The sequence below is a fragment of the Platichthys flesus genome, chromosome 8 (genome assembly GCF_949316205.1).
Source record: "Platichthys flesus chromosome 8, fPlaFle2.1, whole genome shotgun sequence".
Taxonomy (NCBI): domain Eukaryota; kingdom Metazoa; phylum Chordata; class Actinopteri; order Pleuronectiformes; family Pleuronectidae; genus Platichthys; species Platichthys flesus.
This window is the reverse complement of record NC_084952.1, coordinates 20926101-21070279: the sequence shown is the minus strand read 5'-3', so window position 1 is coordinate 21070279 and position 144179 is coordinate 20926101. Positions and strand designations below refer to the sequence as shown.

The following is a 144179-nucleotide window of genomic DNA, read 5'->3' as shown; positions in this document are numbered from 1 at the left end:
CAGGTCCGTGGATTTTACACCATTGCTCTCCTGTGGCGGCTTTGTGTAAGTGCGGCTGGTGAGGCGACAGGTATTTGGTGCGAGGAGAGAGCTGCATGCATCCCTCTCAGCTTGTAAACTGCTGCGTAGAACAAAGCCTGCGGATCAACCCCATGTCATTGGGCTGAGGCGAGCGAGCTGAAGCGATGAGGCCTCTCCCGCTCTGTTTTCTCTGTTAATTCAAATAGAGGATTTTAAACTTTTTCCTTTCCGAATTCTTTCCTTTCACCCCCCCCATACACACACACAGACACCATTTGGAGGGCAGTCCTTCTATATGATCATAAGAGCATATTTTTCTAAGATGGAGGAGGGAAGAGAGGGATGGAGAGCTGGAAGGGGAGAATAATGTTGGGGAAAGCAAAAAGAAAAATAGACGAAGGTGACCAGAAGTGGACGAATTTAGGGAGAGAATAGGCATTTCAATGAGAGTCTAGGTGGAGGATGAGTGGAGAGACAGAGGGAAAGAGATATACAACAAGAGAAAGGACGTAAAGTATAAAAGGCGCAAAATACGATTTTGGGAAAATGTGGCAGTATAAAATGCAATGAAATTAATATACAGTGAAGATGAGATAGGAGTAGTACTGATTATATATCTGTGAATCAAACAATGAGCAAATGTAATTTCAAAAAAAATTTGTAATTCACCCAAATATTTATCACTGAGGATGTATCACCTCATGATCAGGTCAAATATGGACTATGCAGGGCTGTAAAATGAGACTTAACTCATGAGGCAAGAGTATAACGTCAAAGTCAGATTTTAGTTTGATGTCCTCACACAGGACATTGAATCTAAAATTTATCACAATGTGTAGACCATGGTGGAATATAGGCCACTATATCAACCATATCATTAGAAATACTCAATATAGGGTTTCAGGCACACTGGGAGATATTTTTGGACCCATGTTAGAACATTTTCTTATTTCTGACCTAAACTTCTCCATCTCACCATCACAAATTTATGAGGTTTTACAGTAAAGCTATGATAACTACCTGAGCTCTGTTGTTGAGGAGACAGATGTATACAATTAATCAATTGTAACTCTTAGACTGGCAAAATATATAGTCATGTGCAGGGGGCTAAAGATTAAAGTAAACATTACATTTTTTTTGCAAATGCATGCCCCTGAGTAACAGTCTTATAAGGAGTACAACAAAAAAGCAAAGCAACTAAATTGGAAGTTTGGAGTTGCAGAGATGTTACTCAACCCAGGTCTGGACAGAAATTGTGCCATTGATTTTTCTCCTAAGTCAGTGGTATGGGACTCTTAACAAATGAGTTTCACTTGTGAACCTGAATACAGATTTAGGGATTAATTTGTATTATTTAACATATATGAGTTTGTACAGAGTGATAGTGACTCGGCTCTTACATTTGGAAATAGTTGTGCTTAAACAATGGCCTCATAGGCTACACTGTAGCAGAGCTATATACACAGCTACTATAACAGCAGTGAGGAAAAATAGAGCAGTTTCTTGAATTGCTAGGTGGGATTGTGTTGTTGCCTGATGTTGTCTCTAGAGTATTGTTTTATGTCATCATATGCACAGTTAATTTTTAAAAGAAAAAAGATAAATGATATGATAGGTTAAGCATCATATTAAATATGTGTGTGTGTGTGTGTGTGTGTGTTTGTGTGTGTTAGTATATGTGTGTAAGTAAGTGTTTTTATGTGTTTTCTGCTTCTCTCTGAGTCATTAAATTATTTTATGTTTTTCTGTCTCCTGCAGCCAAAGCTCTGAACAGTGGGGAATATGTGACTCAGCCACAGAGAACACATGTATTTATCTGTATAATTACCGCTGTCTCTTCTTCTCTGTCTGTCTCTCTGGGTGTTTCCTTTCATCACCATCCATCGTGCAGCCCTCCTCCCTCTCTCCTCTCATCCTGTCTGCAATCTGAAATTCTTTCTTTGTCCCTTCTTTCTCTTATTTCCCTCACTTTTCCCTCTTACTTCACTCTTTCATTCTCATAACTCTAATTGACTATTTGCAAGTTGCATTCAGACGACAGCAGGATCTGCCCCTTTTGAGTCTGATTGGCGGATTGGTTAACAGTCCGACCTTCTCTCCACCAATCAATGTTTGTCCGTCCGCATGTGTGCCTTTAAAAAGCCCATCCTCCACAGTTCATAATCTTTCTTCCTCTGTCTCACTTTCTTCTTCTCTGTTATCTCTCACTCTCTCTGCCAGCTAACCATCTGTACAATGAGATAGATATAAAATCTAATTCACCCTGGTGAAACGATCATTAACTAGTTCCCAGTAGAAGGGCTTGACTCTAATCCAAAGGCTGATAGGATGCCGATGGGTTTGTTCAGTGCTGCAGGCAACAAAGAGAAACACTTTCATTGTTCACCTCATATCGTACCAAAACCAAAAAGTTTTTCTTTTGTTCTATCCTATCTCATGAGGAAATACTGCTCTGGCATCATTCCATTGGAATATCAAATGATCATCTGATATTTTAGGTCTTTTATCAAGCAAGAACACCAACCATTCGTTGGTTTGTAGATGTTGAGGTCTGTTGTTTCTCTTATTGATAGCATTGCTAAGCCTAGTTTAAACTCAGAACATCCTTTTCATACTCTGTGTGGCATCATTTCTGCTGGTAGCACATCCCCTGACTTTTTTAGGCACACAGCGCATCTTGCACAATATGGATATAGCTCCAGGAGGAACCAAGCTGGTGCAAAATCGATGGTCTTTGTTTCTTCTCCTTCTTTGCCTTTTTCCAGTGATGTTGTTTCTATTTGTCTGAGCAGCGACACCCAAAGAAGACTGTGACGAGTAGAAAGGGCATGTCGATGTCACAGTTGGGGCATGCAACGACCAATCCGTCAAGCAGGCCTGTGGATAGGCGTCAATATCTTTGGGTTTTGCACAGATGCAACTGACAAAACAATTTTAAAATCTCACCTCAAATTGTAGGAATTACGTTTTTTGAAAAATCCAGTGATCAATTTATTTAATGCCTCTTACTCACTTACATTTCTTGCAGTGACACAAGTGTCTATTATTGTGCAAATTTCACCTTTACATGAACTGAAACAATAGCTGTACTTTTGCTTTGGCTAACTCAGTGCGATTTTATACAGTTTATATACAGTAACTTTAGAAGCAGGATAATTTTTATCTAAACCAAAAATGAAACTCAATCCATAACTATATGATTTATACATTCAGTTGCTACTCAGTTTAGAGGTTTACAGTTTACACTTTAGATTATTTGGCTTACCATCACTGATGTCTTCAAATCAACAGCACCAACATCACCATAAAGTTGATTCAATGCCTCTATAAAACTGAAACTATTAAACAACATAACCCTCACGAAATGAGGATTCTGAGACACTCCCCTTCCATCTTCGCCAGGCTAATGCAACACAAAGTCCTTGATCGGTTTCACCTCATACGTCTTATTGGGCATTGAGCATCTACTTGTAACACATGAGAGGCAGAGAGAATTTTCTAATAAAGTTAGACTTGTAAAATCCAACTAAGCTGAAAGCTTTATTGAAAATAAACTGCCAAAACCAGGACAAATTCACAACGCTTTGTTGGAACTTGTCAGCTTTGGGTCATGTGAGAGGCAGTGGACTAGTGGCAGAAACTTGGACTATGGGCAGAAAAGTCAAACCTGGATTGATCTGTCCAAAAATCCAAGAGGATTCTCCCTACCCTGTCTAGTGCCCCTGAGCAAGGCACCTTACTCCCCCAACATCTGCTCCCTGGGTGCCGTACATGGTCGCTCACTACTCTGTGTGTCCTGCACCAGATTGGTCAAAAGCAGAGGTTAAATTTCCCTACCTGCATGAGTGTGCCTGTTCATGTCTGTGCATGTGTTTAATGTCAAGAATAAAATATGTGGTTTTACTGGATGGCAACAAATGCATAACAGGTGACTTTAACCTTTGCACCACACATCTTCATCAGTCAACTTGCTGCACAAATGTCAGTGAAATTATGTTAAAAAACATCAAATGCAACGAGTAATGGATACAATAGGATCATAGAATTAGAACTTAGCAAAAGAGATATTTTCACAGTAGCCATCACACTTGTGTACTCTTGTTCAGAGAGGATAACTTCATATATAATGAGCCTCGACTCTGGGAATTACATCCCTTCCCTCTTTTGTCAGGCATCCTCAGTTTCAGAAACATTTTGACAGGATTATTTTCCATGCAAAGGCTTTGTACACTGACCCATAACGCACTTGCAGGATTCAGGCTGAAGCCTCAGCAGTGGAGGAACATGTTTGATGCCACTGTCAAGTTTATTCTCAATATACTGCAGTGGTGTGGCATGAGCTTTTACACATACAGGCGAGCAGAGCTGCAGAACACTCCCTTTCCCCTGACACATTCCAGTGACTGCGCAGGATCCTGCTTTTTCCTACTCTGTCTCAAACTCACACTTACTGCAGATTGTGAACAGTGTAAACCTTCATTAAAAGAGCTGAAAACTCAAACAAACCAGGACAGAATTGAAAGGCGAGGGCTAAATTCAATAAATATGATCACATCACCAAGGCAATGTAATTATGTGTAGATACGCAAGGTTATCTTATAATTGTGAGCTGGACCATTGCATCAAAGAGCAGTGATACTGACAGAGGATATTCCACAGAAGTGAGGCAGAGCAGCGTGTGACTTTTGGGTAAAATGAGAACAGACTGGATGAGTAAAATGACACTAAAGCCTATATTTTACAGCAAATGTTGATGGTTGACCAGGATTTGTGTAAGCATTTCTGCTGACCATGGGCTTTTGAGAGAAATGTTGCAGAGCATCTTGCAGAAGTTAGAGTACGGGATGTTGTCTTGGGTCTTGAGGAGTTGTAGCATTTATTTACTGACAAACAGTCTGAACTGCACATACATTGCACTGCTAACCTCTAACTCTCCACTTCTGTCGCCATCACACACTCACTCTTTCTCTCTCTCTCTCTCGCCCCCTCGCCACGCACTGAACCCTTCCTTATTAAAGCAGCTGCACTTCTTGTGTAATAATATTCGGTTTCAAATCTCTAACATGTACTGAAGATCTTCCACACATCATAAATCACAATGTTCTGTGCTACGGCTGTCTTTTAATAGATGGGAAGAAAACACTGCTGAAGAAATGTTCTGATGAGCAAGTACAGTTTCCAAAATGTGCATGGGTATATAATGTTTGATACCTGATCTCAGATCGATAAGAATCCCACCAGCAAAATCAACGAGAAGCATCGGCTGGCGGCTGTTTATAAAGATGGATGACATAATAACAGCGGCAGTATAGGTCATAAATATTTCCCCCTCCATGTTAGCAGATAGGACATGGACAAAACTAAATAGTCAAGCATGTGTATCGATGGGACCTCGCTTCTGTGGCTCCACACCAAATCTCTGGCTCCAAATACCCAGGATGGCAGGGTTCATAGCCGGGATAATGTTCTTTCTGGATAGTGGGAGGAAGTGGAGACGTGTTGTCCCACTTTATATACAGTCCATGATTGGTAGACTAAGCTTCCAGAGGCAAAGGCCTGCTACCACCACAAGTGGGTACTAAATTGCAAGATGATTTCAAACAGGCAACATCAGATCCATCATAGCCTGGTCAGACATACCTGAATGTAGCAGTGGCTAACCTTTGCCCTTTGTGGCTAACCTGGGCAAATAACGCATTTGCTTCGGCAAGGCAAATCAGAGCAACTTCGTTGAACTTTGACCCTCTTGTGTACATTATTTGTGTTTAGCTAATAATGACGCTGTGAAGACGCCAGAGAGCTTAACAACAATCCTGTTTTTCTTCCATAGCTAGGGCAAATAGATAGGGCAGCTAATAGTTTGTCCCCAATATGACATGTTGGATAAAAAAAAAAAAAGTCCCACTTAATATTTTTGGTCATTATCGAAGAGGAAGACATTCAACCTGTGTCTCCAAATCTTTGTCCAATCTAGAGACTGAATGTGCAAGGGGCACCGTTTTACTTAAGTGTGATTGATAGTGGTGCTTATTGTGATCAGATCATTTAACTGTAATTATCCTCATGGGCAAATTTAGTTACAGCAGCAGATGGAAAAAATGTCAGTATACAATAAATGAGTAAAGCTATTTGAGGGTAAATAGCAGATTCAATGTGCAAAGTCAAATATAGAGCAGGAAACTTGTCTCTTTGCGGAAAAATTATTCGGTTGGATATCACAAAGACATATGTGCCCTTAGTAAGATGTCCCCCAGATTACTTCCAGCCAGCCAGACGATTTACCCAATGAAATTCCCTCACACTCCCTCCATTTCAGGTCTCACCTTCGATTAATATATCAAAAGAAAAGCCTAAAAAAAGTTTGTGTTGACAAATCATGCCTTTTTGAAGTGAAGAATAACACATGTCTGATTGCAGGTGTTGGGGAATAGTACCAGTTGAATGTCGTCAGATAATTTGCCTTTGAGGTGCTATGTGTGGGTTCTGGTGGTGGGGCTACTCAATTGCCAAGATCTACAACCACCTTTGTGTTTACATTAGAAGAGGTTATAATGTGACTTCTGAGCTGAGCTACTTTGACAGAAAGGATGCTTCAGTCAACATTAGAGATTAAATGGGTTGGCAAACTGGTAAGCATGTTGACTTCAGTAGAAGCAAAGGGTGATACAAATTGAAACAAGAGTCTGGCTTAGTCCAAGGACATGCAGATTGGGTTAGGGCTAATCGAAGACTCTAAATTCTCCCTAGGCCTAAATGTGAGTACACTGGCGTTGTACCCCACTTCACGCTCAATTTCATTGAGTATCTGCTCCAGCTCTCCCATTGACCCACTAAAGATAAAAAAAAGCAAAGACACTTGAGGGCTAACCTCCTCAAAGGACCAAAAGGTACCTTATGAAACCATATTTAAATGTAAAAAATATGGATTTCCATTTGGATCTTCGCCAAATATGTAGGTAATGGGTTCTTTCCTGACCCATACCACATCTTTCCACAAAGGCTCATGGCTCATTATCCATCAAGCCCATATTAAAACATAACCCAAGCATTTTCAATGAAAATAGAATTCTAGCATAACATATATCAAAAGAAAATATAGGAATATGACACATTTCTCTTTATTTACACAAGACATGGCCATGCTGCCGCATTTGATTTCATGGTAATTGTGATGTTGATAATGATCCAGGTCCAGTCGTGGATCAGGAAATTCCCGACTGATCACACTCCTAGACTGATCTTATGGTAATTTTTTTCTAGGAATATTAGTTATTATAAGTGTCTGTCAGGTTGGAGTGAAAATCTGAATTATTGAGCCAGTCTGGTTCGATATCTTTACTGAAGAAACAAGCATATACAATCAAAACGGTGAATATATGGAGGACATGAGCCTTGAGGGCAAGATGTGACAGGAAAGGGAAAGCAAAGATACCCACAGCAGCACTGGTTACTTAGCTCCACAGATGTAAGTCCTTTGCTGTATACAAACATTGCAGAACATGTTCTACACATTAACAAAGAAATAACTAAATGTTTCCAATTTAGGAAACAATTTTCTTTCCAGTCTTGATAATATCTGGCAAATAAAGCAGGCACTGTGCACTCTGTACTCAGGTTTCAGTTTTCTCATTCTCTAGTCTGTTTTAAAATTGCGGGTAAAGCTGGCAGGTTTCTTTCATCTCAGGCTGTTAGCGCCATTATCTCCTGTTGTTCAAACTAATTTGTATTAAAGATATATCTCCTATAAACCGCTCCTCACTCAGGTGTGCAGCACCTCTCAAGCCAATGTGATTAAATAACTTATATATTACCGGGAAATACATGACAGTGGCCTTCACTGAAACTAGATCACATCAGAATTAATGGCCAGCCAATTTTACATTTAATACATCAAACATGTTAAGTGAAACACAATGGTTCACAGAGAGAAAGACTCACAGGTCTAATTCAATAATCAAACCATTGATTAGAGCTGAGGATGACAAGCACTGAATGAAGGACTGGTATAAGCTACTCAACCTCAAAATTGTGAGATTCACATATTTTCAGTAAGACATACACAAGTTGTGTAGTTGAAGCAGCACATTAGCAGCAGCCTCAGTGCTCTGTCTCCGTCACAGGATGCGTTCAGGAAGCGTGAAACTATGGAGCAGTTCCTGAACCACACTGTGATACAGGTAGTTAGGATGCTCTCACTGGTGCAGGTTGACAAGGATCCTCAGAGACAGGTTGACCTTTTCTTAGACTCTGCAGGATGTAGAAGTGCTGATGTACTGTCTTGACAAGGATGGAGAGGTTGGGCGGCAAGAGGTGGAATTTTAAGAATGCTGAGCAGACCAACCAATTGCTGGACAGCTGATTTCTGACATGTTTCCAGTGACCTTGCATTGCTATCACAAATCGTAGATGACCTTGAGGTTTGATAAGTTTTGCTTATGTAATCGGTATGAGTGGCATCATTCCTGGACTAACATCAGCAGAGAATAACTCCCTTATCTCCTGGTCTTTGTATGATATCGTGTTGTTTTGAAGATAAACAGAAATGAGAATGAAGCCTCTTCTTATCAGCAGACTGTGGGGTATTTATGGTAATCCAATCAGATTTTGCCATGATTGTAATCGACAATTATGTGATGGCTGCCAAAATTGGATTCTGTTCTTCTCTCACATTGTCAGTTGTCATCAATGTGATTCGCTGGAACCTTCTTCCGCCCCAGTCACCTCCAGTCCACATATCCAGTGTCTCATTCAGATCCTCAACATTCTCTAGATCCCATCAACTAGTATCCAGTCCCCGGGGTGGATGCGTTCCTTCTATCCATCCCTATTCATGCGCCCTTATTTATCCGACTCATGAAAGGAGGCGGGCCCAAAATGAAAAAGACTACAGGTAAATGTGCAGTCAGATTCAAATATTTACTCATGTTAAGCCTAGAGAGGTGTATGAGTTTTTTTTGGCCTTTTGGACACAATGGTGTTTATGTTAACATCATATAAGTTTGTGTGCTTTATTTGGATGGTTAGGGTTAGGTTTGAATAGATTAGGTTTAAATTCAAGCTTAATAGTTTACACATTGGAGCAGCTACATTACTCTTTTCCACTTAATCCCCTCACATATAAATGTAGCTGTCGTGAGTATTGAAAAGTATTTATGAAAACATTAAGGCTTTTTCTTTTTTCCTAATGTTATAGTTATGTCTGTGTCATGTGGCACAATATGTAAATGTCCTCTGTACTTATCAAAGATATATAGTTAAGTCCAACTTTCAAATAGCAATGTAATAATAATAGTCCCTGTATGTTATAACATGAAACAGAATTACAAAACATTACATTTAAATTGATATTTGTTATTGCTGTTATCAGAGGAGGCCAACATAGTTTTATTTGCATTATGAAGGAGGTGAGGGTTTTCCTAGAGGTGCACAAGGTTATAAATGTATAAATCCAGGATCTGTATTAAGGCTCCAGAGTGTGCAAATGTTGTGGTTTTGAAAGGTTTTGAGGATTACAAGCCTGTATCACATAAATAACTTAAACCTTCCCATCACAAATCATATCTTTTAATGGCTCGGTAACTGCTGATCAACAGACTAGGCCATAGATTTCACTTACTGATATGCTCGATATTAAAAATCTCAAAATATTATTTTACTATACTGTTTCAAGATATACATTTTGCATGACGTATCTCTAGTATCCCACTTCCCAGAAAAAAGCAGGCAGAGAATCTGTCCTCCTCGCTCCCTTGTTTTCACCCCTTTGTTTCCCTTCCTCTTGTTCTTCGTGGTCAAACCACAGGAGACAAGCTAAGGTTGAGAAAATTCTGGTTAAGGGTCTCTGTCTGCAGTTTCTCCCTCCCTCCATGCATCCTTCTCAGCAGTCCTGCAGAGTATTGAGTCAGCTCTGACTAATTGGATTTGGGGAGAAAGCAGCGAGAGGCTCAGAGAGGTGTGAAGGAGAGGGAGATGGACGTAGAGACAAGGAGACAGGCGGAGGGGGTGCATGCATGGATGGATAAATATTAAAAGGATGACTCATGAGACCTTGTTTTTCTTGTTCAAGCTAGAATGAGCAGATGAGTGAAAGGCATCAATAGTTAAGGATGTAACCCAGTGTAAAACACACAAATCATTTTCACATAATAGTTTTTGAATAGAGTTAACAACCGAAACACAGAATATCATTTACCCCGCAACTTTAGAGGTGGTGGTAGGTGTGTTTTTAACTTTGGTCAGAGCTCAGCTGTTACACTTATGCTGAGCTAGGCTAACCACCTTTCTGCTATACCTCTATATATATAAAGCCCACACAGGAGAATGGTACCTAGCTTTTCATCCAATCACCTGTCACGACTCAAGACAGTGGCACACTAACATTCACCCTATCTTCTCAAAATAGGCAGTGCTAGAGGTTTTGTAACTAGCATCCTTCCCACGGTTGCTGAACTGCGTCTGGAGAGCTGGTAAAACCATAAACTGTACATGGGAAGCACTTCCTCCCTCTATCCGGAAATCAGGCCAATATATTTGGAGCCAAAGTCTGTGCATTTGCAATTGGGGAATGAAATAACATTTTTATAACATCCGATAACTAGTTATTACCAAACTTACTGGTGTGATGAATTTTAATGTGCTATATAATTATATTAGAGCTGTGTGAAACATCATGATTGACAGCTGAGACAGACTTAAGTTTTGTTGAGCCTGTGAATTGACGTGATCTTTAAACCACGACGGCACTCCACGATCACTGCTGTGCAAACTCTTGTATCAAAAGTGCAAGATAGCTGTACACATATCCAGGATAGTTAAATTTTTGGGGAGGTGCAGGTCCCTCCACACTGATTCACAGTCACAAATACACACACACAAATAAGTTATTGGAGTTCCACATCATGCAAGTTTTAATGTGGTCCCAGGGAGCAGACTGAATTGGCTCAGTTTGCTCATTCATTTTTATATCAATATTCACTCCTGCCTCGGTGGGCTCAAATTAAAGTACACTCCCTTTGGTACTCCTATTTCACCTGACCTAAACTTTAATAAACCATTGTTTGATGCTTTCCACATGAATAGCTGTTCAATAATAATCAATGGTGTCCACATTCCTCAGGGGCTGATATTCTTTAAATGAGTTGGAAATTAAACTCATTCTTGATTTGCTTTGTTTTATACGCCATTCATTTTTGAAACACATCTTCAATCAAGCAGTTGCATACACTATCTCCACTCTAAACAAAATGATAGATACAACTTTTATTAATAAAGTAATAACTGATTGAGCCTGATTATTTGTAAAAGGGGCTAGTGAGGATTTACATTTATTTATAATAATTAATACATGTTCAACTGGGAAACCATCCAGATGTGTAACATGAAATCAGTTTACATTTTTGACCGACTACCTAATTTAAAATATAATTTTGTTTGGTTGCCTGTAAACACATGAAACAGCAACTCATCCACTGCTGATGCAGCTTTTAAAAAAATTCCTGCGGAAGTAAAAAACAGGAATTTACAGAGATATGCGATAGTGTTGTATGATTCCTATCATGGTCTGCGTTTTATTTTAACTAACACAGTTTGTAAATGTCGCCACAAAATCTGAAGAGTGTACCATCATTCTCTCTGTACATGTTGCAGTGGACTCTATGTTGGCTCATAAAACTTGCTTCGCTCGTGAAGATCCAGGTCTTGGTCGTGCAGCAAATATAAACAATGCAAGAGAAACTGGGCATCATTTGGTCATTGTGTTCTTTGAAAGTGGACAGATGCCAGGTTTTTGACAAACAATTGAATGGAGATATGTTTTGATTTGTTTTGTTTTTTCCGTGAAATGTCTTAGCTAACGTCACAGATGTGTTTAGCTACTGATTTGATCCAGGAAATGGATGACAAGGGCAGTGGCCAAATTCACAACTTCTTCCATAGTTGCCGTCTTATAGCTTTAATTGGAGCGGCAACGCGTTCTGTTGTGTGTGGGTGTGTGTGTGCGTGTCTACAGAGATTATTATAATTGGACTTTAAGTAAGAAAATAAAAAATAGAAGAGAAGCAGCGCAGATGTTTCCCACAGCTTAATGACACCCCTGCTACCCATTTATAACAATAACAGGAGAACTCATGCAAACAAACCAACACACTCACGTTAACATCATTTTGTAAATTAAAAGTCACATTATTTGTCTCCCTTTAGTTTCTGTATGACTGCAGCCCGTCATATGAGCAAACGTCTGCGTACACACTCACAGCCGTTACGCCCACGCATTAGTCTCTCCACTCTCTGTTTTACGTGATTCACACAACTTCGACAGTGTTTGCTTGAGTGCACAGCGTAATGAACTCATTGCATTAAGTGCTTGATGATGTTAAAGAAATCAGCTGAGACCGTCCCTGTTGTGCAACTACACATAACGAAAAATATGATTGGTCATACGCAGCTGTTCTAATGTGCATCTGTTATTTGTGTGTATGTATGTGTGTGTGTGTGTCAGAATTTAAGCACAGTTATAAGACAGATGCAGCACGTTTTTCAGAAGTTCTTTGAGTTCACCCATCGTTCCTAACTGCAATTATTTCCTTACGTTAGAGCCCCGGGGCTAAAATGGATTGTAAGCAAAGCAGAAGACTCCAATTATTTCTATACGGTATCTTTGCATAACTATTTAGCTTTAGAAAAACTGCTCAAGAAGTTGTTTTAGATGTTAATGCTGCTATCAGGTAGAAATTGCAAAGTTTTAGTGGATATAAACACAAAGAGCGTGCTTAGTCCTGAAATATATTCAATTTGTTTATTTTTGTATGTATGTGTTTTGGCTTTCATTTACTGACACTGTATCACACTGCTTACTTAACAAGGAAGCTCAGAATTCTTTACTCTGCATCAGATATGAACCCGGATCAGTGCTTTCTGCGCCTTGCGTTTGCACTCTAAAGAAATCCCTAAATGATTTCAGCATTTCTCGCCTCAGTGATTACAGGGTAACTCTGGTGGAAAGGCGTGGGAGTCTTTTTGTATGAGTGCCTTTTGCACCTGCAATCATTTGGCTGGAATAAATCTGCTTCTGCTCTGGCTCAGTGCTTACTTCTACTTCAGATGGAAAAAGTCAGGATAGATGCAGCTTCATGTCAGTGTGAAGGTGCAGAAGGTCAGCTCCGGTCGCCCACCTGTGTAGGAGATGAGAGGATTTGTTGCTCACAGTTTGAACACACTTTTATGGGAAAGAATCGGTGTAGTTGATGAAGAAGAAAAATACTCAACGAAGATAAATTCAGATGAGAACAATAATGGCCTTTTACACGAGCTATAATTTCAAATAATATTCAAGCACATGCACAACAGAGCAGCATTACACAATAATTAACTATAAAGTAAATATGTACTTTAGTAATTTGTCTGGATCAGGAAAAACACTGTCATGGTCTTGTTTATTTAGCAGGTACATGCAATTTTATTTCAGTTTGTTATTTTGTAAACATTTACATAAACATTTTAAGTAGTTATCATCCTCTGGGGGGCGCAAACGTCTGTATCAAACTTCATGACAATCCATTTACTCATTGTTGAGATATCTGTGACAGGACTGGTCCAGAGTGATGGATGAACTGACCGACTGAGAGTGTGTCCGTCCCTCAGGCCATCACCATCCCTCGTGCCTTTCCATTAGCATGGCTTAAAACCCTGTGTGGCTCTTGGAGATGGGACTTGCCCTAAACGGGAGGCTAAGCATTTATTAAGTTGGTCTCAGCTGGTTGAACACTTTGGAGGGCAATCCACTTGATGGCTGCAGACGCCGCCTCAGTGACCTTGCTTTATCTACTTGGCATTAGTGGGAACTGAATGGTTTAATGAGCATGAAAACAAAGAGGAGTCATGACCATGTGTGTAGCTAGCTTCCAAAAAATGTTGGGACCCATAGCAGAGTCTGTGGTTGGCTCTAAGCTTGTCACCCTGGAGGAGGTGGTGGAGGACAGGATGCTGGAAAAACTGCTGGCAATCATGGACAATCCGTCTCACCCCCTCCACATAACACTGGACAAGCTAAGGAGCAGCTTCAGCCACAGACTCATTCAACCCCGCTGCTCTAAGGAACGATACAGGAAGTCGTTCCTCCCAACCGCAATAAGACTGTACAACGCATCTACCTCTGTCAGAGCCACCATCACAGAACTGCACTAAATATACCTGTCTCAATTCATCACTTTATACAATAATAATGTCTTTTGCACACTCAGTCTACATATTCTTACACTCTAATAGTATATCATATTATCTATTGTTCCGCCAAATACTTATATTTATACCCGTACTATATATCATATATTATATCATACTCTTTATATATTCTTTGTATAGATAAGTCTATAAACACATATTTATACATGTGTACATGTTGTTGTTATTATTATTATATTTTACTATTATTATTATTATATATACTGTTGCTGCTATTATTACTATATACTGCTATTATTATATTGGTATAATTACTTTCATATATAAATATATATTATATACTATATATAATGTTCTATTTTTGATATACTGTAACAATAACATTACCATCATATCATCAGTACTTACCATCATCTGCCACTGCACCTTATCTACCCATTTATCTTGTGTTTCAGTTTTTATTGTTTCTACCGCAATATTTTATATTTTATAAATATATATTTTATTTTATTTTATTTTATTCTATTGTATTTTATTGTATTCAAATGTACCGGCTGCTATGACTTAATTTCCCTTCGGGGATGAATAAAGTAATCTATCTATCTATCTATCTATCTATCAGAGAACTGCTTTCCCCCATCGTCATCAAAGCTAGTAGGGACATTTTAAAGCTCCAGACATGTTGGATGGAAGTCGTTTTAAAAGTTGTCCTGGTGGGTTTGGGCAGTAAATAACTAATTATAGTCTATGATGTTTGCCTTAGCTAGATATTGTTTGAGAACATCTTATCTCTCAAATACATTTTCCTGTAAGGCTTGCACTATAGTTCTCCATTATGTTTCTGTTCCTCTATCCACCTTTCCTTATACTGTACTTACTCTGTTGTGATATTAGCCAATCCTTTATAATGAGCACAATGTTTCCATGCTGAACACAGGCCCCAGGTCCGATTGATCATCAAGGTTAGGCAGACAGAAGCTCCACTGTGTATTTAAAAAGTCCATCTTTCAAGTCAAGTCTCGGCAAGTCTATTTATAACAGACAGTCTGCTCACCAAGATGCTCACCAGACAACAAAAGGCAAAAAGAAAATCAAAGGTAGGATAATTAAGAAAAAAAATCGAAACAAATACTAAAGGATGTCAGTTCAATACTCTTGTGCTGCTGTGGTGTCCCTGAGAAAACAAACAATCCCTGAATACCTTTACAGAATTGTCTGGCTGAATTCTGACCTCGCAGTGAACTAACATGAAAGTGAAATTAGTGAAGAATTGTTCCTTTTCTTACCCGGTGAGAAAAGAGTAGAGCCATACGGTAGGGAAGAAAGAAAGTCAGAAAGAAACACAAGATGGTGCTTTGTAGTAAGGTCAGGGGTTTTCATGAGAGGGGGAGTTGGATGATGTTGCCTCTACCATGAATGTAAAGTGGGTAAAGGAGGCAAAAAGCATACATATCATTGGCCTCTTGGCAGTGTTGCTATGGGATGGCAATATCTGTCAGTTGACACAACTATTGGATTGATTCAGTGTGTCAAGTTTATTGAAGTGGGTATAAACAGGGGTGTACTGGGAAAGAAAGCTGTGGACTTATAGAGAGTTAATTTCATTTATTGATTACATGTCTACACTACATACAGCACACAGCATGTTCTCGTATCTACCAGGAATTCAAGACATTACATAGGGGTGGTAAAGACGGAGCTTGGGTAAAATAACGTTATAGAATTTTGTTCTAACCCCGGGGCCCAAGACACTGAAACTGTTTAGGGCCGTTTAGCTAAACAATCCATGGCTGCAGCGCGGGAGACGACTTTTCTATGACTTGCTCGCTGGCTTAGTTCTGACTATCATCTCTGCTTCAGTGGTGTATGTCTCTCAGGCTGAAGACTGGTCTCGCAAAGTGAAAGCCTGGGCAGGGTGCACATGGGGAGTTGTGTCGGTGTGTACTGTGATGTAACCAAATTCAAGGCAATAAAGGTTTCCCCATACCCTATGTGTGTGTGTGTCCTGTGGTCCTGAAAAGATCCCTGCAAAGGGCTGCTGCTCATTAGATGATTTCCAACTCTTGACCAATTTTGAAAATGTGGGAGACCATAGCCATAACAGATTCAATCAATATCTTCAGAACAAACACACTGGACGATTTGGCCAGCTTAAGTCACGATAGTCGTCTTCTTCTTCTTCCTCTTCAGCTTTTTATAGTGTTTTTTTGCAAATTTACTTTTAGGTGCACCTCCACCTTCGGGTATGGAGTGTGGAACACTGATCATTTATCATGGCTGAGAAGGCGAATACATTTTGCAGCACAAGCTGGAGGTGACTTGGGAATGTATTGTCAATTTTAGTCTGAGCTGTAAGAGTACGCAGCATCTGGTTGATGAGGCTTCCCACTCTCTCTCTCTGGCTAGTTTCTGTTGGAGCCGATTATCCAAAATATCAAACATGTTGATCTGTCCATCTATGGCTCAGCGGGAGCAGTCTGCTTTAAAAATATATTTATGCTTCCAAGCATGCAGCTCATATAGGGCTGGTTGTTTTTCTACCTACACAATAAGTTTCTCCATGTCTGTTGTGGCATCTACAAACCCATAGAAAAATACATGCTATCAACTGGGAGGGGAAGAATATAGGTACAGTAGCTGGGCTGTGCCAACTCAGGGTACAAGTCTGAATAAAACACTTGTTTCCTGGAGTGTTGACTGCCATCAAAGCTGGAAAATAGGACAGAGGCGCCTCCCTGGCAGTGTGTGGGTTTCCATAGAAAATAATAGGCCTGGTTGTTTTGACGTGCATCAAATAACACATTCTTTGTCAATAAAAAGTGTGTTGTGGTACAGAATGTGATTTGCTGAGCTTTTCCAATGGTATTTTGTAAGTGGGAAACAAGTCTGAAAACAAGAATTTTCCCAGAGACTTGCCAAAGTAAACTCCAGTAGACCTGGCTGCAGACTGAATTTTTATCTCAGAGTATAAATCAATCCTCCCTGGCTGTGTGTTATGGACTTGAAGTTCAGTTACCCACCATCTGTGCTCTAATTATCAAATGGTTTGTTTAAGCATCCATGTGGACTTTTGGTACCCTGAAGTCATTTCTCGCTTTTTGCTATATTAATTGATATGTCAGTTGGTTTGGTTTGGCTCCATCAATGAATTGGCCATCCAGTTTTTTTAAATTTTAGCCAAGTATAAGAGCTTGAATGGAGAAATAATAGCACTTGTTTTTTTGCAAGCTTTGAGTGAGGTTTATAGTGTTTATAGTGTTTAGGGCACAATGACACCTTTGTTTTTATAGTTTAAAACAATATTTTGGGGAGAGGGGGCCTACAGATGCAAGAAAGAATCAATCTAAGCAGGATCCAAGTCACTCACTTGTGGCTGAACTACAGTCGTACAGCCCAATCAGCGTCCTGACAGGGAGGAACTGCTTGTCTTAAGTCAAGTTCACACGATACAACTTTCAAAATTGCCAGATCATGGTGCAGTTCACTCTACAAGACTTGCTGTGTTGTGATCATTGTCATTGCGAGTTCATACTACATCACTGACTGGCGACAGGGGTAAATGGTAAATGGTTTTGTATTTATATAGCGCTTTTCTAGTCTCGATGACCACTCAAAGCGCTTTACAGTACAGTTTTACATTCACCCATTCACACACACATTCATACAGTGCATCTAATCGCAGCACTTTGTTATTCTATGAGGGCCATTCAGGGTTCAGCATCTTGCCCAAGGACACACAGACTGGGAATGGAACCGCCGACCTTCAGGTTGGAGGATGACCACTCTACTCCTCAGTCACACACTTCACTTTCAGTCCCCCCCTCTGTTATGTTGGTTCTTAAAACAATGTTTTGGGCAAGAAAACACAAGCGAGAAGAGACAAGGTGTTCTTGCTCTTGTTTTGATCCTGCTCACAAAATGACATCAAACGAAGGAGGTTACACTTTAATGGACATCCCAGTTTTAGGGAATTGAAGGCTCATGGGAGTTTTTCTCAACTTTCTTAACAATGTAGTAACTTTTTCATAACTTAGGGAAAAAAACAGTTGATAGTTAAACACTTCAACCTAATACAAAATACATTTCTGTTTTACATCTCATAAACGCAATAAGCAATACAGGGGTTACCTGACCTTTACATGTACCTTCACCTGGTCCTGCATGCTGATTGACTATAGTTGTCACAGATTCATCTAGATCAGGAATCATGATCTAGGAATCATATCAGAGGCTGCGATACATCTGTGACCCTTTCAAAGGTTCACATGTATCAATAGGTGACTGCTGATGGGATTACGATTTGGCTGTCAGTGACTACACTGATATGTAAATTGTTCATTTGAGATCTTCTTTTTCAGCCTTTTTTCCAAATAATGAGAATTTATAGGAAATATTTTCTGCAGGGAGAAATACTGAATTGACCATACATCTGTATCCCCCTGGTCCTCCAAGCGCTCTTGAAAGATCTGTGGAGACTCCATTACTCAGATTTCTCAGCTGCTCACAGTCAAGACAGAGATGCTGCTGCTGGCGATGACATCAGAGAAGATTTTGATGGAGCTGTGCACCCATCCACTCCAGCCGGTTGTTGCAGAGTGAGATTTTGGCGCCAAGCTACACGCAGACAATCCAATCATTTACTCCTGTGAACATCAATGCTTCTTTTAGGTCCAAGATGATTCAGCTGGATGCATCCAAATGCTCCAGGCAGTGAGGAGGCATTGGATGGTCAGAGTGTGTGTGTTTGTTGGCATGCTGTGAATGGCAAACAGCACCCGCAGTAGTTTGTTTGACTGCCATGGAGATGAACCCAAATCAAAAACAGGCCCAGTCCATGGTTTTGCGATGGTATTTCACAGGTTTATGTGTCAGCAGGCAGAGACACCTCTGCTAGTCACACAAGGTTACTCTTAGTATCCGCAGCCCTGCTCGTTTTATGAGGAAAGAAAGCTACAAGTGAAACATTATTCCCAGTCATCATTATTTCTGCTTTTACACAAGTAAGACCAATCATGTGTCAGTTATTCATTGAACCTTAAAATATGAAGTCATGTTAGACCTATTCACAGTATGATACTGTTATGCAGCTGTGGCTGATGGGGAAGACAAGTTCTCCTCCAACCAGAAGGTTAGCAGCTCAAATCCCAGCCCATACCAGAGCGTCCTTGGGAAAGATGCTGAACCCCCCCCCCCCCCCCCCACACACTAATTGTCAGTTGCTTTGGATAAAAGCAACTGACAATTAGTGTCAGCTAAATGACATGCAATAATGTAATAATTATATTTGTGCCAAACGTAAAGGAATACAGCAGAAATTCAGCTCTGAAATTGAACAAAGATTTGACAGTTACAAAAAAAGGTCCAGAATTGAAGCAGGAGAACTCGAAACTCCGAAAACACTGGAGCATACATTTCACATGACGCAACTCAATAGCATATTAAGTTAGAGCCTCCATGGCTTTCAAACTTTACACATAGTTTGTTACCCTTTCTGTTATAAATACGGCCAGCTCTCCCCAAAGCTGCTATAGACAATGATCTATTGGCACAGAGTTAATAGTGTGCCTTGCTATAAAGGACTGAGAGGGCCTTATTGGAGACTAAAGAGAATTGACATTGCAAGGACAATGTCATAATATCACAAGACTAAAGTCATATTATTATGTGAATATTAATAATAATAGTGCCGAAGGGTGGTTGGAGTGAACTACGGAACCTCTGCGATGATAATCTTGCAACAAACCACTACCAATCATTTCTCTTTACTGTCTCCAAGAGTCAGTTTTTCGTTATTCAGGATAGACACAGTCTTGCACAATGTGTTCAGTCCTTACTTCTTAACAAATTTATTCTAGTAATACTATATATCATAGCAACTTAATTCTTGTAACTTTACAACTTTATTATTTTTTCCGCTCCATCGAACCGATCAAATATGTACTGGTGTAAATTATGTGAAGCTTCAGTCAAAATGTTTGCAGTGAATGTCAAAAATGGTTGTAATTGAATGTAAATAAGGGGTTTTGTAAGTTCACACATGATCATTGTTCTGTCTGGTGATAGGAAAGTTGATCAGGTCTGTGATGAGACAGCATGCAGGGTTACACAGAACCAGCTGTGGAGACATCAAATTAAAGGCGAAGACCAGCTTGGAGGAGAACAACAATAAACACATCTGAACTTTTGACATGTTATTTCCTTTTCCCCGACAATTTAAAATAGCAGCTCCTACCTCATTTCCGACCTCTGTCTAATTCTAAGGGGCAACAGAGCCCAGTGCTGCTCCACTGGCTGCTGAGAGACAACCTTTGTTACACCACATTACATTAATAAGAAGCCTTTATTACACTCACTGGATTTATCATTTGGCTTAATTGGTAACAAGAGTATTACGCTGTTAGCTTTTTACATTAGCCTTTGTCACATAACTCGGCTCTGTAATTGCTCTTGCTAAAGCTCCAAACATTGCATTTTTTAAAAGAGCAATAAACACAAACACATACACACACTAGTAAGATATGCTGAATAATGTATAGGTTTCAATATTGTCACAGAGGGATACAAAGGATATTTCCTCTGACCTGAGTTTCTACTGTGTCAGCACAAACATTACGATTCAACATTACAATACAACAGTTAAGACCATAAACATTACAATTATACGTCCACAGAATATATGAGTCACCTCTGAAATTTTTTTTAAAGAACTGGTTTGAAATGTATAAACATAGGGTTATTTAATTTAGTTGACATGAGAGATTGACTTCCTGATGCCCTTGAAGCAGAGGGGAATAACTTGCTTAATCTAAAGAGTGAACGATCACTGCTGATTATCAAGAAATAGCCAGTAGCCAGAAAATGGCAATTTATGTATGAATTAAACAAACCAGACCTGACATGTTAGTTGACAAAACATTACTATTAATAAAGTATGTTTCTTTCATACTTTATCCTAAGCTTGACTCCTAGCTCCTTCTTCATTCTTTAATGTACATAAATGAAACTGGTATCAATCTTATAATCTATTTCTCTGCAAAAAAAGGGAACATGCATGATTCCAAAAAAACTTGTTTCCTTAAGAAGAGTGAAAAAAAAGAAGAGAATTTACTGCAGGGATGCAATGCAGAGTAATTGATTTCAAATATATGAAAAGGAGGGACAGCTCAGCATCTATGTTAGCAGCAGTTTCTGAAGCTTACACGCTCAGGGAAATAATCCCTGGCCAGCAGTGGCTGGGACCGGGTATAAATTAAGATTTAGACAGATTTGAAAAATGCCCTGGCTTGATCATCCATCACCATGAGCATCCTTTCGGTTTTATCCTTTTTTCTGCATTCTCATTATCTGACTGTGTAGGAGCTGAGCGCTTCCTATTGCTGTCGCATTATATCACACTCAGCTAAGTGTCGAACACCTGACAGGTATCTCTAAAGCTGATCTATTGTGTAAGTCATGGTACATCATTTCCTCATAAAACTAAAGTATTTATCTACATATACAGTATATTAATCACAGATTAGAGCAAGTACATTATCTGATTTACAGTATAAAAATAAACTTCTTAAAAATGGCACCTCATTGTAGGTTTTTTCTGGGTTTACTGTTGTCGAAGCCAGACGTGAAAGGAAGAACAGAAAATGTCAAGATTTCTACAGAGAGGACCACACAAAGAGGAGAAAGACAGAGAGTTGACAGAAGGAAACTATCAAAAAGTAAGGAACGATCTTTCGAAGTAAACCAAGGAAAAGTACATTTGAACTATGTTCCAGGTTCAGATGGTCTCTCCAAATGTTTGCCCTATGGGTACAAGAGGTTGAGAACCGAATGAGACATTAAAAAGTATGACAGAGACGTTCACATCTCTACTAGTGAGAGCTTAGAGGGACACTTGGGCAGGGGCCAGAAAGACTGAAAAAGAGATGTTGAGAAAGAGGATTGTCAGTTTTCAGAGAACAAAGTAGATTCTTAAAAAGGCAATCACAGTTTCAGCAAGAAATTACGGTACTGCGGCGTTACACCAGGGCAAGCGTTGGTATAGCCATGTCAATAATCTATGCAGTCACAGATAAGCCCCCCGCAGACATTTAATTTTTAGTTTTGAATCTCCTAGTGGCTGCTCTGGATGTTTTTCATTTACATGTACAATATGTTAAAAGCGTGCATACACAGTTGTCATTGTGGTTGTACTTTGAATATTCTTGATTCAATTTATGATTTTGTGAAAGCCTTTTTTCCCATGAAACTATTCCCATATTACAATTACACAGTTGTCTTGTTATGCACATAGTTTTGGCGTAGATGCTGTCCAGTGCTGAAAGATGTTTTTGTAATTTCCTTGTGATCACTACTTTATCTAATGTTGTTTGGCCAGAGTCAATTAAAAAATTATATCTGCATGTTCTCTGTGCGATATGTGCTTTTACAGGGAAAACGAGAACATCCATTTATATTAACTCTGAAAATTTGTATCTCCTTAGCCCATCCACATCTTGGTCCAGCTCCCCTGTAGCACAAGTAGAGAAAACATCCTGCCGCCGACCATTACTACCCCTTTAGAGCTCTGTCCCTCAAGCTTTATGTTCCAGTCTGGCAAATTAAGCAACTCTTTAATCGATGGAATTACTGGTGCTTCTTTAATTTGGTAAACATTTGAAATGAGTGATCCTTGATGTGAGAGGGATGTAGACTGAAGAATCTTCTCATTTCTACTTCAAGTGTTGATGTTGAAAAACACTTTCAGATTTTTGTCGGATGTGACTTATTAGTCAGCTAAATTAACATTAGCTCAGAGAGTTAAAAAATGTGACCCATTTCCATGATTCCAACTGACACAAAAATGTGGTCTTCAATTAACTTGACTGCCACACAATGAGGGCTGAAGCTGCATTGAGGCAAGTCGGAATTCTTAGCATTTGATGTCAAATTAAAGAAACCTACTTGTTAAGGTACTGGCATGAAGAATTTAGTTAATACTACCATAAAAAAAAAACGTAAGATGGGATATAACGTTTAGCTTATTATTATTTATTTACTTATTATTTTAGATTCAAATTCTATAAATGCTCTCAGGGGGAGGGCTGGCCCATGGGCTTCAGAAATGTAATGGGGAGGCACTGAAGCACAGGCACTGAAGCACAGCCCAAAACTGTGTAACACTGCATAACTTTGGGGGATTAAAACCATAGAACAATCAGACATTCATTATCATTGTGGCTCACTACTACAACTTTGGCAGGGCAAAATCACAAAACAATTTATATTCTGGTGTGTTTTTGTGTTAAAACCTGACAGTGAGAATGATGGGCAGTGAAAGTAAAAAACTAGGCTTTCTTTAAATATGTGGAAAAACTCTAGACGGGCTTTCTGTGGCTAATGGTTATGATAAGGTAATATCATAACCACTGTTTGGTTATAATATATTATCCACTGTTTGGGGATGGGAAATATACAGAATATTGAAACATTGAAAAGGTGTTGAAAGCCTAATTGGTACATATCTCACTCTTTTTTTGCAGCATATTGAAGGACATTGCTTTATAACCATAGAATTACAAAATACCTTTTTATCTTGAAAAGAAAAATCAGATAATCAATCTACTTGCTGTTGAAATATCAAATTTTAAGGTGTTTTTGGTTTGTCTCTGATATATTGTTTCTTGCTTTTGCCTTGTACAAGATTAGTAGTGAGCCACAGTAATAATGAATGTCTAATTCTTCTGTGGTTTTAATCCCCATAAGTTATGTAGCGTACCTCAGTTCTGGGCTGTGCTTCAGTGCCTCCCCACACATGGATGAACTGCTGATTGCGCTTCAACTTTCAGATGGATCAAATCTAATCTAATCACTGGCACAATGAAGGGGAAAGAGCAGGGGGAAGTTTTTACAGTGCTCTTGAAAGTTGAGATTCAGCGACAACTTGTCTGATCTCATCACAGAGACTCGGATGAATGATATGGTAATATTACTGCTGTTTGTGTCAGTGCTTTACATGATTACCTTGTAATGTGACGTGATAAATGACAAGTGATCCCTTGATCATATTGTCAGGGTTTGCGAAGAGAGCAGGTGGGCCCAAATAGTAGGAGCGTGGCAGGAGGCAGATCCGATTTACAAAAACTGAATTTACTCCAAATAGCACAAAACAAGGAGCAGGCCCAAGAAGAAACAAAGGCAAAACTAAAACTGTCTAAGAAAAAAAAGCAAGGCAGGAGACACTGGAGACAAAACTGACTAAGACCATGCCAAAACAGCAACTCGACAAAGACAGAACTGAGGACTTGACTTAAATACAAACTGAACTGATGACAAACTAGTGACAGGTGGCATGGGACAAACAAGTGTAACAAATCAAGGCAACAAACTGGAGGGAAACACACAAAGGCATAGACAGATTTACAAAAAATGAAAGAATTTCATTAGGTTGTCATTTAATTGTTTTACCCTCATGATCTAGAAAAAGCACTGCCAGCTGGTTAGCCAAATTTTTTCTTCCACTGTGTGGAATTATTATTATTCATTGCCGTTTGTTGTGTAAAGTGTATACAATTTTCTTACCTCTTGATTTGCGCCTGAGTCACCTTTGGTAGATTTTCATCAATGATTGTGGTGAAGACGTCAATTCTCATGATCCCCTCCTACTTCAAAAACGTCATCAATGTGGGTGTTTTGTTATTGTTTTGATTAAGAGATCCCCTAGTGTCCAAAGTTACATATTGTGTGTTAAAAACACTTCCCCAACCTATCATGTCAGTAATGATAGCTGTGAAGTGGTTGAAGGCTAATGTTAGCTGTGAAGTGGTTGAATGCTAATGTTAGCTGTTAGTGCACAAGATGCACTAATGCATATGTGCACATTCAGATACAGAAACAGGCAAATAGGCACTTTACACTTCTACTTGGTGCTTCATCTGATGAAAGACTGCAGAAGAAAAAACTGTTCAAGGTGTAAATGCTTCCTCCCTATCAAACCTACACACATAATCTTCTCATATCAGTTACCAGACTTAAGAGCCTACACAGCAGTTTTTATGCATCGTACATATGCTCATGAATCGTTTGGATTTAGTTCCATATAAATATTTTGCACACATTCTCAGCCAGTGAAGTTAATACGCTTTTCTTCCTCTGACCATGACTTTGATAACTTGCATCTAAAGTTGCTTTTGTTCAGTTTTTCTTCTTAATGGATTTGTAAGCTATTGTGTGTGTTTATGTTTGAATATGAAAATGGAATTTAACTAAATTCTCACAACAAATACAGAGAATTGAGGCAGCAGAGCTGCCTACAAATCATAGTTTGTCAGTATGTGTTCAGCTTTTGTGTCAGAGTTTGGAGTGAGGACATTTTGGCCGTTGCTCACAGCTTCACAAGACTGATGTTTAAGACTTTAGGGTCACGGTAAGCATTAGGTTCAGGTTATGGAGTGGGGTGAGGCAGTTGTGATGGTTTTGGTTAAGCGTAACAAGCTAAAGACTACAATATGGTAGTGTCTGTACGAGTATGATTGTGTGTGTGTGTGTGTGTAGTTTTTCTGCTCTAAATCTACCATTTAATCTCCCAGAAGAGATTCTCAATGACTCAAAGTCAAAAGTTATCAATTATTAACAGTTTACATCCTCCTCTACACACACATACACACACAAACACTTGTTGGGCACACGCCAACTGCATCTTTGGGACAGAAATCTAAGGAGTCACCATGCTCCCCAACCGGTTGACTCCTAATAGAAAATAGCAATAAGAGCTGAGTGTTCCACATCCATTAAATAATCCAATGTATTACTAATGGAGATATTATTGCCTCCAGCACAAACTGTGTTTACAATTTTACTCTCAGTAAAAACCTTTGCTTCAGCCTCCGGTGTGACCCGCACAAAGTTTTAACATGGGAGTGGATGGGAGCCAGCTGTAATTTAAGGCTTGGCGTCCGGTGTGAACCCGGCGTTAGTAAATAACTCACAATGCGTTGCTTAGCATACGTCACAGACTACGTTGCTCTGATTGGTTGTAGGTCTATCCAATTGAGCGAAGAGGAATTTTATTTCCTGGTCAGTTGAAACACGCCCCATAATCACAGCCCAATGGAGCGGTCTCAGACTCACATTCTGACTAGAATTGTGAGTCTGACAACGTCAGGCTACCTTTAAACCCAAACTGAGTATACAGATGGAAGGCATGTCTCCACTTCCACACAGAAATTAAGCCGGATTAGTACTGGACACGATCGCTGGCATTTTGCACCAATGTTGTCCTTTTGTAGCCAGGTAGCGATCAGAGGTTGCTGCCACATGATAAAGGTCCCATTGACACATGCACTTGACCAAATGCGAGGCAGTCTCAGCTATGAGTCATGACATTTCACCCCATTTCAGAGCATCAAATAAGTAACTATAACCAAACCTAAATGAAAAATAAGAGCTTGGACATACATCCGTGTGTGCGTCCAGTGTGATGGAGACACTTTGGCTTCACTTAAGGAGAGCCGTCATGTTATATAAAGTCTATATAGTCACTGCATAGGGAGAAGAGGTGGCAATGTCCACTACGTTCTTCTGTGATATTACTACAAGGAGTGGTCCAAGTCAGAATCTTACGAATCTTTCCCGGAGAGGCTATAAATATGTTTCGTGCAGGATATTCTCATGCGGGGAAAAGGTAAGTCTTGCATATTTAAGAGAGGGATGCAAAAGGGTCAGTGAAGAATCTGTAAAACTATGGTCCAAGGTACCCACAGAAACACATTTTTTCTCTTTATTGAGTCAAGGCCATCACAAATCAACTGCAGTCAATATCAGCCCGTCTTTTTAACTGGGTTCTCTTGTTCTGTGCAAACTAAATGAGTTGCTCCTGCAGTCTCAAAGCAGGGAGGTATATGCTATTAAAACCATTTTTCCTGTTAAATGTCTCTTTTACCAAACCGCTGAGCAGCTCTGACAGGTTCAGCTATGACTCATTACAATTACCAACCATCAGCCCATAAGAGCTGCAGCAGGCTCTCTCTCACTTGTGAGATAGAGCTGCCTGTGTCGGAGGCTATTTATCATTTTTTACGTTTTCCAAAAGACATATCCCCATCTAGCTAAAGAGAAAGAAGGCGTCACCACACACACAGATGGGCTTTCTCTCTGTGATCCACTGCCTAGTGTCAGATGAGTGATGCTCTCCTCTACTTTCTATGTCTTTGTCAGTATTTGACATGCTTGAAAACCTTGTTCGGCGTTTCAAAAATGTTCTGTCAACATAGAGAAAACAATTAGATGGCTTTCAAGCGTTCAGTCAAAAATATTATCTGGAGCGGATGTGGCTTGTATCACTGAGGGAGCAGCCGGTGGTACAGGAGTGTGCCAAGTGTCTGGCAGCTGGTGTGTGTGGGGTGCGTGTATGTACTCTACAGTAGGACCGTGATCTAAATGACGGTCACATTGGATCTAGGTAAAGAAAAAGGAGCATACACACACATAACAGTCATTATATTACACTCATTTTCCTTTTTTCCCCCCAATACAACATACAATAAGTGTGTTTAACAGTTTATAAACAAGGTTTAGGTCCTGCTGAAATTTGTAATTGTGTGTTGGTGTGTGACAGTGACTAGGAATACATGGGCGCCAATATTCAAACTTTTAAAATATTGAGAATAAACATTATTTCATTTATGGTGTTTAGATACAGTGCTAATAGAATATTGACTGGGTTCATTACATCCACTGTTCCATTAGGGTGCCAGCTTAAAAATCCTAACCTAAAATAGGTCAATATACAATGCTACCTTTTTGTGTGTTGTCTTAGTAATTTTGCAAAAGTCACTCCTGTATGTTGATTTTGTGAGACGCAGTGAAACCTCCAAAACAGACAAAAATGTATACATGTCTACATAATGCGACTAACTCCATGTCTTGATCTATTCCTTTTTATAACAAGTAAGACTTAAATTGGCTTCTGTTACATGGCAGTATCTTGTTCAGATTATTATCTTAATCAGGTTATCAGCTGAATATTGGTGAACCTGATCAGTGTCAAGGTGGATTCTCAAAGAACATGTGTTCAGCCAATGGTGGAAGGTCAAAATGAGTGACTAAAAGGTTCTCAGTGTGACAGTGTGTCAGGCGTCCAGCGGCTGAGGACCACAATGGTTGTACAACTCGGCGATGCTGACAAACAAAGGATTGCTGCACTCCAACTCTTGTCACAATTCCCATTGAAAAATATGACCTCCGTGTGATTTGTGTACCTTGTTCAAAGAGAAAGCAGGTGTTGAATCAGAGGCACAATTATCTTTTTATTGGGGATGAGCTATTCTCTTCAATGTATGAAAACCTCTGCACCAACTATCTCCGCTACTTTGCGTCCTCTATATGTATGTTGTGGCAGCAGATACAGAGGTCATTTGCGCTAAGTAGTGTCTGTTGAATCAACTTGCTTTGATATAATGTTGTTAATCCAAACTTTTGTACAATTTGCCCCTGATTCACACCTTTGGCAACATATGGCTTCTTGTCTGTTGGATGAGAGCAGTCTCGAGGCCTGTGTCTCGCTCAAAGCTGTTGACATAAAAAGTCGGGAATGGAACCAACAACCCTGTGAATAGTGGACAACTCGCCCCCGAAACCAGAGCCAACAAGTTTAATCTTCAAATGACTTGTTTTATCGGTTGAAAACATAAAGATGTTTAATTTACAATGATGTAAAACACAGAAAAGCAGCAAATGGTCTCACTTAAGAGCTGTTTACAGAAAATGTTTAGAAAGCAGATGTATGCAACACCTCTCCTGTATTTAGGCCAGGTGCAAGATACGAGTTGGAATAGTGTCACTAGTCTTTGTTGCAAGCTCATTTCATGGATTTGGTTTGATAGAGGATGACAAAAACTTATCAAATGGATATCTAGTCCATTGAATTTGGCAAGCACTGTAATGTAATGGGCTAAGTTACTGCAGAGTTCCGACTGAGGTCGAATGAGCAGATAACATTTTCTTTAGTGTGCTTATCACCTCAATGAGGTCTTTGAAACAAATCTGCCAGGTACCTTGGCTGAGTGCTGTGTTTCACCATAAAATACGGTGTAATCCATATTAGTGATAAGAGCTTATTAGTTTAGGAGCACACAGGGCAATGCATGCTGGGAGAGTAGAAAGAGTAAGGAGGACAGACGATCATTGAGTAGACAGACTATGTGTGTGTGTGTGTGTGTGTGTGTGTGTGTGTGTGTGTGTGTGTGTGTGTGTGTGTGTGTGTGTGTGTGTGTGTGTGTTCACTTGTACTTACGCCTTATGGGGACCATTTTGAACGTTGACTTTATGGAGTGGAAGGATTTCAGAAGGGTTAAGACTTGCTTTTACAGTCATGGTTAGATTAAGGTTAGACATTTAGTTGTGGTAATAAGTTTGGTAACGAGTTTGTATGGTCAGGTAAAGGTTAAGTTTAGGTTAGGGTTGTAGTATATTTATATAGTAATAGTAAATATGGTTAGAGTAACTAGAGTTAGAGTAAATCAATGTAAGCCAATGGTATGTCCTCTGAAGTCATGGAAACACGAATGTGTGTGTGTGCGTGTATGTGTGTGTGTGCCTGAGTGTGAGAGTTTTTTTTCGTATCCTGTTGCAAGCCTGAGTTTTGATCTAGGAAATTGTGGGGAGCTAAATCTGTTGTAACAGTTACTTTCTTTACAGGCTTATGGGGACCAAAGTCTGGTCCTAATGAGGCTAAAGGTCATTTCTGAGGTCCTGGTTAAGGTTAGAGACACACGTTTGGTTAGGCTGTAAACAATGAATAGAGGTCAATGTAAAGTCCTAGGAATGATGGCGATGTGTGTGTGTGTGAGTGTGTGTGGGTGTGTGTTGTGGTCTGCCCATATTGCCAAGGTGACAACATCAGTGATCACATCCATTACTCAGAGATCGGGGGAGGAACACATCTGCACCCATGACTCACTGAGCTCTTTACCCCACAGTCCAACCTGACACATGGACTCCTAATCAGCCTCTGCTGGGACGTAGGCTTTTGAGCCGTCTTATGAGCTTCCTGTGTGATTTCTTACTGAAACGGTGACTGGAGAATAGACTGAGAGCAAGATCATTAATGAACGAGTGAGGCAATGACTCTCCTGCCAGATGCCATGACTCACGCGCCTCTTGTCTTACATTTCTGTGGGCTCCTGAACCTTGCTGGGTAGATTTCAGTTTCATGAAGGTTTTAAATTTCTATTATTTATTTCCCACACCCAGTCTTACAAAACACAAACAAAGTGTTGTGATCAATAATTAATTATGATGAATAAACATGATTGGTCTTTAAGAAACATGAGGACAGTCAAAACTGTTAGTGCTCAAAGGCAGAGGAGGACTGCTGGAGGTCAAAGGCAGAGAGTATGATTGCTTATGTAGATCATTTTAATGGCTGTGCTGAGGTTCATTTAATGCTGTTTCCATTCACATTTTGTTTTTCATTTGTCTGTTAGAAGCATAAACTGTATATAAAGATTGATGAAACGTCTCAGCTTCCTCCCACTATCCAGAAATGAAGCCAAAATATCTTGGACTCTAACACTGCCATCCTGTGCATTTGGAGTCTGCACAGAACGGATTAGGTGATGGAGCTGCAGTAGTGAGGTTCAACCAGTTATGAGTCAGTCTCAGCTGTCAATCATGACGTTTGACCCTGTTTTGTGGCATCAAATAACAAATTAAAATCAAGTTCTGACACTGGCAGGTTGTGGGAGCAGGGAGCTTCAGATGCTGTTTGAACATCCAACAGGAACTTTATTTGACTCTCACTGAATCCTTTAGCACTGCCAATAATTGATATTGATATACTGAACATTTTTATTAATGATATTCCATGTGCAAGGTTATTAAAGTGCAAGTGTGAACGGACTAAGATTATTCCAGACACATTCGGGGGTGGTCTTGGCCACATGCATCATTTTAGCAGTGTGAAAATGAATGCGTCCTGGGACACATATGAAAGACCTCCTACTCATCTGATGTCCTCTGATCCGCTACAGTTCACTATGAACTGAAGAACTCTTATATGTGGCCATAGGCTGATTTGTTTGTAGCCATCGCTTAAATATCGACTCTGACCACAACAACATGACTGATACTTTTCTTAAATTGGTGAAATATTTCTTCACTGCAGATGCAAGGGATTCATTCAGCTCCTCCTGACGCCTCTCTCTCTCTCTCTCTCTCTCTCTCTCTCTCTCTCTAATGCCGACACACACAAACAAACATTGGGGAAAAGTTATCTTTCTTATTTTAAGTTATATTCTTTACTAAAAGTCACATCTTATTTCAGATTTGGATTCATCTGCTAAAGAGCCAGTTTCTGTTCTAGTCTCTGGTAGTGTTTTAATGATCTGACAACCAGAACAGTTTTTTAACTCTACACTATACTGAACAGAATAAAAAAAAAACAGTGTGGTAAATATTGCTCGCATATGAGCTATTTTTGTGAGAAGGCTTATTTAGAAGAGACTTTAAGTCACAGCTTAAATTTCAAACCAGCATCATTAAACTCCTCACACAGTGTTTCTATTTCATTAGTAAATGTTCTGAACAAGGGAGACATGGTGTCTCTGAAGAAAAGTGTAATGTGCTGAGCAGACACCAGTGGACTGTGTGGGCTGTGGACAAATGAAAATACCTTGCTGGTGTTTTGAAGCTGGTTTATGCTGCAGGACAAGACAATGAAGTGAGATTTTTTTTGATTACAAAAGTATTAACGAATATTTTATGACCCTGCACCAGCCATGATCTGTATGGAAACTCACTCACAGGGCAATCACTGACATAATGAATCCCCTAAACTACCTTTCTTAACCTTAATGCGACCTTTATCTTAGCAGTTACCTAAACCTAATTCTAACCATGACCCTTACAAATATGTATTTAATCCAAAAATGCATCCGTAAAAACATAGCAAGACACAAACACATAAACACAAACACCTAAGTCATTACATCCGGTGCCAATAACTGGTAAGTGAGCTAATTAGGCCACTAGGATTTCTGCCTAAGCATACAGATGTCTGAACACACACTCACACACACACACAGCTGGGTGCGTTATGTGCCAGATGCCATTGGCAGAACACACAGCGGGCTGAACAGGAATGGAACCAACTTTAGCTCAGTGGCATCGCAGTAATTGATGGCACCTGTCTTGTCCAAAACTATATTTGAATACAGGGTTTTCTGATGGCCCAGCACGTCTCAGTACAGCCTCTTGAATATATTCTGCACAGGGAGTCACAAATTAAAACTAAAGAGTGACATGACAGAGAAGCTGTCAAAGAGGAATTTTCCGCTGGTGGCTGAGTGAAAATTGGTGGATTTCTGAGTTGTTTTTTTTTAAACCTTTATTTCCGGATCCTAATGTACAAAGCAGCCTGGTGAAACTTTATCATATCATGATGTATGATAAACCCATCATGTTAGTGTTTAAGCTGTTCAGAATTATTGTTTGTATGAAGAAGAGTGAAGGACTTTATAAGTTAAGCAGCATTCGGACCAAAAGTACCTCAAACTTTTTTCAGGGACCTAAAAGGTTTCTGTCAATAGTTGTCTACCTGTGTTTTCAAAAGGCTCGACAGACCAGGTGAGATGAGCAAATTAGCCAACTGACGTATTATCCACCAACCGATACCCTGAGATGCTCTACTGCAGTGTCATCTGCAAGACTATACAACAGTGATAACACTATTTTAATCGAGCAGCACAACAACGAGCAGGAGATTCAAATCATGGTGCTGTTGATCGTGATTCACTGTTTTTGCAAATGAGATAATTGTGTTAAAGTTAAATAAAGACAAGCGTTAGTAAGAAAACAGAGAGAGACAAATAGAATTGTGGAGGACAAACAAGTATACTTTCCCAACCAATCACCAGTCAGTCTTAGCTGTCAAATCATGATATTTTTCTTTGTTTCTATAGCATCAAATAAACCAAATCCTTTCCTTCTGGAACAATTAACACTTACACTTTCATCAATCTGATAAATACTACCTTAAATGATAGAGACCATCTGTTAGGAAATGCTATTAGATGAGAACTTGCGTTTTTATGACCCTTTTCCAGTCTAGGAGACAACATGCTAACAAGCTAACAGTTGCTGTGTGAGCATTTAAGTACAACTGGGACTGCTCCGCAACTTGGTGATTATCTTTCAGCCATTTGTCTAATACTTTTCAAGACATTTCACAGTTTAATATTAACTGCTGAGAGTAACTGGGCTCTTAATTTGACATTAGTCACACATTTTAATGAGCCATAGCAAAAGCACATTAGAAGTCTATAAACCGATTATTAGCTTTTGAATAAGTCACAAAGTTTAAGAGCCTCTGTAAATATCAGGTTTATTGGTTTGATACACAAGGTAAGTCTGGGAAAAGTAGTTCTTACATTCTAACACTTACACTGATCACTATTAAACCCATGTAAACAAAGCTATTAAAACCTCACTGAATATTGTAATTGAAATATTGCCTCACACTGCTTGCACGCACATAATCATGAGTACTGCCAGCATCACACAATCAGTTTCAGTCAAATTTGGAAAGCGAATATGATGGGCCTTGTCAAAAGAAAGAAAAGAAGCTTGTTGGAGAAACTTTACATTTCCTTATGACATATTATGAAACAACGCATTTCAGCAACTTCTAAGTGTGCTTGCTTTATCCTGCCAGACATTCTCACAGTGAGAGGAGGAAGATGTTTCTCTTTTTTTCAAGTAGCCAGATAAAAGCAAGAGCATCTAAAATGTCAGAGTGAAGTGGAGGAGCAGAGCAATGGGGACAAAATGGAAATTTAAAAAAAGACAAGGCTGAAGAGTTTAAGACAAGTGAGTGGACGGGAAGGGAATAAGGGAAGATGATTCAGGAACTAAAAAATGAGAGAGGTGGAATGTATGAGCAAAAGGAAGGAAAGAAAATGGAAAGAAAGAAATGAAAATGACTGGAGAGTGGAGGAGGATGAGACTGAGCTGAATTATTGTGTAAGAACAGATAAGAGGGGAAAGGGTAAATCAAATGGACGGATTGATAGATAAATGGTAAACAGCAGTCTAGGTCAGCATGACCTCTTCCTTGCCTGAATTATGCTTGAAGACTTTGAAGTGCACTTGACTTAATTTTTCTTTTCATGTTCTCAATGTGCAGGGACCAATGTATAATATAGTACCAACAAGAAGACACATGACAAAACATCAACACAGAACACTGCTTAAAGAAACCTCTTGGAAACAAAGGTAAACTAGCTGTTGAAATAGAAGACTCTATTACTGATTCCCATTAAATAAATGTAGCTCATGGCCAAGACATGAAACTCTTCCAGTGCTTCTTTAGAGGTAGTTTTGTCCTCAGTTTTGTCTGTTATGTTACTAGCAGTAATGACTAAAGATTGACTTTTTCATCATTGCTACCAAATCAACAAATCTAGACATGCATGTTTGACCTTGGCATCAAGCCCAAATGTATGTGTTTGTGGCTTCAACCAAAACAATGCTCATTCACTTAGATTGGGGTTAGGTCATGCATTGCCAAACAGGCCGGCCTGTATTTTGGATAGCATTTTTTCTAGTCTTGCTGACCACTCAGATTTGCTTTACAGTAAAGTTAACTGCCATTCAAACATTCATACAGTGCATTTATGGGCAGCACTTTTTTTATAATGGACAAGTCAGGGTTTGGCATCTTGCCCAAGGACACCAGAGACTGGGATCAAAATGACCGACCACAGCTGCCCTCAACCGGATGGTGATTCCATTGTGATGTGTTGCTTGCGGTAAGACTTAAGGAAGGCTTAACTTTTCATTGGGCAACAGAGGCACCAGCCAATCTAAACTAGAACTTAAGCGGAGGAGCCAGTTAATCAAATAACATTAATGTAAGAGGAGGCAGTGTTACATCCGCTACCTTTCGCTCTGGGTATCCCTAACATGCTGCCACTCCCTGAGTAGTTCACCTCCCATATATGGTGAAAGGACATAGTGTGTGTGTGTGTGTGTGTGTGTGTGTGTGTGTGTGTGTGTGTGTAGGTGTGTAGGTGTGTGTAGGTGTGTGATTAGCAGAACCTCACCAGCTCATCTGTCATCAAACCTCCTCTTATACTCAGGGACCAGGACCACGTTGCCAGATCTTGGACAACCTTTTGGACCTGTCACCTCTACCCCCATCGCTCCTGGCTTAGCCTAACGCCGGGTTCACACCGGACGCGGAAGCGACGCGGAAGCGCAGCACCAAGCCTTAAAAGCCAGCTGGCTCCCACCCCCCCATTGTTAAACCTTTGTGCGGTTCACTACTGACGCTGAGGCACTGCTACGCATAGGCTTGAGTGGAGAATACGTAATCTACCCTAGACAACCGACATTGAACGGAGCAAACAGCGGAGAAGTTCTTGAAGATGGATGACAGAACAGTGACCTGCATGATCCTCGGAACATGTTGTATAAAGACAACACTAAAAAGGACAAATGTTTGGGCGCTGTTGAAATTAATGTTGGAGCAACAAGTAAGTATATGCTTTTATACTACTGGGTCAACGGGTGATACTATTAGCGTGCCGCGGCGCTTCAGCGTTGCTTCCGCGTCCGGTGTGAACCCAGCGTAATGTCCCTGGCTAGGTAGGATAATCCTCCCTACCAGCTCCAGCTCTCCCAAAACTTTAGCTCTTTCTCCCCATGCATGGCAATACATACCTTTCACCTACTCCTGTCCCCATATCTGTGTTTGCACCAGGGTTCACCTGTCCAACAGGCCCACATAACATGCAGTAGGTGAACGAGGTGTGTTTTCATCTGGTGGTAGCTTTTATTTCCTGTGTAGGCTACTGGTCTTTGGCATTGAGTTGACAGCTAGCATGGTGTGTTTGCATGAAAGCCAACTATGATTGTTGTTGTTTACTATTATTTATCCAGACTGTGGCCATATCATAAAATTTGTCCTGCCACAGATTCTTCATAACTTTTTTACACTTCTCATAATAACATAAGATGTATGGTAAATGGTCCTTATTTATATAGTGCTTCTCTATTCTTGATGACAACTAAAAGCACTTAACATTTTTTGCCATTGACCCATTCACATACTATAGGCAGCACTTTTTCTATGAGAATGCAACAGCAGTCAAGCAATCTGGGGTTCGGTAGGGGGATATGGAAGAGTGGGATTGAACCGCAAACCTTCTGGTTGAAGGACACGCCCTACCCCCTGGGATATTTAGCTGGCGCAAAAAAATATTTCCTTTTGAATGTCATTTGAACTTTCACATGCCACAAAGTTCAGCTGACTAATGCATAAGGAACGTGGAAGTTGCTAAAACACAAGTAAAGACAGTCCTGGACCCCTCGGCCACACTGTCTTTACGCACAACTGTCTCACTCTATTGCATGCTTGCGCTACCGCGCTACGTTCCATAATGTCTTTGCAGTCCACGCAGACAGTCAGACCTCTTAGTTTCCACTGCAGTTGTTTCTCTCATGCTTATTTGTCACCAGTCTCACCCGGAATCAGTTGCGCATGAGATTGACCCTCATGCACATATACCCCTGTTAACGCCTTAGATTGAATCTACTCTGTGGAAAACATTGTAACTCTGGACGCCCACCTTCACATGAGCGCAGGTCCTGCATTACTTCAACAAAATAATAACCATTCATCCATTTCTCCTGGAAAGTAAAACATCCTACACTTACAGATGACATACAACAGCTAAATAAGAGTTAATTTAACCCTAATGATGACCTGGCAGGCCTACAACTAGAGGGAACCATTCTGAAGGTCACGTTAATCTACTGTTTTATGTTTTTTTTTACCTCAAACTGCTTCCTGAGATGAGGTGGTTCTTAATCCACCTGAAAATAGGTTGGTATGCATTCACACTTTTGACAAGACAGCTATCCGATGTATCAAGTGAACAAGTATAAATGTGGTCGGACAAAGCACAGTAGCTTCACTGAGGTTCACCTCACTCAACCAGCCAAGTCAAACATCACAAATAAGGGGAAAATGTCCTGAGTCTGTGTGGACTGTGAGCCAGAGAGATGTGATTTCACTGTACCCTGCTCAGTTCAGACAGTGAAGTAAAAAAGACACTGCTGGACATACAGGTTCATGGTAGGCTGATTTCCATGAAGTGCAGAAATGATACAGCAGCTAGAGCTAAGAATCACAGATGGAACAAAAACATAAGACTGACGCTTGATGAGTCAAATAAAACGTGTGTTTCACTTCTTCACATCGTCTAACTTTCCTCTGTCTCGTCCCTTTGCTTTCTTTCTGTTTTATTTCATACGCTGTGGTTGCCAAGGTAACACACATTAATTAATTCGGCCATCGATTCAGTACTCTACTTATTACTGTTTACCTCTGTTTGTGTTACTTACTCTGCATCATGTGTTTGTGTGTGTGTGTTTGCGTGAAATAATGTGTGCTTGCAACCTTCGTCAACCTTTATTGGTGTCCACTTTCTTATTTGTTATCTTCTTTTTAGACTGTGCAAGAATGTTTGTTTGTTGGGGTGTTAGTGTTTGTGGGTGTTTGTGGGTGTGTGTGTGTGTGTGTGTTTCATTGTTTGCAAGAAATGCACATGTACAGTGTATGTAGAGGGATATCCACACACACATACTCTGCTCTCACACACCTGAGTTCATTATCTGTTCTCTGTGTTCGGAAAGTCAGCAGCAGCAGGAACCATGGTAACAAGTCGACTGTTGAGATTCACAGTCACTTCACACCAACGCATCATTAATGTCATTTAACTCGCCCCTCGCTGACACTCTTTATCTCCCCGTCTGTTTTCTTATTTAACCCCCCGCCCCCTCTTCGTCTCTCCCCCTTTTTCCTAACACCTCCACCTCCACCTTCTTTCTACTTTCACCTCCCACCATTCCTCCTCCTCCCGCACTTGGCTTCTCTTTCACCCATCTGTCTCACTCTATCTCTCCCCCTGAGTCAGGTTTCTTACCAGGGTTTTGCTGATGACTCACAATACCTGGTTCCTCCCCGAGTTGACTGTGTGTATGAGAGAGAGAGAGAGAGAGAGAGAGAGAGAGAGAGAGAGAGAGAGAGAGTATCCATCCCTGCATTCCAGGCTACATCTGCCTCCATGCAACACAGCTGCATTGATCATTAGTATTGGAGCCACAATGCAGGTTAATCACTGACATTTATACATTTATTTAACATTGTGCGTCAACTATCGAGTGCAACACTTCCTCTGCAACGCATGAAAAGACTGAGTTTCCATTCAGCACAGTCCGTGGAATCTCTTATTCACATGTTTTATGCATTGGACTGCAAAGCTCCTGCACTCCTCTGACTGAAGATATTCCACCTCTCCAAACATCAACTCTGTGTTACGACAATTCATGAATGGGTGAGACAGGAAACACAGACAGAAACTTGCTGGTGCTCAGAGGAAACATGTGATTCAAGTACTATAAGAGTAGTAATGGTCTGTATATGATATATCAATGAACTCAATTTCCTGAACACATTCTTGGTTGAAAGGCTACACTAAATACGCATTTTAACCCCAGCAAATATCAAATACAAAAAAATAGTGAATGCATTACCATCAGATTTCTTAACATGCTTAAGTTTAAGTCTTTACCGACATAACACATCCTCTACATGCTTCCATAGACGATGACAAAAGTTTATCTGATGAGAGAAAGAGAGATGACAAAAAGGGAGTAAAGGCAGTGGAGGATTGAAAAATGGACCAACACTGCCATCTCCTGCTGGCAAGCTGTACAGCATGTGTCGACCAGTGAGTGTCTCCTGTTTGTGTCCTTTGAGGATTCCCTGATGTTTTTGTCAGAGAGGTGAGCAGCGAGACAAGTGATTCCCTCGTGTACAACGTTGTCTTACAGTTAAGTTAGACAGTAGGTGTAGCTTCATATCCTTTAAGTTAAATAGTTAGAAAGTAAACATCATTTCATTACAAAATAAAGCTGCAAACTTCACATCAGGGGGTGGTGTAGATACTGTGCCGTTACCGTGGAAACACACGATTCACAAAGGAGCAGACTGTGTTGTGTGAATGGATGAAGGTGTTGCACATGGATTTTACTTCTTAAATAGTAATGATTTGTACAAGGAGAATACGATGCTCTGTAATAATTTAACTAGAATGGCAGTTGACAGATGTAAATATTTCAGAAAACAAATGTGGAGCTGACTGATGAGTTGTTTCTACCACATGTGAGCTTGCAACACAAACACCGGACTTAAAGAAACTGCTGTGCACTCACAGTGGTAATATAATAGTTATATGGAATGCAAGGAAATGTAAAATAAATCTTAGGTTATCGTGTCAGCGGGCTAACATTTGCTAATTCCTACTGCTGAGGCTGATGGGAATCTTACACCAGGTTTGTAGAATTTAGTTAAAAATCAAAGTTCTGTACGAACTAAACAATAATGTGAATCGGATGGAGTTTGATGAAAGAATTACTCTGCACCTGAGTGAACATTAATTTTCCAAACCAATGCACCACATGTCACGGCAATCCTGTATTTGTTATGATGTGCACATTATCACAACTTTTGATGAGGAGATAACAGAGGCAAAAGAGTCAGAGAGAGAACTGATATGTGGCTTTGAGGTAAACATCCAGACCCTAACCCTAACCCTAACCAATCATATTCCTCAAAAAGGATTCAAACATTTATCAGAGGTTGAATACAGCTTAGTGACTCATGGGTACAAGAAACATCTCCTACGCCAAACAGCAAGATTACCTATAACAGCTGATACAGAGCAGAACTTTGCTAGTTATTTAGATCGTGTCTTACTAAGTCTTGCCAGTCGTAGTACACTGACCGAAAGCTTATGGACATGCCCCAGACTTCCAAATATAAATACTACCAGTTTACATGTTTCTCTCATTTTAGCAACAATGGGCTGGTATTTGGTCAACTTGTCAAGGAAGGCTATGTCCGTATAGAGGTCATAGACACAGGCTACCTCAAGGACTACTACCTCCCTTTTAACCTTGTCCAAGAAAACAACATCAGGGGTGTTAGGGATGTTACAGAACACATCATCAGAACTGTTAAACCAATCTGGCATTATACGGGAGTGTTTGTACATTGACACATTTGGGGGGAATACTCCCTTAACAGTACTGCAAATGAGGTCGACATGGCGTGCAATATAGAGTCCCACACACACACACACACACACACACACACACACACACACACACACACACACACACACACACAGAGGAACACTGTCCTCTGTTAGAAGGTAGAGGTATATACAAAGCTGTTATGGGAGTCAATCAAGACATTTTGCCTAAATCCATCAAATTTGATCATGTTGTGATAGACCAGATGTGTGAGCAAAGTTATATAAGTCTGTAAGCATATTTAGAGCTTCAAATATTCGTTGAAAGACATAAAGTTCTCAACGTATACATTTAAACAACTTAACTTCCCTCCTGTCTTTGCCACGACGCCACAGTTTGAGACAAATCCAAATATCACAGCATTGAATAATTCAACTGTTCTGCATGCTCACAATCACAATCCACTTTACCTGGTGGTCAAAGCAGGTAACCTGGCATAAACCCAGATATTCCTGTAAGCTCCAGTGTAAATTTGCGCTAAATGGTTTCAGCTTATTTACTTAAAAATTGTTTGTGAAAGTGCACTTTCGTGATCAGGTCTCTGAGCCTGGAAACCAGACCAATCAGTGAGCTGATGTTAATTCACTGTCACAGATGGGTCTGGCCCCCCTCCCATTCAGACTGATTTCCATCTGTTCTCTGAAAGGTTGGGCCAATCACATTTACTGATTCAAATGGGGCCAGTTTAAGATATTTCCATGTGGCTGAAGCTGATGTGGAGAGATCTGTTGAATATGAATATACATTTTATAATTGCAATTAAGTCAAATTATCAAATTACAATCTTTAGCATTAACACAAAAAAACAGCACATAGTCCACAGGGATTGGGACCAAATGATCAAAAGGAGCCCAGCACTGATATTTGTCCAAGTTAATCCATCACCCCTCCATGTGTAAATGGTATCGGAGCGTAACAAGTCTCCAAATGTGTGTTTTGGTTCAGCCCTTGTTTTTTTCAGGCAAAAATGTCCTACTGTATGTTTCAGTCTTTATAATGCAGAATTTCTAGAGATGTCACTGACAAATCCACCTTTTTTCCACATGATTGATTTTCATGAATTAGGTGGAGATGATAAAGTTTCAGGAAAAATATAGAAATAACTGGAAAGTTTTTTCTCCAGGATCCATGAGAGTAGGCAAAAGTTTGAGTTGCAGGAAGGGAAATTGTAGCTGGAGATTAGAGCTGACGACCAGTGGCTGCAGGTCTCATAGAAGAACCCATCAGCAGCAGGAGTTGACTGATCAATATCACAACCGATCAGTCCCTGAAACAGTAGAGCTCAGTGTTTGTCTCAGACGCGACAGCGAGGCGAAGCGCACAGAAATCCATGGCTCGAATTCTTTGGCTGTGGTGCTCATTAGTGATTTCACATACAATATTTCTCTTGGTTAGTGACTGTGGTCAATACATTTAATAGTTCGATAAGCTCTATGACTTTTGTATTCTTAGAATATTCCTTAAAATAAGCAACCTGTATCAATATTTGAACAGAAAAAGTTTCATGATGTTGACAGCCTTTCTGACCTGCGTTAACCAGAGAAATTAAGCTGTAATTCTGCTTGTGAACACTAGATGGTAAAAGTGAGCAATTACTGCAGAAGTTGCAGGAGGATCCAAGTTAATCACACTGTTTGCTGAATAGTTGCCCTCATTGTTACTCGTAAATAATTTAGAAATGAGGAATCGACATGCTTTGTAAACATAGACCCTAAATAAGAAAATAAATGAACCTCTTCTGGGGAAACTGTTGTTCTTTTCGGTGACACCAGATGATTCAATTTAACTGATTTCTGTTTTATTAAGGTGAATTAGCAGCAAGGGAGGATTTATAATTTAATCATAAACAGAATGATTTTTGTTTCTTTTAGTATCTGAAGGACTGTAAGAGAAGCCTGAGTAGAGACTATTTGAGATGACTGTCGTGACTGCTTGTGGTCTTTAAACCAAAACAAGAGAAGTGTAGTGAAGACGTGGATACACTCTGTCCCACACTAGGGACAGAGTGTTTATGATGACAAATGGCATGCGGTTAGCAGTCGTCAAGGCAACCGACCAGCCATCCACTGAGGCCTCTGAGACAGGAAGTAAAGAGAGAACTGAAAACAGCAACTGAAACCGAAACAGCAGTTGGTGCTCTGGTTGAACTGAAAGAGCTGTACGTGTGAGTACGAGTGTGTGCATGTCTGTGTCTGCAACAAGGGAACATCTGCTGCTCTGACAAAAATATCTCACACACGCAGGAGGTATTTTCCACTTAGCACATATACCGCTTGATATTTTTGTGCAGATGTTTCAAGGACTAATTTGAACTATCTCAGGGCAGTGATGTGTTTTTTCCACAACACACAGACAACATGACCTCAACGTGGAGGACTTTGTTTTTACTGGACATTTTTATCTCAACACTAACAGAGAGGCCAGCTCTCCATGTCTCCCACATCCCATAAACCTGGACTCTGAACTTTATGAATGCACAAGATAAACCTCTAGCCACCACCTGCAATCTTTCAACAATGCATAAAACACATCAAACTCCTCTGAATAAATACAAAAAACGTCTTTATTCAGATTTACATCTTGATCCACATGTAGTTTTCATAATGTTTGCAGAATAAACAGTGATGACACATTGTGGGTCCAGTTTCTATTAGCTGGGCAGTTACCTGTGTTGCTTAACCTTGGGAGTTGAATGGCAATATTGTTTTTTATTATACGTTTAAAGTGCCGACAGTGAGACACACCTCAGTTTTAAAAGTAAAAGTAAGCAAGCTCATAAAGTGGAGGCAAGTAAGAAAGATCATACAACCTCATGACAAATAACAGTATCACTACCCACTTTTCCCTGCTTACTTTTGGCTGCAATGACGTCCCTTTAGCATAGATAGAAACAGAAATAGGCTCCAGGTTTAAGTGCACTTCAGTTGTTCCATGACAACTTCTTTCAAAAGTATTCATGGTCAGGCTTGTGACGGTAGAAGGATCTGAACATTCAATAATCAAAAAACGGCAACATTAATTAGAACACATCGATTTCAAGTCAGCTCATGCTTCAATTTTGAAATCACTACAATTTTAATTTAATTCACCACATTTGTGCTGGTGCAAAGGCCAAATATGAACTATACCATTTGCATGCAATGAAACAACAATTTTGGCTGTTTTACCAACTAGGTTTACATGGAGACCAATAAATCGACCTTAATCTGAATAAGATATTTATGATGTTTACACAATTTGCCAATAGATTACCCCATTCAGATTCCTGTGTGATTAACTGTTAATTGTTTATTAATAATATCATTATTATTCAGGTTAAGGTAATCATAGAATTGTCAACTATTGTCCTAATCAGAATATTGGTTTCTAAATAAACATAGTTAAAGAAAAGCATCTGATTTGGTCATAATGACATGGTTGTAAAAATACAGCACTCAAGGAGGCTGTGAGCCGAAGAACACAAATCACTGAAGAAGAGTGAGGAGCATTTCTAAGTACTATGAAGTGTCCATTATCTTTCAATGTGATTCATGTTAAATAAGAAAAAAAAACACACGTTGAAGAAACATTTGGAAAAAGCGACATCTATTCCACATCTGCTGTCAAGTAAACCCATACGCCTTAGATTGAATGAGAAACTTAAATAATTTCACCATGATGATAATGTGCGTCCAGTGTCAAAATCTACAGGGGTTTGGTTCACAAACATGGCAGCATCCTGTGTATCCTCAAGAGCTGGGGCTTGGCTGAACGCAGCCTGGGAATGATGAAATGCGCTTTAGCCTGCTAGCTGCTAACACACCAGTAGCTTTCTGATTCACTCAGTTCAGAACACAGGGAGAGATGACTCTCAGGAGATGGAATATGAACATTTCATAACCTACTTCTTCTTAGTTAGTTATATTTTGCCAAATAATACTGAGAACACCAAGCTTGCATCTTTACAGGTATGCGAGACAATCAAAGGAAAGAAGATCTTCCTTTGATGCTCACGTTTATCATTCTGTGCATACACTTCAATATAATGTCTTTCTTTGTGTTGAGATTTACAGATTGTGAAAATTTGTGCTTAACATGATGCTTGCACTGCGACAACTGAGCATCAGAATCGACTGAGGTTTAGGCTGTTAGCAGACTAAAGCATAGATCATTTGTATCCATCCACACATCTTCAATACCATCTCCCCAACACACACACACACACACGCACACACACCAGTGCTGTCCATAAGGTGCAGAAGCAGTTTGCAGGCATACATACATATGAGCTATGTACATTATTAACACCAGGAGGCAGGAGAGAGCGGAAGAAAGCCATTTTTCACAGTCTTGTTAGTCCGTCTGTCAGCATGTCTGTCGTTTATCTTGTCAGTTCATCTCTCCGTGTAGGCGGGCACGTTTACCTGAGGTTTCCAGACTTACAAGTTCACAGGCGCACCCACACACACACACACACACACACACACACACACACACACACACACACACACACACACACACACACATGCTTGCATGGGGCAATTCGGGGCATATCAATGATTGTCATGATTGTCAACAACATGCCTCTGAGTCTTCTTGTGACTTGCTGCTAGTGGAGCTGGTTTGCCGACAGAGACTTTAACTTCCTCATAACATTTGTTTTTTGGTTCCTCTGTTATCAACAGTTTGCTTCTAGGCTTACGTAATCTTTGTTCCATCCATGTGTCACAGTAAATCATTTTAGACAGTGTTTCCTGCTCAAGGTTCAACTCTTTTGAAATAGTAAGTAAATGGTCCTCTTCCCATTTATGGTGCAATAAAAAATTAAGACATAAAAGAGGACGTTTGTTCACACATAGACATTGAGACTGGGAAACTAAACAGTTTCATCAAAACATTTTGTTTTGTAACGGGTTGTAATACTTAACCGGCAAGTAATTTTAAATTAAATGTGGTACGATTAGGTTTCATATTCAAAATAAGTTTTAAATAAAATAACATCCACCTGTAATGAACCACTAGGGACTATTTGACATAGGAACTGAATGTTTGGATTGACTGGAGGCTCTTAACAGCTTAAAAAAATAAAACTGTTCATTAATATGAAAATCTAGTCACAGCTAGATTATGCATCTACAAAAGATATATTTTACACATAAAATCCATCTTAAGAAATTATGTAAAAGTGCTAAATCAACTCTTCACTAACCATGGTGTCCTAAAGTGTCGACAACAAGCAGCCAGATAAATGACCTTCCTGTGACACATGGATGACCAAGACTAAATATAATCCAGAAATGTGAACACACATCCCACATATACACTCTAGATTCACAATTGCCGGCGTGTACATTCCACGTGTTCATACATTTAACCTGGACATGGTTTGTTCACAAATCCTTGCAGACATGGGAACTTAATGAAATCTACCCAAACTGTCGCAGCCGTACAGATGCAGACAGTTTAAAAGACTTCAGTGTTCCCCAATTAGTGGGCAAGTCAAGCCCCGGAGAATATCATTAAAACTAGTCAGCAATTTTTCCAATCAAAAGGAAAACTCAGGGAACTATTGTCCCACACAGAAGCTACAATCAAAATCACAGATTTGGTAATTTGGCCTTTGAGGCACCACATGGCCCTGATGAAGAAAAACAACATTCTCTGTCATTCCTATGCTCTGACAACAGCTAGGATACCCCCCTTCTGGGGTCAGGAAGAGGTAGCGTCGGAGGTTTTCATTATGACACTTGCGCGCATCTCATGGGTGTGGCTGGTCCCCGGAGACGCAAGAGAGTTTTGACTGTAGGCCGACGTCCAGCCGTCTGTGTGGTAGCTGATGAGTGGGTCTGGGTCCCGCATGCTGGTGACCCTGAAGTTCGGCTTGTTGGCGCTGACAAAAGTGGCCATGCTGGGAAGAGAACAAGTGGGAACTCTGACGACTGATGTGCTGTAGTCCCGCCTCCAGACTGCACTGATACCCTTTTAAAAATAGGAGAGAACATAAAACTCCTTATAATACTCAACACAAAAGCTGGGCCTGAGACACATTGAAATTGTGTGAACTATCATTCAGCAAGCCCTTAAATTTCACCAACACACAGATGATACACAATTATATCTAATTTAAACCACATAATCTACACAATCTAAATACACTTAGGTGTTAATCATCTGTCAAGGACTAAATGGCAGAAAACTTCATTCGATTTAAAAAATGTATATGTGGCCACGAGAATCAAAACATTTGACACCTGTATTTTTGATCAAGATAAGATTAAATTATTATTTAATATTGTGCTGGATTACACTGAAAAATTAAACACCAAAACCTATTACCACTGATAAGTAGCAGTATTGGTTTGTGTGTAGATATGTACAGGCGTGTGTTCACTGTGGGTACAATGTACTACAAAAGATCAACCTTAGATCATTCTGTTAATATTTGACAGTCGCAGTTCCTGACAAGGTCCTGCCTTTTGTCAGCCTCGCAACATTACAGGAAGAAAATGAAAAAAACACTTGCCACACACTTGTCAAACACACACAGACACACACAGACACACACACAAACACACACACAGACACTGACACAGACACACACACAGACACACACACAGACTAACAGACAGACAGACAGACAGCAAGACACATACATCCTGTTTTACATTCAGGTTGAAACAGGTGAAAACCTGTTTCTCTAAAGATCAGATCAGGTAATCATTTTATCATCACTCTCACCTTTGTGTATTTGATTGTGTATGACGGGAGACTCACCTCTTTGGTATCTTCTGTGTCACTGTCTGTGTCACTACCTGCAGAAATGAACACAAATACTGAGTTGTAGTAATAAAACAGTACTCAGGAAATATATCAGAGACAAAGAGGGCAAGAGAAAGAGGAGGAATTCCAGCAATTCTTGACTTAAATTGGGAAACCATATAAACGTGGCTGGTACCTAGCATTGCACTTTTCTACTGTCGAAACAAAAAAGCCTGCACACTACATGTATAATTAATGTTAAAATCAGTTAAATAAACCTGCTTGACAAATAAACAAAAGAGAAGAAGAGAGAAGACAATGACAACAATTAGGTAAGAGATAAAAAAAAAACGATCAATTGTACAGAGAGGAAGGAGGGATGGAAAATATAAAAGAAACCTTAATCTGAACGAGTGGTTAGTGAAAAAGTTGGATACACCGATATTAGAGATAAACTAATGAATAAAAGATAAAAGATGTTTATGGGTCCATTTGAGCGGAAACATTTTATTTTCAAAATGTCAAACAATATAGGATTTTTTTAGTCTCCAGTGTAATTATTCCAAAGATAAATTAGTAAAAGCTTTACTCTTTATTATTTCAATATGGCAGAGTGCATTCTGCTGTCCCAACTTTCAGTTGAAACGCAGCTTCTAAGAGTCTGATTACAACACTCTTATCTGCCACAATAATTGCTGTTAACAGTGGTTACTTTTTTCCACACTCAGTTGGTTTGCCCACAATTTTCTGCGCTCCAGATAAGATCGGGTAACAGTGATTGAGAAGCCAGTTTATTTTAGTTGGATTGTGTAATAACAGGTGATGCAATGACGTCAGACTATCGGGTCACCAGCTGAACCACTTTTTTGCTATTTTTTTTTAAATAAAACCACTTGCCCACATCAAGTGCATTGATCTTGACAGCCAACTGAAGCTTAATGTAGAAAAATTACACTATTAACATAAATATGTGAACTTGATACTGCTGTGGTCAAAACGGTGGTTCAGAAAAAGCACAACAGTGTAACCTATTTATGCAATGCTGTTAATAAAATGTGGTGTGTGTTCGTGAATGTGTGCTTGTGTGTGGTCTCACCGCAGCATGAAGAAACAGGGGAGATTTGGAGTGGGTACGAGTGGGAGGAGCTAACCGTTTGCTCCTCATTCTCAGTGGTTACTTCAATTGTCTGACAGACGAATGGCAGCTGCTCGCTCGTGATCACATGGTCTTCAACTGAGCTGTGAATGGCTAAGAATGGTAACAAAGGTTGTGATATAATAAACTGAACATGCATGCACACTCTGAACCGACGCTGTAAATTATCTACTGATAAAATGACAACAACATAGAGAATCTATCCAATGCTTTAAGACAAAGAGTTGTGATATTTATTTCCACAACATCTATTTTGAGACAAGTTTATTTATTCTAATCTGACTGAGAGCACAACCTGTGCACTACAATCTTGGGGCTCATCAAGGCCTCATGTCAAACAGAGAAAAAAAGAGGTCTCTTCCAGTTTCTATAATTTTTCTAGACAGCTGAACACAGTTCAGACGAATGGTCTGACACAGAATCAAGTAGATACTTCGTGGAAGATTTATTTAACAAACAATATATATATTCAAAACAACCCCAGACATTTCACTTCAATAACCTACATGCCAGTTTTTGGACTTTGTTCATTCACCACTGTAACTACTCTGCTGTGGATATACGGAAAGATCCCTGTGCAATTAATGGCATTTTTTTCTTAATTGATTTTGTGGCAACTTGAAATTGGAATTTTTGTGTGTATTTTTATTTCATTGAATGAAACTTTTTTAATGCAATTCTAATCTAATTAATGCAACTTTGGTTTCTGATGTATTGCACTTTGAAGTGTCCCTGTGTTTGAAAGGAACAATGCAAATTAGAATTTGTTTTGCTTCGTCTTGTCTTTCACCATGACAAACACATCCAGGTAGGGCTACTCGATTATGGAAAAATCACGATTATTTTGGCCAATATCGACATCACGATTATTAATATGAGCCCTTATTCTGAAGTCTATGCTTTATTCTTTAAATGACTGCAACCGGAAGTACCAGTCACTTCCGGTTCCGGTAAATGTCCCCATCTGCCCCCCCCCATTACAAGCACACAGACAAGAGAGAGAAAGAGAGGGGTGGGGGGAGCTATGAGGACTATCACCCTGCCAGCGGCATTGTATGTTTGTATGTATATTTTGGGGCGGTGTGGCCTAGGTGGTAGAGCGGGCGTTCTCCAACACGAAGGTTGCCGGTTCAAACCCTGCTCTTCCCCATCTTCATGCCGAAGTGTCCTTGGCAAGATACTGAACCCCTAAATGGCCCCTCATAAATGCTGAGTGTACTAAAAATGTAAGTCGCTTTGGACAACATGTAATGTAAATGTCCAAGTGAGAGCCTCCGGATCTTCTGTGTACTTTCTCCACCTGGCCCAAAGTATAAAAATTCACTACGAGCAGGTGTGTGTGAGGGGGTTGATGGAGCTTCAATAACATAGCAGATGCAAACTCCAAATAAAAAAATTGAAAACAATCTCTCTGGGTAAAAAGCAGAGACGTACACATAGAAAACCCAGAGGAAGATGTCAAGAGAGTTTATGGTGAAAAGAGCCAACGCATATGTCGATGTGATGTAAACAAAATCATGTGATCTCCACTTCTTGCCACTGGCTGCACCATCGCTCACATGAATCCTGCATATTACATGGTGCTGTTGTTAATGCATCTGAGCAGAGAACCTTCCGCTACATTGTGCAAGTGTGAAAAGAAAACGGACACAATTCCCTGATGAGTCTCTATAGGAACTGGCTATAGTAATCATAGTAAAAAAAAAAAAAAAGACACTGGTGTCGTACCTGAGGCACTGTCCATCACCGTTGACTCTATGGGTTCGTGCTTGACCTCTTCCTGTTTGGAATAGTCGATAGGTCCAGCAAGAGCTTGGAGAGGAGTTCTTACTGGAAACGGAGACGGTACCTGAGGGTGAGAAGAACAAAACTACTGTAAAAGGTTGATTATGGAAGACTGATTTGGTCAAAAGTACCATAACGTACCACTGTTTGTGAAAAAGGGTAAATTAAATTAGAGGCTGACCGATTTATTGGCGGGCTGATACTAACACAGATATAACTGTGTTTATATTGATGATACAGAATAAACAATGCAGATCAGATGTACGTTAATGTTTTAAATATTTTTTTATAGATTTATTGTCCAAGAAGTGTTTTTACACCCTTTTATCAGTGTGGGCATTGGCCTCCAAAACATCCCGAATGGGATGCTCCATATCAAAGTCATCAATCTGCCATCAACAACTGTAACAACACTTAAAAACTTAAATAAAAACGTGTTACTCACACTTCTACACAAACAAAGAGGCTCAATCAATGTTTACATGTCCATTTAACTATAATATACTCTGTATTGTTAATCTTATTCATTCATTACATTTTAACTGTGATGGTGAGTGAGTCCAATAAGGCAATTCAGTAGCTTGACATGAATATCTATAAAACTATAAACATAACAACAAATAAAATTTAGTACCAAGTAAGACCTGGATACAAGCCGTTATCCAAAGCATTTCATAAATTAAACTGACCAACAATACAACACCAACCGAATATCATCAAAGCATTCATGCTCATTACTCTGCACATCATAAGTCCATGCAATACGTTTATTGATATTCAATACTCTGAGCCGTTTGAGAGGTTGTGGTTGGAAGTTAGCATTTCTGTCACCAATTTTTGAATGGGCATGAATATTTATGTTCTTTTGATAAGTTATGTAAAAAATGATGTTCTTCAAAGTAAAATACAGTATAAGTATAGTTAAACAATGATTTTAGATTATATTTTTAATTTGATATATGTTCTCTATTACTCTCTGTTAATTTGATAATTTTATTATATTAAATGCAACTAGTAGCTATTGGTTTTACTTTGAATTGCTTAAACATGTGCATTGCAGAGAAACAGAGGCAGATGGAGAAGGAGCACTCTCTGCCAAAACTCTGTGTGATGTGGGAACCTGAGCCGGAGATGATTGTTCACGTTAGATACTGAGGCAATCCGCCACCTCTGCTACGACTTTCACAAATCTTTTGATTTGTTTTGATACAAAAGCAACATTTCTGGGTAAATTAAATATTCCCATGATGCCTAATGTCACCAGACCAGTTCCCGCAAGTTACAGTTAAATTGCAAAGACTGGGTGTCATTTAGATAAAAGCTGCCTTATTCTGCAAGTGTTGTTGTTTTCATGGGTGAGGAGGGAATTTGTCAGTTTATCTACCTCTTTATTTTCCTTGGGCCTCCCCTCTTTGTCGGACTTCTTCTTTCCTAAATAGACAAACACACAGAAAGATATAGATTATAAAGATCGTTTTTAAAAACCCAAATTTACAACTGGTCTTGAATGACTTTAACCAGTCAATATGAAATTAATAGTAAGTACATTTTAAGAGAGAATGGTAACTTCAACCAAACCTGGTTGAAGAAGCAGCACTCACCTTTCTTCATACTTCTCTCTGTGGAGGAGAGCATCTTATAAACTCTGAAGGCGTTAGTTCCCTTCTTGATGCTTTTATCCTTCACTTCCTCGATGTCTGGCAGACTGTTCATGGCACAGCGGAAATTAGCCTTCCACGTCTTTGGGTCCGGACGGTCTATGCCTGGCTGGAATTTACCTGAGCACAAACACAAACAGGATTATTCTGATTATTGTTATTACAGAGATGCCTTTTTGTCACAGTTGGCTAATATCATGTAGAGGACATTGCCACTTTTCAGGCAGTTTTACATGAATCCATGATACCAGTATGTATGCTACATTATGGGAACCAGTTTTAAATAATTAAGTTAAAAGCATTACTTCTAATTTCTTAATTGCACGATCAATTCAGTCATTGGTCATCAAACTAAATGGGTGCTCATTACAAATACTTTATGAAGAGGAATTAAAATAAATTATTCCATCATTGTGCTAATTTCCATTCAAAAATATGAATTAATAATTTCTCTATTCATTCCGATCTTTTTGAATCTTTCTTTGAACACAGGGACATCCTTCTGACAAGAATTGATCTAAGTTTCAACATATTATATTTGTTCTCCTGACATGATAAGGATGTGAGTGAATTCCTGTTCTTAAAGAAACCCTGTGCGCTTCCTTACAAAGACCCAGAACTTGAAAGTCCTGTGGTCTAATTGAATGGAACAATCCATGACAACGTGATTTCTTACTTGAAAACAGGATGCGAATCGAGCGTTTCTGTCATTTGAAACCGAACTGGTGCAGTGGACATGAAAATAAAAGCCACTAAAATGCAGAAGCAGTGAGTCTTTAGGTAAATCTTTGTATTACCAGTGTGTACGGCCCATTTCATGAACAGCGGTGCATCTTTCTCTAGGTCCCAGCCATGGCGCGCAGCATGCATCCACGGGATCTGGAAGATTCTCTTTTCCTGAAAAAATTTACAAATGCTCAGGTCATGATTCAGTTTTTCCTGCTAGAAACATTTTTGCATGGTGAATCGCAACACCAAAATCTTTACTGCAGAGCTTAATAATCGCACATTAGCCCAAAAATTGATGAAGTGCAACTACAACAACTCCTTGGTTGCACCAGTGTGCCAAACAGTTAGCTGGTGAGATGTGTCGCTTCTCTCATCTCCTCCCTTTCAGTCTGAGAGCAGAGTTTAATCTCACACACCGAGGCCCCGGGCTGACCCGCCCCCACTCGCACACACACACACACACACAGACAGACAGACAGACAGTGTGACAATGAAGCGGCGATAAGGAGAGAACATTAATGTGGTGGAGGAGTTTGTCTAATTAGTTGAAAACAGTGGCAACAAAAAGTGTGATAACAGGGTTTCAACTATGGACCACTGATGTAAAATGATTAGCGCCACTGATTCCGGATCTGAAAAGAAGCCGCGGTTGGTTTGTACCGTGTCGGAGTCTCTGGGTGTCCTACCTCCCCACTCCTGCTGCCATTTAGTTCTTTACAAACAGTTCTAAGAGTTATTATTAACATATCTTATTATTAAGTTCTTAAGATCTCAAACATTCATATACCATGAATACAAATTTCAAACTAACAATTCAGTAGCACTTAAATGGCACTTACGCGTAGCTCTTTGTAGTTTTGCTTTTTTTTAAGGAATTTTACTTTCTTGATTCTTGTTGTTCTGGGTTTGTACCCTCATGGTTGAATGCATTTATTGTAAGTCGCTTTAGATAAAAGTGTCAGCTAAATGAAATGTAATTTAATGTAATTCAAATACCAGACTCTATATTCTTAAACATTTGTATTACATTGCTCTTTGAAAGGTTGTTCTTGCATGATTATGCTATAATATCAATATATCATTGGTAAAAATGCTTTCACAATGATGACAATAATATAATTTATCGCATCATTTCTGGAACAATATATTGTCCAACAAAATGCGTTATTGTGACTGGCCTACCTTAATATTTTTAATAATCCCCCAAGTGAGACGTTTCCTTGCACAGTTTACAGCCTAAGTTCTCTGAGAATTCCTTTCATATACAAGCAAAATTGGTATTACATACAATAAAATACCATTGACTGAATCGCTGTGTATATAAACAACATAAAACACATTCCCCCCACGCCAAACCCTCTTGATCCAGAGTAAACACCGGGATTTTTAGTGTGTGTGTGTGTTTGTGTGTGTTTTCACGTGAGTGCTCATTTACCTTATTAACCCATTTCAGTCCGGGTATCTGACATGAGTTTATTTGTTCCTCCAGCCACGGTCGCATCCTCATCCTCTCTACTGGCATTGTGGCCTGTGAACACACAAACATTTATTTATGATTACTGTATAATTATAATTGCTTTACAACAATAATAAATAGCAGCATATGCATGAATGATGACTACAGTAAGGCTTAAATAAAAATCATATTTGAAGATTCCACAGAGTTTATTGTTACAATAACAAAAAATGGGTGGGTAACAGAGCAGATATCAAAACTTAAAGTCACATGTCCTCCACTGTGAGAAGAAGCGACCTCTTGAGGTTACAAACAGGCTTTGAGAGCACAGCAAAGTGTTGAACGCCTCTCGTCTGTGGTTGTAAAGATAGAAATCCTGCTCAGGTCCACTTCTTAATTTTCATCTCATAAAATACCGCTTTAAAAATGTAATTGTGTAATCACGTCTGTATCTGCAGACATTTAGCCCACTCCGATCATATTATCTGTATATGATAAACCTTTTAAATTAAATACTTTAGATGACAGAAGAGCGAGAACCAAAAGAAGATAACGAATACATCAGGCTCGTTGGAAAAAACAAACTTCACCCATACCAACCCCACCCACACTGAGGCGGGTGAAGTTGGCAGTGCGCCGACGCAGTGCCTGCTGACATGAGGACTGAGCTCCCTAACAGGTCAAACAGGGTGACAATATATCATCCCTTTTTAATAAGGGCAGGGTTGAAACTTCCAGTTGCTTGGTACACCCAGTCTGACTAGAAAACACTGTCTTTACTGGCCAACATTGGATTTAATATTTGTATGATGGAATTACAGAACACATTATGTATTAATTTTAAGGTTGAAATTAATCAAAAGCTAAGTTAATCAACTGCACTGTCCCTGTCAAGTAAAATGCAATTTTAATTTTTGATTTTTAAATTTACCGTATTCTGGTGTTGTTTATTAAAGCCAAAGTGATATTGACAGACATTTAATATCTTTAAAAAACATTTAAACTACACCTGGGGAATATATATCTTAGTTATTCTGTGTTCACATGTTGCATGTTATTTTGCCTGTTGTTTCTGATGTGTTGTATTATTGCTTTTATTTGTCTTCATTTATAAAAGGTTTTTGAAAAGGTGCTGTATAAACAAAGGTATTAGTATTATTGCTATTATTGGATTCAAAAAAGTAATTAAATTACAATAGACCTTTAAGGGTTAATAACTAGTTCAGACAGCTGCTAAATGTATATTACACTTAAAAAATTAAAAAGCTGTTTTTAAGGGTAAAACTGTAGTACTTTAGTACCACTCTAATGGTAGTTTTGGACCTAACAAATAACCTTGCTAACGATCAACAACTCGGAGAAAAGCGTTTTATTTCCTCAATGTGTAAAAATCACGCATTTCTGAGCTGCAGAGCAGAATCAGACACACACGAATGAGTTCAAACAGTAGTTTGGTTCCCAGCAGGCGAATAGAGCTACAGCTGGAACATCAACACAAGCTGACAGCAGTAGTTGTTGTAGCGTACGATCCTGGTTCTCCCGGCGTCTCCTCCACTTGTTAGTCAATGTTAGTAACACGTTTAGTTTGCGTTAAAGAAGGATGCAGTCAAAGTTAACCCGCCCCGTGTTGTCGTGCTGGTCCCAAAAAGAAACAACAACCGAGGCAAAAGTGAAAATAAACTCTAGTACCGAGTCAACAGAACTAGTCGCACTTTCACTTGCACACCCAGAGCGAGAGGGAGCCGTCATGTCCGCGACAGAACGGCGTGAATATGCGGAAATGAGACGGTACCTGTTCGCTGAGGACGGCCTGTAGCTCCGGGCTCCCGCTGACACACCGACGATACCAGCCCGAGTCACACGGCTTAACTTCTCTCCCGGACTTACACACAAAGTGCGAAACAAAAGTGTGTCCGTGGCTCTTTTCTGTTTCTCAGCGGAGAGCGAAAGCAAAACAGCGGCCGTTGAGGGGAAGTGGGGGCTCGCGCTGGAAATCCCCCTCCTGCTCTCGAGCGCCGTCGCGGAAGTGTCTGCGGCCGCGTGCGCGCTTCAGAGGAGAAGCTGAAATGCGGCGAGGAATCACTCCGCTCTTCTTTCCTGTGACTACGAAAACAAACCGAAACCGTTTCGCTATGTCTTATTTCATTTATAGGGTTATTTATGCGTGCACATGATTTTACTGTAGTAATACAAAGCATAAATAAGTGAGTAAGGCTTCGTATATATATTTATATATATATATATATATATATTATTATAATAAAATAATTTAGATAATCTTTTTAGATCTTTTTTTTATATTTTGTAGCTAAACTGGCAGTAATGAAAATAATTATTTCCCTTAGCAAACCAAAGTAAATAACCCCTGACCAAAGTAAAGGGATAGTTCACCCAAAAATGAAAATTCACTCATTATCTACTTACTACTATGCTCTCGCCCAAGGGGCACATGACGACCTTGGCAATACTCAGCAGTATCTGCAGCTATGCAGAATGCTACCAGAACTAGCTTTGCTACCGCGCACCCTTGGCCAAGAGCTTGTCAACACATCAGTGGATATCTTGGCTAAAAACATGGCGTAACTGAATGATGAATTTTAGGTAAACAATCCCTTTCGGTTTTATCTTTGATATTATACATAGTTGTTACTATATATATATTACAGCAAGTGTCAAATGAGAACCTTCATTTTAACTTTAGCCAGCAAAAACCCTACATTATTATTACTATTAGCATTATTATTATTATTATACATTTATTTCTAAAGCACATTTCGAAACAGCTGTTTCAAAGTGCCTCACACAGAGGACAAATAAAAACAAGCAAAGAAAACCCCAAGAAGCAAATTGATACAATGTCATTTCAAATCAGAGGCAGCAAACTATATTTACAAAATCAAAAATCAGAGAAAGCAGATAAAATAATACAACATCAATGCACCTATCGTCCGTCTCAAACCAAGCTAATCCTATACTTAACTAAACTAAACTAATAATAGCCATAGCAAAAAAGAGTTTTCATGTGTAGTCCCAGGACATATGTTATACTATCACCCTAAAAATAACATGAAATCCAAACTAAATGACCTTGTAAGATTTTATAGCCTCTACATTATATGGCCAGTGCAGGAGCAGTTGGACTTAAGGCCTAAATATCCCATTGAGATTGTTCAGCTGACCATATGGGTGTTAAGTGGACTCAAGTTTTTCTGTTTTAATATTTATTTTATAGTTTGCATCTTTTAAAATAATCATGTTGGTAATTTTGTGATTTATAACCTATGAAAAGTTGCTGCTGTGGCACTTCTCACCACTAAATGTGTGTGTGGAGAGACTGCACCACACTTACTCACAAGAAGTGTGAACTACGTGTTCTGCAGAAAACACAGAGGATCTTTGGGCTGGATTTCATTTTCACTTCCTCTTCCCTCTGCAACCCCCCCTGGCCCCCCCGCCTGTCCGGCCTCTTTCTGCGCAGCTGATGCTGGAAACGAAACCAGAAACTTAAGCTACCAGCGTGCGTGTGAGTGTGCGTCAGTGTGTGTGTTCTTGTACTTCTATCTTTGTGAGTACCATTTTAGGCATACAGACCCTACAGACTGAGCACATTTTCGAGGGTTAAGCCTTGGTTTTAGGGTTGTAATTAGGATTAGGTTTAGGGGCAAGGGAATGTATTATGCCAATGAGATAGCTCACAAATAAATATTCAAATTGATCGAGATACAAATTCTCCTTGTTTAGCTTGAATTTGTTTTAAAGACAAACACAAATCTTAATCAGAATATGATAAATCGATAAATTTGAAGTGAAATATTGTTTAATTGCACAGGAACAGTGCAGTTTAACAGTTAAACAACAGATCATGAAATATATGCACCGAGTTAATGGCTCATTTTCATCTCTTAATAATAATAACAATAATAATAACTTTATTATTTTAGCACCTTTCCAAACGTCTGTTACCAAGTGCTTCCCAAAGAGGACAAATAGAGAGTTTAAATCAAAGAAGTTGAATACAATGTCACTTAAAATCAAAGTCAAATTATATAGTACATAACCAATAATCACAGACAGCAACTCTTGTACCTACTTGATCTTTTACGTACAAATTATAAATGAAATACACAGCTCTCATCCTCTTAAAGTCACAATACTCTATAAAGCCTTATCCATCATTAGTAATTTATCACCAGAAAAACAATTTACTATTTGGAAACAGCTTTCATAAGAAGGAGCAGCAGAACAGTTATCTTCTATTTAATGTAAAATGCACTTTGGTCATAGTTTAACCACACCTCTATCTGTAGGACATCAGGTCAGGAGGAGAATGAGGTGGAAATAGCTGCACTTTACACATAACTGCCCCCCCTCACACACTTAAGCTGGCACTAGGGAGAGGTCTGATAAACTATCAGTGAAAGTTAATAGCTCAACCGAACACTCTCTCTCTCACACGCACACACACACGCACACGCAAACACACCCGCACACGCTTGCGCACGATCACAGATTTCCGATCTCAACAGACAGGCTGTTCTATGGTATCAAGTCCCACAGTATTTCTCTGGCCTCTTCCAGTGTTTTTGTATTTAACTGCAGCCACTTATTGATAAACCCACTTTGGTAAAGTGTTAATCATTCATATACCCTGCTCAAACATTAAGGGAACACTTAATCATCAGTATAACACCAAGTCAGTTAAACTTGAGGGATATCAATCTGTCCTTTTAGGAAGACAAAGTGATTGTGAATTATTTCAGATGCTTTGGTGTAAATGTGACAACAGGTGCAATGAAGGCAAAAGCAAGAGAAGCCCCAAACAGGGAATGGTTTTGTTGACCACCAACAGCTGCTCTCTCTCCTTATCCTTCCCGGCTGATTTCTTCTCTAGTCTTGTGTTCAACTGGTGTCCTTGTCACTACTGGTCGCATGAGTCAGTACCTGCAGCCCGACCAGGTTAAACAGGTATTCCAGCTCCTCCGGGATGGCACATCCATACTTGCAGCCACAATAAGCTTTACTGTCACTTCCCGCAAAGTCTCAAGAGCATGGAAGAGACACCAGGAGACCCGCCGTTACACATGGAGAGCTGGACCGAGCCTTAGAAGGGCTTCAACCCAGCATCAGGATCTGCTCCTTTGTGCAAGAAGGAACTGGAGTCCTACAAAATGACCTCTAGAAGCCTTTGACTGATCCTCATATTCCCCTGACCTTAATCTGATTAAAAAACTTCTGGGACGATATGTATCTGTGCATCCGACGCCACCAAGTACCACCACAGACTGTCCAGGCGCTCACTGATGCCCTGACCCAGGTCTGAGAGGAGATCCCCCAGTACACCTTCTTCTGACTCATCAGGAGCATGTCCAGCCGATGTTCGCATTGCATACAAGCACATAGAGGCCGTACACACTACCGAACAACCTTATGAGTTGTTGTGATGAAAATTCACACAAGTTGAATCAGCCTGTGATTTAAAATGTTCTCTTTGATTTCGGTGGGATTTTGAATCCAGCCCTCGAGGGGTAAATGGTTTTGGTTTCCATTGACCCACCTCTCTCCTGTGTGACAATATCTAAGAACCACGTGGGACTGTGAAAGTGGACCTGCATTAAGATTTATCATTTATCCACTTTGTGGTGGTCTGTTGGCCTCTGCTAATGTATTGATCAAAACACTAGATATTTTTCATGTGGGGTTTGGATGGGCAGCAGTTTCCTGGGAAAGGGCTCCCAGGAAGTAGGCCATCCTTGTTCTCAGCTTGTGGTCTCTTGTGTTTACGAGGTGATGTTGATGTTGAACTTAAGTTTCCTGCTTGGCTCTTCTCTTTGGTCACTGTCACGTGTAAGCAACAATCACGGTGAAATTATGTTTTACTTCTTTGTACCTTGGAAATATGAAAAGGGGAGTTTTTATTGTCTGTATACAACATATTGTAATCCTCACCCAATCTGTGTTTTGTGTGAATATTGTGTATGTGGACAATTTCTGCAACTTCCCAGAGACTAATAAACAACAAGAATAGGTAAATTGCCTGGGCCACGGCCGATAAGTTTTACCACATTTTTATTTCTTGTACTAATTAAAAAAAAACTGAATTACCAAATTTAACGAATTTATTTTCTAATTGCAGTTTATCTTCGAGTGATAACCAACAGAATATGAATTCCGGGCCTCTGGTTGGAAATTTTCGCTGGTTCACTAGTTTACAGCCATTTTGATTACACTGCCACCTACTGGTATCATAGTTCACAACATCAGATTAATAAATAAACACATTGAGCAGTGGCAGCGTCTCTTGTCTGTATTTAAATTATCTCTCTGAACACACTTAGATCCAGTATGTTTCCACAGATGTTCTTACAGTTGATAGAAGCACAGTTCAGAAATCACTCACAGAGCTGTGACAAAACGCATGAACCATTTCATTCAAACTCTATAAAACTAATACAAATACAATTAATGTAATTTCTTTTACTGTAATGAGTTCCATGAACAGACAACATTTACACACTGCAGCAAACTGCCTCCAGGATCTCTTTAGCTGCTTAAGTTTTTTGTTTTGTTTAACATATCTCTCCTGATTTGTATATTTTATCTGTCAAAAAATTTGACTTTCCAATGGGGGCATTTTGAATTGAAATTTTTACAGAATTCTACATATATTGTGTAGATAACTTTTTTTATCCACATATTGTATTATCCATATACTGTTATTGTACATTGTGCACTTCTAAAATAATTTAATCCAGCTTCAATCCTGTCTCCATCAGTCTCTTCTTTCAAAGTGACCTGATTGGAAACAATGCAGACATCATTTGAAATTACCAAATAATCCTGAGGTTTTCTGGGATTGTGTCAAACTGTCACACTGTCAGGTCCAGGGAGAGTGGAGGTAAACTTGAGAAGAAAAAATATGATGCTCAAATTAAATGATGCTTTAAGTGATAATATGTCAGCACAGAACAGAGTCAGACACAAGAGTAATCCAGTAATATCACTCTTACTGGTTGCTCAGCTCAGATTTAGAACAGTTACAATCATCAATCCTCTCCTCAAAACATTACTAAAGTTTTGAAGAAACAGTGATCAAAATAAAAAATATACATTTTCATATGTCTGCTGGCTTTCAAGCTCACTACAAAGGACACAGTCACATTGATTAACAGTATTGTGTTGCATGTGAAACACTTTATTTTTACCAACATAAAAAACACACTGCACATAAAAAATAAAAGGAAAACAATTCCTAAAGAAAATGATCGAGATTTAACAATAATCGAAACTAACATTTTCCCTTTTATCCTCATGCTGTTGGGTTAGGGTTAGGGTTAGGGTTAAAAACTAGTGTTATCTTGTTGGACAGGCCCATACACTGCACCACAAATCTTTTGTGCAAATATCCTTGAAAGTAAAATAGATGAAAGAGAAATTTGATAAACAAGAATTATATTTCATTCTATTGAGGAAAGTAGAAGTCTTTGGTCAACATCGAGACAATACAGGGGATCTGCTTCTTGCAGCTAAATCCAGGTAGGTTGGAGGAAGACTCAAAGTTTAGAGCCACTCTGCGGTTCACTCGTGTCATGATCTGCATCAACTCCAGCTCTCCCTTGTAATGCATCAACATCTCACACAACGACTGCATGAACCAGGAGCCGTTGGATGTGTTTCTCCATGAGTAGTAACCTGCAGGACAGAAAAGAGTGTATATCTTTTTTAATATTCTCCACAAAGTGAGAATGAGGTTAGTATAGATATCAGATATTCTTCTGTTTCCTTAACTGGATACAGGGCGTGTGACGAATAATTGATGCCAAAATGTGAAGTAAGATAGTCACAAGGAAATAGTCACAACTCCAGCAATGCAAATTTGTGACAGTTGAAACACAGCTCATTATATAGAGAGCACTAGTGTTTCCCAAAAATGTATTCAATCTGTGGCAGTAGTATGGGTGCCGTGGATGAACGTTGCTCTCATGCACGATAAATTCCAAAAGACAGGCAGGTAGATAGACTAAAGAGTGAAGACAAGTTCTCGTGTAAGAGAGAGAACAACACTACATCCTACTTTCGGTAACGCAACTGCACAACTGTAGCTAAAACCTTGAGGTCTGAGTGTCTGTGTGGACACTAAAAACTTTAACAAGAGCAAGAGCAAGAGCGCACAAGCAAGCATACAACAAATATCACTGCCAAAGTACTGCTACAAACAGCTTTACAATGCAGTAATGGAGCAAAACACCAAGTTAGAGAACTGTTATGTCATTATGTAAAGTATCTTTTTTTGGTTCATTACGAAACTGTGGTGGGACATATTAGAATATGGCAGGCCGCCACAGTCTAGATAATAAATTGGGACTACTGAAGCATGAGGACTCCACTTCAACAGAACAGAGAAAGAGAAGGAGATGTTCCAGTCTCCTTCAGTATCCTGCCCCTGGCTCAAGAAATATTTTGGGATGTTGGTTGGACAGTTTAAAGTCCTGAGGCAGAGGACCATACCCGCATCCTATTGACCCAGAGAGTTTTACACCGAAAACTACTATAGTGTTCAGTGAGTGGTTGATACCTTTATTAGTAGTGCAAAAGCTAAAATATAAATAAAAAATAGATTGTTTTGCATAATATTTAACACATTTAACACACATTAACAACAGCTTGAAAAATATATTGAAATGAGTGCAGCCAAAAAAAAAAAAAAATGTGTAAAAAGTAGAATGTGAAGGACAAACGTCTTTCCTGCTGGAGCCATTTACCTGGCGCAGTGGAATAAGCGTACAGGAAATCTGCCTCCACAGGAATCCTCTCTGATGTTTGATCATCTACACTGTCCGACTCGATCATGGCTCCGTCATCCAGGGCTGAACCACGACACGCCTAACAGGGACACGAGACCCAGGTTTATATCATCAACCGTCACAGTGTTAACCCCAACAGTAAGGTGGTAACTGAAGCAAGTTACATTTGATTGTTATCGTCAATTCAAAGTGAGACCACATTTAACTAATACACCAATTTATTAGAAGATAAAAAAGACAAAAAGTTAAAGAAATACAAATAAAAATATTACCATACAAACCTTCAACTACAACACAAACAGTTCCAGACATATTTTCATGGATGAGACACCAGTGCATTTGTATACTCACATGGGTTTTGTTACTAACCTGTATGAAGAAGAGCTTTGGTTTGCCAACCAGACTTTTGCAGCGATCCCCTTTAAAGTTTCCAGTCAGGTTCTCCAACCTCTGACAGCCGTCTGTGCCATAAATCACTCCCTCGTCTCCATGACTCAGCAACACACACACAAACGATGCACTACTACTGTGGTCCTCCTCAGATACTAAAGATAAACACAGGAAAAGATAGAACACAACACTGCACAATTAGTCCAGATATTATTTCCTTTCTTATGAAAATAATTGATTGTATGATACTCGTTCTTGTGGAGAGTGATTAAGCTGATGCAAGTCTCAGAGGGAAGGAATCTATAGGTCAGAGGGGATGTATAAACACTTTCTCAGGATGAAAAAGAGGTGTCATACACTTACAACAACCTGTATCTTAGATCCCATTCCTACCAAATTACTTACGAAATTCTGCCCCTAATTGATAGTTCATTACTTAACATTATCAATCTGTCATTATCATCAGGTTATGTACCACAGTCTTTTAAAATAGCTGTCATCAAACCCCTACTCAAAAAACCCACCCTAGACCCAGAGGTTTTAGCCAATTACAGACCAATATCTAACCTCCCCTTCATTTCTAAAATCTTAGAAAAAGTGGTAGCCAATCAGCTGTGTGAGTTTCTCCAGGAAAATAATATATATGAAGACTTTCAATCGGGGTTTAGAGCCAATCACAGTACGTAGACAGCCTTGGCAAAAGTCACTAATGACCTTTTAATAGCCTCAGATCAGGGACTTGTGTCTGTCCTCGTTCTGTTAGATCTCAGTGCAGCATTCGACACAATTGACCATCAAATTTTATTACAAAGACTAAAACAGTTAATTAACATTAATGGAACCGCCCTTAACTGGTTTAAATCATATTTTTCTGATCGCTCCCAATTTGTGCAAATTAATGATGAGTCATCTGTGCGCACCAAAGTTAATCATGGTGTTCCACAGGGCTCTGTGCTCGGCCCAATTTTATTCTCATTATATATGCTTCCACTAGGAAACATTATCAGGACACACTCTGTAAATTTCCACTGCTATGCGGATGACACCCAGTTATATTTGTCAATAAAACCTGAACAAAGTAATCAATTAACTAAACTTCGAACATGTCTCAAGGACATAAAAACCTGGATGACCCGCAATTTTCTCTTATTAAACTCAGACAAAACAGAGGTTATAATACTTGGCCCCAAACACCTTAGAGATGCATTATCTAATGATATAGCTGCGCTAGACGACATTGCCCTTGCTTCCAATGAAACAGTCAGGAACTTGGGAGTGATCTTCGATCCTGATTTATCCTTTAATAGTCACTTAAAAAAAAATTCTAGGACCGCTTTTTTCCACTTGCGTAATATTCAAATTAGACATGTCCTTTCACAAAAAGATGCAGAAAAACTAGTCCACGCCTTTGTTACATCGAGACTGGACTATTGTAATTCATTATTATCAGGCTCCAGCAGGAAGTCGTTAAAGACTCTACAGCTTGTCCAAAATGCCGCAGCACGTGTCCTGACGAGAACAAAGAGAAGAGAGCACATTTCTCCAATATTAGCATCGCTAACACTGGCTTCCAGTTAAATCTAGAATAGAATTTAAAATTCTCCTCCTCACCTTCAAGGCCCTTAATAATATAGCGCCTTTATACCTTAAAGAGCTGTTAATACGTTATAAACCCACTAGAGCACTCCGCTCCCAGAATTCAAGCCTACTTGTCGTCCCTAAATTCTCTAGTAGAGTAGGAGCCAGAGCTTTTAGCCATCAAGCCCCTCGGCTGTGGAATAATCTACCACCTTCAGTTCGGGAGGCAGTCACCATCTTTTCGTTTAAAAGTAGGCTCAAAACCTTCCTTTTTGATAAAGCTTATAGTTAGAGCTAATTAGTGTGCCAGAACGTTAATTGTTCTATTTTGTGACACACAGAGCTTCTCTTTCCAGCTTCTCCTTCCTCTTCTCCATCCCTATCCCCCTTCCCCGGAATCCCTTTGCTTTATCACCCGCAGATCCAGGGCCTCTGTGGCCGCACCATGGATTACGGTTTGTGGATCGCGCACCGGGGGTCGCGGTGTTGGATCCAGTGTGGCGGATTCTGAGTCATGTGGGCGGATCGTGGTGCTGGTGGTGGACCCTGTGTCGCGTTGGCATTGGGCACGGGCGGTGGACAGGACCGCGGTAGTGGCTTGTGATGGGTCCTCCTGGTGGGCGGCGATGGACGGTGACTGAGGACTGGAGTGGCGTCTGGTCTGGATGGTGGATCGTGGTCTAGATGGTTGCTGAGCATGGACTGTGCTTGCAGCGGGACTGCTTGGCATGTCATGTTGGGGTTGTCCTTCGGGATGTCTACCCTCATCAATGCTGCTAGAGACTTTAATTATTGATGATGTTGTCCTGCACGTGGCATCTATTGCACTTCTGTCCGTCCTGGGAGAGGGATCCCTCACATGTGGCTCTCTCTGAGGTTTCTTCATATTTTTACCCTGTTAAAAGGTTTTTTTTGTAGTTTTTCCTTACTCTTGCTGAGGTTTAAGGACAGAGGATGTCACACCCTGTTAAAGCCCTATGAGATGAATTGTAATTTGTAAATGTGGGCTATACAAATAAAATTTGATTGATTGATTGATACAAGTGCCCGACAAAGATGTCAACGTAGAAAGAAGACATTCTTTGGTGATAAGGGCTGATCCGGTGTCAGAAGGCTGTCACAAAAACACAGATTTCTGCAGCAGAATTTAAACATCATGTCCAACCTCCTGCATGCTATACCCAGGTGACACCTATCATCTGAATGATGATTCCTGTTGTTGTGAGGGCATCTTACTTGGATATTTTCTCCTGCTGTATTCTTTATATGAGAAAGGCAAAGTCCTGAAACGGTGGAGGTGAGGTTTAGGATTTATAATGCAACCAGCAACCAGGGAATGATCAAGATTATTTAGTTTCCCTTTTGAGGAGCAGTCATGTCATCTATCTTCATATACAGTCTATGATAACATACACACAATGCCTGATATACTACCAACTAATGGTGCTTGAGAGCTTCAGCGGTAATGTCATATTTACAGGATGAACAGCAATAATAGTTTTTGTCCCCCTGACGATTGAAAATGAAAAATGGATGAATCCATTATCAAAGAACTTTCTATGTAATTGTTTAAATTTTGAATCTATGAAGATTTATCGATTATTACCGCTCGTCAGAAGATTTTTCATCTGCCTGACAGTCTGGTCATTGGCCACTCTAAGTTTATAACCCAGCTCAGAGAAGGTCTTCATAGCAAAGGCAGCATCGACATCCGTCCCGTTACGATGACTCATATCTAGACACAAAAAGACATATGTAGAGGTTCAGATGACATTCAATGGCAGTTTCTACGATAAAGTTCAAAGGCAGGTATGAAAAGTGAAAACAGGAGGATCCGGTGGAAGCTTTAATGATCATTCATGAGCCTGTAGAACTGCTTCACAATAAATGAGCACTCCTACTACTATCGTATGGACTGTGATTAAACACTGGAAAAATACAAAACATAAACATTCTATGTGTACTGTGTATAAGATCCTTTTTTAACCATGTTACTTACTAAATTTAACACAAGAGTCAGTTGCAAACATTCCCAAAATGTCTGTTATACTCTGTAATGTTTCCACCTCAGTGGTATCAGTATGGGTAAGCACTCAACAAACAGAGTGGAGGGAGCAGGAAGATCAAAAAATGTGTAATACAGAATCTGTACCTGTTCCGAAATGTATGACATTTGTTCATGTTTTTGTTTCATGAACTGAAACAGACAGGTGCGTGCATCAGTGCATATGAATTGTTGAGTGGGTGATTTTACTTGTGCTTTTGTCGAAGTTCTTATTGTTGATGATCACACAGGTTCCAATGCTGGGATAGTCCATCTTGTAGCGGTAGGGGTCTGAGCCTGCAGCTGTAATGCCTTTACTGCTGGGGGTAGAGTCCACTTCCTCAGACGTCTTATTGCTGCCTGTGGCTGCTCCATCCGACCTGAAAGATAACGCACCCATTTAGTTTCACCATCCCAGTGTGGACAATTGATTGACTTCATGGGTTATCTTTCCCCTTGACCTAACACTAACCTTCATGACTGACACAAAAAAACCTGCTTTTCCCCATTTGGAGCGTGGCTTTAGTCCCTAAATTGAACAATGAACTGATCTTTAGTCTGAAAATTATGAAAATTGAAATTATTTCAAACTTGTTAAGCACCATCACGATTATACACGTATGAACCTGTTTGACAACTCGTTGGCGAGCTTGAATTGTTTGTTTAACCACAGTCAAGTGAGTGCTGAAGGTTTATAGCCTACACTGTCGTTAACGCACACATGCAAAGTGAAACTGTAAGCAGACGTCATGTGGACAACTAAAGGATGACATAAAACAACACAAGGGCTATAACATTAACACAAAGGTCATGGTGGCCATAAATCCCTCAGAATTAATCTTGGTAATTCAAAAAAGAAGCACTCGTTTACTGAGTCATACCACTAAATTAAGAGAGGAGCAGAAATTTGAGTGACTTAAATCAAAATACTACAAATAGTGACTTGCACACTCATAGTTCACCTACACAGCTGATTCAACATCTCTCCCACTCACCAGTCTACTTTGTTTCACCTCCCACGGTGGGACAAACCAGGGGTCTCATTTATAACAGTTGTGTACACAAAAAAGAAGGGCCTGAAACGTGTGTACGCCACTTCTCACTCATATGTGGGGATTTATAAAAACAATCTTGTGGGGTAAATTTGCGTATTTCCATGCAAAACTCCGACCTATGCGTACGAACATTTGTAGATGAGTAAAAGTGGCGACACAGGCGTGAGGTGGTGAACTGAACAAGATTATTGATCCACTTCATCATTTACATTAAAACCAACAGCTTAAATCGCACGACATATCTGTTTCACAAGTAATTTAAAAAATATATAAAACAACTTACAGCAAATTACGTTCAGATTCCATTAAACAGTGGAGTTACAGAGCTGAGTCATTAATAGGTTTTAACCTAAGCAGAGGCGGAACTGGCTAAAGTTAGGCTACAACTGATAAAGCAAGGACTTACGAGTTAGGTATGTATGAGTCATGTTTCCTCTAAATCCTGTTCCATCTACACATTCGTGCAGGCAACCTATCACCATCGGACAGGTTTAGGTCGTCAGTACTGGTGTACAGTCATTACCTCTTTGAAAACAACTTGAAGGCATCCACAGTGTCGCCATCGCTCTGCTTTTCACCATCACCACGAACCTCAGCCATGTTCCTACACACATAAAGAGAAAAGAGAGCGAAATCTGAAAATCTGTGACAAATGTAAGATAAAACCAAGAGAATTAAGAATATTGAAAAATACAAAAATGGGTGAAAACTGCTGGCCCTCTACTGCACTGAACCCCTGCAAAATCCAAATACATTTTCTGATTCAGATTAATTTATATAATTCCACTACTGCTGGCTTTTGAGGCTGGTTACATTTCTGCAGTTTGTCATGTCTTCTGGAATGAAACTCTTAACATTCCTCTACAGCTATAGCCTGAGGGAAATAGATCTTGATGCAGATACAGAGATCTCATAATGCTATATCAGTCAATTGCATTTAATGAATACATAAATACAGTACAAATGCATCAATGTCAATACAGATCTCTTAGATTTGGTGTTTTTTAAATAAACTTCAGTTGAAAAATTTGATTGTTCCAGCTATCTTGTGAACAAACTACATTATAGATAAATTTCCTGTTAGCTCTGTAGCTTCATACATCATTGAATAAATGTGAAATCACAAAAACATATTGTCACTCACTTCAAGAGGAATTTGATGTGACTTTCTCTATTTCCAGTAAAACTGTTGGTGTCCTATCCAGAGTGACCAGAACACTTTTTCTGTTGTTCTCAGTATTGTTATGGGTGTAAAAAATAAAGAGAAATATAAGCATAACCACCAGTAATAGCAGCAAACAACTAAATAGAACAAGGCATATTTAGAAATAGTGCAAAATGGTGTAATAATGTTTTGGTTCCCTAGTGACAGTCCCTGAAGGCAGAGAGAGAGTGTGTGCGTGTGTGTGTGTGTGTTTAAGAGATTTTAGTTAATTTCTGAAGGAAGTACGAGTGTGTGCAATTTGCTGCAGTGTGATTGGATTAAAGGAGAGAGTTGGAGCTTGATGAAGGTCGTGCTCCACTGGTTTAAAAAAAACGAGTTGATCCATGGATTGTGATTCCTTACTTACTAGTAGAAACTCTGAATCACTCCTGTAAATCTTTTTCAGTTCATATGACCAAGGATTATCAATAATACTCAATGTTAAGAAAAAACAGCCGGATTTTTGGAAGATGTTCAAGGCTGAATTTTGAAATGTTATGACTATTTAATTAATTAGTATACATTCTACTGTGGTAGTAAATCATATGGTCTTTGGATGTATGAGCAGTATCTTACATCTTTCAAACTGTATTCTGTTTGTCTCTAATGTTACACCTTTCATAATAATGCATCCTGTCCTGTAACTCACAACGAAACAGGAAATGGTTTACAGCTCCTAATGTGGGTCAGTGACAAATACTCATTCACAACTATGGTGTTACAAAATAACCGCCTGTCACATAAGCGGCTAACGACGTGTTCTTATTGTGTCACTGCTGCATGTAGTGTCAGGAGGAATATGCTTGAATAGCTAGCTGCACACGCTAACTAAAGACATGCCTCCATTAGATAAGACGTGATAAAGCAGTATCAACATTCAATGTCACGAGCTTAGCCAACGTTTTCCCAGAAAGGAAAGTGACAGGACAACTTTCAGAATAAAACAGCAGATACGTCATGGCCTTTTCCTGCAGTGACAAAAAACTCTTCTATTTTAAATGACATCAGAACAGTTTCATTATGTCAGGTGCTGGCTGCGTTGGCTCCAGTTAAGAGCCAGGCAAACTACTAAGAACTATTGTTGTTCCAGTCCTGCTTCGTTCAACTCATACGTGTAAATAACAATACAAATAGAAAGGATTCAATGAAAAACGAACGCACCTTTTCTTTTGACAGGACCGTGGAGGAAAGTCTGCAGCTGTCCTCCCTTTAGAGTCATAATGACGAAATGTTACATTGTTCAAAGTACAAGACTGAAACTTTCCGCCAATCAGGGATGCAGCTCCCTGGTGTGGTCGGGAGAAACGTCAGAGTCTGCGGAGCACCTTGACCCCAAGACGACATATGATTGGCTTAGAAAAATGTCAGTTGCCGTCACTACCAATCAGCTGTGGCGTGTCAGGAGCGGTCGCTCAAGATGAAAATGCAGTGAGGAACAAGGAACAATTTCACTCTCATGTAGGTCCCCCACAACATAAGTAATACATGCAACACATAACTGTAACACCTGTATAATAGCAGACGAAAAACACACTGATAGGTTTTTATGTTAGGCAAAAATCTTTTTTTTACTTAAGGCATTTCAACAGCACAATAAAGGAAACATTTATGTACATCCTGTTTATACAGATCGAATGACACAAAGACAGGAAATATGCTTTTAATACTTTGAAACATGTAAACAAACAGTGAGCTACTTCTGGTCTGAGTGGACAAAATGGTGTAGGTTTACTAAGTGTAATTCAAAATGTCGAGCTGCTTCTGGCCTTAAAATCCATTAGTTTTAGTACAGCTCATATTTAATATACAACATACTGTATATGCTTTGAGTGTGTGTGTATATCTGTATGTATGACAATATTCAACAGTGTATTAATTACAAGTCTCAATCTTCTTCAGCCTCTGTTCCATTTGGTCATTGAGTGTTTTCAGCTGATGCTCTGCCGCCTGAACATGCTTCGTCTCCAGCAGCAGGGCTGGTAAGCTGGAAGCCCCGTACTGCACCAGAGGAGGAGGACGAGGGGAAAGGAGAGAGAGTGTTGATATAGGAGTTTTACTGCATATTTTTCTATGACTTCTAAAAGTAAACTTTCACGTCATTATTGTGCGTCCGTACCATCTCTTGCTCTTTGGGGTGTTGTTGTCGGTAGTCTAGGTAATGCTGGTTGAGCTCTCTGATGTCATGGAGGAAGGCACGGCTTCGTCTTAGATCTTCTAAACGCAGCTCAAGTTCAGATTCCTCCTTTTGTAGCAGCGTCACCGCTCTCTCTGCTCTGTCGACCAACCAGCAGTGTAAAGGTCAGTATGAGGACTAAATTACACAACCTTTACAGGAACTTTTACTTTCACTTTTTAGGGAAGGAAGGTTACTGATGAAAATTGTTAACATTGAAAAGATAATTTTTTGACTTAGGTATACATCTAGCTGACAACACTGTGGACATTTTTAATGACTCATTACTTTATGTTTAGCTTATGCACATAAAAACCTAAGAATAATAAATGGTCATTATTGGTGTCTGAGCTGCCTCTTACCTCATCAGCTCATGTTTGGCATCCAACAGTCGCTTTGTCTTTGTGCTTATCAAAGAAGCCACCTGACACAGACACACACAGACACACACAGATTGTCTCATATGTATTTGCTTATAAACCAGTCACTATCAAACAAACTACAATTATGAAGTCATGATGAAAAGCCGCTAAAGTAATGAAATCCCACCCGCATATTTTTTATCAGCAAATCGCTGATTAATCACAAATGTCACAAGATATAAAGTAAAGAAATCACAACAATAAGTCGGCTATGTTGCCATGAATGTTAAACTCAAACAGGAGGTGATGAAGTATTTAGCCTTTTTATTTTTGCAGTTTGCCATAGTTACCTTGGCGTTTTCTCTCTTTAGAACCCTGAGCTCCTTGTACGTTGAGACCTTGGAAAGCAGAAACACCAGACAAAACTTGTGTATTACAATGAAATTAAAATGACTTACTTACTTACACATATATGTACATTTATTATATATATATAGTTCTGGACATATATATCTTTGCAACATTTTTGGCATGAAGTTATAAATGTAGTTGGAAATCCAGTGTGGATAAATCACAACTCTCTTATCAGATCAAAAACACGCCACTGGCATTTATGCACTTTAGACTTGAGGTTATCAACGAGATGACTAATAAACTCTGAAGTGTCACACTAGTCCTAGTCTTACAAGTATTTCACAATGTCTGACCTTTTCCAAGATTTGCTCTTTCACATTGGAGGAGAAGGAATCGATGGACTGTTTGACCGATTTAGATGCCACAGACTCACTGACAACAAACAGACACACAGACACAAAGAATGTCACCTAACTGCACCATTAAACAGACCTTATAGATATTTGAGAAGAGTAAGTGCTTAGAAGTAGAAATGTACCTGTACTCGTCGCAGAAATCGAGGAAGGAATACAGCACCACCTCTAAATCTGTTGTTGCCCGATGACCAAATCTTTTGCTCCTCTGTTTATCTGTGTTGGAACTAGCAGCTCCTGCAGATGCGCTGCCTTCAGGGTAGAAGTAGGTTTATTATGGTCAGGTGTGTTTCGAGGGACCTACATCGAACCCCCCAAACCCTCCTCCCCAAAAGAAACACATGATACCAAACCACATCATTCCAAGAGGGTGTCGACCTTTTCAATTATATATAAGTGTCATGATGTAGAGATGTCCCAAAAGGTTGACTCTCTAAATGAGACAGTTTGAAACACTAGGTGGTGTTAATGGAGTTGGTGTTAGATTTGTATTTTTTATGTGGTCTCACAAAGTTGTCTTTGGTGTTGAGAGCCTAAATGACACCATCCTCTTGTACCCTTTATCCTCACCTGATGAAGACTTTCTGCTTTTGCCAAAATCAAATACTCTGGCCTTCTTTGGACTTGGCTTCTGAATGAAAGAGATGAAGATAGAGATGAAAAGAAACTACAAACTGATTGCGTTTGTTAAAGCCCACTGCAGAAGTCGCTCCATACCCAATTTGTGTCTTTGTCCACCTCCTCATCAGAGGACAGGACTCTACTACGGCTGAGCTGGCCTGTGTTTGATTCCTGCTGAATGAAAAAAGATCAAAATTCATCCATCATCACAAGAAGTTCCCCAAGTTTTGATGTGGCGTTTTTATCACGACAGTATTACTAGATAACTGAAGCACAGGTTCGTCCACGCTATACCTCAGAGTCATTGGAGTTTCCACTGTCTGATTCGTTCCTTCTCTTCATGTCCTTCGTCTGCTGCTTTTTCAATGGCCTTGTTGAGAGACATAGACAGATGAGGAAATTGACAGGAAGACAGGCAGGTCAACATGTCTCATAAAAAGGCCATAAGGTCAAGTAGGTTGTCCCGACAAGTTTTTTTTTTATCACTTTAAAATTGTCAGTAGCTTCTCTATGTGACCTCACCTCGATGCAGAGGTTTTTCCGGCACTCCTCCTCTTCCCAATTACTTGTCTGCGAATGTTGGCCTTTTGGGGAGGCTTGGTGCTTGTGTGGGGGGTGACGCTGGTGTCAGACTCAGCACTGGCAGGGACTTCCGGTTCAGGTTCTCCCTTTTTTTTCTCTCCTTTTGCTCCTTTCTTAGGTCTTTTCAGCACAGACAGCAAAGACAATCTACTTAATCATAATCCAAAAATATTACTGCAGCACACACATTTCTTTAACCATACCTGGCTTTGGACTTCTCTGCAGGATTTCTCCTACTTATCTTCCTTTTCTCTCCTCCCGTCTCTGGGACCTCCCTCCTCACCGCAGCTCCACGCTGTTTCTTCTTCAACATCTGATGATCGTCCCCTCTTCCTGCTTTTCCTTTGTCCATCTGTCCCTCCACTAAGACGTTTAAATCTTCCTCCATGGCGGTACTGTGCAGACGGTTACCTAGGCAGGACAGTACAAAGAAAACAAGTTAATGTGCAATAAACTATCTGCTCATCTGTAGTAACATGTTAACTTTCTGTGAGTAGGATACAAAACTTGGTGGTAGGATGAAGTATGGGTCTGGGAAGAAGCGATTAAATGATGGTGTAGATCCTGATCAGGGGGTGGGTGCAGGATTTATAAACATTTTCGTTGATACCTTAGAGAATATGAGTGATGCTTTAAAAAAATAAAAAAAAGGTTTTTGATTCAACGAGTGTGTGAGATTTCATGTGGATTAAAATAAAAATCTGCATCTGGTGGATTTTAATTTGGCTTCAATCAAGCCATCAACCCCCAGCGTATTTTTTCAGCCACTGTATGGTATCAAAATAGGGCTGGAAACTTGTAACTACCACAAGTTATTGTTACATAACTACCTATATCAACCCCTTGCATGACAGTACTATGGGTATTATAGAGAAACACACAGATAAGATATGACAAGGGAGCTCTTTGACATCAGAATGCTCTTCTGAACTGTGTCTTCACAAAACATGAAACCAAACCACAAAGCAAATATTAATTCACACTTATTGTATCACACATTATGTTCAAGTGGCTGCAGAGCAATCGATAGCATCACCTTCATTAAAATAGAGATGGGCAGTGCACTGGTGTCAGAGTCGTCACTGAGGTGATCGTGCACAACAAGGATTGAGGAAATAAATAAATCAACAGCCTAATTACATTAATACACAATTGCTATATCAGCTCCTTATACTTTGACGTCCTGTGCTCAGTCCACACAGGGACACTGAGACCAATTTAGAGATTGAACTCTAACCTGTACAAACTAAGGGAGAAATGAGTTCCGCAGTCAGATCAGTCAAATCGAAATCTTCTGCTTGATGAAAAAAGCTGCTATAATAGGGAATAAGAGTGGTCGGATTTAATATCAGCCAGAGTCTACATTAATTTGAAGGATGCAGCCTGAATAGTCGAGCCAAGCACTTGACCCACAATCTTTGAGCAGATGAGTAGAAGGAGTCCACCTCATCAAGCTTCAAGCTGAGTAGAGAGACAAGACTGCTAGGCACTGATGCCATACTGCAGGACACTCCGTTTTATAGATTGAAGAAACCATAACATCTGTTAGTTTGCTCCAGGTGGCCTCGGTCTTTACTGAGAAATCAAATATGTTATGACTCGCTACAACTCTGAAAATCACCTAGATCAGTCTACCATAGATACCATCTTATCCATCCTTCACTAATCAGATTTTAACCTTTGGTATTTGATGAGCCTTTGGTTACTCTTAGGTGTCTTTGCCGCTTAACCTGATTTAACTGGTTAGAGTTTTTTTTAACTATTCTTGCGTATTGAGGTGTATGTGTCTCTTAAGCTGATTGTAATTATTGTATCTCCTTGATGGATAATGGGATTATTTATGACATATTACAAGGTGTCATACAATGTAATACAATGTATTATCATTATTACTACAAATACAATCTGCATGTGCGCTACATAAACATCTCCATAAATGTTTAGAGGCGGGAACTTGTTTGGTGTGTGTGTTGTGGACTAGAGGGATGTGCAGTGCAAAGAGTCACCATCGTTCAGCTGCAGCCCCTCCATGAAGGAAGCTTTGTCTATGATAGACAGGTTGGAAGCCTCTGGCGAATCCACAGGCGAAGCTTTCTGCAGTCAAACACAAAATAAATCTAAAATTAAATAAAAAAAAATTGACAGGACATTAACAATCATAGTACAGGGACTCACTTGACTCTCTTGGGGGGCCTTGGCTCTTCTGCCCTTTGTGGCACTGTGGACAGAGAGAATATAGATCCTTCATCATCATCATCATCAGAATATGAGCAGCTACAGGTGACACCCCCAACCTGAGCATCTTCCCAGAGGAGACACTTCAGCTCCAGCTTCGTGTAGTGTTTGTCATGTGGCTAAATAAGCTACATACAAACTCACAGCGTATGTGGCTAAATAAGCTACATACAAACTCACAGCGTACTTTTTTATTACGATTGCAGCTCTGCTAATCCCCGAACGAAACCCTGGTTTTCCCCTAGTTCGAGCGTTACTCCATGAAATGTTGTGACTCTTCCAACAAACGACAAAGCGACGGGTGTGACAGGTTAATTCAAAACTAATGCTGGATCTTTCTCACCTCATGTTGAAGGACTGAAGCTTTAATATCAGGTTAAACTTTGTAAACAATCCGCTGCTCGTAGTTTCCTCACAGCTTCCCGCAAAATGGTTTGAGTTCCTGGACTGTACCACTTCACACAGGGCTGGTGGGAGGTGGAACAATTCTATCAAGCAAACACAAATATACTGCTAAGAATGGCTTAAACAAAAAAAAAAACTCAATTTGATTTCCTAATACTGTGGTATAGGCAATATATACTTTATATTAAAACAATCAAAGCCTATTGTGAGCGGGTTATCTGACACATTGGTCCCTACGGAGGGATGAATCTGAAAACCCCAGTCATCGTTCTTCTCTTGTTTTATGGCCAAACAACGGAATGACGCATTACCGCCACCAAGTGGTACGGAGAGTAAAGTTAAATGGGTGTAATATAAATCTTCTCGATCAATTTGGTTCTCATGAGATATTGGAAAACAAACGATACCCCCTGTACCCAATTTTCGGGGAAAAGATCACGTAAAGCCAAATGGAACTTTCTAACCTGCAAGATTCTGTATCAGTTCCCTTCTGTCTGTATATTTTAGAGGAAAAAGCAGAACATGTTCTTAAATGTCACATCATCCCTTATCAACGTTTCATAATCCTGTACAACCAAAACGTAGCCTGGATAATAATTTCTTCTCACCGGGTTCCCTGTGATTGTTATTTAATGGGTACATTTTGCTTAAATAGTTTACTTAAGTAGGTAACGTGCATTGACACTAATAAATCAAATCATTTGGAGTATAGATGACAGGATTCAATAAAACTGGGTTACTGATCTAAATACTTTCAAGCAACACAAACTAATGAGATCACTCAGCTATTTAAAATTATTTTTTATTCAAGTTTTGCAAAACAAGTCCAAGATGATCGTAAAAACAGTTAGGTCAGTTAGTGAGACACTGTTAAAAGTACTTCCATTAAATTCATCATAAACTTTCAAGATCATTACACTGAGATTGCAAGTAAAATTAAGAAATGTGTCTTTTCAACGTAACATAAGTTACATGTAACAATTCAAGAAATGGAGTCAGTGCCATGAAAAAAAAATCTGTGAAATAAGAGGTTTAATGGGAAAATACATAAAATAATAAATAAATGCACAATGTGTATTACAACTAAATATTAAAAATATTTAATTTCCTTCCAGTTCTAATTATTTAAGTCTAAAAATATATCTATTGATTACTCATTTATTTAACCAACTTCATATTATGTCCTCTTATCCCTTTACTTTCCCTTGTTCTATATCCCCATTGTTTTTGCATTAAGGTAAAAAAGGATACAAATAAGTAAAATCTCTAAAAATATTTACAGAAAGTGTCATTTATATGCAAAAATAAAGCAATGCTTTTTCAAAAGATATTAATTAAAATATAAATGTGAAAATGCTTGTAATTATTTGTTTCTAATTTGTTCATTTAATTATTGTATAATTTCTCTTTGTTTTAACATTCTTATTTACTTCTTTTAATTATTTCTAATATTTATTTCCCTATTCTCTCAGATTTGTTCTTTTTTATGACACTCCTGACTCCACGCATCTCCTCTGTTCCTGTTATAAACATAGATAAATTACAAATATCGCCCTGAGTGTGTCTGTGCTCCGTGAACAGCTAAGTTTGTTTGTGCAGTTTCAATATGGCTCATACTTAAGAACAAAACTGTTATAATCCATGCATCCAATGTGGATTTCAACTCCAATTGAACAAACTTAAATGGTGAAATACAATCTGACAACAACTGTCAAAACCCCTGAAATGTTCATGTTGTGTCAGGGTGTTTGTGTGACATAAGTCATCACTCTGACCCTCAGTGAAGTGTTCCCTCTTCATCCTTTAAGTTAGAAAGTGTGTGAATGTGTGTGTGTGTGTGTGTGTGTGTGTGAGAGTCTGTGTGTGTGTGAGGTGCTATGTGTGGTTCATGCCACAGAATTCCTGAGATATCTGATGCCACAGTGAAGAACTGTTTCCCTTTAAAATGCATCATTGGAGACGAAAACTGAACATAACTTCGGCAAAGCCCTTCAATCAGTGGCCTCGTTTATTTTAAAGATAAAATCTACTCTGTTCCTCAAAGTTTTTGTGCGTTTCTGTTCAGAATGCTCTGAGTCAAGTTTCATTAAAAGCTACATGACACCCTCTTCCTGTTGTTTAACTTGTTACTGAGGACTGAGCAGGTGGATGACTCTCTTCTTTTACTTCCTTGTGTGCGTCAGCTTGTCCCCCTCCTTGTCCTTCTCCGATCCCCCTTTTTCCTTTGCTGTCCATCGGAAAACAAGTTTGGAGGAGCTCTTGGTTCAGTTGTCTCCCCGCTCCTTCTACATTGTGATCCCAGCGTACAGCTCTTCTATCTGGGGTCTGAAGTGTTGCCGCAGTTCGTTCCTCTTGGCCTTCATCGTTGGAGTGAGAAGGCCGTTCTCGATTGAGAACAGCTCGGTGTGGATGTAGGTGGCCCTCACCTGAGGGACACACACAAGTTGCCAGGTTGTGTTGTAGAGATGGATAATGTTTCACTTCCCGAAAAGTATTTCATATCTGAACGAAGGTTGTAAAAATGCAACAAAGATAGTTACAGATATTTCAACTCTGAGCTGAGTTATGAGCCATTGTTTTACCTGCTCAAAGGACTTGAGGCCTCCTTCCTTTCCCAGCCGCACCATGTCCTCCAAGATGGCTGCTTTCACATCCTGTGCAGATGGTGAAAAAAAGGGAGGAACTCATAATGATGGTCTCATAAGTTCCTTCAATTGACCTGGAGTAGATGGGCAATGGTAAATGATAATCTGTCCCAAGTCCCAACACTGGTTCAGTTCTAAACTCTTTTTCATTTATCTTTCATCTGACTTTTGCAGCCAGCGCTAAGGTTGCTTTTGGTCAAGAAAAAGTTTCAAGATTTTTCCTTAATGTGGACATTTTTTACAACAATTCACTTCGTACATGACATGAATGATCAACTGTCTCTAGGGATCTCTAGGCACCTCACATTTTGATTCCAATTTAGAGGGCTACGATTCAATTATAAAACAATTATCAATGCATCTCGAAGAATTTAATTTCTATAGATTCTATTACTGTGAGACTAGAGGTGTGCATCTTCACTAACCTCATGATATGTGCTTTAAAAGATTTCATGACTGTTACTGTAATAAAAGTGTGCTGTAATTTATAACATAACGTTTTCAATTTAACATCAGACTACAACAGTGGTCCACTTAGTTCTCTAAACTGTCATCCAAGAGCTGATCTTTCTAAAAAACCTGATGAATTCTTATTTATGTTCCTTGATAAAATGGGGCGTTGCTTATTCTGCTGAAACAAGGAAGTAAAAAAAAAATTAAACTGTACCGCTCTGCCACATAGATCCTGGTAGTTGCCCTCCAGGCCCAATGTCTTCTTGGTCCAGCCAGATAGGAAGTCATGGTCGGGGACCACCACTGCTACCAGACATGCCTGGAGGTAATCGTGAAAGTCAAAGTGTGGGTTAGCCTGTGTGAGCCTATGCACCCATTCCACTGAGAAATTCTGAAGTTACAGAAATAGTTCAACAAAGCTTTGACACACAGACACAGGAAAATGTTCTCCACCCACCTGCAGGCTGTCTCCATGCACAAAGACCTGTGCCACTGCATCACTCCTCAGGTAGATAGTTTCGATCTTTTCAGGAGCAATGTACTCCCCCTGTGCCAGCTTAAAGATGTGCTTCTTCCTGTCCACAATCTTCAGTGTACCATTCTGGGAACACATTCACAAAGTATTAATGCCTGTACAAATTAAACTGGCAACAAGCTGTCAGAGAATCAAAAAACTTAAAAATCTCGCTAAATTACATTACATTACATTACATTTCATTTAGCTGACGCTTTTATCCAAAGCGACTTACAATAAGTGCATTCAAACCCGAGGGTACATACCAAGGACGACAAGAATCAAGAAAATACAATTTCTTCAAATAAAGCAAAACTACAAAGTGCTATAAGTAAGTGCCATTTAAGTGCTAGTAAAGTGTTAGTTTCAAAAAGTAGTTAGTGTGTTGTTTTTTTTTTTTTTTTTTTTTTTTTTTTTCTTTTTTTTTCATTCAAGGTAAATGTAATGAGCTTTCATCAAAGTTTGTGTACGTAAGTTTGGTGATGAGTAAAAAAAAGTGAGGGTGTTATAAAAGAATGCACGAGTATGAACCTTAATTGCATGAACTTACTGGAAGCCATTTTCCAACGTCTCCTGTGTGAACCCATCCATCTGCATCAATAGTCTCTGCTGTCTTCACTGGGTCCTTCAGATAGCCCTTGAACACATTGGTACCCTTCACACACACCTAGAAACCAACATGGAAACACAGTTGTGAATGACAAACATTACCATATAAACATTTAAAAGACAGCATCTCTGTGGTGACTCATTGGTCATGGTGTTTTACCTCGCCCTCTCCGTTTACCGCCAGATAGTTCATCTCAGGCACATCCACAAGTTTGATTGAGTTACAGGGCAGAGGAGCTCCAACATGACCTAGTGACGTGAGGTTCAGTTCAGTTCTTGTTCTGCTGAATAATTTACGTGTCATGGTTTACAAAGAAAAAAGAAACTCGTACCCGCGCTCCAGTCTCCTGGGATGTTCATTGTGCAGCCAGCAGTGCACTCGGTTTGTCCATAGCCTTCATAGAACTGAAAGAGAACACAAACTAAGATGATAATTATCCTTTAACAAGCAAACACTTTGCAGTGTAGCGCTATTGAGCATAGATGGATGTGGACCTGATCACAGACCCGATGGCAGAATGTTGTGATACGATACAGAAATCCAGGAAAGATGACAAAACATGTGAAACAAGGACTCACTGGTGAGTGTGTGTTTGTTACCTGACAGCCTATTGCAGCTCTGAGGAAAGTGAGAACAACAGGAGAGATGGGAGCGGCTCCTGTGAACATGAGACGAACACGACCACCAAGGCTGTCCTGTAGAGGGCAGCAAACTTCATTAATGCTTGCATTTACGATAAAGAGATGACAGCACAGTCACAACATCAGCTCGAGTTACCATCAGCACAAATCTTATCCTATGAAAACCCCTAACTCATGCACACAAAGCAGTCTGAGACAAGCACTTCAGTTGACAAGTCATTTTAACACATTTTTCTCACAATAGGACAAATCCCAGTGTAAAGGGGCTTGCAAGCAAAGAACAGACTCCACTTTAATAATCAACCAAATCTAATAACTATTCGGAAAGTTGTATCATCCCCCCTTGGACATGTAGGAGTTTAACTGTGCTGTGTCAAACAGCAGTTGTAAATGTGCTGGTTCTGCATACCTGGACCTTCCTGAAGATTAGTCGATCCCAGATACTGTCTCTCCTCACGATGCCTTGCTTCAGCTCTGCCTCCTTTCTCCTGTAGGCAAACCCCAGCAGCCAGCGCTCCAAAGTGGTGTTAGCCTTGCCAAAGATCTACAAACACACAAACACACACAGCTTAGTTATAAGTATTGCAAGTATTGCTAGTTTAAATGTTAATATGAGCAATGTCAGACATTCAGCAGCAGCATGAGCTCGGCTTTAACCCTTTGTCCTTACATCTGTGTGTCCACCTACCTTATCATACATTCTGTTGAGGACTCGGGGCACCGCAGGAAACACAGTCGGTTTCAGTGTGTTCAGGTCGTCTGTCAGCCGACGAATGTCTCCCTGGAAAAAGCCGATCCTGGCTCCATGGACTAACATCACTCCCTGTCAGCAGAACGCGAGTGAGTGATGAGAGATGCAGAAGAGAAAAGTGAAGAGTGAGTTATTATAGAAAAGTTGTAGGAATACAGATTTATCCTAAACAAAGTGTGACAAAATTAACTAAGAGATCATACCTGGGATACTCTCTCAAACATATGAGCCAACGGCAGGAAGGATATGTGGACATCACTGGAACTAAAAGGATACCAACTCTAAAACAAGTTCACACACATGCAAAGGAAAACATGGACACACAGGTACACACACACACACAAGAACAGACAGGGAGAGAAAGACATCAGTGATGATGTTTGTACCTCCACCACCCTCTCAAACATGTGGGCAAGAGGCAGATAAGACAGCATCACATCCTCCGAGGTGGTCTGACAGTATGACTGGAGAGAAAAGCAAAGAGGTTATCAAAGCCCCTCACTCGATATCCTAATACATGTTGGTGGTTTTTCCCTCACACCGTCTGACTTTCATTCTCTCCGCTCCATCTTGTATTACTCCAGTAAAAAAAGCACGCTCCCATTGCTCTTATCTCACTTTTGCCATTTACTCACTTTCCTACCCATCTTGTGCTCCTGGTGGCCATTCAGAGTTACTCCTGGCAATTAATTTGCAGTTGCTCACAGAGCAGTGTCACACCAGGAGAAGTGTTTATACTAGAAAATAATGTGGTTTCTCCCTCAGCCTCCACCTCCTTATGGAGGAGGCTGTGGAGGGATCACGAGGTGGGAAAGGAACCTGCCTCTTCCTTTGGATTAAATTTATCTAAAAATGCTTCTATTCCAAAGGTTAGAGCAGACAATTTTAGCTGTTGTTTCACAGCATCTTAAAAACATAACATGTTTCATCAGCTTCTCTCACCTCTGTCAATTTGATGAAGGATGAGCAGTTGGACACAATATTTCTGTGTGTCAACATAGCTCCCTTTGGATCTCCTGAAAGTACAAGCACACTTTTAGAGAGCAAGTATACATTTCTTAGGCATAGATGGAAATTAGGATTGCTACGGTAGTGTAGTGTTACTGGTGGTCTATCACATACAGTTGACCAACGGCCACACATCTGTTTGATTTCTTATGGACATAAAATTTGATACATGTTTGTGCATCAGAGGCAGCAACCACGTCACTAATTATTAATGCTAAGGCTGCAGTTATAAAATATCAGTTCCAAGCAGCAGCAGAGGGCGACCTACACCCAATGGGCATTTCCTTTTTTGTGTCTGAACCCAACCCAAGCCTGATGCAGACAATACAAACTTTCCATTATTACAGACATGTAAAATAAAGGGTTAGGGTTAGTTTGTTGTCCAGGCTCAGGCACAACTTCAGGGGCAGCAGAAGAATGAAGCTGCTCATAGTTAAATCTGAAGTTACAGGTTTCACTCAGTAAGACCAGTGTTGTCACAAGTTTTTACCTGGTGGGAAAACTACTACACTTTGACACAACTAATGGTATTTATTATGGGTTTTCTCCATGTGTGTCTCACCTGTTGTTCCGCTGGTAAAGCAGATGACTGCCATGTCGTCAGGCTGCGGAGGCTGGAGGGATGGTGGTGTAAAAGGTCAAACGGTGCCAAATCACACACAACTTAATCATTGATAGAGATAGAGATCATTTAACAGGCCACTGCTTAAAGTACCTACCACTGGTTGGTGATGGTTGGCTTTCCCAATAGCCTGCAGAACAGGAAACTCTAGTTAATTAAGTTAATATATATGGAATATAAAAAGGTCAAAGAAAGTATAAAAACTGAAAAAAAGAAAGGCTAACTAAAGAGCATGACAACTGGAATGAATCCAACACAAGAGGAAAACTAGCAAGAAAAAGATAGAACCTAACAGATCACTTCTGTATACAAATCAGTATAACAAAAGAAACCAATAACATAAAAAGAAGTGAATGAGGAATAAACGAAGACAAAGGGTGGGGACAGAAGTAGCCTGCTGACCTCCATCTCTTGCAGACTGAGGATGTGGATTCCAGCCTGTCGCCCCCTGCTGACCAGGTCGGGACTCGGCGTCTCCATTAGAACGATGGTTTTAACAGTGTGTTTCCTGTTCTTGGCACAGTCAAGTACTAGGTTGACTTTTTCTACCACGTCACACACAATCGTGTAGATGGACGCTGCAGGAACGAAAAACAAACCCATGTCGAACAATCAGCAGCAGCTCTTAACCTACACTAAGAGACACATAAGAAAATGGAAGCAGGTGTATTCAGGTGGTTGTTACTGTGGTTTACCTTTGTCCATAATGTAGGCAATGGCCTCTCTTCCCAGGGTGTCATACAGAGGGACTGACACCAGTGAATATGTGTAACAGGCCAGCTCAGTGATGGTCCACTAAAACCAAATGCACATAAAACAAAAACACAAATGAAGATCATATGATGTTATATTTACAATCACAATACACTGATATGAAGATAAATAGAAGAAAACACTCAATAATTCTGTGTGGGGGTACTTTTACAGATATCTTTGTGAGGAGTATTTGGAGTCTAGAACCTACAGTGAGGACATTTGAGGAAAGTAAGGACTTTGGCCGGTCCTCACTTTCTGGCCCACCTTTAATGGGCTTTTTGAAGGTTGACTTGCTTTCAGGGTTAGGGTTGGAAATAGGTTTAGGGATTTATGGTTTGATGGTTATGGTCAGGGTAAAGGGCTAGGGAATGCATTATGTCAATGAGTGTCCTCACTAAGATAGATGCACAAACGTTTGTGTACCTCGGGTCTGTTCTGAGAGAAGATGCCGATGTGGGGGTCGGTGGTCTTGGAGTGTCCTTTGTGAACAAATGCGGAACCCAGATTCTCTGCTCGCTCCTTGACCTAAGACACACGCACGTACACACACACACACACAGTTATCACTTAAATGCCTACGTTTAAAAAAAATACATTGTAGTAAAACATGGTAATGACAGTACAATTACTATTCAAGCAGTACTGATGTACAAGAGAAAGAGTCCTGAGTAGCCAGCAGAACACAGAAATAGATGCTATGATGTATAAAGTAATATGTAAATGTTTGTCCCAGACATCTTTAAAAAGGGTTTGTAAGGCAAAGTTTCTGGTATAGATTCCTTGTTTATAAGGTTGAGTTGAGATTTGAAAGATCCTGCAGAGCTGAGGGCAGACTATGTAGCAAGCTTCATGACAACATAACTATACTTCATGTGTAAGACTGTTGGGGTTCTCCATAAATTTAAAGGTCTTGACCTAATTATCTTATTGAACTGAATAGCCTTTTATTTGAGTAAATGTTTCTTTTGACAAGGATTTTTTTGTGTGACGCACTTTGTAACCTTGTTTAGATAAGTGCTATGCAAATAAAATAATTACTTTTATTATTCTAAAAGGCTTTTTTAATATTTTCACGCAAGAGGAAATACTGTTCAAACACAATAACAGTCCACAGAGGTCATGTTGGGCAGCACGATGGTTAGCCACACAGCAACCCGGTTTGGTCAGGGTCTGGCCAGGTTGTGCATGTGTGAAAGGCAAACTGGGGGTAAACTCCATAGCCAATTCTCCAGATTTTACCCGCAGGTCTTGTCTGGAAAAGTGTACACCACCTCTTGCTCCATGGCAGCTAGGATTGGCTCCAGCTCACCCTGAGACTCTCTAACAATGGGTGGTATAGATAATAAAAGGATAGATGGGGGTCATATTTCCCCCACCTTTCCACCTGCTTTATCAGTACCACCACCATGTGTCAACTGCTGTCCAGCTGGAGGCCATAATGTTTTTACAAGGCGAGCTGCTGTTGTTGAGTCTTACCTCTCCATATGAGATCCATTCATAGGGCTGTTTTGGTTTCCTGGAGCCCAAACAGGCACCATTATCTGGAGGATGAAAGGAGAAAAAAAGATGGGGGAAAAGAGAATAGAAGAAAAAAGACAATGAAAAACAGAGAAATTTAACTTAACACGTATCACACATGTTGTACACATGCACATTCCTCTAGTGTATATATTGTTGCGAGTGGAAAAGTACATACTGAGCAGAAGTATTACAATGTTTACTGTAGAGGTACGATGACGTGATGTAACCAGTAATGGCTGCTGACTCTAAATGTTCACTGCTTTTCGCAAAAAATAAATCAGCATCCACAACAATAAATAAAGTAAACAATGTAATGTAAAACTTATAGTAAGCACATTAAGTTTAAACCCCTTGTATATGGAAACTTTTGTATATTTTCTGGACAGTCGCAAGTCTAAATAAATGTCACCATGTTATTTGTAACTTACTGGAGACTCGGGCTCCTCTGAGGAAGAACTCGTACATCGTCCTGCCGTCATCGTACACATGAGACAAGTGAGCAGCTCCGTTCAGAAGAGTTGATCTGCGTGCAAAATCTCCGCCCTGGTGGAAGACGCAAATGTTGGTTATAAACTATATTATTTATCCGACAGCAATTCCAACATCAGATTTAGTCTCTTGACTCTATTCAATTTATGTCAAGCTAAAGTTTGCTTGATTGTTAATCAAAAAAGACTGACATTTTCTACTTTATCACCATGCGATGTCACAAATATATATAAAATACTGCATATCCATGAGTCACATAAGGACACAAATAGCTGTAAGAGAACAGCAGAAAGAGGCAGGGTATTGTCCTATGAAAATTAAATAGTTGTTCACCCTGAGTAAATCAGTTATGGAATTTTTTTTTGTTGTCCTCTAATTCCAGCCAAATGTGTAAGTCGCTGTCAATGCCAACGTTCCATCAGCAGGTTGTTTTCAAGCTGAGATTATGGGGCCATCTGACCTGATGGTCTACTAACTGGACTAGCAGGGCCCAGCTGGTTTTGAAAAATGACACTAAATTCATTAAGCCGTGATTCAATTTTTAATCATGGCAGATTTGGCTCTTTGTAAAAAACTGCTTAATTTGCATGGATGACAACATAAAACGGAAGTCTTAAGGCCTTCAATATAGTAGTAATGTTGTGAGACATAAAAAGCATCTGCATCACTATCCTGCATAAAATCTGGTTACGACACCATCCATTTTCATACACTTCATATTCAATGACATTTCAACTGTTCAGTTATGAATTAATTGTGTCTGGATCTGAACAGTATAACTTTAACAAAGAGTCTAAACCAGCAACCTCTGTCAAACTTGACTCAAACACTTAAAACTCACCGGAACCTCAACTGACTGCATGTGGAGGTCACAGACTGATGGGAGTGCCTTGGGGCGTGTTGCCAGGTAGTATGCGGTCGCAGCAGCAACTGCCCCCACACTAACCAGCACGGGGGCAGGGACGCTCCTGACGTACTGACGAACATCATCCAGATCTGGCAACCTCAGCCTCTGGAAGATCTCCTTGCTCAGCATGATTCTACTGGGGAGTGTAATGTATTTAAAGAGGAAGGGCCTTTTTGTATGTTTGCTTGGAGTAGTAGATTTGTGCGTGTGTGTGTTTGTGACTTTCACACTGGAATAATGGCTGCAGGGTGTGTTAGATATCAGCGAGCACTCTCTGTAGACCTCAGGAGGAGGTGGAGCTACACTGAATGCCCTGAGGTGATGGAGTGTGTGGAGAGGTGTAAGCCAGGAGAGGGCCTAGAGTGAGGAGGAGAAGACGGGTCATTCATTGGTTCCACAACAACAAACAGACTACAGACATGCTAATGGTTCAACCTGCCTGTGATGGCAAAATAAATACTTAAAGCATAGAGACCATAAACTGTATATGAAGATATCTATAATTATTTACAATAAAGTTATTGGTTCTTTCTAATATCTGTGCCAGTAACAGCCCCCAAAAATGAATAGTGAGTTCTAACTAACAGCTTTTTAGTTCCAAGCTCACTTTGTTTAAATGCAAAGAATCAATATATGAATGCTTTCTTTAGTTCATACTCATGCACACAGAGGGGCAACCACCAGCCTTTGGTGTTGAGTACATTCAATTCAGACCACTGCTGCTGCAGAATAATAGCAATGGAAGATGCTACAGCTTAATTAGACCACACAATATATCTATTTTTAACAGATTATCTCTGGACAAGTTTAGATGGTGTCGAATCAAAGATTATTGATTGGTTTGTGTTTAACAGCTGGGGACTAAGGTTTACACACACACACACACACACACACACACACACACACACACACACACACACACACACACACACACACACACACACACACACACACACACACACACACACACACACACACACACACACACACACACACACACACACACACACACACACACACACACACACACACACACACACACACACACACAAACAAACAAACAAACAAACAAACAAACAAACAAACAAACAAACAAACAAACAAACAAACAAACAAACAAACAAACAAACAAACAAACAAACAAACAAACAAACACACACACACACACACACACACACACACACACACACACACACACACACACACACACACACACACACACACACACACACACACACACACACACACACACACACACACACACACACACACACACACACACACACACACACACACACACACACACACACACACGCACGCACACACACACACACACGCACGCACGCACGCGCACGCACGCACGCACGCACACACGCACGCACACACGCACACACGCACACACGCACACGCACACACGAGGAAAGAGATAGATAGATTAGAAACAGAGTCAGAGACGATGAATTTAGGCCAAGATTCAGAGTTGGAGATAAAACCTAAAGACAACTCTGATCAAGCAAAATCAATCCTCTGACTGACTGACAGGGATGAAGGGCTACTCTCACTAGATTGGTGGAGACTGATATGTTGATTACATGTTGTTACAGGTAGACACTGAGGGAGAATAGACTATAAATAGTGATTAATGTGTCAAACTTATTGACTGATTAGAGTTAGTGTAATTAAAAAACACGACAAAGTATATATTTTCATGAAAGCTTTTCTGTAGAAAGACATTAATGTATTGTATAACCTGACTACAGATTTGCTGTGTTCAAAGGCTGATGGTTTTCGCTACACTGAAGCTTCCTTTTGGGAGACATCTCCCCTTCTGTTGATAAACGCCACACATATGGCCATTAGGCAGGAATGACTTAAGATTTAACTTTCACTTAGTTTCAAACAAAGCTAGAGAAAACTACTCAGTGACAGGTTCTTTAAAAAAAATTAAGAATGGACACAACGCATGATGTGGAGACATATTTATACTTGATCTGAGACAGTTTAAAATGGGTCAAAGACACCAAATACTAAAGCAGTCCAAGTCCATTTTAAACTATAAAGTGTGAGTGCACAGTAACATTTCCATCTCATGCAAAGGGCCTGTTACAAATACAACATTTCCTGTGCGTGTGTGTGTTTGCAATGCATGTAAAAAAAAAAAGGCACTGAAAATTAAGGTTATCTATTAGTTTGTTCATTCATTAAGCATATAAATTATATTATATTATATATTAATATTATTTCAGTCAGGTGGGTATTTATTCAATGTTATGATGCAGCCTCCTTATTCCACAGTCAGCCATCTCAACAGATAACTGCAAATTTACCTTGAATACACTTCACAAGTTGCAAGTACTAACAGAAGACATAGAAATAGGTAGCACCGCTAACCTCTCAGCTGTAAAAACTTTTATGGAACTAGACCTGGCGCCTAGAGCGTTCAATAAACTACATGGAGAGAAGACAAAGTCAGTCAACTTCCACTTTCTATGAGCACCATACAGATGAATCTGTATCCATCCTGCAATATTCCTCACCTGGAACAGGGAGCAGCCAGGTGAAACAGCAGCCTCCCTTGTGAATGACCTGTTGACTGCAGCTACAACAAGATGCACTGATATACTACTGGCACTAAACACTCCCACTGACTGTTACAAGGTGATGTGATAACCTCTGCTAAACCACCAATCAAAGGTCAGACTGGCTCCGGGGAGGTCTCTGATTGGCTAGTTGTGGCAAGACGGGCAGCCTGACGGTTTCAAAGACTTGATGTAAACAATTGTTTACCCTATCCAAAGACAAGATCAATGAGTTAGTAAAGGTTGAGGGAGCACTATTAAAAGAGTAAAACGGCAGTAAGCATGAACATACGTTTGTCCCTTTACACATCAGTATCTTGGGTCTGAAACTCTATTAGATATACAGCTTCCCTGCAAAAGCCAGCAGGATAAAGCAGTGGCTCGCTCGGGTCACCTTTACCCCAGTGACCCATGAGTCCTGACCCGTGTGTGGTCAGCTGAGATGATTAGACAGTCAGATAAAAGCTGATCGGAGGAAAACCTCCAGAATAGAGATGATGCCGACCTGTTGACTCACTGAATTCTGCCATGTACTGTTGTGTCTTTCGTACTAGGGCTGTGTTTACTGTTTCAGAGGCTATGGATTATTTGTTTTAATTAATGAAATGTGAAAAAATACAGAAAAAGCCCAGTTAAACTCCCTGTATTGTAAGTTTCCATTCTTTATAGCCTATCCAATAGTCCTTAACTTTTTGCAATTCCTTTATTGACACATAAGTAAAACAATTTAAATAAAAAACAGCAAATCATTACATTTAAGAAGCTGGGAGAAGATACTGTTCAGCATTTTCTTTTGACAACTGGTTTAATTTATTAAAATTAAACAGATTCCTTTTTTTGTCTATTGATGAACCACTTATTTGACTAATTGTTTTAGATCTTAATACATAAGACTGGATCCATAATCAGACATGTTAAAATTGGTTCGACTGCTGAAGAACATCGCACATGTGTCAGCATGTAAATGCATGATACAGATAAACTGCTGTTTTTTTTACTTTACACAGTGGACAGGTGTTGTAAACTAGCATTTATGCTAATACACTGTAAACAATGCATCTGGTTCGTCCAATGACATTGTCATGTCCATGTCCAAATAAAATAAATCAATCAATCAGTCAGTTGAGTGAGTGAGTGTGTGACAAAGTTAAGTGATTGATTAAATTGTCTGTGGACCCCAACAACCCAGATTAACTGTATCTCAACAATGTTCCTAATTTAAAAGGCCATACAGTCGCCCTCAATTCAATCAAGCCGCACCAAATTTCACACATATCAATCCTTTAAATGTGCCAAATTTGTTCATGCAGATCCATAAATTATTCCCTGAGCTCAATGTGTAATCTTCCAAACAAACATACAAAACCACCAACAAACACAAAGACAGGGGGCGAAAGCATAAACCTACTTGGAAGATGTAATTATACAAGTTTTACTAAATCTTTTAGGATCGGCATTGTAAAAAGAGCTCCATGTAAACTTTTAGTGTTTATAACTTCCTAGACTTAAAATTATCCAATATCTCACAAGAGTTAATAATAAATGATGCACACTCAAAAAGTGAACCACAGTCTTGACACTGCAATACAAAAAGAACATCTTGTCATTTCAGTTCAGCTTCTTCGTTTCAGTGAGTCTGGCATAGCTCTATTATCTTTGATTCCAGTCCACTTCCCTTCAGTTTGCTTCCTGTGTTGGAGCAAATCCACAGTGTGGCTTAGCATGTAGTTCAACATCCGTGTACTAAGACCTTGGATAAACCCTTAGCATAAGTGTATGTGTAGCCATGTCTTTAGTAGGGTATTCCTAATAAAGTGCTTGCTTAGTGTACAGTTACTGATACTAGTACTTCAAAGAGTACATCTTGAATACAGGCATTTACCAGTAGGGGAGTATTTTCGCATACTGAAAATGAGACATACTGAGTTCATTGCTTGTGCTTAATCCCCTGCGGGAAGTATTTTCACATACTGTAAGTACTTTCTGAATACTACAACCCTCAGGGGATTGAGCATATACAAGCACCACATTCAGTACCCCACTTTAAATACTAACAACTGATGAGTCCAGTTTATGTAGAACCTCGGTTCCCAAACTGGGGTACATGTACCCCCAGGGGTACGCAAAGTGGTTCAGGGGGTACATGGGGAGAAAATTGTATTTGCGTTTTCAAAGTGAAAAAGGCCATTTACATTTTCAAACTGAGTTATAAATAATCATGCAATATTAAATAGTCTAAATAGCCAAGTCGCATTGCCAAAAATACTCATGTATACCCATATTCAGCAAAATAATTACACTGCCAATAAAAGTTACAGGTAGGTTAGTGACTGTTAGTAAAAACGAGGGATGGGCATAATTAATCGACAATCGATTAATTGATCCTTAAGAATTTCCTAGATGACATTTTGTCATAGACTTAATTCTGTTGCATTCACTGCCAACACTGCGAAGCTATACGTCTCCATGAGCGCCTGAGGAGTCCACTGCTCTCTTCAAGTAGGAGGTCTAGCTCCAAAGTTAGCCCCTTCGGACCCAGACAGAGCTGGCTCTGGGTGAGGTGTGACAACCACCGGACTGAGAGGTCGAGAACCGTCAAATCCAGCTAGCTCACAGCGGCTAGCTGCACTCTCATCGGGGCTTAAGAGAACAGCAGCGCATATTTTCAACTGTAACCAATGAGCGGATCCCGTTTAACTGCAACAAGAGTTGTTTTTGTAATAAAGATCTATATTTTCACTGCATTTTAACAGAGCCTATAAATAGTGCATTTTAATATAAAATATTAACGATTAATCAAAAATCGATCGTTAATTCTCCCGACAATCGTTTAGGAACTGACAATCATGATTAACAACTGATTGATAACTGACAATTGATCGATAAACTCTGTTTGATCTAAACTTCCATCCGAGTCCTGAAATCCCTGTAAATTTAAAAGTTTCAAGTGTTATATGCTGTATACGTGCGTCGGGGGGGTACGTAGCTGGAGATTGAATGTCTGAAGGGGTACGAGACTGTAAAAAGTTTGGGAACCACTGATGTAGAATAAATCACTGCTCAGGCTGGCAGACTGCAGCTCCATGTTATGCTCATGCACTTGCACTACCTCCCTCTGCGCAAACTCCTATGCTGCGTGCACTTGAAGCACGTGACTAAATTTTAACCAGTTGAGCATGGAGTATCCCGGTGTAAATAACGAGCACAACCACAGAGAAAGACAGAGGGGTGGGCGGGTGTAAACTCGAGGGTAGGTTCACCCAATGAAAGTAGGGTGGGTTGATGGATGTGAGCCAATCAGAGGCAAGTCACCTTTCACCTCAAAACCTGCAGTGTGCTCCTACATACATGACCCTGAAGTCACACATGTACACTGTGTCCACCTGCCACGCACACACACACACACACACACACACAAAGTGATGTAGTGGCTGAAGCTGTTTGCATTGACTCCGTTACCAAAACAGACCGGAAGTAACGTAAATGACTGACTCCATTCAAACCGTTATGTCAGAGGAAACTCATTCATAAAAACTAGAACTTGTCAGGAACCATTTAAATGTTATCTAATTACCAGCTGACACACATTACATGTGGAACATGAGCGGATGCAGCTGGTTAACGTTCAAAGTGAACGGAATTGAATTCAAACAAATATCACTGGAGTTGTATTTAAGAACAGGCCACTCTCTGTAATAATTAAAGTCAGCACCGATTTAGAAGTACCTAATACGGAATATATCGGAAAGCTTCAGTCACTCGTACGTGTGTTTTTGCGTTAACACGACACATTAAACTAAGACCGGTCTCTCAATACAATACCGTTACTTGTTTTACAGTATACTTGTACATTTTGGTTCAACATGCACCACAGAAGCTTGTTCTTTAGCTCGACGTGTTTAAAAACCGAACAATAAGTGATTAGTAAACTTCCCACCTGTTCACTGCAGCTCTCCCCGGCTTCTCCTCCAATATCGACCACGCGCAGATGGTTACACTTAAAAGAAAAATACACCACTTCCGGTTCAAATGTTTCAAAATAAATGGACCCATTACACAGATGCTCATCTGACCAAGGAATAAACCACGCTTAAGCTACATATTAAGAAGAAATACATACACACTATTAAACAACGTAAATGTTCCCAGGTTGTCTTTAAGGCATTTTAGAATTCTTAAATGTTTGGTTTCCAGTCATGGTATAAACAGGAGCATGAATTTACATAGAAGTGATGGATGAACATTTAGCATTTGATTATGGCTCCACCTTAAAACTTGACATGCATTTTAGCAATAACTTTAGGAATAAGGGCAACACTGAATGCAGGTTCTAAAAGACTTAGACAATATATGTCTATAATCTTCTCCTGACTCACCAGATACGATGTGAACATTGACAAGTTAGCCTGTTAAGTTAAAGACTAAGAAACACCAAGATAAAACTAAATGCACAATCTTTCATATCAGTTTGTGTCAAACTATGAAACTAACACCAAACTAGAGTAAACAAATACATAAACCCTGGACTTTACCTCCTTAGTGGCATTTTGCATTCTACTTCAGTCTACTTGATTAGCAGCTGCTGATATTTGCAGTAATAGTAATATTTAACCTGGAGTGACCTGAACCACGCAGTCTCTCTTTTACACTTACTGTACATGAATTCCTTGCGGCACATTCAACACAAAAGTTTACAGAATTAACCAACTCCTGCAAAATGAGAGATATATTTCATGGTGTAAAGAAGGAATGAGATGTAATAAAAGATATAACATAAAAAAAAACATTGAAAATGAATCATGCACAAATAAAGCATTTACTCACAGTGTAATAATTCATATATTTCCAGTGGATGTGCAGTGATAAAAATAACATCTAACAAAAGTGCAATAAATAGAAGGAGATGACAATCACAAAAAAAGAACACCACATCAGAGAATTTGTCTTTCTTGGAGCTTTTGAGTCGTCTTGCAGATCGGTGCATTCATTTCATTCTGCTGGTCACACACAGACAAATTATTGTCCATTTAATTTAAGACTAAGTTTCTTGTCAATTTTAAAACAGATCTTTATATCCGATCTGTTTTATAATTTGCCCGTCCTGGTGTCAGTTGTATTTGGTCTTCGACACTCGTAACAAGAACTGACCATCTCGCTTGAAAAGGAAGCAAATGAAGAACTCCTTGATGTCAAATGACAATGAGGAAATGTAAGGCTTCAGGAATAAATCATGGATCCATATGCATTTTAAAAGTCATCACATAAGTATGTGTTCAGCTGAAATATCATCAACTAAATGACAAACAATAAAATGATACAAACTTTACATCAATTTAAAAAAATGAAGGATAAACTTAATCTTTTTTCTCATAGACCAGCTCCATTGGAAGACTGCTAAATAAAGTTGCGAGTGTCAAAACAAGTAGTGAAAAAAAGTCTCAAATTCAGAAGTGGGTGACCCCGTTCAGCCCTGGTGTTAAAATCCGTCCTGAGTGCCTCCTTGGTCACATATGGAGGACCATCAACTCAGCTGACGTCTTTAACCCACTACAACAAACCATAATTATTTTTGGACACCGCTGCATCTTTAACACTGATATTAACCACATATTGATTTTGTATTTGGGTAAAAATCTTATATCATTGTACAGCTGCAAATAAGAACATATTAACTCAGCCCCTCCCAACACAAACCTATTGATAAAAGGCTGGATAAAAACAATATTTGGTCTTTACAAACAGAAATAAAAAATGTGTACATCTGTATTTGCAGAAAGAGCAGTGGTCACAGGAGAAGTTGGTGTGTACAGAAGAATGTGGAACAGTGCACTTGTGATTGGATCCCTAGGGACAGACAGCACAAGGTCTGAACCCATGGTGTATACTATCTGCAAAAGGTACAGTTTGGGGTCCATAATAAACATAGACTATAATAATGAGCACTGAGTTCCATCTCAATCTAGCCCATCGCTTAATGTGTAAGTAGCCTCTGGGGGAAACAGCCAATATTATGGGTGTACTTGTGTAGACAGCTGATATCAGGGCCAAGACTGCGGTCTGCCTTAAACAGTCCAACAGATCTCTTTATCAAACAAGTAGAATGTTTCTCCAACCAAAATACAAGGGTGTTTTAGGTCCAGACAACATTTTGGCTCATCTCATAACACGGATAAATTATAAAGCAGAGAGTCCATGTGTTACACCTCTTTTGCTCTCCACAAGGACTATTTATCTGCGGGGAACTAAATCCTGCTGACATGTGTCTGGTCAATCTAGAAACAAAAAAACAGAAGGCTTCATGCCCCCCAATCTTGTCCTTTGCAGAAAGATTTTGCACATTCACATGTAGAATCTGTTTATAGAGAGTACATGTATCTGAACTCTGCCTTCATTTTGACCAAAATGAATTGTGATATTCAGTGACTTTATCTTGCACAGTTTTGACGCTATTGCAGTAACAAATCCGTCCACAGACAGACAGACAGACAGACACAAACCCCCCCAAGCACGTAAAACTGTTCTGTTCCTTCTTTGGTGGTGCCTGATACAGTAGATGTCTCAAGGACCACACACATATAACAAACATTAGGTATTAATAATATTGCAACAGTTGCTTTTTTGTTGTTTCTATGTCCTTTGTTCTTCAAGAAGCAATATTATAGGAATTAAGACTAGATTCAGACTTCATGCTAAGTTTTTTCTCTCATCCATTTCCTTCCTTCTCCTGCATATACGTTGGTCGTGTCGATGCTTTGTATTTATCCAGACAGGATGCACCTTGTTCTTGAAAAGCAACCGTTCTTACTCAGAGGTCAGGAGGTCAGCTCGAGCAGAAGGAGCAGTGAATCCCGCCTGTCAGGTCAGTGATGGTTCCCTCTCTCACAAGGCCCTGTAGGAACTCTGTCTCTCTGTCCACGTTGTGCATCTTCTGGTTCAGCATGGCACTCATGGGGAGGTGGTCGTAGTAGTGCAGTGGCGCCGCCTGCTGGGAGAGGTTGTAGCCAAAGCCTGCCAGGCTGACCTCATCACACAACAGACTGGCTAAGTTCAGCGCAGAGACACCCAGGGTCGGCACATTCTGCAAACAACAACACCGCCCTCCACTGTTAGTAAATACGTAAACATTATTGCTACAGTGTTTATTGGCTGGTTTTCTATTGTTTAATATTACATCTGTGTTTACACGTGTTTAAACAGAAAACCGTCAGTAACAGTCTTTAAGGTATATAGCTTCTTGTCTGCTTCATGATTTCAATACATCAGAAAGAGAGACTTAGAGACAGAGACAAAAACAGACAGACGTCCTTCCTGGTAGGTTACCTGGTCCCAGCCCCACAGGCGTGGTCTGGGTGGAGGGTACTTCAGCAGGTCAATTGCCGTCTCTCTGATGACATGTGGGTTTAAAAGTCTGAAACTCCGCAGCTCAAGGGGGATTTGATTTGGAACCTTCTGCCAAAAGAATAATCTGTTCCACAGAGACTGCAACACAAAGCACAGGCATGTCCATGAGACTGAGCCACCTTTGTACTTTGATGTGATCTAGTAATTATTTATACAAACAGAGGTTGGACTGAATAGAGGTGATTAGTCTAGTCTTTGAAGGTTATTATGAAAGGAGTTCTGTATTTGGCAACACTTGTGTGTATATAATCCATGGAAACAATTTAAATCTAAAGCTATATTTACAAGATTGAGGTGATTTTGTTTCCCTACTATTTGCTCACGTTTAACATTCTAAATGTTCTTTACCTCTCATCTGTAGTTTCTCTCCAGTGTTGAAGTTCTGCGTTTTAACAATTTACATAATTAAGATAAGAGAAAAATTGTTTCTTTAACTTTCATCGACATGGTCTCAAGTTGTAACCTCCAGCAAACAGTCTTCTTTAAAGCAACCTCTGAACCTCACTTTATGCAAGGGTCCAAAACTGTACTTTGTGTTTCTGATCACTTGAATAACATCTCAACACTGACGCTGCACAACAGGCTCAGCAATTTCATAGACAAGATTGATCAAATGAGTCCAAACAGACACACACTCCACTCACCACAGCGTGCTTGTTGATCATAGCAGACAACCACCTGATGTCCACACTTTTATATACCACAGCAACAAACAGAGTGTGAGGGTCTGTATCCACCCAGCGGAGCGGCGTGCTTTCTGGGTAACTCATTCTGATGCTGGTTCGATTTCCAACATCGACACTGAACTCTCCCATGGGACCACTGTTTAACCTGAAGGATGGGGACACAGAGTTATTGAGGGGCTGCTTTTGAATGTTATTTATTATCTTGTGGCTCTATTGATTCTGCATGACAGTAAGTGTCAGTGATGAATACAGATAACCAGAACTCAAGGCACTACTGTCAAATTGAAACTTGGATTCACAGCAAGTTTTTTTCTAGTCAAGCATGTTTTTGGTAACTCAGCAGGTTATAGTATCAACACTCCTCTGGTCCGTTCTCCTGAATACAGTCATATCATTGCATTTAAGTTTCTAACCTGATGATGGTGTCAAATCTGTCTATCAGGCGGCCGAGCTCCAGGCCTCTGAGTATGCCTCCGTTCCCCATGACCAAACAGTGCCGACATTTATCTGATGGCTGAGCAGAGTGAGAGTTTTCCAGCTGTTCAGGAAAAACACAGAGAGAAACATTAGATTGGTGCTTTACTGACATGTACATTGTACTGATGTTTTGTTTAGTTTTTTACCCAGAAGAGACTCTATGTACAACTAACTCCTTATCCTCTTTTAGTCCTCTCTTGAAGACTTTTCTTTTTAGTTTTTGCTTTCTCAGGGATTCACCTTTCGTTAAAAGCTTTAAACGTAGTTCTGATCTTACCATCTATTATCTTACCTTCTCTTCTAACTATTCTATATTTTATTTTATATTGTTTTTGGTTTTAAAGCATTAATAACATTTCCTAATGATTTTTTCTCGAATGCTGGCCTGTCTTCAAATGCCTTGAATAGTTTTATGTTGTTTGCTTTCTTAACTTTTCCGATTGTTTGCCTGGAATTTTTCATTTGAACTTTTAAAGCATACTGTAACTGTGTTTTAAAATTTACTATATGAATATGATTTATTCATGTTATTTTTGATCTTTTAGTTGGCTGTACAATGTAGAAATCACCTTTCAGACAGGATAGAACAGAACATAACAGAATGCCTTTATTGTCATACCTCAGGTAAATTAGCCTCAACAACTCCATGTTTACTTCAATTACAGTTACATGCTCCAATCCTTTATCAGTCTCTCAGTGCCAACATTTTAATATCATTTTCAATAACCTGTTAAGTCCAGCTATATAATACATGAACAATGTCACTCATATTTAGGAATCCATTACACCAAAAACTGAGGCTGTTTTGACAAGATAGGCCTGAACCAGCACAGTATGAGTGTTACTGAGTGTGTTCCATATAAAATGCTCAGCGAGGGTGTTTACTGTGAGGATTAAAAGGTATCTATAAATTTAATTATGCCTCAAATTTTAAGTGTTTCAATAAATCTCTAAATCCCTTATGTAAATTATAAACCTAAGATAATAGTGTAAATTTTCCAATGCCTCTTAAATAATTTCTATTTCTTTCTTTGTTTATGTATGATCAGTGTCAAACTCCAAAGAACACTTGGTCAGTATTTTGTGTATTTATACTTTTCAAAAAATATACAAAACACAAAATAAAAAAAATGTAAAAAAAGATTTGACCGATATATGTCAATGTTTTCTATACGTATCACAACGACATTGTTATTTTGAATCCTTTGGTTAATCTTGTAGTCAAAATCGGATATTGTTACAACACAAACTAAAATAAAACAAAGACGTGTTTCAATTTTAAATTAAGATGAATCATTCTGTAGATTAATGGAATCCACTCAAGCAATTTCTCAGCATCAATAATTCCGCGATGAATAATTGGATAAGTAAAGTAGTATTTGCAGATTGTAGTAATCGGGTAGGATCACACATCATCCATAACTATTTATATGACAGGAAAAGTTTTTGGTGTATTTCAGGGTCATTTCCATTTACTCAAACTCCATTCAAATGGTCAGGAATGTACTTTTAAGTAATTAAGGATACCCTGAATATAATCATCAAATAAAAACTAGATAAGACAAAAGACAGAGACAAAGAAGTTGTATTCACCAGCTTCAGAACATCCTCCACTTTGCTGCCAACGCCTTTTAACCCAAACGGAGGTGGATACAGGGAAAGCTGATCAGGGAGGGGCACATCCTTCCACAAGAAGGGCTGAGTCGCATGGCTGGAAGCAGGGAGTCGAGTTAACAAGTTCTTCCGAGTGTGGCCGGGCTGACACTGCGCCTCTAGAACTTTGTGCACATGCTCATGCACCAGCTGCAAATAACACAGAGGTTAAAATGATGACATGTAATTACACTGAGATTAACTTACTGCAACAGATCTTGCAGTTATAATCCAATTAATTTACCTCAGGTTTCTAAAGGTCATTTTAGTTCCCAGACAGTAACGTTAATATTATTTCCACCATTTTAGTAATTAGGTTCTTAATATACGAGCGTGAATTTTAGTTGACATGGATGTAATACATTAATGTAATAAAAATTCCCACTGGTTAAATATGTGAAGGATTAAAATGAGCCCTGCCAAGACACATTGTATCTTCTTTGCTGAAAACCGGCAGTGTCAAATTAACACTGCACAACCAGTGAAGAAACATAATAAGTTGGACAAAGCATATCAGTTACCTTGATCAAAAGTCAAACAAAATACTTAACAATCTCTCAGCCTTGTGTAGAAAGTGTGGTGCATCATTTACTATGCTCATCAATGTCCAACTGTCACACACTGCTCTTTGAATAGGCTAACCTTTAACAGTGGGACATGGTAAGTATGCTGCTCAAGCTGTGTTTTCAACCACGCCAGACAAACCCACCCATCATTCTGTTCCAGCTCTTCACATTTTCCTGACAGAATGTTTAATTTGAGTCCCTTAAGTAATTCAATGGAACAAAATAAGTAATTCTAATCAGGGCTTAAACAGCACTATGATTGGTTTTAAAATGAAACACACTACTCCAGTTTTCAAGCCCCTAAAACAGAAAACGGTGAAAACTCTACTGGTCTCTTTTTAGTCTTGATGGCCAGAAACTCATACATTTGGAAACAATGACATGGTGAACCTACCACCCCATCTGGTTCTTATCAGTCACATCTTGACTACCAGCAGTGAATGAATCATGTTTCTAAAACTTGTAAGTCACAGTTCCACCTCGTCCTCAGTCCAACATGAGAAATCCCCGTGATAACTTTTCTAAATGATTGTTTGTGGTATTTCCTGTAACTACAGCCACTTTCCCATAGGTAAAAAAAAACAATAATATCTGGAATGTATCTGTTAATGGAATGGATACAATCAGCATTCACTCCTGGGTCTAATGACTCTGCAGTAGACCCAGGCTTTTATAGCTCCACCGCTGATCGATAGCAATGGATCGACCTGGTAATACTGGCTAATCTTTGTGTTAAAGAGGTATGTGTAACTGACTGCAGGGTAGACAATCTTCCACCTACTTACAGCGGTACACACATGCCAACCATATGTGAATTGCAATGTGATATGCATTTCCAGATGTGTTAGTAAAGAGTTTGTAGTAAATGTGAAAGCTCCATCCTAATTCGTACCCTTTTATGTACACCGCTCACGTGCCAGTTCAGAGGAATCTTGGCCCGTTTTCCATTTAGTGGGAGAGAGACCATCACCAAGCCCAGCAAACCTAAAACCACACATACCACAAACACACATCTTGACACACAGAGAGAAGGGGGGGAGGAGGTAAAAGTCGTTATTAACCATTGCTTGAATGACAGCTCCAAACAACATATCGGCACAGGATGAGCTGACTACTTGAAGTAAAGGATAACATGACTGTGGTTGACATCATCACAGCAGATGATATGCTGTACTATCTGAGTGAGAATGGCTGTGAAAAATGTCCATACACAGACCCAGACTACTGTGGCAGTTTCAAAATACAGCCAGGATTCAGGAAGCCACCTGTAAATCATTTACGTATGCCTTATCACCTATTTCTAGGCAGAGGGCACGGCGTTGTGGCTGCTCTGTGACCCTGCATTGGAGTAATCAGAAACTGTAGTTTTCTTTGGACATGCAGATTTACAGATAAGACTGAAGAGATGTGGAAGCTTCCTCTATGTGCCCGATCTCATGTGGGAACGGGATCTGCCAACTGTCTGACAAACGGCTGAACAATGCCAAGTGACACCCTCTTCAAACTCCCAGATATTCCTCATAGCTCACTGCTCTTTTGAAATAGGTAAGTTCATCATAAATGTTTAAGCTTTAACAATCAGATTTGTAACCGATTAATTACATAATTTGATCTATTGAAAAATATCCTTGGACCTCAGTACCATCTGAGCAGGTGTTCTACATCAAGAGTCTCCCAGTTAACAGACTGATGTTATTTCTCTATTAAAACCAGTAGGAAAGCTGTCTGCTGAGGACTGGGTGGGTATGGCCTGTTGTGTTACGAGGATTGATCATTGGGATTGCCAACTGAACATATCCAGTCCCCAGGACTGTTGGTTAATAATAGTTTCCAAAACACAGCCGTGAAGGGGTTTGCTGACTTTGAATGCTCTAGCATCTTTTAAAAAGGTATAAAGCTTTATCATTTTCTGAAACACAGCCTGACTGCTTTTTCTCCAAGCAGCCTGATTGTGATCAGCACAGTGAGTACATTTAAACCAGTGAATTATCAGCATAACCTGTACTACAGGAAGTCTCATTCAAAGGATTTATTGGGTAAAATCAGCAGTTAACTGCCCAATACTTGGTTGACAAACTTATTGCTTGCAGCACAATAGTTTGGCCATTTGAAAGCTTAATGCAAAAAGGCAAACAAACACTCTTAGAGGTTGTTTGGGGGTTTAAAGTCACAGGGAAGGTAACAAATTATGATTTCTTAAATTGTTCTTTGACCTGGCTCAGGTTAAACCCTTTGGGACACGAATACACGACAGAGAATTACTTTTAAATAATCCATTGTTACATTAAGTAAACTTTTTGGGAGAAATCAAGCACATCTGTAAGTCACTATCTCAAACTTCAATAAATTACATTTTGACAAAAAAGTGAAACAGCTCTGCTCAACTCTTTCAGCATGCTAAAAATTACTCAAGAAGGTTTCGCTGCTTATTTACCGTAAATTGACCTGGGGCAAGATCAAACAATATGAAAGCTGAAGTAAATGTGTTTTTGAACCTGTTCATGCTAGAAGTTCCTCATTGAGTTGACTTGTGTCCTCTACTAAAAAAGAAAATTAGAGCAGATACAAAATTGTATCTGCTCTATGCTACAACCTGCTTAAACAGAAAACATGCTGATGGTAATAAAGCCACTGACTGCAATCCACAGACGCACTGGATTTCCCACATGTTATTCTGCAGCAGATAATAACCATTTACGTCAGGTGGGGTGTCAAGAGGTAAGAGGATGTTCAGCTGAGAAGCCTGCAGCATTAATACAGGATGTAAGAAAGGTGTGCATTGCACTTTTGTTTTTCATGTTTTCACACTGAACACGCCCCAGAAGGAGGTCATTATATCCGACCTCTGTCGGAAACCAGTGAGATCAGAGGGAAAACATGCATCCTTAGAATGGCTGTTCTAAACCTACTTTATTTCTTCTATGTACATATGGAGCAATCAGTCATTAACAAAGATATGGTACTACATACAGACTCAGACTTATGAGCTGCAGCTCAGGATGTATATGAAGACCAAATCGTAACTTTTCAGTGGTGAGTTCAGCTTTTGAGAACATGCAGCATAACGCTCACTCCATTGGTTGTTATTACAGAAACATGAGAGGCTACACAAAACATACAGAAACTAGAAACTACTTTAGCCTGGGGACTGGATAGCTACCTGTCAGTTTTTATGTTAATCAGTCACTGTTTTACTAAACTAATCTGATGACTCCCTAAACGTATCATGGTTGCTGCTTAATTTGTTTCTGTTAACTATAAACGTCTTGCGTTATCAAGCAGCGGACCAGGTGCAGCAGGAACCAGTCATTTAAAAAGGCGTCCTGAAAACCTGTAATGAATGTGTCTGTGTGTACGATTTAAAAAAAAAAAGTGACTGAAAGGCACCTGCAATAAAAAAAACTAGAAATATACCAAGCTGTCAGGAAGCTAAATTCTCTCCCCTCACTCCCACCAGCCATATCCTGCAGTCTGACAGGAAGCTGAAATCCCCCCCCCCCCCCCCCCTAAAAAGCACTCAGGACTCTGCAACAAACTGTCTCTTGTACTTTTTCTACTCTTTGTACTTTAATCACTACGTTTACACTTTAGAGAACCTTATGCTGCTGTCCTGAAAAAAAAAAATCGGTATGTTTACTTAGTATTAGGAAATGTTTTGTGTTATCTGTTGTGCCTGTGCACTCTATATGTTTCACTGTGTGAGAGTGGGAAACGTCTATCGATTCCTTGTATGTCTTGAACATGTTAAGAAATTGACAATACTTTATCTTTACAATAAATGCCGCTGGTGTTCTTCTATAAGACCTTTAAGACAATGCAGAGCAAGTGAGCTGTGTTTATCTCAATGCTCCGGTTCACAGATAACAGCTGAGGAGTCTTTGTGTTCTGTGAACATCACCTGTGTGCTGCCCAGCGTAGAGGAAGCCTCATGTTGTTCGCGTTCACACTGGATTCTGGGAAGTCTTCATGTATCTTTGCTGCAGCCGGAGGCCCTCTGGCTATCAGGGATCTTGTCCTGGACACAGTGACACAGTTCATTGGTGGTGAGCTAATCATTAGCCACATTAGTGAACACTGGAAGATAGAATACTGAAACACAGCAGTACCTTAATGAATAACCTTGTTCTTGTTGTTTATGATAATATTAGAGGTTGTGTCACAGCAGTGCATTTCTAATGTTTGGACCTATAAGCAAATGTAATTGGGTAAGGTATTGTATAGTAAACGTAAATGCATGTAAGGTGGTATACTCTTTAACCTTAAACGCCGGATTTAGGCTGGACAAATAATGTGCATGACAATAATAAAATCGATCGCAGGTGTGACGAGTTTACAGCGTCGGCACTGCATTATAACGAGGTGTAAGATCATTGTTAATAAATGATAATTTATAGGTATCAATGCAATAGTGTATTTTCTATTGTGCAACTTTTAACGTCAACAAAGTAATACACATTTAAGAAGACGTTCTTAGAGTGCAATTCCCACAACGTACACATTTAGTCAGCATGTGTTCACTGTTCGACAAGGCTTAATGTTAGTCCTACCGAGACAACAACAGATCCTCCGTCATTGAAATCGTATCGATTTGATCAAAGTAAGAAGCCGTGAACGCAGCTGCTGCAGGACTGTGGTGGTCGAAGTGTTTACATAGAAGAGCACGTAGCTCAGGTTCGATCGAGGCTGGAGCCGTGATCTGTGTGAATACCGCCTCCTCCTGCAGTCTGTGTGGAGCCGGACTGTGTGACTACAAATTCTTCATGAAAGATAATCTTACTGGTTAAAATGCTTGACTTCCTGCCATGTCCCGGTAAGCAAGACGTTGCTCTGCAGCAGTGTTCCGAATAGCTCGGCCTCAGGATAAACGCTGTCGAATCGTGCTTCGTTTCAAATGGCTCCAAACGACGTCATGTCTAAGTTTCAAACACTCAAATAATAAAACATAAAAACGCATTGACCCGCCATGTTTACCTGTTTACTCACACTGCCACAGACCCCCACGCGTCGCACCACTAGACGATGAGCACGGGACTGAGGCTGTTTCAGACTAGTCTCAGCTTCATTTTCTTATCAGCCAATCAGCAGCCAGTACGCTCGTCATCACTTCCGTCCTGACGTCAAAAGACGCCGCCAATCATAACCCGAGCACAACACAAACGGCACGAGTTCACGAAACGATCTTTTATTAAGATGTAAGCAAACGGTTCAATACAATTTAAACAAATGAAAACATTTATTATTAAATACAGGTGACAAAAAAAAAACTACTTTTCCATGTACCACATTTTTGTGTGTGTATCCCGTGTTGAGTTTCTGTACTCTCTTACACAATGCATCATTTTACAGTTAGATACAGTGATCCCATTCATTAGTTAAAAACTGGAATCGTGACTATGAATGCATTAAATTCATTTTTAAAACAATGAATTCAGGAATTTTCTTCACCACATGAGAATGTGATGAGCCACGTTCATCACATTACGTAGATCTGCCATAAAAAATATATTTATTTGTCAGAGAAAGTGTGTTACAGGGATTTTCAGACAGCACAACTCAAAGAAGTTCCCCTCAGGTCTCACGAGGTTTCTCGCTTGTCTCCGACTGCAGAGGTTGTTTCAGGTCAAACAGTCCCGTTCCTCCTCGGACGATCTTCCCCACCACCAGGCAGGCCGAGGGAGACACTAGCTGGTCATGGGATCCTGAAAAAGTTAGAAAAGCCTTCAACAACAGCACAAAAAGAGACCATATCACTGAGGCAGGGCATTTGCAGAATCTTTCCAAATCAAATTGAATTATTCTAACATCTAACCAAGCCCCCCCCCCCCCCCCCCCCCCGAAACAGATAAAAAAAGGTTGAGAGTTATACATTTTAGACGTTTCTTTTAGTATTTGCTGAAAAATCCCCCCCAAAAAACATGGTATATTCTGCCATTAGATGACTTATTTTACTCTGAAACTATCACCTTCCCCAGACTGAGGCAACCCAGTATGTATGTTTACAATGTGTACTGTTTGTCACAAATATATGCATATACCAGTCGTTGTGAGGGCTGTTAAATGAGGGCGGCAGCAGAGGCTCTAGGACTGTTGGTGAGGACATGTAACATGAAGCCAAGGCTCTGTTTAGACCTGATATCAATATCCGTCCCGAGAGATCCAATCACATCTCTAAGTTCGCTTGTTCCTACGCAACATAAAAATACCTTCTGAATGTGTCTCCGGCGAAACCTTGTGACCGGACCTCACTTCCCTGTTCTTTATGCAAATTATCACCACTGTCCTTTGTGAGGCGTTTAGCATGTACTTCCATTGTTTTGGATTTGGCTGCAATGCTGTTTGACCCCTGAAACGCCAAAAGTGTTTATCGTATGAAATGACTCACTTGTGTTCAGTTTTTGCCCATACAGGTGACCTGTGGGTGAATCTCAACCTCTCAACCTTCTTGACCCTGTAAAGCTGGCTAGCATTTGCGTGTCGGTGCAGTTGAGTGCCAAGCAGCATTGACTGGTGACTGATTGTTGCCACCTAGTTCAAAGTGGTGATCGTTCCAGAGGGCTGCAGTGATTGGCTACAGACAGGAAGTTAGACTGTATAGAAGGTCTATTTTTTTTTCATGTTCAGGTCCTTCCTTTTTTGGGTTTGGGAGAATGGAGGAGTTGAGTTGTTTTGTGTGTTTTGTTTAATTGATTTTCTTTTTTGTTCGAAATGAATGCTAAAGAAACCTGCCCTGCTACCTGGTCAGTTTTCCCACTCACATTCAGCCATGTTCATCCATAACAATTATTGTCTTCACCCTCCCTTGTAAATACACTTTGATTTTACATCTGCTGAGTGAAGTCGAAGGTCTCCTCTCCTCCATCAAAGAACAACAAAATCAAACTCTTGAAAAACCTGCTTAATATTATTATTGTCACCACTTTTCTCACCCAGCATGGTCGCCTGCTTGAGGAACTTGTAACTGGTCTCGAAAGTCATCTGCTGCAAAGGGGAGGAGTTGGATCTGATGGCGTGTCGGTTTAAGGGCTTATATACACCTTCAAAGCACATGTAGTCCGCTACCAGGGAAAGATGTCTGGGGTCAACCTCGATACCTGAAATACAGATACTCACCAAATTAGGAGCGGCTCTGAAAAAACTAGTTGTTGTGAATATGAATTTGTGTTTGTGTGTACCGTAAACAGCAAAGACATCTTTGATCTCCTTCTCTATGACCTTCAAACCAACTTCAATCCCATAGGTCTGAGCCATGGCATGCACCTCATTAGAGTACAGCCTGTTGACGTTCAAGATCTGGAACAAACAAAGATAGTTTTAATGTTGGGATTGCTCTTAAACAATGTAATGTCAATATTTACAATCTGGAAATCAAAAATTATATTTAATAACCATACACATCTTGATTATGAAATCTCTGCATTTTTTTGTATCTAAACATTAATGTAATAGAAGTTAATTGTAATCCCTGCTTTGCAGAACTTGAATACTCAGATCTTTTTCTTAATAACAGTGTTCAAAGGGTCCTCAGGTTTTTACGGACGTTGCTTACGTACGTCACTGTACTTGAACATTTCGTGCATGTTGATTCCTTCTGTGTTAAGAATCGTCTCTTTCTCTCCGGTCTTTGTTTTGGCCTCGTTCAGCAGGCAGCGAGTCAGGCCCCTGGTTTCCATGATGACGGCGTTCTGGGCCAGCGTTGACAAGACTGAGGTCAGGTCAAAGTGCACCTTGCTGACCGGTAAGACCACGTCCAACTTAAAACAGAGAGGTGGATTGAGGGAATGAGTGACTAAAGCATCATAACAATGTGTACAATTTGTTAAAAAAACTAAAACAGATGACTGGTCCTCTGGGAGGCTGCTGTGCATAAACATGTAAAGGAAAAAAAAAATGATATATATATTTTTTATAATCTTTATATATTTTTCTTTTAAGAATAATAATGGCTATTAACTTAGTTTTTATATCTTGTATAAATCCTGACACAAGTCTTATTCAATCACTTTTACATCAATTAACCAATCTTAAACTCAGGGACAGCGAGAATGCTTCTTTGTCCTAAATCTATTTGGCCGATAGTCAGAGACAACGGTCATGTGCCACGGTTTCCTTAATACATTGGGGTATGTAAAGGATACCCTGCCATGCAGTCACTAGTTCATATTTTTGCTAACAGGCACTGGTTTAGCACGATGAATCACCTTTTAACAGTTCCTTTTTGCAAAGTGCCCATGTATTGACTTTCTAAAAAAACAATGAACGTCAAAGGAACTGACATTGCTAGATCATCATGTCTTATTTGTGTGTTCAGATTGTTTTGAGCTATGGCAGTGAGAAGAAGAATGGATCTTGGTGCACATTTTAGAAAATAAACGTCAAATGTTTCAAAGTATGAACCATGTAAAGCGCATTGAGATCATGTATGTTGTCATCTGGTGCCATGCAAATAAAACATAGAAATATGGTAACAATGTATGTATGTGGTAGAGATTCATGTCAATGCTAACATTTTCAACTTGAATAAGTATTTTTAATAGACTTATGATGAGAGTAGGGTTCTATGACAAACAACGCACCTCACACCAGAGCTCATTCTGGTGGTCGTAGCAGTATCTTTCTATTGCTGTGTTGGACTGCAAAACCGAGTTGACTCTCATCTGACTCATGGCCTCTTCTTCTTCTCTTTCTTCGCCTTCCCCTTTCTTTACTCGCTTCTTCTTCTTCTTCTTGTCCAGTCTTACTCCTTCACACTCAGGCTGGGACTCCTCCTCTCTGTCACCCACCTCCTCTTCCTCAGCCTGATCTTCTTGATCTTCAGCATCTTCAACTCCATCCTCCTCCTCACTCTCATAGTCCACCTGCAAAGGAAAACATAGATGGGTATTAAATGTGATGTGATGTGATGATGTAAAGTGCACAGGTGATGGATGTGTAAAATTGTCACTGCAATGGCACAATCAGCATCACAGGAACTCCAGAGCAAGATTTATAGACATTAGTGAACTCTTAATGTATTTTGTCTTGAATAAAATAAATAAATAAAAAAAAAAAAAAAAAAAAAAAATACTAACAACTTTTGTAAGCACTTAAATGGCACTTACTTATAGCACTTTGTAGTTTTGCTTTATTTTGAAGAAATTGTACTTTCTTGATTCTTGTCGTCCTTGGTCTGTACCCATGGGGGTTGAATGCACTTATTGTAAGTCGCTTTGGATAAAAGAATCAGCTAAATTAAATGTAATGTAATTATGGGTTGGGTCGGGCCAAACAGTGAAGGTGATACCAGTTACAAGTTAAACCAGTTGTTGTGGAACATGAAACCATAACTTCCTGTCTGAAAGTACTTTAGAGACATGACAAAGGTAAAACTCTGTTAAGGGGGACAAGTCTGAATCATGGCTTGCATGTTAACCACACTATTTCCGTTGAAATTATTTAAAATAAAATTAATTGGCATCTATTTTGATCGATTCATTGTCATTTTCAAGAAAAAACGACATCTGGTGGTTCCAGGTTCTCAAATGTGGATATTTCTATATACTTATACAACCTATCAAAGAATTGAAAAAATAACTGATGTCATTGCTAACTGTAGCACTAATTTCAAATATTATTACGGTCTTTGAAAAATGCAGTGCAAGTGCAAAAAATCTTTAAAATTATTTGAATTGTAAATAAATATATATTCTTGACCTTGAAAACTGTTTACCAGTAGACGAGTTTACTTCTCTATTTTCTCTCTGCTGTGCGTCATGTTTAACGTTACAAACACATATTTAACTGAGGCGCTCTCTAAGCTCGCCAAATCTCATGTTACCATCTCTGCAAATTAGAGCTGGAGACGATAAAACACTGTCCACTGCGGAGTCATTTGACCAGGAGTGAATGTTGATAATATTAATCCCCATTGGTGACAAAAGAGATGTTAGTCTTTTTTGACGTGTGGGAAAGATTGTTTGAAAACCTATTAACTTTCAGTCACATCTCTTCCATCTTTCACAGGTGAGCCAACTGACCCGTATGAGGAGGCCAAATGGCCAAAATGAACATGGTTTTCATCTTCAATTTCATGGTTACAGTCAGTCTGTACTTTTTTAGGAAAATCTGAGAAATTGGTACAATGCCATATTTGAATATAAAATGTAGTAATGTTAGATAGTTCGACTTGAGGCAGACGTTAAGGCACATGGTGTTTCACAGTGGTCAGATTTTTGTGTTTTCCAGGAGTGGCCAGGGATTCAGTGTAAAACTTCCAGTGTGCAGAAATTGAATATAAAATATTCCTGATGATGTTTTCCCTAGTGTGTTTCATCTAAATTGTACGAATTTGTTTTCTTTACCCTAGAATGAGCCCTTTATATTTAAATACTCTATATTTACATCTGTAGCAGGTCCTCTCTAAAGAAGCCTTCATGTGTTTTTACAGTAGCCTAGACTGGACAAACTGAACACCTTTTGAGTTTTTATGACATCTGAGAGCTACCACAGGTTCTCTCATGTTTGGAAGGGGAGGGTGAGGTGAGTTGGATTTAGCTGCAACATGCAACTTTACCACTAGATGTCACTAAATCCTAGACACTGAACCTTTAATCACATGACAAAACACAAGTCAGTATGAAATATTTTATATTGCTTCATACCTCCTCTTCCTGTTTGCCTTTTCTCTTGGCATCTGAAGCATCAGCATCCCCTTCGTTCTCCTGGTCATCAACAATGTCTTTCTCCTCTTCTCCTTCCCCGTCGTCTAACTGATGGACGTCAACATGACAAAGATCAATGGTCAGTTTTCAAGGAGGAAAAGAAAAGCTCAGACAAAACATTCAACAATAAGTGACGACTTTCCTAAAAATGCTGAAGATGAACCAAGCAAATAAAACACACACCCCTGCTGTGCCAGCCGATCCATCACTGTTGTGGTCATTGTCTCTAGGGGTGGCTTTCCTCGTCTCCACGGCTATGGAAGCCAGCTTGGCGCTGCGCTTCTTAATGGCTTCAAGGAGGAGACGGAAAAACCTGGAGAGTAGAATGGAGAAAAGATGAGAGGTGGTTATCAGGAATATTTCTTCCTGATTTCACACATTGATTTTATTATTGTTTTTCTTGGATTATATTTTATTTAAATATAAATTATTCTACTTTTATTTTCTTGTAAAATATATATTTTTAATTATTTTATTTGTAATGTTTGTACTATAATGCATTACGTGTTACCCTCTTCTTGTTTAACCTTATACTTGTGAAGCGCTTTGGTCAACAAAGTTATTTTAAATGTGCTATATAAATTAAATTGACATTGACGAACACACACGCACGCACCTCGTCTCCATGTAGTGGAGGATCTGTTGTGGCGAGAGCAGCTTATCGTTACAGTATCGCTCTGCAGGCAGGAAATGGAAGGAGACTTTAAACGTCCGCAGCTTTTGGTGGCCTTCAACCCGCAGTGACTCAACCACGTCAACTTTCTGCAGAACCTGCTCAAGCATACACATATTTGTGATGAGTTCTGTATTTTATCTCCTACACCAACACAGGTAATGACGTCTAAAAACACACAATGAAAGATGAGGAAATTGAGAACAACAAATAAGGGAATTCACTGGTGAGTGCTGACATAAGGAAACAAAGAAGAGACTTCAAACAAGTCACACAATGAAAAATAGGACATGAGAAAATGAGCCAGACACAAACGGAGATGAAAAGCACATAGACGTACCTCAGCCAGACAAACCCTGGTGAGTTTCTTACGAAGCGTCTTGGCTTTCTTCAAGGCTCTCTTGTTGTTCAGTACTGGAACACTCATCATGGGAGTTTTAATGTTGGAGCTGGCCACCATGAGGATCTCTCTTAGTCTGTGACACAAACACACAGATTTAGACCGAGTGAGGATAATATGCTAGAAGGGAAGGAAGGATGAAGCAGGAGGCAGGTGAGATCAGAGGAAATTAATTGAAGGGACAGAGGTTTCTGATATACTTCACTGAAAACTAAATGAACACTCAGAACTGATTCAGAAGTGTTTTTGATGTGTTAACAATGGGATATTAAATCATAAAAGTAGCTGACATTTTACCCTCAGTTGTGCATTAACTACAGGGTTTGAACTTCTTTTTGAGAAAAGTTAAATAATTATGGGTATCGGCCATGCAAAGCAGGTAATTATCCTTTATCAGAATGAGCCAGAAAATATATCGTGCACCACTATTCAACTCCTGCAGCTTTCAGACAAATATTTTCTGTAGCAAGATTTTCACAAATATCTAAAATAACAATCAAATTATAATGAAGCTGTGAACTGTGTCTGTCCTGGATGATGTATTTATATAAACACACAAAGATAAAAATCAAAAGGTGAGTAAAAGTGTGGAGGGGACATTACCGAGGAATTCCCAAAGTGACGTTCATCTCTCCTCTGCCAGCAAAGTGGAAAGTGTTGAGCGTCATCTGGGTGGAGGGCTCCCCTATGGACTGAGCAGCCAGCAGACCCACCGCTTCACCCGGATCACATAGGGAACGCTGCCATTTATAGTGCAACAGCTGGCGAAGGCTGAAGACAGATAGAGAGAGAAGGATGATGCTCATGAAAACGTCACTTTAAGTCAGAACAGATAGCAAGGATGCTAGTTTGTTAGAGGGATTCAAACTAAAATAAACACAGACCGGGAGGAGGGGGAGGGGGAGGGGGGGTGTTCATGCACAAAGTTAACTCTCACGGGCAACAGAGATAGGTGTACAGACAAGTCAAGTTAGAGGAAGGGTGTCTTTGCATGGCCCTTGTTGGTATGTGCAAAACTACAGCTGAAACTACGGAGTCAGACTGTCTGTGTGGACAACAGTAGGTACAGGTAGTTCTGCACACAGATATACAACTGGAGCAAATTACCAAGTGCCAGATTCTTTTGGAAACTCTGGCAGAACAAATTGGAATATGGTGGGCTGCCACTTAATAGATCATTAATGGGAATCTTTGAAATGGCAAGATGGGCCATGAGCCTTGGCAGTTACAAAAAACCCTCTCAGAGTGCCTTTCTAGATCGTCATGAGACACATGCATATTTTTCACATCTGTGGGTGCTGATGTTATTCTGCTGAGTGAACCTGAAGAAAGTAAAATTAGGTAATTTCGGTGGTAATTAATTCTGAACTTGTCAAGATACTGACACGTTATATTTGAACTCTGACATTTGGTACCTGTGATTGTTGATCGTGCCTTGACTTGTCATGCTTCTGTTCTGCAGAAATTTCTCTGTGATGTCTTGGAAGTTTTCAGACACCGATCCAAAGCAGACGTCTGGCCGAAGCAAGCCTATCGAGGGCTCGGGGCAGCGGGAGGACCTTCTGCTGTATTTCGATCTGCTAACTTCATCCAGAGAATACCACTGCTGTAAAAGCTTAGGAGTGAGCAGTGTTCACGTTAGAGTTTCGTGACACCAGGTTGGAGGTCATTCTATGCGTAAGAACAGATTGTCACACTAATCTGACAGATCTATTAAGCATTTTAATTTGCTCTGTATACTTACTTGTTGTACAGCTGCATTTCTGCCATTGACGTCTGGACCTGTACTTTGTTCAGTCTGTTTTAGTTTTGCCATCTTCTTCTGGGAAAACAACAAGAACGCTCCTGACACAGACAAAACACACAAATAGGACGGACTTCCATCATTCAAAAAAAACAACGTTTGACATGTGTCACTTCACAGTACTGCAATTCTCCTGATCCAAAGAGTAGTACAATAGTACTGATGCAGTCATCAGTAATATCTTACCTATCTGCTTAATGCTGGTGAGCACCACTAAATAACTCGCCCCCAAATTTATGCTAATTACAGGAGTGATTTTCACTGTCCAGTCAACATGAAAAAGGTACGAGGCCTCAAGGTTCAGAAATTGTTGTGCTCATTTAGCTTGCCTCAGATGAGCTTTGAAGCAGAATAACCAATTACACTTTGTTATGCCATCTGTGCCTCCTTTCCTCATCATAGCATATCATAGAGCAGTTTTCTAACCATCAAGATAAAACACTTTATAGTTACTACATTTTCTGCTGGGGAGAACGTTTTGGGTGTTTATTAAAACTATTAAAAATGCAGAAAAAGCCCTAACCCAATACAACAATCCCTCCGGTTTGGCAATCAACTCTTTCAAGAGGTGCAACAAGGAAAAAGAGCACTCTAAGTTTAGAAGCAAACTCTGGTTAAGAGTTTTTAAATAACAGTTACTATTTATTGTTGTAACCAAATTATGAAAATGTCAGTGGTTTGAGCGCTGAAGATGAGAGAAATTTACTGCATAGACACAAGCTGTTTAGTACCTCTCCGTGGAGATGCCACTTCTCTCTTTGTCTTCCATCGCTGGATGGCTGCAAAGTGTTGATTGGCAGCCTGAGGGTCCAAATGGGCCATGATCTTATCCAGGCCCTGGGATCTCTGGATGACCTAACAGGAAGAGGAAATATCTACTGCTATAATAATGTTCAGGGTTATGCTCCCTCCAACAGCTGTATGGTCATATGTTTTCAAACAATGAAAAGGGAAATTTAGTTTTCAGTAGAAATAGGTTGTTTAAAGAAAAGACTCATCTGTGAGTGAACCTGAGGGGAGTAGTTTCATCAACATGAAAAACAAACAGTGTCAGTCAAGAAGTTGTGTAAGAACTTTGCGCAGAATTAAAAAATAAAGTGCAACGGTGCCATTTGTTGAAGGTCAACATTTTGGGTGATACATTTATTTAGCAAAGAGATTTACATAAGAACCTTGATAACACGTTCACATTTGCAAGTTAACTACAATCTACACCGGTCTACACCTAATGCAGATCATTCATCTTCCTTACATCAAGTTAATATATGAGCTCGAGACATCCTAGTATTCCAGTTTTTTTACTTTAGAGAATTAAAGAATTTGCTTGCCCTGCTCATCGTATCTATGCGATGCTGAACTACAACGTAGCTCCATACATTAGGAAAAACAAATAGATTGCGTTCTTCATTTAGAGAGAGATAACAAATAACAGTTACAAAAGAAGAAATTAATTTCAATTAAACAAAATAATTAAATGATTTCGAGTGGCTGGATGAATGTTTATACAATGAGGGTATTTACCGGGATATCTTCAATGTAATACTCAGTCAAAAGCGTTTGTGTGTACTACATTTTATCCCCAGTGGTCACATTGAAGCACCGTGGGGCCCATGAACTACACTTCACTTTTTCAGCCATTTTGGCCACTGGCATCCACTGAAGAGGAAGCACTGAATTTGACAAGGCTGCGATATTTAGAGTCAGATGGGTTTTCTATCAGCTCTGGACTCATCCTTGTGGGGCCGTAACAATCATTAGCTTAACTTTGGGCTAGCCAGCTTTAGCTCTGTATTGTCTGCAACAAGCATCAAGTGTCATCTTAAAGTACATGGACCAGTGTTTCCTCCAAAACCCAGTTTGTGTTATGTGGAAAATCCCTTAAATGCACTGTATTTGTATTTTACACATCTTACCTCATAGTTGTCCTCAATGAAGGGAAACTGTCGTGGCTGAAGGAACTGAGTCTTGGGGATGTCCAGCCCGTCTTCACCGTACAGAAACTGGACCACGGACCCATCGCTGTCCCTCACCGTTTGATCATACTGCACTACCAGACCCTCCAGATGCTTAATGACACATCTGAAGAGAAGACATGAGGGAGGAGAGAGGAAAAGAGAAACAAGATAAGTAGGGTGCTGGGAACAATTAATTTCATCCTACTGAACCATAAAATAAAAAGTTTAAGGTAGGTTTGAAGCAAATTCGAAGGAGCCATGTGGGGGCAGCATATTGTTTCTGAAACACCTGACATTTACTAGTTAATATGGTTTGTTCGAAACACATCCTTAAATTGTGTGTTTGAGTCTAAACTAAAACCATATCAGGAGCCTAGTGGGGATGGCTGTTTAATAAGTTAAATTTCACCCCTAATGACATTACATTACATTACATTTCATTAAGCTGATGCTTTTATCAAACGCGACTCACAATAAGGGCATTCAACCATGAAGGTACAAACCCAGAACAAGAAGAATCAAGAAAGTACAAGTTCTTCAAAAAAAAAGATATCACTATAAGTAAGTGTCCTTTAAGTGCTACTTAATTATTAGTTTCAAACTTGTATTCAATAACCTTGTATTCTGTGTCTTAGCAGTGAAGTTTTGATTACCTCTGCAGGTATCCTGATCGAGAGGTTTTCACGGCTGTGTCGACAAGTCCTTCTCTGCCAGCCATACAGTGGAAGAAAAACTCCTGAACACACCCAGGTCACACACAAGACAAGAGTCTTCATTAACACCTTAAATAACTCAAGTTCAAGGTGTAGTGAGAGCTGCAGAGGGCAACTTTGTGTGCAATTGGCATCACAGGGCTCAGCAGGGGATACCGTGTAAAATAAACTTTTAAAACAAGTCCTCAAAACAACGCAATTGCACTCATTACTCTCTGCGTGTACCTGTGGTTTGATGCCTGTGAGGAATCTTCCAGACACGAAGCCCCCAGCACCCGGTGCAGGGTCATATGGTTGAAAACACGGCAAGAATTTCCCAGAGGGCATCAGTGGAGGCCTACGACCTTCTAACTCAATCTGACCTAGTAGACAGGAAATCTGAAACACACACAGATTTTGGATTAAGCTTCTAAAGTGAGTAGCATGTGACACAAATAGAGTTCAGGTGGATGTGGTACTGATGGTGGGAAGATGTGTGTGGTAAGGGAGTACCTGCATGGTGTTCACAGTAGATCCTTTGGCTCCTGATTGGACCATCAGTTGAAGGTTGTTGTCTGGGAAAGAGGTGTGGAGTCCAATTGGCATACACACCTATACACACAAAGAAAGGGATTTTAGATACCTGCCTGACCACAGGCCCTAATTCTTCTTTTACAGGATGTTAAAATACATGCAGACATGTAAGTAGTCGTTACATCTGTATCAGTAACTTTCCCAGAAAAAGTAAGTGGTTTACAGCAAGGACAATTTTTTGGGACATCAGACCTTTTGTGGCAGAAAGATTAACATTTGAAATCCAGTTGACTGGACTGTTTGTAAGGTATCTGCAGTGTAACAGTAAGACAATAACATTTGTCTTTAGTACATTTTATCCCCAGTGGTCACGTTGAAGCACCGTGGGGCCCATGAACTACAGTTTCACTGTGGCAGCCATTTTGGCCAGTGGCATCCACTGAGGAGGAAACACTGAATTTGACAAGGCTGCGATCTCTAAACAGTAGAGTGTTCCTCGTGTTGCTTCTGTCCTTGTTTGATTGACTCTAGAATTGTGAATTGAGGAAGATGCGCTACGTACAGTATGTGTATTTATTAAATTTAACATCAATAATAATGTTTCCTGTTATGAAAACAATTTGTGTTTCTATACCATCATTCTGACGGTGTCTTTTCCCAAAGGAGTAATAAATAAGAACGAGAAGTTAGTGACAACACCTTGTTGATTTCATTGTTGACTTGGTTAGCCACTTCCTTAAACTTGTGGTCGGCTATGCTGAAGTCTCTTTGGTCTGGGTTGAGGTGAGCATCCTGCCAGCGGCTCTGAGCCCCAGTTTGATCCACGTCGGAGGGCAGTTGGAAGGCTGCCTGAAGGGCCTGAAATTAAAGCACAAAAATAATCCATGTTTTATACTAACACTTACATTAGTTAGTTTACGCCATTCCTTGCCGTAGCAGCAGCAGCATCAGCAGCAGCAGCAGACCCTCCAGCTGAATTCAGTTTGTATCAGGCCCATTGAGCATGGTTGGAAGTCAAGAACAGGCCACTAGCAACCTGAGCTGTCGAGCCGCTAAAGCTAATACACATTGATAAACAACAATCGCGAATTTCAAACATTACCAGTTTGACAGAGTTTAACAGCGACAGAGAGAGGAGCCGGTAGTACCCAAACACAAACAAGACTGAAGACTGGCCAAGCTTTGGTTTTGCTTTGACTTCTTAGTTGGGGGCGTGCATTATGCCATTGACCCCCATGCTGACGTCGACACATGGCGGACTGTTAGCAAAATCGAAGATTAGGCTCCTGGAAAAGTGTTTACTATGGGATTTTGATTAATGCACACCATATACATTCACAAAAAGCAAATACAACCCACTAGAGGACAGGTTAAGACTGAAAAGGCACAATAGGTCTCCTTTGAAAAGGGTACTTCATTTTAGGTTGTACATTAGGGTATTATATATGTACTTGGAAACATTTGAGAGTAGTTTTAAAATAGACAATAGACCTAATGCAAGACCCAGTCATACTATAATAATGCTTTCTTCCTAATGTATGTGAAATACAGTTCAAATAAAGTAGTTCAAATACAGTATTAGAATCAACTACAATGAATTATTATTACTCATCTACTATGGACTAGTCCTGTTTTAGTCTGATTGACTCAAGATTTGTGCATTGAATACACTTCTGTATGTATGTGTATATATTAGATTTAACATCCGCAACGAAAAACAGCAACAGATTGAACAAGCTGGTTCCAAAACTCACTTTGGTGCCAATGCTGAGTGAGTCTTTGATGATTTTTTTCCTCCGTTTATTGGCGCCGGGTTTCACCAGGATGTCCTCCACACCTAGACACATAGACGAGGAACACTTAAACTTACAATTAACTGGAAGCTGTTCCTGCAGTTCATTGTCAGGTAAGCAACAAATAGCGTGACTTGTGTTCTATGTTTCTTACCCAAAGTGAAGCCTCTGTAAAGCTGCAGGTAGGCGGTAAAAAGTCGAGCTAGACAGCTGAGCAGTTTCCCGCTCGTCCCTCCTCCGTAAAGCTCATAGCAGCAGTGGACCAGACCATAGGCTGAGGAGCCGTAGTGAGCTTTGTCCAGAACCCCCACAAGCAGCTCACCCTGACGAATCACCACCTGGGACACAAAGACAACAGGAAGATAAAAAAACTTTCTGCCCAAACAATGAACAGATCCACATCTTGAATTATATGATGCTAAAACTTCAGGAGTCCTTTTTTTGAAATTCTTCTGGACACATGTTTCAATATTGTTGTCACATTAGTTTGGACTGGAAAGTGAAATATTTGTGGACCTGTGAGTCGCACATGCTTTCAGGTATGTATCCCGGAGCAGCACGTGGCGGGACTTGGATCCACGCCTTGCTGGGGATTTTGGATTTTCCGATCAGGTTGAGAGGCACTGCTTTCTCTGGGATCACGTTCAGTAGGAGGGTGGACACCACCTACAAATGCACAACACAACAGTACAACTGAGTGGATACAAAGACAGTGTACTCAATAAGTGCCTTATGGACACAGTCATATTTTTTTAACTCTAAACATAATTCAGCATTTGATATAAATTGACATATAGCTCTCATAGTTTCTTTTAGCTTTCTCTGTCATACAATAGTGAAAACAAACACTTACCTGCTTGCCTGTCCACAGCTGCTGAGGTCTGATGATGGCCGGCGGCAGCAGTTTCACTCTGCCTGGTTTATCAGTTAATCCTCGATACACCAACTCGGTGTACTGGTCTCTGGTAAAGAAACAGCCTCTTATCGTCATCCTCGTTCCTGACACCATGTGGTCCTGGATCAGACCTGCTAGAGGTTTACCATCCTACAGAGAGAGAGAGAGAGAGAGGGAGAGAGACAGTGAGCTTCCCACTGAGACTGTGTGGAAGAATTATAAAGCTATAAAAGTAATACATGGCTTCTCAGTGTGAAGTGGCCAGAATAGCAAAATACAATAGAGTAAATGTTTGAAAACTTTTGATCACCAGCGTACTGTTCCTCTCACAAAAACGTTATACTGGAATATATAACTGGTTTTAAATTATTAGTCTAAATATTTGAGAATATGCAACAGTGCAATGTGCCTAAATTAATGAAATACAGATCCTATTTAATGGATTTATGTGGGTACATATACATTAACGTGACAGACCGCATATTTAATCAATATGATTAAATTAAAAAGTACATTGTGTAACATTTTAAAGGTTTTGCTCCTTTGTGTCCAAGAGCACAAATCTCCTTTAAAAACCTACTGCATATGTTTATTTACACTGCATGTCTGCACATAAAAAGATAACCTTTTATTTAATTTTTTTATCATATCACCTGGTTTAGTGTCATGACAACTTCTTAATTCCAATTCAAGCATTGAGGGTGACTGACTGCTGGGATGACTAAGTAGAAAATAACCTTTTACATCTTCAAGCCAACTCTTATAACTGCTATGTAAAGTTACTTATGTTTTCCCATATCAGGAGGAGGATGCAGGAAGCAAAAAATGCAATGATTCTGTTATGAGGGGGTTCCAGGTTTACCATATTAATCCAGATGATAGACACAATCAAGACCAATGACAGAAAAAAGGTAATGAAAGAGCTGAGACTCAAGAATTAAGATTAGAAACAAATCACCCAAATAAACAATATGTCCGTGTCCAGTTCTATTATTAACATGATCAGACAGTGGCAGAAATTTTTGAGTTGAGCATGGTTCCATCACCATCATGTCTGGCATCTGTAAATTGAGTGTGTTTGTCTATACCAACCTTAGGAACTAGGTATTGCTGGTCAGTGCTGACTAATGTGTAGGCCTCTGCTCTGCCTAGCTCACTCTGAGGGAAGTGAGCATTCATCTCGTCTCCATCAAAGTCAGCGTTGTAAGCCTTGCAGTTTGCATAATGGAGCCTCAAAACCTGTAACATCAAGTTGACAGAAAGCTTGATTTGTTAGATATATATCTATAACTTCTAGCAAAGAGATTTATCATAACAGTGTTGTAATTCCGACCTGCTTCTATAATGAATCACAGTCAAATAGTCAGGACAGAAAAGATGTTACCTTCTCTCCTGGGAGGATGCGGGCACTGTGGGCCTGTATAGAGGGTCTGTGCAGTGTCGGCTGTCTGTTGAGTAACAAAACATCTCCGTTCTTGATATGACGATTCACCTGGAAACACAAACGAGAAGAGTATAGTTACAGGAGTGCAAGTATTGGGCTAATTTGTACTGCAGAGTTAATATTTGCAAGTGCACAATCAGAGTATTAAACTTACTATCTTCACTGGCATCTTATGTGGACCAGGACAAGGCGTCAGCAGTTGCTTAGCCACCGCTTCCCTCTGTTCAAGATTGGAGGATGATAGGATGGTTTTCCTGCCATCCTCATTTATCACCATGGAGGCGCCGGGGTGAACGTTGGGCCCGTTAATGACGGCCTGGCGAAGCTCCTTCACGTTCCATGGAGTGACGGGCTGTGGGTATGTCAGCTTGGTGGCAAACACCTGCACCATAAAACAAAAGATGATGAGATGTTTTGATTCTGGATCAAACATAAAGCATTTCTGATGTTTCCTCCCTTTAACAAGAAAGTTAGATACTCTTTCTTTTGGGGTAACACTAATCAGAGTGAGATGTACCATGGGTATTCCAATCTCGTTGGTTCCTATGTACATGTCTGGACAGATGACAGATCGTGCAGCGAAATCCACTCGTTTTCCCATCATATGTTTCCGGAACAAGCCATCTTTCTTCTCCAAGATCTAGCAGAGAAGAGGAAACAATCAGGCAACTGGAACAGATTCATAAGCCATTAACAGAAAAAAGAAAAGTTTGTCTGTAAATTAACATTACAAAAAAACTACTGTAAGAAAGACCATGAACCTGAAAAGGATGTGGTTTTTGTCAGGTAAGAACCAATGCAATTTTGTTGTGGATCTGCATGAAAATCTAGATCTAGTTTCATCTGCTTTTCAAATGTTTTGTTTAAAACAAAAACTGAACCAGTATTGATATTTCTAGAGGGATGGCAAATGACTGAAGAAAGAACCCATTCGATTTTGGAGCAGATTCAGAGAAACAGGCCAATCTAGGAGCAAACCATTATTGTTTCAGTTTCTGGCTGTTTAGCCATTGCGGCAGTACGAGTTCGACGAGCATTCCTCCAGTCATCATTGTACTGATTTGTAGAAGCAACAGATTAGAGATAATTGGAAAAACAAAGTAGTCTGTAATATTATCCTGAATAAAACACATTTATTAACTTTGACTGGGTACCAACATTTAAAGCACTGACAAAGTGACGACAAAAACAATGGTACAAAATTCAAGGTACTGGTGCTGTATCAGTTAAATGTGAACGATACCTAAACCTTGTGTAATTCACAATTTCAGTGAATAATCAGATACCTGTCTGATTCCAGGGTATTTCTCTGTCATCATTTTGTCCATGTCACTGTCAAACACGATGTTGACGTGGGTCTGTAGTCGGATCCAGATGTTGTAGAGTTTATCTGTCAATGTCTGTCCGGTGATCCCCGCCAAGAACGACTGGTCTGTCTGTTCAGGAGCCTGAAAACCACGGGAGGGCAGGTCATCTGGCCATTCGCAATCATCATGTGGCTGACTGTACCACAGAAATAACATTCTTTAACTGGTCAACCCAGTGCACATACATGTGGTACCTTACCTCTTCTTCATGAGCATCATTTTCCCCGGCTATGAGAGCCAGAAGTTTCCTTATGATTCCACAGTCTTTCATGACAGCCTGCATGTTGACTGTCTGACCGTTAGTGAACATCTGGTCACCAAGTCGATTGATTGGACGATACCTGACAGAGAGAAGGTGGCGTGTGAGGATAAGACAAATGCACACAATCTGACCCAGCTCGGTTGTCACATAAAATAGAATTTGGTTAGATAGCATTATTAATTATAGGGGAATTCCTTCTAACACTCATTGGGTTATCTTTAAATGTACATTAAATTCTGTACCTGCAAGGTGGAACCACCAGCAGCTCCAGGAAGAAGTGGTCAGAAGAGAAACCTTTATCTCCCTCTGCTGACGCTGCAGACTCCTCCAGCCCAGAGAACAGACACCTCAGAAAGAAACCTGGAAACAAAAGAGGAGAGAAGGAATAGATATGAAAAACCTTCCCGAACCCTTAAACATGACAGGAAAATAAAATAAAACAAATAAAAGACAAAAAAGGAAAAAAGTCAATACCTTTTCTTCAAATGATTATTATCATTTTTTTTATTATTGAAATGTTCATCTGTAAATGTTTAAACATTGTGAAATTGGCAGTCACAGAGATGCCCATGAATTAAATCAGGTTTATACACAGGGTAGAGGGTGGTAAAGAGGACATACCTTCTTTCTCCCACAGACTGTTGACGTGTTCTCTGGCAGTGCTGGCGGTCATGTACACTTTCTTTCCAGCCAGTTGATCTTCTACAAGGAGAAATGAACCCAAATGAGATCTTTCCACAGTATGTGAAGTTAGGTCCGAAATGGGGGCAGAGTTATGTGTTTAACAACAGCTACATAAAATTGCAGCAAAAAGAACAATATGTAATATAATGAGGGGAAAAAGGACAGAATATGTACAAATCACTACTCACCATCCGGATTGTCAGGGGTCTTCAATCCTGATGGCATCGTTACAATCAGCTTGCTGTTGTGCTCACGGCGTACTGGAAACCTTCCGCTCCTACACACACACAATTATGACTTTTACAATCGACAACATCTTAACAAAAATATACTATGCACTATTACTGTACAGCTAGCACCATGACACAAATAATAAGGCGGCATGTATGAACTGGTATAAAAAGTAGTTCAGAACATAATTAAATCATATTCGTTTTGTCATTTTTATAAATGTGAATACACTTACCCGCACAAGGGACATTTCCTTGTTTTCATGTTGATCCTCCAGAAGTCATTTATCAGACTGCCCTTCTTTTCAACAAGATGTTTAATCTGATAAACACAAAGTAACACAAACTTAAATATGGTCCGGGTAAATTCTGTGTAGAATACGATATGGTTAAATCATCTTTAATAGTCTTCCCCTGAAATAGGTGTACATGTGTCAGTGGTTGTGTGTCAATGTGTGTGCACGGGTTTGTGTGTAATTGTGTACTCACTGGTTTGGTGATCTCAGGACCTTCAGGGTTGTCTCCGAGGGTTTTGTCTGTAAACGCTTTCAGCACCTGCGCGATCTCATCTCCAGAGGCTTTGGGATTCTCTTCCAGATACTAACACATGATGCACACAAATTCATCAATCACACTTAATCATCTTAACACTTACACAACACCAAAGAACAAAATTACTCCACCCTATCAGGAGTAAGACAATAACAAATTCACCATGAATAAACAAGTAGCCTATTATACAAATCCTCATAATGGCCACAAAAAAACATCCCTATTCTCTCTTTCCCTGATTGAAAGTATTTTTGTATAGTGTGCTTTAGTCTGCAAGATGCTGCTGAATGACTAGCTTCCACAGCAAAGATAAACTCACATGGTTAAGAACTTGCTCTATGGTGTAGACATCTAACAAGGCTCCGTGGTCCACTAACTTCAGCTGGCTCAGCAGCAGGTGGAGGGCTGCTCTGGGACACGTTAACATGTGACACGCCAGACAGGACCCCCGGATCAACAGGTAGAGTTTCTGATGGAGGAGAATGAGAAATATTGGTAAAAATGCAAGAAAAATATGTTGAGTCAGGCAACTTTTAACAAATGATTTTAAGGTCAGTATTAGTTCATCAGACCCCAGAATTTATGACCATCCTCACACATTTCTGTAGATATCACTATATATTATGTATATAGTGTATAATACATTATAGCTGTATACAATTAAGAGAAGAGTGATTCCACAGATACTCCCTCCCCTCTACGTAGTACCCAAGATCAGGTTATAGATAAAGGGCCAACCAACAGTAAATTGTAGTGTCTACACTTAGGGATCTTCATATCTAACTCAGATGCCCCAGACAGAGAGACCCAAACTTCAACTCTCACCAACTCCCACTTTTTTGCATATTTCACCAGTGACTAGACGTAAGGACACAATGTGATCTCTATATGCATACTTTAGGCTTTACTATCCAATGGGATGCGAACACCTACATGTTACATAGAGGGTGAAAGTAATTCTAGCCATTCATGGATTTGCTGTTAGAATGGGTGACGCAAGTAGAGGAAGATATACGGGGATGCTGTGGGAGACATCTTCAGACTTGGGGGGGATAATTGCTCAGTTAGCGTTTGTATATTGTTCCACCTTCTGGTCTCTTTGATGCATCAAGTCTACAATAAAATCTTCAGCATAAGACATCAACTGCTGCCTGAGTTCTCCTTTCAATAGCTTCCAAAATACACAAGCACACATGCTGGTCGTGTTATCGTCATTTGCGTTTAATGTGTGGGTCTAGCGTATTTTTGAAAATGCTTACATCAAAGAACAGTGGGTTGTAAACAGGTAGAGGAAGTTCCACATGTCCAAAGTGACCCGGACACGTGTTGAAGTCCTGACAGCAGGTCGAACACACCTGGAAAAAAAGATAGCATACAGTTTACATGTTAAGAAAAATAGATGTACATAATTCAATGGTACATAATTCAATGAAACACAAAGAGAAAGGTACAACCACTGACGTAAGGAATAGACTGACCTATGGTATGTAACAGATATGTCATGACTGTATTTTACAATACACAGAACCTATGTAATGGAATTCAGCAAAGACAGACTGACCTCTTTGCTGTCTGCTGGTCCAAGGGCCAAGTCGTACAGACCGTTTGGAGCCACATTCCCAACTCCATCGAGGAACCGGAAGTTAGTGATCGCCTTCACACTCAACTTCCTGGACAGCAGATGAAAAAATAACATTTTATCAGCTACCTCCACACTTTGACTTACTTATTTTTACCATACTGAGTGTTTATTTCACTATTTTCGTTTGATAGTCAGTTTTTTTGTGGTGTTGTTTTGCGGTTGGATGTTAGCGCACGTGATAATACTATATAAATAACTATTGAAATGTGAGAAATCCAATATATTTTCATAAAATGTCTACGCACTGTGTACGCACAGTGAGGAGATACAACCCAATTGATACAATTACTCAAACGTTGGAGGTACTTGTTCTTCACAACAGTATTGGTGTCTACTGTCTATGCTTTTTACTTCTTCTCTACTGCATCACAGACGAAAACATTGTACTTTTTACTCCACTACATTTGATGTCGACCTTGTTTGTGATTAAAAGAAGAATGAAGAAAGTCATAAACACCAATAGATCTAGTTATTGATAATTAGTTATATCGTTTAAAATTAATACAAATGTATTATTATAATACAAACTTTTGAATGTATGGTTCCTTTATATTATAATTGAACACTGACAAGTTACAGTGCATTGAAAAAAAGAGTAAAACATACACTAAGATAAGATTTGAGGCACATTATGTACATTATGTCATCTCAGATAAACGGCACTTTGCCTCTTTAGGGTTGTTTAGAGCGTAATAATGATAGATCGAATAGACAAAATGCACATTTACATAGCAACACACTGCTAAACTGAGAGAAGACTGTTGGGATATAACGTTACTACATGTTAGCATGAGCAGACAGGTTGTTTTGAACTCGTGTTTAGCATTGAGCTAACACGCGAACTCTCACCTTATCTCCTCGGCAGAGTACATGCCGAACGTCATGCCCTCCAAGCGCCGCCATGGCACGTCTTTTCCGAACAACATGTTGTAGAACTACGAAACTTCCACAGTTATAGTAAAATCATGGCGTTAAGTTATAAACTGTACGCGACGTGAGGCTGCTCCTGTGTCGCACGTGGGACAGTCTAGGGTCAAACCAAAACACGGAGTAAGGGGGGAGATACCAAACACAACTGAGGCTTTTACAAGAACTACATTTATATCAACATTTCAAATATCATATATAAATCAAAAATTTCAATTAAATTGTGATCAACTATGATACAATTTTACTTTATCTCTGATGGACAAGTTGTTATTAATTTATCTCTCCCCCCTTTTATCCAGCGGCATGGTTTCGCCCTCCCAGAAGCCTTCAGTTTGTATCAACATGGCGGCGCCCGGGAGGCATGTAGGACATTACATCCAGAGAAACGGACGGTTTTTGACTAATAACTTGGAGCAGCTGTTTAGTCACAGGTATCAAATATCCACTGTTGAGTTTTGAACCAGACTGTCATCGATTCAGTGTTTGTATCAGTTTATTTATCTGCTGTGCGGGTCTAGAAGCTGCAGCTAGCATCGTTTGACAGGAGGTCATGAAGCTAATTCATCTCTGCAGCACAGCACAGCAGCTGCTCGACATGAAACTGTTCTTCATGTGGTGGCATGTAGACTGCCCTTAATGTTTCCTACAGTTTGTGTGTAGCTACGGGTTGAACACGGCAGTTTTAATTTTCTACTGAAGGACAAATGACTGTGATAATTCAACTTCTTAACATTCATTATTCGTTTAAACTAAAGCCTTCATGTCTGTCTTTCGATTTTTGTCTTGAGTCCCCCAACACTTGAACTTAATCCATTAACAACTTAATATACCTGGGAAATGGGTACTGTTGTTGCAATAAGAGTTTAATTTAAATAAAATAGCCTATCAGAGGATTGTAAATCTGTAAAGGTTGTCTTTTTTTAAATGTAACTCAACACATCTTCCTTTGAGCTCAATGTTGTTCCTTCTTTTTTTCTAGGAGTTTTGGTTGGACTCCATGTCTGCGACAACAGGCTGCAGAGGCTCATAAAGGTACATTTGAAGAACGTTGTAGTCATGATTACAACATTTGGCAAAATCCATTCAATGCCAAAGTCAGAAAAAGGTCTTCAAGATAAACATGCAAAGCCCTGTCATCTCCTGTCAAAGCTTCATTTAAGACGTGTATTCAGTATATAACAGGATGTTTAGGCTGGTGAACCAATCCCATAAAGAGATCAAAACCTAGAATAAACAACTCCTACTGAGTGTTAAAGCGATGGATCACTATTGTTACAGAATCGGTTAAAGTGAAACACGTTCTTATACTGGGTGACATGTTCCGTCATCACCATGATGACTGTAGTTTATTTTGAATCAATGCCACTTAACTCTATGCTGCTGTTCCCATGCTCCTAGATGTGTATTTATCTGCTGCTAAAAATAGTGCTCAATTAACACACCATCTTCTGTTTCAGTAATAAATAAGATTTGAATAACCTAAACCACCAATAAACTATTATGTATTTTGCCGGATTTACAAGAACTGTAAGAGAGGAACTAAACCAGTGTTGGTTTTGGTGTGTTGTGGTATTTGTTGATGATATTTACATGCAGAATATTTCATTGGCACATGAGACAATTTCGATTTTAGATAAATTACCTCCTTATGCTAAGACTTGACCCAATCACCTTCTAGGGCTGCTGTTTATAATCTTTAAAATACCATGTACATTAAAGCTGTATCTCTTCCTCTATGATGTTGCAGAATCTACAGAGACTATTGTCATCCCAAGGAAGAAAACATGGTATGTACCATATCAGGTTTCAGGTGTCATACACTGCAGGCATGTTAAACGAGAAACCTTTTAGCATTTATCTTGACATAAATTGTCCCAAAAACTAAATTCTCAATTTGTGATTTTGATCAAACAGGAGCAAAGAAGCGGTGCTGGAGGCTCTGGCCTCGACTGCCAGCAGGGTGAGAGCTCTCACACATCACTGTGTCTATAAAGATGTTTATTGCTTCATATGCTAACTTATTGTGTCTATTGTCATCACTAGGATCCCACAGCGTACAACTATCAGTTCCAGGATGACCCTTACCTCTCTCCAAGGACCTCTACTGAGTTTGTACGTCAAAACATACAACATTCCACATCGTGACTTTGCTGTCTTTTTTGAATTTTCATTCTTAAATCAGCCATTTGTCATATATGCCTGAATCCATTCATCATGTCACTGTAAAGATCGCCCTCTTGTGGGCCATAATAAACAGCAAATGTATAATCTGTGACACATTTTCTAACGTCTTTCTCTCTCTCTCTGCAGAAGTTGTACTCTCTCTCTCAGGAGTCTGGCAGGTCTGCAGCCAAATACTTTGTCAACGGTAACCCCAAGTTCTTCACTAAAGACTTTGCTGAACCACATATACCAGTAAGAAAGTTTCTATACTACTACTAGTTACTACATGCGTCCAGATGCCAAATATCATAACTGCGTGTGCGTGTGCGTGTGTGCGTGTGCGTGTGCGTGTGTGTGCGTGTGTGTGTGTGCGTGCGCGTGTGCGTGTGTAGTGTCTGATGCCAGAGACAGTGTCGCTGCGTCTCGAGGAGGTGAGCGAGGAGGCACTGAAGGAAAGAGTCAGCCTGAGGAAGGTTTCAGCAGCTGTTGACATGTACGACCAGCTACTACAAGCTGGTGAGAAAACACACACACACACACAAACGTACACACACCCACACACACAAACACAAACACACACAGTATATGTTCTCTCTTACCTCTAACATAACTGTGTGTCTTCATTGTTTCTTCCAGGTATGGCAGTCTCAATGGAAACAACCCATGAGCTGTTAGATCTTGTCTGCTTTTACTGTGACAGAGACCCTGTCCAGGAGGGGGCACCACAGACAGAGGAAGTGGTGAGTCATCTTTGATCGAAACCTCTGCATGAAGGTTATCAGAGCTGCTTCCATTGCCCTATAGTTGGTGATGACCACTAGTGATGGCGAGATGAAGCTTCATGAAGCATTGAAGCCTTCCGCCCAATTGAATCCATTGCATTCTGCTGCCCCTTATATTTCGATTTCGCATACCAAACCCACAAACCATTTCCTGACTCAGTCACGTGATACGGCCGGCTCGCAAGGCTTTGAATGTCACTACATACATCATCAACACAAGCGCGCTTCTCAAAAATCTTCCTGGATTACTTGACACGCTTCGAAGCCTCGCATCACTAATGATCACTGCATCTCTAGGGGCGGTGTGGCCAAGGGGGTAGAGCGCACGTTCTTCAACAAGAAGGTTGCTGGTTCAAACCTGGTTACATGTAATGTAATCTCAGGAACAACAGAAAACAGATGGAGATGTGCGGACCCATTCTTCCCACAATTAGCTCTATCTGGCCTTTGTCAAATTTAATCAGATCTGTACACGTGCCCATTTATCCTGCTTCAACAACTTCAGCTTCATAAACTGATTCTTCATTTGCTGCTTAATGTATCTCACCCACCTTGACAGATGTCATTGTAACAGGTGCTATTCACTTACCCTATCAGTAGTTTTTAATGTCCTAAATGTTAACTTGTTTATCCTTGTTTGTTCAGCAGGAGGGAGGAGAAGATTTGAAGAGGAGGAGATTTAAGATCCGTCAGACTTTAGACTCCCTCCAGTGGACCTGGAAAGAAAACAACAACGCAGAGAGAATCTTTAGCGTGCTGCCAGAGAGAGACACACGCTGTTACTCTGCTCTGATCAGAGGAATGGTGAAGGTGTGTGCAGAGTCATTACTGCTGTTACTAGTGGTTGTGTGGCCTGTTCATTCTGGTGTGAAGAATAGACTCACACCAGCAGCAGTTGAATAGTAGATTGATTGTTTATCCCTGTCTGTCTCTCCCCAGCATGGAGCCTATGCAAAGGCCTTCAGCATGTACACCGACTTGCTCAATGAGAAACTGACAGGTGAGTTATTACATTTAAATTATGTGGAGAATGAGCCCATTAGCCACAGGATACAAACCCCATTTTAGGACAATATTTGGACTTTGATATAAATAGTTTGGATATTGAATTCTGAAATCAGTTTCAACAGTTGTTTAAATGTCTGGTCAGCTCAACGCTCTGTGTAGGTCATTTAATTTAAAACATTTTTTATTAAAGTAGAGCCACACACAGATGCACCAGCTGAGTGCTCCCTGAAACGTTCTTCATTATTGTTGTACTTTATATTTTCAGAAATGAGACCTTATGTTGGGTTTTAACCTCTTCTGTTATGATCCCACGTGACATGACTCATGACTGAATCTGACTAAGGAAAAACACAATTTTATTTAAACAGGCCTACAATTGCTTTTGAGCATTATTGTTGATCCCTGTTGTGTATTGGAAGCGGACGACTAATGAACCCGCCCTTTGTCTCCAGCTGATGTCCACATCTTCAATGCACTGATCACAGCGGCTTCAAGTGTCAGAGACAAATACGCTGAGAGATGGGACCTGATTGAAGTGAGAGCCTTTACCCTGTTGTATTCCATATTACACAGCTTTGTACTGATGTTAAGGACACAAAGACAATACGATCTTTTAATGTCATAGCATTGTTGATCAAAAGTGTAATAATTTGTTATTGTTAAGTTAAAACACATCGTTATGGATTCACAAACTGTTCAATAATTCCTAAATAACCTGTGCATTCTGCCGCACTAATTGCCAACCACTTGCAGATGTTGGCTGACAAATCTCGTCGTGCAACGAAGATATTGACAATTTAATTAATATGTCATGCCTAATAATTTAGTTTGAGGTTCATGTTGACCTTTGACCATCAAAATCAAAAAAGTTCATCCTTGAAAGCAAGTCATCTTTTATACCAAATTTTAGAACTCCCCCAAAGTGTTCACAAGATTTTGATGTACAAACAAACTGAAAACATGATTTGTCAAGCTGTCTTGGCAAATCTTATATATATATATATATATATAAAATTCAGATGCTATGAACTTCATATCAGTGCCATCTTTGGATGCATTAAGGGAAATACTTTTATCCTTTTACTTTTATACACGGTTAAGACTTTGTTTGTTTGTGTGTGTTGTTGTGTTTGTCTGCAGGAGTTGTTGACCCAGATGAGTCAACATAAGGTTCAGCCCAACCTGCTGACGTTCAACAGTGTCCTCAAAGCACTGAGACGCTGCGGCTCTATGGCAAAAATGAAATCTATACAAACTCTGAATGAGATGAAGGCTTTGGGAATAGGTAACTATTAGATTAACAATTGTTTCCTTAGAAGGTTGTTAAAACCCAAACTGGTTCTTATTTGACATTTATTTAATTTTAAATCTACAATCGCACTGAAAAGTTCCTTTGGCAGCTTTTTCCTGTTTATCCTCACATGGTTGCATTTGTGTTTTCTAGATCCCAGCCTGGCCTCCTTCGACCACATCCTGTCCATCTTTTACAAAGCAGGTGAGTTAAAATAGATAGATCGACTTTAATGTCTGTCCCAAGTCACAGAAATTCTCCTTTTTAAAGGCTCAACAAATAATTCACAATTTCAAATTTACATTTAAAAACCACAGCACACATCTAAACCAACTTCCAAAATAGGCACATCACTACACTTCAACAGTCTCTGTACTGTTAACTGTATGTCATGTATGTTGCCTTATATTCTGTGGATTTGTGTCTTTCCAGCCTCCTCTGGTCAGCACACTACTAACATGTTGGATGAAATCATGTCAGAGCTGAAAGGGAGCAGCTTCACCTGCCAGGACCCTAGCGATGGTATGTTGCAGTTGCATTAAAGTTTATATACTTTAATGTCTCAGTGTTCTCTGAAATGAAAGCATATTCAAAAGAGAAATGATTGAAAATGTCTCTTTTAAAGGAATGTAGACTCATCCAGCAGCTGAACACACGTGTGAGGTTCTTTCTACAATACGAATCTATCACTGCTGTAAAGATCATTCCAGCGCCTTTGCAGAAGTTCAAAATAATTTTCTTTATGTCTAGTTTTGCATTCACATCAGTGCAGATGGCAAATTCGGGTATTGTAGAATTGTGCAAATGATTTATACTGTCAAAAACCTTTGAGAGTTCAGAAGCTTGCCTCCGCTGGCAATACCACGGCAGTGACCAAAAAGTAATAATATGAGGCAACTTTCACAGTCCACAAAATGTTTATTAAAAGTGTATTTTTAACCAATAGAGTTTTCAAGGTGTTATTCTGGTTATTTTCTAAGAGTCTGGAGTCTGTGCTGCTCTTTATCATGGGAGGCCTAGACTAGATTAGTTTTCTGTTTTGTCTCACGATTGTGACGGCCATAGACTAGTTATATTGTCTCAATAATGCATCATGAGGGGGCAGCAGTGCAGGTCGTCCTCTAACCAGAAGGTCGTGTCCCATAACAATGGCAGCAGTGTAGGAGTGATGTGTGATGGAAACCACTCTAAGACCTGTATGCATGTTTGTGTGAGTGGTCAGTTTTAATAAAAAAAAGGAATTTTTAAACGGACTTTAAGAATAGAAATGTGCTCTGTAAGCACTGTCTGTTCACCATAAGAGGGCGTAGTAACACGGTTTATTCCATCCTTGCCTTTGAGGAAAGTTTTCAAAGCGATGAATACAAGTTGGGTCAGTTCCCTGTTGGTAATGTTTACGTCAGAGTCTGATGCTTCATTTACTGTCATTGCTCTGAGAAAGCTGCAGCCAATGTTAATCATTTTCATCAACTATCTTTATTGTGACCTAAACTATTTGTTTTTATGAAGTTTTTGTAGTTAACGACTTTCCTTGGTACCATTTAAGCTTATTCTGGACTAGTGCTGATGACATTTTAATAGAAAATATATATATAAAACACTATGTGGTTCTTAACACAGATTTATTCTCTCTCTTCTCTCTCTTTCAAGTTATGTTCTTCATCAGTGCAATGAGAATAGTAAGTCTTGTTTTATTACTTCTTTGTATAAATATTTATCTCTAATGTGCTCCTGCGAACTCCTCAAATTGAGTTTTCAATTACTTGAGTTTCTTTTCTAGGTTTATACAGGGTTTTACTGTCAAAACCTTTTTAGCTATATACAATTAAATATAGCCTGGATTTTAATGGTTTTCCTTAATTTCATTTTATTTAACTGACCTGTTTTTCTCTCTGTGTACATCTTTGCCCTAACAGTGTCTGGACACTAAAGATCTGGAGCTGGCTTATAAAGTACAGAGTCTAGTAGAAGTAGGGGAGAACTGGAGGCTGCTGGGCGATCCTTTCCAACAGAGTATTTACTAGTGAGTAAAAGCACAAACCCTGCACCCATACATCCTGACGTCTAGTGATTAGGTTCAGTAAATTATTATTGCACATTATTAAGCCACAGTATTAAAACCTCACTAAACTGTATTACAAATCCATTGGATGAATGAACATAAAAAACAACACTCTGATGTAACTGGACCCTCCTCCTCTCTCCTCTCCAGCGGTCGCTTCTTCAGCCTGGTGTGCGGGATGGAGCAGATCGATGTCGTGCTGAAGTGGTACAAACAGCTCATTCCCTCGGTCAGTACATAACGCACATTTCTCTCCCTGATATGTTAAGTGACTCTCAACCAGATAATATTTCTACAGGATGAATCAATAATACATTTTAAAGATTTTATAAGCTGTTGTTGGGACTTGGCTGTGTACAGAATCCCCTATTATTACACAAGGATATGAAATATTTTATTTAGTGGGTTCCTCATCATCTGTTATGTAAAGTTATGCATAATTCATTATAGTAAAGGTAAGTTCCTGTCTTTAATTTAAGATCAGTATGGCGGGATTTCCATATTTTGCAATTCATAGCGAATGTAATAATGTATTTCCTGTGTATATATATTCTCACACTGTATATACCAATTCAATCTGATTATTATTGTCTATTTTTGTCTCTTTGGTGCTGAAACATGGTTAATGGTCCTATTGTGGGATTTATCTTATCTTTATCTTATTATTTTAAATAATAACCTTGTGGTTTGGAACAGATGAACAAGCCAAAAACACAATTGTGGACACTGTAAGCTGTTATAGATTGTTGGTTGGCAGACAGTTGCCTATTTAAAAAGACAGCAGAAATGAAGCCACATTACCATCCATTTGTATTTGTGTTACCTACCATTTGACAAATTTAGGTCCAATATGCTCTCTCATTTAGCTCTATGTTTGGTCTCCAGCAGCTCAGAAGAATATCAGTTTATTTTGCAGCTGCTTCCCTGTGGTCACTAACCAGTAGCTAATGTGCTAGTTAGTCAGATAGAAGAGCCTGAAATGCTAAGTAGAACACAGAGAAACTGTAGAGTCAGTAATATTTCTCTGTTGATTTTGATCCCCTGGAGAAAGTAAAGTAGAAACTTAACATTGTTTTTTTTCTCTGATTGTAGTTGTACTACCCGAACATTCAGGGACTTAAAGACCTGCTGCAGGCTCTGGACACAGAGAATCGCCTCGATTTGCTGCCTCAGATCTGGAAAGGTGAGTTTAAAGCTTAAGTTTTCTATGCAATCACATTTAAATTGTATCTATAATCGCTGTCTTCCTATATCTCTTACGTTGTATTTTAATTCCTCTTGCATGTTTATTTATGCCTTTTCTGTTTTCTATTTTACTATCCCATTGCTGCTGTATCCAAGCAAATGTCTTTATTGTGGGACAAAATGTTTTATCTTATCTGAATCACTTGTATATCTGATGGGCAGTTGATGACTTATTGTCTCGTTTACCAGCCAATCTCTGCTGGTTAAAACTGAGGAAATCAGTTGCCAGGAGTCATGAGGTCAGATTATTATAATGTGATTTAATTTCTATTTTCTAAACCTGCTGCTCTCTCCATTTCACTTCCAGACATCCGGTCTCTGGGTCATGATAATAAGTCAGATCTGGTGGAGGAGGTGCTCATGCTGATGGCCAGAGAGAAGCACAGTCCTGAGGTCAGCGAGAGGAACAGAGTGGACATGTTGAGGATGTCTAATTTTGTTGTTTTGCTCAAAGCAACTCTCAGTGTGTTGTATCCTCTGGTCTGCAGGTTCAGGAGTCGTTTGCAGCTTGCGCTCTGTCTATAAAGGGTGTCTTCTCTGGCGACAGAGGGAGGACCAGTCTGGAGTGGAGCACCTCCTCGCTCACACACATCACCTCCTTGCTGCTGCAAGCCAACATGACCCAACAGGCCTGGTGAGAGAGTCAGCTTATGTGTGTGTGTGTCCATTTACAGAAACGCTTGTACTTAATTGACTTGACGGATGCTCTCTGTCTAAATTTCTGTGGAAAATGTCTGCTCTGTCATTCTCTCTGCAGGGAGATGCTGCAGCTCTTCAAATCCAAGAACAGAGTTCCTCCGTGAGTCTCAGAACTACAACCAAACACATATCAATTTTAATATGCATAGACATAGGAAGTATTGGTGACGTCTTCATCATTGAACCTAAACAGAAAACATCCCTGGTGTCTCACTTGAAAAATACCACCTGGTGAAAGTTATAATGATATTCTCTAGCTGGTAATTACACATCGTAAACCTGGAATTCTTCTGTTTACTTGGCTCCAACATTATCTCTAGCATGTCATCACAGCATGTTGTCAAAACAAACAGTAAATATGTTAGCAGTAAAAATAATATAGATGCAATTAGACAGACTCTTACAGGACTGTTACTCCAATGTTTCTAAAAAACTGACGATGTAATAATTTTTTTTTGTGAATTTGGCTTAAAAGTTCATGAGGATTGAGCAGATTGTGATCGTATGTCATTTTCCAGGGAGGACCTGTTGAATCACTTCCTGTTGGTGTGTCAGAGCAGTGGTTCTCCCCAGAGAGCAGTGGACCTGGTTCAACTGTCGGCTGCCTTCTGTCTGCCAGCCACAGCCGAGCTGGCCAAGCGAACACTGGCTGAGTTTAATCTGACAGAGGAGCAAAGGTGAGGAAAAGAGAGTTGTACCACTGCAGCAGGAAAAGTGTATTCTGAGATTAGAGATGAAATGGTACGAACATTTTCTATCATAATTATAGTTATTAAAATGATCACAGTTATCAGTATTATTGCTGTATTGGTCAAATGTGCCGTAAATGTTCACTTTTTTCTGATACACAAGCTAAAGTAATTTCACCAGGTTTGTATTGACATAACATAAATTATCAATAAAATTAGATAGTATTTTCATTATTTAACGAAGGTCCATAACCGGAATGTCAAAGGTGAGACAAAATATCAGCGTTTGTTAAATGCATCCAATGTGGCAAAATTGGATGTTGTCATTTGTTAGCAATGACCAGAGATTACTTACAGTTCTCCTGCTGTTAAAGCCCCCCCCTGCCTGCCGCTCCATCTGCCAAGTTTTTATAACACACAACAAATGCAGCGCTTGCTGAACCTTCATTCAGCAAGCGCTGCTGGCCCCCCTTTAGCAGCGCCCCTGCATCCAGGCACATTACTTGACGCCGGTCAACAAGAGACTCTGCTCCTCTGCTCTTTTCTAATCGCACACACGTAGAACTGAACTTTACTTAAACCTGCTGAATTCATATTTATGTGCCTGGATAAATGGGGCGTGGCCTCTTCTAGAACAAAGAAGTTAATGTGTGTGCTCGTCTCTGTTGCAAAATGATGATAACATATATTTAAAGATCATGAATCCATATTGTTCTGGTCACTGTAACCCTTTTGTGCTCAAACAAGCACAAGGCTGTATTTCTAGTTCTAGTTAGGCTTCAAATTAGTCAAAGAGAGAGAGACGGATTTACCTCCATCAAAATGCTGTCTGTGGTGAAAGATGTGATTAAAGAGAGAAACTAACATGGACCAAAGAGACAAAAAAAGAAGCGCAAACTATCTTTTAGAAATTAAGCTGATTTTAGCATCAAGATTCATCTGTTTAGACTCAGAGAATCTTCTAAGATAAGTGAATAAGATTCTTCATTTCATTGATGATAAATGTGATGAGATGTGTTTTATCATTCATGTAATGTACAAAATCATGTAATGTACAAAATCCTCTTTTTCTGTCTCATCCAGAGCTGTTTTATCTGAACTGGAGTCTTTGAACGCAGAGACCTCTGACTGAAGAGAGACCATTGGCGGAATTGCTTTGAAACCAGTAACTAAATCAGACAATATGACACCTATACCATCTATAGACTGTACTTATTTGTGTTTGTGTAATAAAATATATGTATAATTCAATCTAAAACTCTCGTAACGTTGTCCTTTGTGTGCAAGCTAGAGGCTGCTATTCCTCTCCCTCAGGACATTGTCAGGTTGCCCAATTTACATGTTTGTGCCAGGATGTCTTATATTTTACATCTTATACGTTTCCCACATTTTAAACATTAGATGACTAGCATCTAAAACAACTAGTCTGTTTATCCCTATTATAGAGCCCAACAAAATAAATCAGAAGAGAACAGCTTCTTCAGCCCATGAAAGCTTGATTCGAAAAACACTATGGGAATGTGGCTCTCAGAGCCAAAGACAGTGATGAGCATTTTCTGTAGAATCCATGAACTGTTGCGGCCTGGAGAGGAAAATGCAGAAATTTCTCATCGTCACAAGTGACAAACTTCCTCTGGATTCCTCTCATACTGATAAGCCACTTTCTCAAAATGCTGCAAGTGTGTCACATTCAAGGCCTCTGGAAAAGCTGCCTTGACTTTTGAGTGTCTTAGTCTGTCAGAACAGCTGAACAGACTCACAGGTATAAAGGTAATGGTGTGTTGCAGATGCAGGTATGTGTTTTACAGAGTGGCAGTTTTATGGAACACATGTCTAGACATGGCATTGCCTGGTGTGTCAGTTTGTACCTGTGTGTCCTTAAGAATAATTTAGTCAAGTTATTGTGTTAATTCCATTTGTTTATTGGCTTTACTTTTAGCAGTAATCTTGTTTAATAAATATCCAAATCTTTGATATCATGTGTACAGTATGCGTATATATGTGTGTGTGTGCTCACTGGAGATGCTTAGAACAAGTGTGCGTTTGCGCGTGTGTGTGTATGAGCGTGTAAGCCTGCACAGGTGTGTCTCAATCAAAATCTTTTTCTGTCTCTTCCCCTCATCAGCCAATCATCAGCTGAGATGGCAGCCCTACCAAATAAGGACAAGTGTGCTAGAGTGAATGGGGGAGGTGCACATTCAGATGGGTGTGGTCTGTGGGTCTGGGAGTGTATTGTTCTCTGGTGTAGGACCTGCCTAAAGCAACACACACACACACACACACACACACACACACCAGTGTCGCCTTTCAAACAAAACACCCACACCTTCCCTCATACATTAATACTCTCTTACGATATCCTGCATTTGTTCTACGACAAATCTATTTATTTATTTTATTTTCGGGACCAAGCTTGCAGGTTACTCAAACTGTGTGGTCACATACACGTTTTCACTCCATGAGAAGTACTGACGGTGTAGTTGTGGACAAAAATGACCTGAATAGTTTTTGGCACAAGTGTAAAGTTACCAACATCAATGGGGAGTTTAATTTGCATGCGTGAGAGGTGAACGCACAAAAAACACTAAATAGTTTGTGTTCAGCTACTTTGCAAAGACAGCAACAGTGGATGTGGCTAGTCACAGACATTCCTCTCTCCCATTCCTCAGTGCAACGCGAGGCAGGAAGAGGGCATTCATGAAACTACAACAAAGTCAAGCTGCATGAAGTGGCTGCAACAAATGATTGGCAACACATTTTTTAAGAGTAAACCATTGGATTTCTTAACTTTAAATAAGCACTTAAATGCCAATGTCATTAACCTTTAATACGACAATCATTTTACAACGACCAACATTGTGCTACATACACTAAGAAACATTTACAATGATCACTTAAAATCACATTTTCAGCCTGGCACAGGTACAATGCCGGTTTCTTGAAAGGCACGAAACACAAAAGCCCAAAGTGTAAAAAGGAGACGCCATTCTTAACTACCAGGTCATCATGTTGTCTCTATGGGTTCGGTGAAGTTGCCATGGAATAAACCCAGGTTTCTGTTCATTCTGCAAACATGTGGTGGTTGAATTCACCCATATCAGCAGCTCACAGGCAGTTCACCCACATGAGGCGGTAAGAATGTCTCATTTTACAGAACTGAGACAATAAAAGCTGAAGTCACCACAACTGCCTCAGCATAACCCCCCCAACACACACACCACAAGGCAACCACACTACCACCATTTGAATACAGAATGACTAAAACTGCAGGATTCTTTTCAAACCTTGTCAGATATTGATATTTCAGGGGTTGAAACTATATGAACCAAAATGTATCTACTTTTCACAACCTTTATTATGGAACACATTTTCAGTAAAGTACCTTACCTCAAAACTTGTTTCAAAACTTTCTTACCTGACATATCATTCCAATATACAGTATATGCAATGAGGGTCCATGTGCGTCCAGGCAGGCATTCATTGTATTGACATAATTGCATAATATTTATTATATTTCTAATAGATTTATTATTTAATTATTGTAAGTAATGTCTTAAGGATAACTCAACAATACATAAATCCACCATCAGATTTTCCTTGCTGTATCAAAAAACTCAACACAACCAGCATATTTGCTATAAGAAAAGGTTCTTTATAATGCACCATGCCGCAGACCCAGAGGAAACCAAATTGTATCATTGGCAGAAATGTTGACTTGTCACACATGTGTAGTAATAACATGAACGATAAATATGGCGACGCCTGCGAGCTAGTTCTGGCAGGCAACTCGAGCTGCGCTGCGCCAATCACGTGACATACATCACGTGACATACATCATGTGACATACATCATGTGACATACCTCAATCTCCACAACCAGCTATAATACACACCCACCTTATCAGGTGGTCTATTTAACCAGAGAGACATTTCCCATCAGCCCCTCTTTCTCGCACTGCTGCTGCAGTATTGCTACCTGTTGCTTCAGTCCCTCCACCACCCCAGCATCCACCTGTAGGCCCAGCATCCACCTGTAGGCTCCAACGGGGGGTTACAAGTATTTGCTCATCACTCCCATCATTCCTGTGTAATCATATAGGGGAGTGATTAAGTTGGAGCCTAGACGCCAAACACTAAATCTGTTGTAATAAATATATTACATGATCAAACGTGAGTTGTCTGACAGAACTACACTACATTCAGTGTTAGGACTGTTTCTATGACATCTAACTGGAACAGAGGTTTATGAGCACAACAAGCAGAACTACTTTATTATCATCACCTTTAAATTCTGAGTATTGAAGCCCAAAGAAACAGGACTTGGGCACCAGCTAGAGAAAACAATGTTATGCTCTTGGCTCAAACTATACAGTATGTCCTTTTATAGGCAGTGTTACCTCAGTGATGCATGTCAATGTAATGTGAATGCATGGCTATCTAATGTTACCCTAAATAACACCACACATGTATAGTTCTATAGAAATACACAAATCGTTGTTCTGTGTTCCTGTGTGTGTTTGGTTTATGAGTCACAGCAACATGTGTTTAAAGCATTCAATGCATCCTGCCACAACAGCACAACGCTCAGTGTTCCAGTTCGTCTAACTCCGGCCGCCTGTCTCCGTCATTGAGACGGTGTGTCTCCATCTCTTCCCATCAATGTCGTCCTCACTCACATTACTGAGAGGCCTGGGAGCATCAATAGTGAATAGACCAATTCAAATTGTTTGGCTTGTTGACATATTATCAGCGTTATCACATAAACCAGCTCTCAGCTTGCAGCCCTGTTCGGACAACAGCAGCCGGAATCCAAGGTCCTTGTGTCACTGTACACACATGGCAAACTTAACATGGGCTCACATTCCATAAGTCATTAAAGTGTATTCATGGGTTTCCTTTTTTTTTGAATGGTGTGCTACTTAAAGTATTTTAATAGAAATTATCACCATTTCCTATAAACTGTAACTCCTGACTGGGAAATTTCACTTGAACACCAAGTGGGTGAAAATAAGTTGCAGAGTTTCTGAGAAATGTATAGCTTATAAACCAATAAACACAATTTTACAAGCAAATAAACTCTAATAAGTACATAATTCACTTCACACCTTTAACCCAAGTAAGTATTTAATCAGTTAGTAAACACTTATTTGCCCGTTCAGGCCCCTGTGGCTAGAACGTGCAGCCCATTGTCCCAGTTGGAAATGCAGGGCATGGGTTGCACTATGAGCCCACACTCACACAGTGGACCCACTTACGGCCCCCAACGAGTTTACTGTTTTTTATTGATAAAATATGTCGACTTATGCAGAACTGAAAGGACTGATCACCAGATCACCCAACCTTAGAATTAAATTGATTCGAATTCAATTAGAATTAATCAGAATATTTGAATACTCAATCAACTAATCATACTAACTAAATATTAGCTGGTTCCATGTTCTTGAAAGTAATTTTCGGCTTTTCAAAACAAGACAAGCTGTCTCTCTGGGATATTTGAACCCAACACTTTATCGACAAAAAGATTAGTAAAAAATTGTCAACTGATTATTTAATGATAAAGATCAGGTGAAGCTCCAAAACCCCTCAAGATTATAGCCGTTATAATGGGGAATGTCTTTATCCTCTCTCATTTCATCTGTGCTTCTTGAAACAACATATGTGGAAAAGATTTAGCTTGTCCGTCTGCACTTACTGCCATTCAATGACATCATTGTCTAGTCCTCTTTTTAACAGTTGAAGCGGATTCACAACTTGGGTGCAGGAGAAAACTTGATATGCCCCAGGTGTTTAATAGAGCATCCAGCCTTACTTTTTAATAAAGCGCTGAAAATGTATTGTGCAGCAATGTATAAGGATAGAAAGATCTTGCATTTAAATCAAAATTTAAACTGAGGAAACCAACACCCCACATGTCTTTATCACATCATGTAGACTCACCCTTATTTGAATTATGAAAAGTAGCTTGAAGGCACAGGTGAAGTGATCGGACATTAGTACATTTTATATACTTTTGACAGTTTCTAAGTATTTTCACAACATTTCACCCAGTCTTTGATGTAAAGCTACAGTCAATATATGTCTGATGTAACAATATGAACAATATCAAACACAAAAGAAAAAGTTAATGGGGGAGGACATTAACTCTACATAGTTGACTGTAAACCCATCACTGTGTTTCCCATGACTAACGGCTGGCAAACACCAAAGTCAAGGCCTTCCGGTAAAGTTCCTCCAGGGAGGAATTCACTCTGACAAGATTCAGCACATCAGTGCAGAGACACAAGTAAAGAAGGAAGAGAGGAAAAAGGAGGGGTTGGGAGGTGTAGGAAGGAGAGGTATGAGATGAGAAGGAATGAGAGGAGGATTGGGGAGAAAGGAGGAATTCCTGCATGTAGAGACTGGCAGCAGCAGCAGTACTCTGACACACACACACACACACACACACACACACACACACATACACACACACACACACACCCACACACACACACACACACACACTTATACTCACTGATAAAGCATGTTTGCAGAATGAATAATCAGTAATCTGCTGCAGATTACAGCCACAATCCTCTATGGTGGTTTTAGGTTGTTCAGCATCTCACTGTAATGGTCTTTTATTTGCAAATGCCCAGGTCACACATTATTATCTTACATCTAAACTGGTCTCATATACAGAAACTCGCCTATTGAAATTTGTCACCATGCAGTCTTTAAGCAATATTTTAAGGTTTAAATTGAACATTTTCTCAGGATTATCAAATGAGTCTTCTAGGAGTCAAAAAGTATTGGCTAATAATGTTGATCATGTCGTGGATGGGTGAGGTTAACCCTCAGGGACTGTGAAATAAACTGAGTGAAACACTGTTCAGAGAGTTGATAATGAAGATGTGACTCTAAAAGGTTAGCTTCCTGACACTGTGAGGAACTCTTGGATCAGCTCCCAGATCTGCATCCACACCTACATTTAATTGGATCTTGTTTGGGTGATGCCCCAACCCCTTCACACAATTTCACAGAAATTTGTTGAGTTGTTTTTGCAACATCCTGCTAACTAACAAACATACATGCAGACAAAACATAACCTCCTTGGCAGAGGTAATAATAACTTCTAGGCCTTTGTATGGGCCTAAAGAGGTGACACCACTTTGTATTTCATCTGGTTTTAACTTTAGTGTCCCCTTTTTCTAAAATATGTAACAGTAGCAGAATTAATTTCTATGGGAGGCCCCACGTTTTTTTTTTTAATCAAATGCTACCACAGCTTCTCTTTTTTGGAAGGGGAGGGTGAGGTGAGGCATAGTCAGCTGCAACTCCACCACTAGATGTCACTAAAT

At 39.7% G+C, this 144179-nt stretch overlaps 7 protein-coding genes and 2 non-coding genes across 20 annotated transcripts; 1 reads left to right on the top strand and 8 right to left on the bottom strand.

Annotated features, from left to right (window-relative positions):
- Positions 1-42877: 42877 nt before the first annotated feature.
- On the bottom strand, positions 42878-55877 carry irf2b (interferon regulatory factor 2b). The gene is made up of 9 exons (XM_062393622.1): positions 55647-55877; positions 53834-53926; positions 52467-52566; positions 51613-51789; positions 51396-51442; positions 49955-50075; positions 48167-48319; positions 47086-47123; positions 42878-46290 (listed from the first exon to the last, which is right to left on the bottom strand). Exons 2-9 carry the CDS (start codon positions 53918-53920, stop codon positions 46021-46023), a joined length of 993 nt encoding a protein of 330 aa, XP_062249606.1. The 5' UTR covers positions 53921-53926; positions 55647-55877; the 3' UTR covers positions 42878-46020.
- Positions 55878-61016: 5139 nt separating this feature from the next.
- casp3b (caspase 3, apoptosis-related cysteine peptidase b) lies at positions 61017-70209 on the bottom strand. 2 transcript variants are annotated; one of them, XM_062393803.1, is made up of 8 exons: positions 70088-70139; positions 68867-68946; positions 68246-68326; positions 66878-67047; positions 66230-66358; positions 63025-63200; positions 62614-62734; positions 61017-61543 (listed from the first exon to the last, which is right to left on the bottom strand). In XM_062393803.1, exons 3-8 carry the CDS (start codon positions 68320-68322, stop codon positions 61314-61316), a joined length of 903 nt encoding a protein of 300 aa, XP_062249787.1. In that variant the 5' UTR covers positions 68323-68326; positions 68867-68946; positions 70088-70139; the 3' UTR covers positions 61017-61313. The 2 variants fall into 2 exon arrangements, with proteins under 2 accessions (XP_062249787.1, XP_062249788.1); XM_062393804.1 differs by lacking the exon at positions 68867-68946 and having other exon boundaries at positions 70088-70209.
- Positions 70210-70485: 276 nt separating this feature from the next.
- Positions 70486-76215, bottom strand: cenpu (centromere protein U). 4 transcript variants are annotated; one of them, XM_062393162.1, is made up of 14 exons: positions 76010-76215; positions 75607-75649; positions 75438-75525; positions 73635-73842; positions 73372-73551; positions 73144-73219; positions 72946-73023; positions 72799-72856; positions 72354-72480; positions 72169-72247; positions 71812-71859; positions 71462-71523; positions 71043-71199; positions 70486-70924 (listed from the first exon to the last, which is right to left on the bottom strand). In XM_062393162.1, the coding sequence occupies exons 1-14, from the start codon at positions 76012-76014 to the stop codon at positions 70799-70801; spliced, it is 1335 nt and encodes a 444-aa protein (XP_062249146.1). In that variant the 5' UTR covers positions 76015-76215; the 3' UTR covers positions 70486-70798. The 4 variants fall into 4 exon arrangements, with proteins under 4 accessions (XP_062249146.1, XP_062249147.1, XP_062249143.1 ...); XM_062393163.1 differs by having other exon boundaries at positions 72946-73020; XM_062393159.1 differs by having other exon boundaries at positions 72799-72859; positions 76010-76213.
- Positions 76216-76857: 642 nt separating this feature from the next.
- LOC133959041 (long-chain-fatty-acid--CoA ligase 1-like) lies at positions 76858-93548 on the bottom strand. 2 transcript variants are annotated; one of them, XM_062394120.1, is made up of 21 exons: positions 93505-93548; positions 86923-87345; positions 86021-86135; positions 85548-85612; positions 84495-84596; positions 84011-84110; positions 83718-83893; positions 83413-83445; positions 83256-83307; positions 82628-82701; positions 82072-82149; positions 81623-81757; positions 81344-81478; positions 80893-80988; positions 80625-80697; positions 80453-80541; positions 80234-80350; positions 79627-79770; positions 79384-79488; positions 78654-78725; positions 76858-78497 (listed from the first exon to the last, which is right to left on the bottom strand). In XM_062394120.1, the coding sequence occupies exons 2-21, from the start codon at positions 87115-87117 to the stop codon at positions 78357-78359; spliced, it is 2097 nt and encodes a 698-aa protein (XP_062250104.1). In that variant the 5' UTR covers positions 87118-87345; positions 93505-93548; the 3' UTR covers positions 76858-78356. The 2 variants fall into 2 exon arrangements, with proteins under 2 accessions (XP_062250104.1, XP_062250103.1); XM_062394119.1 differs by lacking the exon at positions 82072-82149 and adding an exon at positions 81889-81966.
- An 816-nt stretch (positions 93549-94364) lies between these two features.
- Positions 94365-105417, bottom strand: st3gal5 (ST3 beta-galactoside alpha-2,3-sialyltransferase 5). Of its 3 annotated transcripts, none has more exons than XM_062393653.1 (8): positions 105322-105417; positions 104249-104365; positions 101243-101363; positions 99725-99934; positions 98068-98192; positions 97613-97799; positions 96888-97046; positions 94365-96645 (listed from the first exon to the last, which is right to left on the bottom strand). In XM_062393653.1, exons 2-8 carry the CDS (start codon positions 104278-104280, stop codon positions 96388-96390), a joined length of 1092 nt encoding a protein of 363 aa, XP_062249637.1. In that variant the 5' UTR covers positions 104281-104365; positions 105322-105417; the 3' UTR covers positions 94365-96387. The 3 variants fall into 3 exon arrangements, with proteins under 3 accessions (XP_062249637.1, XP_062249638.1, XP_062249635.1); XM_062393654.1 differs by having other exon boundaries at positions 105334-105354; XM_062393651.1 differs by lacking the exon at positions 105322-105417 and adding an exon at positions 105128-105294.
- A 94-nt stretch (positions 105418-105511) lies between these two features.
- On the bottom strand, positions 105512-127000 carry polr1a (RNA polymerase I subunit A). 2 transcript variants are annotated; one of them, XM_062393704.1, is made up of 37 exons: positions 126824-127000; positions 125894-126002; positions 125592-125687; positions 124652-124801; positions 124270-124380; positions 124017-124102; positions 123739-123827; positions 123488-123568; positions 123109-123226; positions 122804-122945; positions 122524-122685; positions 121755-121877; positions 121392-121619; positions 121178-121285; positions 120886-121032; positions 119752-119943; positions 119415-119564; positions 119053-119236; positions 118860-118942; positions 117805-117963; positions 117085-117183; positions 116818-116970; positions 116533-116615; positions 115838-116003; positions 114656-114779; positions 113865-113965; positions 113536-113735; positions 112724-112891; positions 112061-112196; positions 111664-111818; positions 111231-111360; positions 110988-111095; positions 108924-109205; positions 107901-108101; positions 107523-107640; positions 107277-107441; positions 105512-106049 (listed from the first exon to the last, which is right to left on the bottom strand). In XM_062393704.1, the coding sequence occupies exons 1-37, from the start codon at positions 126898-126900 to the stop codon at positions 105919-105921; spliced, it is 5115 nt and encodes a 1704-aa protein (XP_062249688.1). In that variant the 5' UTR covers positions 126901-127000; the 3' UTR covers positions 105512-105918. The 2 variants fall into 2 exon arrangements, with proteins under 2 accessions (XP_062249688.1, XP_062249689.1); XM_062393705.1 differs by having other exon boundaries at positions 123488-123565.
- LOC133959488 (small nucleolar RNA SNORA5) lies at positions 115480-115614 on the bottom strand. Its single transcript, XR_009921859.1, has one exon. It is a non-coding gene; the product is annotated as a small nucleolar RNA SNORA5 (small nucleolar RNA).
- LOC133959487 (small nucleolar RNA SNORA5) lies at positions 117443-117578 on the bottom strand. The gene has a single exon (XR_009921858.1). It is a non-coding gene; the product is annotated as a small nucleolar RNA SNORA5 (small nucleolar RNA).
- A 240-nt stretch (positions 127001-127240) lies between the features above and the next one.
- Positions 127241-138094, top strand: ptcd3 (pentatricopeptide repeat domain 3). Of its 4 annotated transcripts, none has more exons than XM_062394377.1 (23): positions 127241-127335; positions 127884-127936; positions 128652-128691; positions 128819-128864; positions 128948-129016; positions 129215-129319; positions 129460-129583; positions 129704-129807; positions 130498-130659; positions 130789-130849; positions 131310-131392; positions 131998-132142; positions 132302-132352; positions 132581-132670; positions 133799-133827; positions 134065-134171; positions 134361-134439; positions 135303-135393; positions 135763-135848; positions 135944-136089; positions 136213-136254; positions 136673-136831; positions 137927-138094. In XM_062394377.1, the coding sequence occupies exons 1-23, from the start codon at positions 127247-127249 to the stop codon at positions 137973-137975; spliced, it is 2010 nt and encodes a 669-aa protein (XP_062250361.1). In that variant the 5' UTR covers positions 127241-127246; the 3' UTR covers positions 137976-138094. The 4 variants fall into 4 exon arrangements, with proteins under 4 accessions (XP_062250361.1, XP_062250359.1, XP_062250360.1 ...); XM_062394375.1 differs by having other exon boundaries at positions 135920-136089; XM_062394376.1 differs by having other exon boundaries at positions 130495-130659.
- The last annotated feature ends 6085 nt before the right edge of the window (positions 138095-144179 follow it).

Bases quoted from the DNA above. Each gene is read 5' to 3' on its own strand.
- irf2b (XM_062393622.1), bottom strand. From the start codon at position 53,920: ATGCCAGTAGAGAGGATGAGGATGCGACCGTGGCTGGAGGAACAAATA. The intron at 50,076-51,395 runs GTAGATAAACTG...TCTCACCCTCAG, and splicing joins GGCCCAAGGAAAATAAAGAG to GTACCGTCTCCGTTTCCAGT. The intron at 47,124-48,166 runs GTGAGACCACAC...TCATTTCTGCAG, and splicing joins CCCTGTTTCTTCATGCTGCG to GTAGTGACACAGACAGTGAC.
- casp3b (XM_062393804.1), bottom strand. From the start codon at position 68,322: ATGGCTGAGGTTCGTGGTGATGGTGAAAAGCAGAGCGATGGCGACACT. The intron at 63,201-66,229 runs GTAATAATCGAT...GTTTATCTTTAG, and splicing joins GAAAAATCTTCTGACGAGCG to TATCTGAGGAGGACCACAGT. The intron at 62,735-63,024 runs GTTAGTAACAAA...TGTCCCTGTTAG, and splicing joins CAAAGCTCTTCTTCATACAG to GCGTGTCGTGGTTCAGCCCT.
- cenpu (XM_062393159.1), bottom strand. The intron at 75,526-75,606 runs GTGAGTCCCTGT...GTTTGACTGCAG, and splicing joins AGGCCCCCCAAGAGAGTCAA to AAAGCTTCGCCTGTGGATTC. The intron at 71,860-72,168 runs GTCAGACATTGT...CTGCTTTCCAAG, and splicing joins AAGAGCAAATCTTGGAAAAG to GTCTCAACGTACAAGGAGCT.
- LOC133959041 (XM_062394120.1), bottom strand. From the start codon at position 87,117: ATGCTGAGCAAGGAGATCTTCCAGAGGCTGAGGTTGCCAGATCTGGAT. The intron at 83,308-83,412 runs GTAGGTACTTTA...CCATCCCTCCAG, and splicing joins CCAACCATCACCAACCAGTG to CCTCCGCAGCCTGACGACAT. The intron at 80,989-81,343 runs GTATGCAGAACC...TGCCCTCTACAG, and splicing joins TAATCTTCAGGAAGGTCCAG to GACAGCCTTGGTGGTCGTGT.
- st3gal5 (XM_062393653.1), bottom strand. From the start codon at position 104,280: ATGAGGCTTCCTCTACGCTGGGCAGCACACAG. The intron at 101,364-104,248 runs GTGATGTTCACA...CTGTGTGTCAAG, and splicing joins CTACGCTGGGCAGCACACAG to ATGTGTGTTTGTGGTATGTG. The intron at 97,800-98,067 runs GTTAGAAACTTA...CCCATCCTTCAG, and splicing joins AGATTTGACACCATCATCAG to GTTAAACAGTGGTCCCATGG.
- polr1a (XM_062393704.1), bottom strand. From the start codon at position 126,900: ATGTTGTTCGGAAAAGACGTGCCATGGCGGCGCTTGGAGGGCATGACG. The intron at 123,569-123,738 runs GTGAGTAGTGAT...TTCTCCTTGTAG, and splicing joins GACCCCTGACAATCCGGATG to AAGATCAACTGGCTGGAAAG. The intron at 114,780-115,837 runs GTAAGATGTGTA...TCTTCCTGTTAG, and splicing joins TCATTGAGGACAACTATGAG to GTCATCCAGAGATCCCAGGG.
- ptcd3 (XM_062394374.1), top strand. From the start codon at position 127,247: ATGGCGGCGCCCGGGAGGCATGTAGGACATTACATCCAGAGAAACGGA. The intron at 129,320-129,459 runs GTAAGAAAGTTT...GTGCGTGTGTAG, and splicing joins TTGCTGAACCACATATACCA to TGTCTGATGCCAGAGACAGT. The intron at 136,255-136,672 runs GTGAGTCTCAGA...GTCATTTTCCAG, and splicing joins TCCAAGAACAGAGTTCCTCC to GGAGGACCTGTTGAATCACT.